The sequence below is a fragment of the Carassius carassius genome, chromosome 38 (assembly GCF_963082965.1).
Source record: "Carassius carassius chromosome 38, fCarCar2.1, whole genome shotgun sequence".
NCBI lineage: Eukaryota > Metazoa > Chordata > Actinopteri > Cypriniformes > Cyprinidae > Carassius > Carassius carassius.
The window spans coordinates 22,458,498-22,602,676 of NC_081792.1; the positions used below are offsets into that span (position 1 = coordinate 22,458,498).

General features: G+C 37.2%; 8 protein-coding genes across 11 annotated transcripts in view; 6 read left to right on the forward strand and 2 right to left on the reverse strand.

Annotated features, from left to right (window-relative positions):
• Positions 1-635, forward strand: part of LOC132119580 (syntaxin-6-like) — a 3,357-nt gene extending 2,722 nt beyond the window's left edge. The window contains exon 8 of the mRNA XM_059529666.1: positions 406-635. Within this exon, the coding sequence (XP_059385649.1) occupies positions 406-482 (77 nt within the window). The 3' untranslated portion in view covers positions 483-635. The remainder of the gene's footprint in view (positions 1-405) is intronic.
• Positions 636-9,231: 8,596 nt separating this feature from the next.
• LOC132119582 (nucleus accumbens-associated protein 1-like) lies at positions 9,232-18,196 on the reverse strand. Of its 2 annotated transcripts, XM_059529669.1 has the most exons (6): positions 17,805-18,196; positions 12,642-13,663; positions 11,781-12,066; positions 11,247-11,344; positions 10,871-11,143; positions 9,232-10,778 (listed from the first exon to the last, which is right to left on the reverse strand). In XM_059529669.1, the coding sequence occupies exons 2-6, from the start codon at positions 13,636-13,638 to the stop codon at positions 10,756-10,758; spliced, it is 1,677 nt and encodes a 558-aa protein (XP_059385652.1). In that variant the 5' UTR covers positions 13,639-13,663; positions 17,805-18,196; the 3' UTR covers positions 9,232-10,755. The 2 variants fall into 2 exon arrangements, with proteins under 2 accessions (XP_059385652.1, XP_059385651.1); XM_059529668.1 differs by having other exon boundaries at positions 9,232-11,143; positions 17,805-18,195.
• An 844-nt stretch (positions 18,197-19,040) lies between these two features.
• Positions 19,041-26,679, forward strand: LOC132119584 (tRNA (guanine(26)-N(2))-dimethyltransferase-like). Its single transcript, XM_059529672.1, has 15 exons — positions 19,041-19,790; positions 19,876-20,095; positions 21,754-21,941; positions 22,264-22,379; positions 22,468-22,580; positions 22,676-22,824; positions 23,278-23,361; positions 23,471-23,540; positions 24,158-24,292; positions 24,408-24,493; positions 24,800-24,908; positions 24,983-25,059; positions 25,206-25,325; positions 25,426-25,540; positions 25,739-26,679. Exons 1-15 carry the CDS (start codon positions 19,441-19,443, stop codon positions 25,814-25,816), a joined length of 2,010 nt encoding a protein of 669 aa, XP_059385655.1. The 5' UTR covers positions 19,041-19,440; the 3' UTR covers positions 25,817-26,679.
• On the reverse strand, positions 26,058-35,871 carry man2b1 (mannosidase, alpha, class 2B, member 1). Its single transcript, XM_059529671.1, has 22 exons — positions 35,724-35,871; positions 35,292-35,394; positions 34,870-35,043; positions 34,032-34,225; positions 33,548-33,680; positions 33,128-33,273; positions 32,817-33,016; positions 32,579-32,699; positions 32,398-32,476; positions 32,206-32,315; positions 31,948-32,055; positions 31,739-31,855; positions 31,470-31,652; positions 30,887-30,984; positions 30,428-30,670; positions 30,213-30,314; positions 29,941-30,028; positions 29,649-29,729; positions 28,764-28,985; positions 28,509-28,658; positions 26,672-26,768; positions 26,058-26,596 (listed from the first exon to the last, which is right to left on the reverse strand). The coding sequence occupies exons 1-22, from the start codon at positions 35,814-35,816 to the stop codon at positions 26,487-26,489; spliced, it is 2,952 nt and encodes a 983-aa protein (XP_059385654.1). The 5' UTR covers positions 35,817-35,871; the 3' UTR covers positions 26,058-26,486.
• Positions 35,872-37,880: 2,009 nt separating this feature from the next.
• LOC132119073 (uncharacterized) lies at positions 37,881-44,111 on the forward strand. The gene is made up of 7 exons (XM_059528825.1): positions 37,881-38,680; positions 40,824-40,991; positions 41,085-41,185; positions 41,265-41,379; positions 41,489-41,560; positions 41,802-41,917; positions 43,836-44,111. The coding sequence occupies exons 1-7, from the start codon at positions 38,258-38,260 to the stop codon at positions 44,050-44,052; spliced, it is 1,212 nt and encodes a 403-aa protein (XP_059384808.1). The 5' UTR covers positions 37,881-38,257; the 3' UTR covers positions 44,053-44,111.
• Positions 44,112-44,261: 150 nt separating this feature from the next.
• LOC132119202 (uncharacterized) lies at positions 44,262-47,723 on the forward strand. Its single transcript, XM_059528995.1, has 9 exons — positions 44,262-44,378; positions 44,523-44,616; positions 44,718-44,996; positions 45,170-45,301; positions 46,351-46,503; positions 46,787-47,004; positions 47,174-47,342; positions 47,476-47,607; positions 47,706-47,723. Exons 1-9 carry the CDS (start codon positions 44,275-44,277, stop codon positions 47,721-47,723), a joined length of 1,299 nt encoding a protein of 432 aa, XP_059384978.1. The 5' UTR covers positions 44,262-44,274.
• Positions 47,724-47,941: 218 nt separating this feature from the next.
• On the forward strand, positions 47,942-52,344 carry LOC132119585 (putative leucine-rich repeat-containing protein DDB_G0290503). The gene is made up of 3 exons (XM_059529673.1): positions 47,942-48,687; positions 49,089-50,376; positions 51,696-52,344. Exons 1-3 carry the CDS (start codon positions 48,058-48,060, stop codon positions 51,746-51,748), a joined length of 1,971 nt encoding a protein of 656 aa, XP_059385656.1. The 5' UTR covers positions 47,942-48,057; the 3' UTR covers positions 51,749-52,344.
• Positions 52,345-53,646: 1,302 nt separating this feature from the next.
• Positions 53,647-116,291, forward strand: LOC132119586 (signal-induced proliferation-associated 1-like protein 2). Of its 3 annotated transcripts, XM_059529675.1 has the most exons (22): positions 53,698-53,796; positions 65,335-65,419; positions 81,709-83,426; positions 83,562-83,689; positions 85,042-85,230; positions 89,157-89,331; positions 91,215-91,318; positions 93,317-93,474; positions 94,196-94,781; positions 96,838-97,112; positions 99,656-99,880; positions 101,360-101,497; positions 102,138-102,232; positions 102,435-102,541; positions 103,866-104,287; positions 105,020-105,244; positions 106,864-106,993; positions 108,465-108,684; positions 111,117-111,248; positions 114,450-114,570; positions 114,705-114,786; positions 114,918-116,291. In XM_059529675.1, exons 3-22 carry the CDS (start codon positions 82,058-82,060, stop codon positions 115,062-115,064), a joined length of 5,028 nt encoding a protein of 1,675 aa, XP_059385658.1. In that variant the 5' UTR covers positions 53,698-53,796; positions 65,335-65,419; positions 81,709-82,057; the 3' UTR covers positions 115,065-116,291. The 3 variants fall into 3 exon arrangements, with proteins under 3 accessions (XP_059385657.1, XP_059385659.1, XP_059385658.1); XM_059529674.1 differs by lacking the exon at positions 65,335-65,419 and having other exon boundaries at positions 53,647-53,796; XM_059529676.1 differs by lacking the exons at positions 65,335-65,419; positions 101,360-101,497 and having other exon boundaries at positions 53,647-53,796.
• The last annotated feature ends 27,888 nt before the right edge of the window (positions 116,292-144,179 follow it).

Sequence of the window (144,179 nt, forward strand, 5' to 3'; positions counted from 1 at the left end):
GCACTACAATTCCCACAAAGCCTTGTCCCTTCATCACAGTAATTGCACTCCTGTTAATTGCACTCAGGTGTCTTCACTTGTTAGTCATTATCCTCCCTATATTAACCAGTCCTTTTCTGTTAGTCTGGATGGAGTCCTTTCTTTCCGTCACCCAGTTTCCTCGCCTTCCGAGTTCCTGTTCCTGTTCCTTCCCTGTTTGTTTATTTGTTGGATGGATTTATGGTTTTGACCCCTGCTTGTTGATTTCTGATTTGGATTACCCATTAAACCACACTGCGCTTGGATCTCTCGTCTCCTGTGTTTCCCTGGGTCTCCGATCGTAACACTTAATTCTGCCAGATTTAAGAAATGAGTGTGTGATGGTGTGATATTTTGACTTCACATTTGTGTTTTTGTGTGTTGCAGGTCGAAGACAATGGTGTGCTATTGGAGTTCTTGTAATCATACTGATTGTGGTGCTCATTCTGTTCTTTGCTATTTAATCTGGACTCTACTTGGGCCTCCGTCATGCCAGAAGCTAACAGAATTTCACCATGATTCTTCCTTCTAAGCTTCCGTTTACTTTGTGAGAAAGAGTTCAATTCTTTTTATCGCCTTTCCTTGTCTTTTTGAATTCATCTGACGCATGTGTCTTCTGGCTCAGCGTTTCACTCTCTCTCACTGCTTTTGGGTTGTACTCCTCTGAAAAGTCTATTCCAGAATTTCACTGGTGCTGAGATGGAAGTTAACAGTAATTGTATTTCTTATGTTTTATTGTGGTACAGAGTGTAAGTGGGGATGAGGAATTTGATATTGCCTTATTATATTTTTATACGTTTAATTCTTAAAACAGTACAATAATTGTGTACATTATAAATGCCCGTGAAAGAGGTGGACAATATGTGTGCTAGTGGTTCACCAATTAGGTAACGGTTTACATTTTGTTGTTTAAAGAAATCTGAATCGACATAATAACAAGCAGTATGAGTAAAGCAGGTTCATAGCGCCCTCTAGATCTGCAACAGACACTATAAAAACATCTGGAACTGGTTCCACCATCACACAACCCTATGATGGTGTGGGTTGGAAATTACAAACTAAAATTATGGTCAGAAATGGAGGATTATTTCAATTGTGTTTTTAAAGAAAAGTCACACCATTTGGCATTTTACACCATTTGCTCTTACTTTATGGATAAATCTGACATTTATTGCATAATTTAGAGTGAGCTTGCAGAAAAGATCATTTGGACTTTTCATGAATCTTCACGGATGCGCTGTGTGCAGTATTTGGATTTCCTGTATTTTAAAATATGATTTTATGCATTGCTTTTGAGTTTACTGTACATTGGACTGTAAAGTGTCATATTACTGTGGAGATATGTGTAGAATCATCTGGACAGTTATGCCTTCATTGCATGCCACAGTGATATTCCATACCCATTACGCCAATATTTATAAAATATATTTGGCTTTTTAGAATTTTTTTTTTTTTTTTTTTTAAGAAAATTAATTTTTTAATTGCCATCCAAATCAAAAAGATGCATGTTCTGAAAGTAAGCTGTTAACTGGGAGAATCCCCTAAAGAGCTGATCAGATCCCAAAGTAATAATCATTACTTGATATTTCTGTTCCCAAACTTGAGCTGAGATCTAATATTGTGTCTGTCTGTGGGTGTACTAATGAACATTTTGTACTCGAATCGTCCATGCCAATGAGTTGTTTCCAGTGTCCCCTCTGATCTGGGTGTGAAGACACTATGTGTCTGTGGGTGAATGTATAATGTTCAATGCTTTCCTCTTTCCACTTCAACTGAATATGACACATTTCAGTATTGATTTGTCAAGTATAAATTTGTAATATGATTAAATATATAAACCCATAAATAGCTGAAAGTCAGATTCAACTCCAAGCATAAGAGTTTTTAAAAAATGTAAGCCTTAAAAAATGTCAATACTCAGTGTGTCAAAATGTGGAACAAAGAATTAAAACTTAATACCTCTTATATGCCCATTTAGGGAGATTTGGTACGTATTTGATCTTTTATTTTAACATTAATGTCTTTCAGTGCTGCCTATATATAAATGAATGCATTTCAAAAGTCTAATGCCCTTGTCACTTGTTTTTGTAAGCATTTGTATTATATACAACTTTGGCCTTTATTTGGCATCTTGATCAATCTAAATGGTTCCTGATTAAAGTGTATGTCTTTGACATGTAGTTTCATTTTTCTTTTTCTCAGGGTTATTTTCAAATTACGATGCATCACACATCTATAGCAGCTCTCAGATAAGAAAACTTATAGTCTTGTATGACAGAACTATAGCGATTTCACAGTAGAGATAAATATCATGAAATATAAAATCCAATCTGTAAAGCTGCATTGAAATTTCTAAACCAAATATTAATGGGATAGTTTATCCTAAAATCAAAATTTGCTGGATATGTACTCATGCAAGATGTAGATGAGTTTGATTCTTTGGAATGGATTTGGGGAAATGTAACATTATATCACTTGCTAACCAATCTTCTATAGTGAATGGGTGCCGTCAGAATTAATCATCTGATGGAAGCATCACTAATCCACATGACTCCAATCCATCAATTAATGTCTTGAAAAGCTGCATGTTTGTAAGAAATCCATCAAGACTTTTTAACTTTAAACCATTGCCTTTGACCAAAAATAGTCCCAAAAAACACTTCATCCAGAGAAAAGTTCCATCCTGTTATCCTCCCACATCCCCATCGATATATTCATTTTAGAACTAATTTTAGACTGTTTGTTTATAAACAGTGCTTGACCTGTGTATATTTCTCTCCTCAGATGAGAGGACCTTTTCACTGCATAAAAATAAAATAAAAATAAAATAAATGTTTGACTTATTTTAGCTGATAGCAACAGTTTGAAGTTAAAAAAATGTCTTGATGGATTTGTTTATTACAAACATGCAACCTTTCCCCTTGCTGTAGTCGTGTGGATTATTTTCAAGTTTTTATCGGCTGCTCATTCTGACAGCACCCATTCACTACAGAGAATCCACATGTGAGCAAGCAACGTAATGTTACATTTCTCCAAATCTGTTCCAGCGGAGACAGCTTGTTTGTCCAGAGGGTGAGTACATTTTCAGCAAATTTTAATTTTGGGGTATTTAATTCCTTTAAAATAAAAGCCAACCACAGTTATTTCCTTTGTTACAAACTTTTTTATTAAGATGTATTTTCATGATGTTTATTTTATTTTGTTTACAGTAGTTAATGTGCAATTTTCTTTTTTGTTGGGTCACAGTAAAGGAATTCACAAAATTATTGGCACTTGGAACACAGAGGAAACACGGCATGTACTCAGGGTGGGGTGAAGGGTACAGAGGGGTTTTGACATCAGTTGACGATACTGCATTTGTTTCCAAAAAGTGGTTTCTGGGGAATAACATCTCATGCTGTAAGTGCACAACTAACAATCAAAATTCATTAGTGTTTCTGTGTATAATGTACAGTATATATAGATTTGTATTTATATATGTATATTCATATATCTGTACCAGGAAATAAAAATAGCTGCAGGATCCCTGCGGCCACACAAGAGACATACTCTCCCATAGCCATGCTAATGGAGCTCCCTGGCCCCCTGGTGAGGTATAAATCTACCACATTCCATATTCAAAGTTGCCCCCATTTATATCTATTTCCCGTAAGACCTCAAGGGGTCTCCTGCATAACATGACCCATATGAGGGCACAGGGGCCAGGAAGGTATGGCTGAAGATGTCAGGAGGTAGATCCACACACCTGCTTGTGTGTGCGCGCACATGCATTGGTCTCTGGTGGGCAGGGATGTACAAAGAGCAATATATGTTTTGAAATCTGTAAGTCTTTGAGTTTGCCAGCAGCGCAGAAGCGCACACAAAGATGAAGTACATGGAGCGGCAGGCCGCAGCAGAGAGAAACAGAGAGAAGAGTAAGAGAAAGTTGGAAAGAAGAACTAAGATTAAAGGGTCATATGATGCGATTTCAATGTTTCCTTTCTCTTTGGGGTGTTACAAGCTCTTGGTGCATAAAGAAGATCTGTAAAGATGCAAAGACTGAAGTCTCAAATCCAAAGAGATATTCTTTATCAAAGTTAAGACTCTGCCACGCCCCCCTAAAACGTCTCATTCAAACATGCCCCCACATATCTACGTCACTGTGGAAATATTTGCGTAATGACGCCCAAATGTTCACGCAAAGAAAGAAGGTTTCAGTAACCGCAGTTAGTGTTGAAGCAGCCATGTCAGGGAGATGCTGTGTGTATCTGTGCGAAACCAAAAGCACTTTATTTGGCCTTCCGAAAGTAGATGCATTTAGGAATCTTTAAGATTTCTTACAACAGAACAGCAATGCATTTTATGAATGACCGTTTCGTGATCCTAAGAATTTTGCTACGACAATCTGGCGCTTCTGAATCAACTACTGTAAGTATGTTTTGTTATTAGTTTAAGTATTTGCCATTGCCTGTTCAAATGCATAATTTTGCATGTCTCGTGAGAGAGAGAGAGAAAGAGAGACAGGGACAGGGTCACACAGTGGAGTCAGCAGTCTTTAATGTCCATGGCTTGTGTACTGCTAACACATAGGGGCTTCATCACTGTGTCTGTCACACCACTCTGTTTCCCTTTCTGGCTTGAACTGATTGTAAAACTAGGGACATTATTAACTGTCTTTACATTTATTTTGAAAGATGAAGCTCACGATTATTGAAAGGGGCGTTACATTTCCGACGAGTGCTTGCTGTGTTCAGCCAATCACGATGCACTGGGTCAGTTAGCCAATCAGAGCATACTGAGTTTGTCCATAGGAGGGACTTTGTAGAGAGACTGTTTGAGAGAGGCGGGGCATAGAGAACCTACAATAATGTACAGTATTTGAAAAATAATGTGTTCTTTGAACATTAAAGCATGTCAACATATTCTGTTACACCAAATAAACAAAATAATGATCTTAAAAAAAAAGCATCATATGACCCCTTTAACAGTTTGATAGACATCTTATTAAAAGGATAAAATGCGCAAGATATCAGTTAAGGAGAGGTACATCTTCATGCGAGGCTTTTTGACTGCATCTGTCTTTGTTTTTTCTGTGTATGCGCCTCTTCTGTCTCCCTGTAACTGTGAGGTGGAGTCGCTTATATATTACAACCATTAGTTGTTCACACAGAACACATTCTTCCACATAAAAATGCAATGCTGACAAATGAAAAAGAACAGAGCATCGAGATGTGCTATTTAAGGGAAGACACTACAGGCAAGACCACCGTTCGGTCAATTTCGCTTACATAAATCGTGTTCTGTCAAACTGGTGGACAAAACACACTTTGAAGCGTTTACCACACTTGATCTATTTGTGTCTAATTTTAAATTCCAGTACATATACTGAAGGCCAGTTTCTTTTTCCTCTCTACATTCTGAAAGTTTTAGAAAGGTTTATTCCTATGTTCACCTGATCTCTTAAAAGGACCTTTTTTTTATGGACTGATAAAAAAAGAGATACAGAGCTCACATTTACGTTCTAGTGCATATTTAATTACATAAAGCCTAATTTGATATTTGAAAACTTGTAAGACAAAACAATCAACTGGTGAAGAATGGTGAATTTCATCATTTAAATGTATACCATTCACCTGGGGTGTCTTTCCTCAAAAGACAAACTTGCCTTAATAGTCAAATTACAATGTACAAACCACTGGAAAAGCAGCGAGATGCATCACAACATTAAAAGGCATCTTCCTAATGCATGTCTACATAGAAAATTTTAAACAGCAGCACTGTTAAATGCCAAAAATAAAAAAATTAGTAAAAAATAGAGCTCCATGTGAACCAGCTCTAAAGCCTCACTCAGAATTTAAGAAATCTAACAGAATAAAAAAAGATACATCACTCCCCTGTGCTCAGTTGAAACAGTGAAGAAAAGGTGCTAAGACAGAGGCCTTCATTAATTTTCCGGCCAAGCACTCCTTGCTGTTTACAGAGACAGAAAACAGATCCCTTTTTACATATTGCATAAAATTGAGAGTAGCATTTTAAGCCTGGCTGATAACATGCACATATTACCATATTAACGTATTTACATGAGATGCTTACATTGCAATGCCATTGAATTAAGAAATAACCACTTGTATAGTTGTATTAAAAAATATATATATCATTCATTTTATAGAATTTAATGTGGGAGGGACAAAGAAAAATTTAGCTGAACATCTTTAGCTTTTTATTTTGTAGTCAGCACATTAACAACAACAAGCAAAAAAAAAAAAAAAAAAAACCTTGGTTGACTCCCTGTTGAAGACTCCTGTGAAAAGGAGCAAGTGAACACTCACAAAAGATGCTTTTTTCAGATTAAAATAAAGCTCCCTCTCTCTTTCAACACACACGACTTACACTCTCAGCTCTATTTAACACATTTTAAAATTGCAGAGTCCTACAGATTTTTCTCCACATCAGTATAGAAGAAAAAAAAACAGTTGAAAAAAATGTGAAAAGGACCTTAATAATCAAGTAAAGTTTCAAATCCTAATCCCAGTGTCAAATTCTGTCAAATATATTAAGTCATGTTAAATCACTTTCGCAAATCCCCATATTGGTTGTTTGTTAGTAAAGTGTCATATTTATCGATTGTTTTGATCATCACATTGGTAAACACCAGCAGAGACTGTATAAACGCAATAGCATTTCCTTATATTTGGCAGTTTAACATTTTTTTACATACAGTTGTGTAAGTTTTCTTTTGGCAAGGGGTTATTAAATTAAAGAGCAAGTCAAATGAAAAGATTTTCTATATTTTTGTGGTCCCTTAATGATCAGGAGACCATTACTCACAACATCAAGTCTGACACCAGGTAGCGCTCATTTATGAGCTGTTCAATGTCATTTAAACATCACCAACAAACTAAATCAGTAACAAAAAGATTCTTTAAGACAGAAAGACATAATCAAATAGCTTGCAGTGCATATAGACCCCAACTCATCCACCCTTTAAAAACGACATTTTAATACAGTATATACCCTTTGAGCTATAGTTTCAGATGCCCTCATCCCTTCCCAGCACTTCAGTAACATACAAAGCAAAAATATAACATTTCTCTGTCTCCTACCTACTGTAAATCTCATGATGTTCCTTTACAAAACGCTTGGCAACTCTACAGTCTATGTTAAATTAGTAGCATCTCAATGGCCAAGCACTATTCTAGAGTAGAACAAAACAAAATCATAGCTTATATATATATATATATATATATATATAATTTCCCATCCATTTTATTACTTTTTATTCCTTTATTACTGTGTGTGTGTGTGTGTGTGTATGGTATTCACTGTTGTGTCTGAGAGCGGCCAAAGCCTAACCTTATTTGTTCTGTTTGACTTAGATAATTTTTTTGTATGTATAACATAATACTTTGTTTGATTGATAAATTAGAGGATCCCTAACATAAGACCAGTGTGCCCAGTGAACCCAGTGTGCAGGACAGGGGTTTAAATTCTACACGGGATAATTCTACTAGTCTTAGTTCAGAGCACACTATGTGCTACCCAATCTCACCAATGCACTACTGAACAGAACATGTTAAGAAGTGTTTTGTGAGTTGAAAACATCACAAATCAAGCCCTCATGGACATGCATGCTGGCTGCTTCCTAAAAAAAAACCCTGGTCCTGCCTGTGTGTCCTACATGATAGTACAAAAAACAGTCTTATCAAGCTGTACAACGGAGGATCCAGCTCCATATATGTACATTCTAATAGGGATGAAGTAACATTGACTGCTGTTCTCTTTCTTTTTCCTATTACGTTGTATTTCAAAAGGTGCAATGAGGAACAGTCCAACACAAAGCCAGAGAGAGAGAGAGAGAGAGATTTATGAATGCAAGATAGAAATGGTGAATTTTTATTGCATGCAAACTTTAAATGCAGTTGTATTTGGATGAAATTATGCATATGTAAATTATATGGGAAAAGGTTATGAATAATTAAAAGCGCCATAAGTTCCATATATATGGTTATTTCAAAAAGAAGACAAGGCTGAAAACTGAACTTTCTTTTCACAAGTTCTGACAAACATATGTTTTTATAAATCTGAAACCATTTAGTTATACTCAAAATCTGCTGTTTGTATGGATTCTTGTGTGTATAAAATCTATGCAAAGCTTTATACACAAAGCCCCAGAAATGTGTATTCGGACAGTAAATTGGATCCATTTTGATTTCGTGTGAACTCTTCAATGAAGAAACAAAAGGAGTGAAATCAGATGAGATTAAATGCAAGCTGATAGTTTGTTTAGTCAAAGCATACCATTTGATGCCTCCATTTGGGAAACGGCTCACTGCACCAGTTGTGTGTTTAAGTGTGTGTGTGTGAACATCCATCTCCTCACCAATAAATTCCCTCCCCTCTCTGCTTGCGTCTGCACTGTATGTCTCCCTCTCTGAGTCAGACAAAAACAAACAGAGCTCTCTGATCTCTGCATACGCACATACCAGCCACCCACCCACCCATCAACACACACACACACACAATGCACATATTCCACAGTCATAAACCAACACCACCCATGCACCCTCTCTCAGACGTGCATTTGGCACACAAAAACCAGACTTACATTTGAGCACGTACACATAAACAAATGCACCCATATAAAAAGCATGCCTCTGGCAAACACTCGCGGTTTCCTGTCAGCCTCCTCACATGAATGCACAGACATTAGCATGTGTATCTCCAAAAATGGAAATGAAAAAAAAGGTGGTTAAAACTCAGAGGAAAAAGTAGAGGAGCACACCAGCACGCATGCATGCAGGATCATCCAGGCATTCAGTGCCCTCACCTTCCAACAATTTCTTTCACAGACTGGCTGTGTAAGACTCCCAGGCATGAACGTCCACGTTTAAGGCAGTGCTGGAAAATCTAGTTAAGATTTCTGTGCAATTGTCTTCTTCTCATCCTATCGTACTATGATTAAGACTTGGTGCAGTCTCTTAGGATTGTACCACGTGGATGAGAGGTACAAGTCTTCTGTCCCCTGGCCCAGTGCAGTGTACTGACAGACTTATGGATAGTCTACCCAAAACAGTATTTAATGATTAGTATGAATATTTTATGATTATAGTATAATAATATATCATTATATAATTATGTATTATATATTTTAAGCAATGTGTTTTTTTTTTTGGTCTATACAATAGAAGTCAATGGTCACCAAATTGGTTCCAATATTCTTCAAAATATAAAACTGGTTTGGTACCAACATCTTCAAAATATCTTCTTTTGTGTTTCACAAAATAAAGCCATTCAGTTTTGGATGGAATGGATGGGTGAGTAGATAATGACAATTAGCATTTTTGGGTGAACTGTCCTTTTAAATTAAGTGTAAACATTTAAAACCCACAAACAGTAGGGTTCTGTGTTAATATTTTAGTTTTTAGGTTAAAAATTATTTGATGCTTTTGGACTGAGATTATCTTGTCCAATCACAGCCAGAGAATGAAAAATTCAAACAATACAGTCCACATTTCACGACATAAGTGTGCTTAAAACACCTGAAGATGCAGGTCATACTTTGGGAATCTAATTATAGCACATCCTTAAATATGTTTAAGAGTGCAACTACACTTTAAATGACATGGTCACATGGTTCTTTCTTTTTCAAATCTGGGATTAAAACAGCTCTTCATTAGCATTACAGACTTCAAGAACTCCTCTTTCTGAAACCCGAAAGCCATCAAGAGACAATTAAAAACTGTCTTTTCAAATCCGCATAAAAAAAACAAAGAGACTACAAAACAGCTTCCACTCTCAGAGTGGTCTTTAGTGGTTTAGAACCACTGTAGCTAGGGCACTAATGCCCGTTCAGTGCCAATCTCTAATACTGCACTCATCAAAGCATTTAATGCATCTCTGTCTGAGGCGCTGAAGCATAGCATGTTAGAATGCGCCATGCGGCAGCATGCACCACGCTTGTGCAATCGGTGCATGAAGCAGTCAACTGTGAGATACAGCACATCAAATACTACCATCTGCAGCCTTCATACAGACTTATTTACAGAGCACACAGACGCCAGCCCTACGTCATGTGTCGTACAAAACTACTAAGAACATAAAGACAAATTTAAAAGACCTTGTGAGAGTGTTTTGGGATTTGCTTTGGAGATATTTGACAGTAAAAACGTGTGCCGATTTTGATCAAATAAACCAAAGTAACAATGTGAAGCATTGGTAATATACCAAAATAAAATGATTAAAATAGATTTTGGATTTTGCTAATGCAAAAACATGTGAATAACAATTCACTATTCATTGATCAAAAGGTAAGAATTTTGCACAGACTCTTTCTATCAAAACTCAACAGTAGTTTCAGATAAACAGATTGCCTCTTACAAATTCATTACATTCATAAATGGCACATTGCCTCTCTTGGGATACTTGGCAAGACAAAAAGTTGAATAGTTGGCAAAAAAATTACAAATGTTATTTAGATAAAAGGAAAATCTAATTAAAAAGAAAAAAAGTAAAGGTGTCTCAGGGTGTTTTTGCAGAAAGAGGAAATGGAGTCCAGAAAGCAGGTACACAGCCACTTAATATTAACAGATGAATACAATCTTATGTCCAGCAACATTAACTTTCTGGATTCTCCAAAATTATACATTCAGAATCATGACAGTGTTTTCAGACTGGATACGAGCTTTCAGACACCATTTCCCCTTCCGCTCATCCCAAATATACCTACAGGACCCTCCTCTTCAGGAATGTGCTTCCAAATTACATCAGCGCACAAGGTGAGACTGGGATGTGATGGAGAAGTGGAAGAGGAATGAATGACTGAACTATGGTAGTGTTACTCACTAAAACAAGCTGTTACCCTCCCCGCTCACACCTTGCAGGGCATCTGTAGATGACTGGCCAGATTCAGAGGCTGTGCCACCTTCTAGGGATCCTGTTTCAAAAGCATGCTCCACAGCCAAGCCATCAGACTCCAATTTGGAAGTGTCCGGAAGAAAGTTGGCATATGCGTCACTTTCTGCCATCAGAAGCTTCAGTTTCGGAATCAAGCTCTTGCGTACTACGCGGCGTGCATTAGTGCACATGTCTGCAGCGATCGCGTTCATTTCACTCTCTTTGAAACTAGGAGCAAAGTTCTGGCAGTAAACTAGAGATAAAGATAAAAAGTTATATTTTACTTTTTACACATAGCTATTTTGAATGATGTTTGAAAACTCAAAGTAGATAAAACACCTTTTACCGCAACTTACACTTAACAGCATGGAGAACCCGACTGTCGAGTGGCTTGCGATTGGGGTCATTTGTGGAGGACCGAATGCCTGTCCCACAGCTGTTGGCAAGAGTGCTTCTACAGGAAAAATAAAGGATGATACACTTTGAATACATACAAATCTGACCTGTAAATCCCAAGAGCAACTCGGATTCCAAACCAAGAAAACTGTTCAGCAAACCAAGTTTTTTTGTGGAGTGTTTTGTGGTCTTAAAAAAAAAAACTTTTTAAAACCCCAAAAAATTCCCATTAATAACTTTTAACTTTTACATTTTTAATTTTAAAGAGCCAGTTCACTCAAGAAAGGAACATTTTTGCATCATTTACTCTCATATCATTCTGTATAGAAAAGATCGACTTTGACATTATGTTAAACATCTCCATTCTGGCAAAAGGCAAGTCTTAAAGGTGAGTAAATCATGACAACATTTTTATTTTTGTATGAACAATTTCTTTAAATACTAATTAGTTTTTTTTTCTTTTCTGTTGAATAAAGGTCCAAAATTTCACTCACCGGTCAAAAAAGGCAGCAAGGAGCCGTCTGAGCAACACTTTGTGACGTGTGCCTGCACTAACGTGGCAGTTCATCAGCTGAGCACGTGAAATAAAAACACTGGTGCCTGTTACTAGCTCCAGTTTCTCAGCAGGGTCACCTTCTTCATAGAGTTTAGGATGACAGTGGTTTCCGATCTGTGCAATGAGCTCACTGGGAAGAGAGGCCAGATCTTGCCTCACTCGAACTCCTCTTCCCCTTGATTCAACTGTGAGGTGGTCTGGTAGTGACTCCACTCGTTCGCTGGCTGAACCAAGATTACAAAGGGGATTGAGATATATAAAAATTGGAAATAAAAACATATATTGACTCTAAACTGCCTATAAAGCTGCAGATAAATATCTAAAAAGATAGATAAATATATTTTTAAAAATTACATACATAAACTAAATGCATTTTAACAAATAGCATAAATAAACATGTATTTTGCTTTGAATTCTTTTTGTTGGGGCGGGGGACTGGGTGAATGGAGAAGCAGTGATGAAACAATTATAACCTATTGTTTAAACCTAAGTTTAACCTATTGTTTAGAGTATATAAGTAATATTGACTTTTCTTGATAACCTTTAAAAATATATTTTAAAATATATATATATAGCAAATTAACTTTGTTTGGTTTGTTGTCTGCATGATTACTTTTAAAAAATCCTATTGATGGAGTTCCTCAGGGCTCGATACTTGGCCCAATTTATTTCCCACAATTTTACAACATACTAAAGTCTCTTATCACAATGTAGTGTTCAGAAGTGTCAGTTAATAAATTTACTTGAGAAGTATCAGCAACCTATCAATGAAATCAAATTTTAGTTCAGCTATTCTTACCTGTTGCCCCTACATTCAACATGCTGTACATAGTGTACATATTACAGATCTGTCTATACTGTTCTTCTGTCGTTTCGTCTGTGATTTCCTCTTCTTCTTCATCATCATCGTGGTACGAGATTGGCGAGTCACTGGTGTACATGCTGGGGGTGCCTGGGCTGGTGCCTTCCGGTGTGCTACTGCTGTTGTTGTTATTATTGTTGTTGTTGTTGTTGCTATTAGTGATACCACTTCCACCCAATAATGCTGCACTTTGAGGCAGTGCCCCTCCCGTGCCCCGTGCCACTTCCTGTGAATAGCGGGCTGCTTTCCTCAAACCTCCTCCTCCTCCAGATCCTCCACCTCCTTCACGGTTACCTCCCTCCCAAAGACGCTTAGCAACTGGAGTGCAAACCACTGAAAATGATGATGCTTCTTGTTGGGGCTGCTGGGCTTGAGGTTGCTGCTCTGTCTTCACCCTTGACACTAAAGGAAGGGGCGTTAGGCAGGAAGCAGGTCGAGCTGTTGCAGTGGCAACTGCACCCCCTCCTACTGTACCGCTCCCAGTTTGAGTAACAGGGCTCTGGGGTTCTGATGGTGGTGTTTCTTCTGTGTGAAGTCCCTGTGAGTCACAACTTGGTGAGCTTACCTTTAGGAAGAACTCTGTGCCTTTTTCCATAATCTGCAGAATCTGCAGGAATCCTGCCGTGTACATTAAGAGAAACTGATCGCCCAAATTCATGCTAAGTCGGCCGGTGTAACAGAAGGAAAGGATCTGCTGGAAGCTCTGAGGCTGGACCGCTGGTGGTAACTCCACAACAGAGCTCTTACATCCAGAGTTGAACAAATCTCGAAAGTAGGAGCTGCTGGCAGCCAGCACTGCCCGGTGGGCTTTAAATGTGTGACCCTTCACCACCACTGATACATCACAGTACAGTCCCTGAAGTCTCTGTTCATTAAGACACTCCAAGACATTGTTGCCAAAGTTGGGTATCGCCATCTGCAGCATCTGAGCCATATCTTAAAGCTCAGCACTACAGAGTCTGTGGAAAAAGAAAACACAAAACACTTCAGAACTAAAGTGTAAATTTCTAAATTATTTGACCAGAGTTTGTATAATAATGACCAATGGGCAGGGCCTCTACATAATCCATGCCTACAGATGGTTGCAAAAATATCTTCAGATTTCCACAAAATTAAACTTGTCATTCACATTCCTACACAGTCCCATTCACCCACCCCCACCAGTCCCAGGTGTTTATTTAGCAGAATTCAATCAATTTTCCAACCAAAATTCCAACAGCAATGAAAAAGTGAAAAGTGTGCAGATTCCTTAAATGCTTACCAGTGGGATATGAGGACAGGTCTATCATTCATATATTAATAACCGTAATTAAACATTGTTTTTGAGAAATAAAAAAGCCTAAAAAGATTCAGTTCTATTTTAAAAAATAAATTAAAAAAATGGTTTACACAAGATGACTTTATAGCAAACAAAAATGGCATGTGTAGATCCACATATATCATTCAAAAGTTTGGGTTTGGTAAGATTTTTTAGTTTTTAGTGTGAAGTCTCTAATGTTCATACTGTATTTATTTGACTGAAAATACAGTAAAAGCACAAATATTGTTTATGTTTAAAATAAATTTCCTATTTTAATATATTTAAAGAATATCATTTATTTCTGTGGTTGCAAAGCCATTACTCCAGTCTTCACCAGTCTCACATCAGAATCATTCAGAATCCTTTTAATATGCTGATTTACTGCTAAAAAGATAATTCTTCATATTATCTATGCTGAAAACATCTGTGCATTTTTGTAATACAATAAAATAAATAAATAAAAAACTAAAGCTTTTTTTCAGGATAATTTAATGAACAAAGTTCAAAAGAACAACAGCATTTGTTTGAAATAAAAATATGTAAAATTATTAATTCCTTTACAGTTACTTTATCCATCCTTGAAAAACTTTTGAATGACAGCACAGAAGCATTTAAGTAGTAAAAAAAGCAATTGTCTTACAGACCTACATTTTAACAATGTGACTCTTAAATAAAGCTTCAAAGATTTCTGGAATCACCAAACACACACACACACACACTTGCAGTATATCATCATCTATTCTTATAATACCATGGATTCACAGTGGTTCTCGCCGCTCTAACTCCGAGGTCAGTGCATGCAGTCTCACAAACAAAATCCAATGACTGTCAAGTCCATAACATAGAAACAGAAAATGCATACATTCTCCCCAGGAAATTAGACAATGAACAAAAGCAATAAATGTTGATACACATTCTTAATATCACCGAAGATTATGCCTAGGGCCATCCAGAGGTTATTTATGAGTCATAAACCATTTATAATCCTACAGTCTATTCTTTTTAGGATCATACAAATACTCTCTGCTCTTAAGCCAAAGGCCAACACATACTTTCCAACAAATAAAATAATTTTTTTTTCAAAAGCAAAAGATGAATAGATTGCACACACAAAGTGGTTCAATAATATTCTTTAACAGAAAATTAGAACACATCCCTGATGCAATGACTGTCTAGGGGTCATATATCAGCCAGTTAGGACTATGTCATCCTGTATTATACTATCCAACATGCAAAGGAGTAACTCTTGAGATTTTGAGGTTTCTGGTTGCACTTTATTTAAAGTCCTAAATCTATGTACTCTGTGTGACCAACAACACTCAAACTGAAGTGCAGTTACTTTCATACACATACATTGTTTACTTGTTCTCAATCCTTCTGCTAATGATCACTTAACCTGCATCCTGCTTCACTTTCTATGCTTTCACTATTCCTGTCGCTCTTTTATCTAACTTACTTTTCTGAAAAAATGTTTGAAACGCCAGAACTTCTCATGTTATAAGACGCTTTGGAAAAAAGTATCAGCTAAATCATTAAATATAGAATGCAGTGTAGATCAACTGATCACTTGTATAAATGTTTCTGTTCATTTTTAACAACCAAAAGTTCTGTGTTCATCATCACCGGATCTTTTTACGGCGTAATGAGACAAAGCAACTGAAAAGTACCTAACAGTTTAATCAAAAATCCCCACTAAAGGTGTACTGAGTAATTTCACTCTAACTTCTTGCCTTGTATCTTTGTACAAAGGTCGATCAGGAGGTTAAAGCAAGCAGATCAAAGATTCGTCTGGCAGAGCAGCAAGGTTCTGCTTCGTTACAAAACCACTACTAGTTTTTAAAGAAACATCCATTTATACTTCTTTTAACCTATAGGCTTATAATACAATTTTATGATTAGATAGATAGATAGATAGATAGATAGATAGATAGATAGATAGATAGATAGATAGATAGATAGATAGATAACAATACAATACAATGGATTTATTTTATTTTATTCATTTAACCTATTTTTTGAAGTGGATCAAAGCCTATCATCAAAGTTGTCTTAAAACCAAAATGTGTTCTCTTGTGTTAGGACAACTTTGATGAACTTTTCTAATCCACTTCAAATGTCGACTATTGTCACAAATGTCACAAATGTTTACCAGTTACTGTGGGTTATCCTTACTACTCTAAAACTCTAATTAGTAGTCAGCACTTCACTGATAAAATGTACATATCAGAAAGATTCATATGCTGTTTGAAGAAAATGTAATATAAATATGAATGTATTACCAGCACTAATAGTAACTGTAGTAATATGCCATTTTGGAAATAGTTTTTGGATTGAACCACACTAGTTTAAAGTGTTAAAGCTAGTCCTTGAGCCAATATCAATCACATTTATTAAGAAACATATATATATATATATATATATATATATATATATATATATATATATATATATATATATATATATATATATATATATAAATTAAACTTTTTATAAACTTGGTTTAAAAATTCAGAAGTTGTTTGGGCCATTTCTAAATCAGACGAGGTCCCCAGGTAATACTTATCCCGAGCGAATAGTGTTTAAGAGTAAACTAGTAGCTATTTTCGATTGTCGATAATGTGATTTCAGCTTCAGGATGCAGCTAAAATGCCGTTTAGTTCACCCAGACTGTTTGCTTTGTATCACTCGCACAGCGCTATTTCAGAATGGCATAATAACAACGGTTTTAATTAAAAAAACATTAAGGTAATAAATTAACAATATTTTGCAATCTCACTTCAAAGTCGGGCGCCGGTGTTTCTGTGATGTGGGCGACCGCTGCAGAGCTGCGGTCCCCGGTGAGTGTGTGTGCCCGCACCGCTGCCCAGCTGGATACGAGCTCCGGGTTGGCACGGGCCCCGGGGGGCGGAAAATTTTGAAATAATTCCCCGATTGCCTGGTTTCCACACTTGATGCAGCGACCAAAGAGCTAAAAGCAGCTCACTCAAATATCCCTGTCACCAAAATAGTGAGACAGATGAATTATTGAGGAGCGCACATCCGTTTCTCTCGCCCCCTCGGTGCCAGTGCAATGCTATGCAATGTCGGGCTGAGTTACAGTCCTGCACATACCATGATGTCTATCCCCAAAACGTTTCGCCCAGCAACATCCATATGCATGCATTATTATTATCGTTCTCCTGCAGCATAGTTGCAAATCGCATGCAAATTAAGAAGTAGTAGTCATATTTGATTGCACGCGGCGCAATTATTGAATTTTATATGCAATATTATGTGGTTAAATTCTACTCCATTTTGGAGGAAGGGGGTCTCGACACCATCTTTTCCCGACATCAACAGGTCATCCCGGGACAAATGCAGCAACTGGGGGCGAGTCAGACTGATCCGCGAGACAAGACACCATTAACCATTTGACGTCTGAAAGCAATACACATTAATGCCCTCCTCCAGTATAAATCCTCAAATCTTCCAGAAAAACGTGCTAACAATGCAAGCGATGTTATGCATGGCTCAAAAGTTGGAAATATATAGATGGACGCATTGATGCAACTTAACGTTCATAAATCAAGCTCTCGGCAGCAAGTCATTGAAGTGGTTAAAGTTTTGCAAACCCATCCCCCCTCCCCTCATCTAATGCAATCGCACACCTTCACAAAACAATACCCCTATCCAAAAATCCCCTCAAATCTTTCTCAACTGCCCCATGCCACAACAATAAATAAATGTGTTAAACCCACGTGGTTGCCCCTGGCCCTATTTAAAGTGGCACGAACCGCTCGTGCATGCATTAAAACACTCACCTCCTTGCTTGCGATCTCCTGGAAAGTGTTTCAATGGAGGAGTCGGACACTTTCTCTCTACAGGCAGCTATTCACCGTGAACGCACAGGCAAGACGCCCGAGCACAGAATTATCGAGGGGTGCATCATTCTGTCACTCGGTTTAGAGCACAGAGTCACCGATCACAGGCAGACCGAATTGAAGAAAGCTGTCTGAATGCTGATGCGTGCGACCTGCCGCGCGCTCTCCGTTGAACCTGTGCGCGAGGCGGCCGTGGTTGAGCGTGCGGCAGTGCGGAGAAAGTGAGATGCGTCTAGACTCAGGTAAAGCCCTAGAGGGGTCTGGGTGCTACGCGCACAGCATGCCAATTCAACTCTGGATGCCGCACTGGAGAAGTTGTTGCACTAAACGCCTCCAAAATATGTCCATCAGGCCGCTCTAATGGGGTCAAATGATATGGCGCATAGGCAATTAGTGTTTGTAGAGCGTGACTAGATTGTGATTAGATCGAATGTGCCATTTGAACAGAAGGAGCATCTGCTGCACAGAAAAGGCATACTTTACGAAGACAATCAAATTATGAATATAGAAATGTAAATAAAGAAAATAATTAAATATAGAATCTGTCTAGACAACTGCAAAGGCTGCATTATAGTTCAATGTACAGTTACAATATTGTGGTCTACTACAAACTTATTTCCCAACTCAGATTTTTTTATTTAATTTAATTTATATTAATCACTTTACACGGTTGATAATAATAATGACAATATCATTTAATATACTGTGAATGACAAAAAATATAATACCCAAAGGATTTATTGTTATTAATATATATGCTATGTTAGTTTGTAAATGGTAAATATACACCTGTTTTTCTTCATTGTGTATTCACCGGTCACTAATTACTGGCATTCAAGTTTTATTTTATACAATATTTTCCAAAAGCATAAACAAGCACGCAGATAAAAAAAAAAATAAGAGTCCGTAATGTCAACAATAATTTAAAAAACAATATAAAATAAAATGATACGTTTACTTTTACATTTAGCATATTTCCAAAACGACTTATAAAAGAAAAGTAATTCCAACATTTCTTTACTGCTGTGAGCCTCATTTATATTTATTTTTTTTTTTTTAAAAAAAGAGAGAAACTTCAACTGAGAAAACCTGCTTTGTCGTCGGTGCCTTTATTTTACATCGTAGCGTTTTGCTTTGCGCGTGCGCAGTGACTGGCGTCTCTGTCAGGATTTGATTGCTACAAGGCTTCCGTAGTTCACATTCAGCTTGAGCTACACGTGGGACTTTTCACTCAAAACACTTCAGCTAAAAGTTGACAGGACTCTGCGCTAGCGTACATTTTGCGATCCGGTTTGTTTTAGTTCGTGAATGTTTAGCTAAGGCTTAACTAAAACATCTTTTAGGAAGGATAATCAGCGGTAAATTGGAAGGCGAGATAAATTTTAATGCTAGGCTGGCTAGTTACAATGTGAATGTGAAATCCTTGTATTTATTTATTTATTTTTTAAGTAAATTGATTCATGATTCATTGATCATGTTAGAGTTTGTAAGCGCTTCTTAACCAACATCTTTTCCAAAAAGAACAAAAACCAAACAAAAAGTTTTGTTGACCGGTCACAAGGCTGTGTTTTGGTAGATGTTACCAAGAACTATACTTCAGGTGTCCTTTAGGTGTACTGATTTGTCTTTAGCACTTCCTAAGAAGAGAATATCCTTCCTCCAGACCCTTACTACAGAACTAAGTGGCTTTAAAACATTCAGGATGGACGGCAAGAAAGAGCCTGAAGAATCCGAGGACACGACCAGTGCAGTACCAGTGGAAGACACAAATCCCTCCAGCTCTACAGAAAGCAGTCACACCTCATCTACAGACCCTGGGCTTTTAGCAGGGGAGACAGTGGTCAGAGAGGGAAAGGCTGCCATTTTATTCCCAAGTGCTAATGAGGTGTTCTACAACCCTGTGCAGGAGTTCAACCGAGATTTAACGTGAGTACGCAATCCAGTGTGACGTCCTGTCATGGTTTGTTTTCTCATCTTGCCTTTAAACTTGCCATACACCACCTGTGATCAGATGTGCGGTGATCACAGAGTTTGCCAGGGAGCAGCTGGCTCAGAGGGACGTCCGGATCCTGGTCCCGGGTGAGAAAGATAGAGTTGTGGTTCGACTCTCCGAGGAGGAGAATGGAACAGAGGACCAGGAAGCATCAGAACTGCCTGAAAAAGAGCAGCAAAATGAAGAAGAGGGTGACAAGAAAGAGTACATCACTGCATCTGTAGGGGAAAGATGTGAGGTGTGTGTGCGGGCCAGTTACCAGTGTTTGATAGTATTGCTTAAGATTTTGAATTGGATTTATTTTCCCTTCACATTTTAGTTGTAATTGTTTTGTTATGGGTTCTTGTCGTGTTTATTAGATTATTTATTAATTAAGAACTATCTTGTTTTTTATTATTTATTTCAGTTTAAGCTTTAGTAATTGTAGTACTTAAATGTCATTTGATGGCCATGGCAGCATTTCTAATTTTCATGTACGTTTTTCATTGTATATATTTTATCAGTTTTATTTCGTAACTTTTTTTTTTAATGTGAATTAGTTCTCAGTGTGTGTATATATAAGACTAAATAAACCTACAGGTATGTTTCGGTACATGGCTTTTGGTACGGTGTGTACCAAATGACCGAATGCAATATTTTGTGCGTGGAACATAGGTTTTTCGTGTTTCCAAACGAACATATTAAGTGGCGGAAGTCTCCGCGTTCAGCGCAAATCCCGCCCTGCAGCTGATTCTAAGGCCGGTGACACACTGGATGCGTGTCAGTTGCGTGACGGCTGCTTCGCGTTTTCTGTGTCTTTACACACCAGAACCGTGCCTGACGCGGCGCTGGCGCGCTGCTGTAAGTGACATAAAGGGAGACCGCCGACAGACCAGGATCTTGTCTTCACGTCAGCAATATCTATACTTCATGTTAAGCATAAATATAAAGCCTACTGATAAAGGACACCGTCAACAGTGTTGATGGCAAAATGTTTGACAGGTGCAATAAGCCAGTGTGTTACCGGCCTAAGGTTTTCAAAAGGCATCACGCGAGTGTGAACATCACTACAACTAGGAAAAAAACGATTGTAATTCAAACACAGCTCCCGTCGGCATTAAAACAGACCTTTGCTCTTAATTCCAAACGGTCCAACGCAATAACGAAAATCTGAGCAGGTCTAAAAACTGAAACTGTTGATGCTGCACTTTACACCTTGGAAAAGTTATATATATTTTTTAAACATGAGCAGGGCTACAAGCTGGGATTGGTAATGCTGCACTGTAATCATAGTTATTTATTTATATTTTTCATTATATTTTATTATGATATTGGTTTGAGACAGAGTATTTTATTTAGTGGAGAACTTTGCAGCAGTATTTTATTTCTTATTCTTTTTTTATTTTATATATATTTTATTAAAAAGTATTTAAAAAAAAGTGTAAACAAATTGTAAAAAAAAAGTTTATAGTAATAAACAACCTGCAGTTTAATGTTTGCATTTCTTTCCCTTACTGTACCGAAAATGAACCGAACCATGACTTTAAAACCGACGTACATACCGAACCATGATTTTTGTGTACTGTTACACCCCTAATATATATATATATTAAAATAAGTAAAACAATGAATAAGTTAAATAAATAAACAAATCAATAATATATTCAAGTGGATTTTAAATCCAATTAACTTTACAGTACATAAATTCATATAAATGTATTTATGTAATAATGTCATTTTATTCAAAAATAATTTAAATTATGTAATATTATTTTGTCTTGTTTTTTCTACAATTTATTCTACTATGACTCATATAAGTCACTTGTTTTTTCCCCCATATTTGTAAATCAATTTGGCTAAAACTGTCTGTCAAATAAATAAATGTGAAGTAATTTCTCTCTCTTTTTTCTGCTCTAGCGAGGTCTGCGTGTGCTGGAGGGTTTGGCCGCATCAGGCTTACGTTCTATACGTTTTGCTCTGGAGGTCCCAGGCCTGAAGAGCATCACTGCTAATGATTACTCCGCTAAAGCTGCTGCCCTGATCGCCCGCAATGCACAACACAACAACGTGTCCCACATACTGCAAGCCAGCCAAAGAGATGCCAGGTCAGAGCACAAACTCCCTCACAAACATGTATTGACAACTAAAGTATATCTTTATTTATGAAATATTAATATTTTAAATTGTACATTAATATATTATAAATATATATTAATTAACTGTAATTTTTTGATTTTCAGTTTGAAGTGTTTATTTCTGTCATTTTAAGTTTTTTTTGTAATTTTAGTATTTCATTCCTAATTTGTAACTTTTTTTTAATGTTTTTGTTTTTTCAATTACCCAAAAATTATTATTTATGTTATTAGTTAACCATAACAACAGTGATCCTGTTACATCCTAAACCCTGGTATGACAACGTTTTTCCAGTATGGTGATGTATGAGGCTAGAGGGAAGAAGGAACGCTATGATGTCATTGATCTTGACCCCTATGGCAGCCCGTCTCCGTTTCTGGACGCAGCTGTGCAGGCCGTCAGTGAGGGTGGTGAGTCTGTCGCTGTTCTTTCACAGCTGCAATCTGAATTTATTTGGCACATATACAATATACAGTATTTTCTCTCTCTTATTGTCAGGGTTGCTTTGTGTCACCTGTACGGACATGGCTGTAATGGCTGGAAATAGCGGGGAGACCTGCTACAGCAAATATGGCTCTATGTCCATTAAGTCCAAATACTGTCATGAGATGGTAAGATGGGCTCACTGCTGTTTGTGAATGGATGGAATAAAGGAAACTCGTATCATAACATGTTTTAATCACACACTTTTTGCTTTTGATTCTAGGCTCTGCGTATAATTCTGCACAGTTTAGATCAGAGAGCAGCTGTGTATCAGCGCTACATTGAACCTCTCTTGAGCGTGAGTGTGGATTTCTACATTCGTGTATTCATCAGAGTCAAAACAGGCCAGGTCGTGGTCAAAAACTCTGCAAGGTAACACAGAGTTTACTCTGTCTATATAGAGATAAAATAGCTGCTAGTAATTGTATATGAAAAATTGCAGTACGAATTTTTAATTTTTTTTTAAGAAATTAGTACAGTAGATATTTATAATGCTACAAAAAAATCTATTTCAGATAGATGCTGTTCTTTAACATTTCATTAATCAAAGAATCCTGAAAAGTAATGAATACTGGAGTAATGGCTGCTAAAAGTCAGCTTTGGCATCACAGATTGCATTTGCAAATGTATTGAAATAGTAAACAGTTATTTTAAATCGTCGTAATATTTCAGAATTTTACTGATTTTATTGTATTTTCCTAAATAAATGCAGCGTGTAAGCACAAGCGACTTCTTTCAAATATGTAAAAAATTTAACAGGCCCCAAACATTTATACGTAAATGTATTATCTTATTAGTAAGTCCAGGTTTCTGTGTGTTTCACAGTAAGCATGCGCTGCTGTATAACTGTGTCGGCTGTGGTGCGTTTCATCTGCAGAGGATGGGGAAGAAGATGAGCCAAGGCAAACAGTCAGTATTTCTACCTCTATGATTGATCTTTTCGCTTTTTCTCAATGCTTCTTCTGTGCTATCATCATCATTATGTGTTTCAGTAAATGTATTTATTTGTTTGTTACAGTATGAAGTATTCGGCAGCCAATGGACCACCAGTAGGGCCTAACTGTGAACACTGTAGACAGAGGCACCAGGTATGAACTATTAATATCTCCTCTTATGAGTATAACAAAGTAAAATATTCCTTTGAAATTTGATTAGTTGGTGGTACTGATATGTCATGAATCCTCTACCCATATATCTCCTGATTTTAGACACTTTTTAAATATATCAGTATCAGATATTGAATATGAATCAAACAATATTGGACATTTAATTCTGCTCATCATCTCACTTTGTTTTTACACAAACACACACACACACACACATATATATATATATATATATATATAAACAAGTCTTTTTAGAACTATGTTAAATATATCTTTATAAAATCAAAATTAACTAATATTAATTTGCAATACTAAATACTATTACTAATTTAAATACTATTTAAGTACTATTCTGTAGTATTTAAAATGGATCATTTTAGTTTGAATGTTTTCTCTTTCATATATTCTGACAAAATAGTGTAGGATTTTTATATCAGCCATTTATCAGAGCGTTATTATCTTATCATATCGACCAGAATTGTAATATCAGTGCATCACTGTATAAAAAAAACAACTGACATGTTACAGTATATATTAACCATGAACTTTTCGTCCTTCGCCATGTGTTGGTTTCTTTGTTCCTGACTCTGTGTTTGTAGTTGGGTGGTCCCATCTGGGCGGAGCCTATTCATGACATTACATTTGTTCAGAAAGTTCTGGGGGCCATTTCAGGGAACCCCACCCGCTTCAGAACGTCCAAGCGGATCGAGGGGGTGCTTAGCATGGTGACCGAGGTCAGTCATTAATAAACATCAGCATGATTATAACATGGTAAATGTCTTCAGGCAATAACAGCTTAGGTTCTCTGATTAGCGAATGCATGCTAATAATGTGAGTTGTGTGTTTCAGGAACTGCAGGACGTTCCTCTGTATTATGTTTTAGATCATTTGAGCAGCACAGTTCACTGCAACACACCGCCCATGCTGCAGTTCAGGTAAACTAGATACCTGCAGTTTATGCTTCTGTTCAAAAGTCTGTTAGAATGTTTTTTTTTTTAAAGGCATAGTTCACCCGCAAATAAAAATTGTCATTTACTCACCCTCAAGTCATTTTAAACCCATAAGACTTTCATTCAACTTCAGAAGACTAATGAAGATATTTTTAATGAAATCCCCTCCAGTCAAAGTCTTTTCACCCTTTATGTTAATAAACGCATAAATTATATTTCTTCAGAATACTTGGATTAAACTTCTGAAGCATCAAGAGTTTTGGGTCAATAGAGTTTGTTCTTGTTGTGTAGGTCAGCTCTCCTGCACGCTGGGTACAGAGTGTCTCTCTCTCACGCCTGTAAAAATGCAGTGAAGACCGATGCTCCTGCTGGGGTGTTATGGGATCTCATTCGCTGCTGGGTAAGTGGTCACCATACACTTCAGAACCTCTGCTTCATTTTCTAATGTAGTTTCTCTGTTTGTTTATGCTTTAGGAAAAGTCCAACCCCGTGAAAAGAGAGCGGTTATCAGAAACCAGTCCTGCTCAACACATTCTCTCCGCAGAGCCAACGTAAGGATCAAATGCCTAATTCTAATTTAATCAGGTTATTTAATATTATAATCCCTGATGTGTATATTGCTGTACCTTTTAGTGTAGTTGAATTGCAGTTTAATTTAGTTGAATATACAACTCTATTACCATATTCTTTCATGTAGTCTTCAAGCCTGCTTTGAAATCAGAGAAGACGCAAACCCTCAGTCACGGAAACGTCACCTCACACGCTTCCAGGAGAACCCACAGGCCAACTGGGGACCAAAAGCACGTGCCAACGCTGGGTGGGTATTACTGCTAAGGTTCTTTTGTTAAATCATTGGCAAAATCATTTAGCTGACCTTAAACTTGTAAATCATCTATTTTTTCTTTTTTTGTATTAAGTGGAGGAATCTCTTCTGAGCTGAAGGACAAAAGAAAACAGTTTCAGGGTAAACGAAAGAAACCGATCACAGACTCCTCTCAACTCAAGAGCTTGCCCTGTAAGAAGTTTCGAAAGGTACGTCCAATTGACCTACAATACGTAGTTGATGTTACCAAACTAGTCAGTTTTTTATTCTAAAACATGTAATAAATGTTTTATGTATATGATTAATTCATTCATTAATTTAGTAGTCAGAAAAGCAATAATTCATACATATTAAATCACAACAGCTATTTTACCTAACAAAGCTAATGTGTTTTCTTCCTTTATTAGGGAACATGTACACATGGAGACAAATGCTGTTATTCACATGAACTTGAGCAAGAAACTAATGAGGAAAAGATGGACTAGTTGGTTTTCTTATTACTGGATAAACATCACACGTGTCTGGATGTGTACAGATTTGCACCTAAAACTTGTTTTACGTTAATTGGAATTGTGCGATGCAGGTTACATTTTTCTGGCGATGCATAGACACACATTGTCTTAAATTATTTTACCCTACATTTTACATTTATTTATTTTTTAATAAATAAAATAAATACTAAGTGAATGTTTGTTTTTCTATTCAGCATGAGAAAGACACATCATGTATCAGTTAAAAACTGTTTATTGTTGATCATTAAATTTATTTCATTAAAAAAAGTGTAATTTTCAAATGAAAGGCACAGTAGAAAAATACAATCAAATTATTGCACAAATGAACAGTAGATCTGTGACTACATGATGCCCATTTGGCCAGTGGCTAACCAAAGTAGAGCCCAAAAGATAAATGCAGAAGAATTTAAAAATGGATCATATACATCTTTAGGAACAAGGCCAAGTCATGTGTGAAGAATATCCATATCCAAATTAAAAAAATCAAACGAAAAAAAATGATTGATAGATTTTTAGTTCCTAGGACCAGCTCTAGTTGGATGATGCAGTGTAGATGAGCTCTTAATGATTCAGTGGATTCAAGTTTGGATACTCCAGAGCTGCACTCTGATTTGCTCTTGTGGTGATCTGTAGGTTGTCAGTTCTACAACTGTTGTACTCGTAACAAGAAAGTGCGGATCTCCATTGGGTTTAGTGTCACTTCCCATGGTGAGGGGTCTTTGGCACTGAGAGGAAGTGGCTTTGATGTCTTACCTGAAAGACAAACACTTTAATTACTATATATCTGAGAAATAATTAAAAAAAATTAGAGAAATTAACATTAGTTACCTGTGTTCCACTGCAAGCGGTCCATGTCTTTTTTCCACTGATTTGCCCCTAGACTCATTTCAGACGCTCCGAGCACACCGAGAGTAGAAAACAGCTTCTGCACACACAAAATTTTATTAATATTAAAAGATTTATCAGTTTTTCTAATTTAATATAAGCAATAAGGCAATCAATATTAAAGGGATAGTTCACCCAAAAATCAAAATTAGATGTTTATCTGCTTACCCCCAGGGCATCCAAGATGTAGGTGACTTTGTTTCTTCAGTAGAACACAAATTATGATTTCTTTTTTTTTTATTATGATTTGAGAGAGAGGGGTAATGCACTTATAAGTCTGCGATCTGCCATAATGCAAGAAGAAGAAGCCTCACACTCCTGCTGCTGTGAAGCATGTTCACAGCATAGACAGTAACAGAAATGGACACAGCGACTTCATTGGATTCAACTGAGACAAGTGAAGTCAATTAGAAGCACGCACTTCCTGGGGGTAGAGCGTACTGCGCAGACTCAAACTGAGCTTGATGACGTAGAGGTCACGTGAGCAACCTGTCTGACAATTGTAAGTCTTCTAATCGCTGTGCCAAGAGAAATCTGAATCACCCACCGAATCTTGCAGAGACGGCGAGCGTGAACAGGAGCAAATTTCGGTAAGTATTCTGATTAATTATTTTGTCATTTAGCATAGTATTTATTTATTTTAAAATTTAACGCCAGTACGCCATATTAAGTTAATGCATTGAGATGGGTTTTTTTTTCTCTCTTCCATTGCATATATAATTTCACGATAATTTCCCCATCCCCCATTAATATAGATACCTCATTATTTAATGAAGTAGATAAATTATTTAAAGTTCATGGATAAATGTTACTTCATATGTAGTGAATACTTCATACTTGCCACATACCAAATTATTTCCAATTCCTCAAAATGTTGTTGAACAATTTTGTCCCGTTGCTTTTACTGACTCTCTATGGGCTTCTCCCTTGACTTGATGCCTCCACGTGCCCCCGATTGCCTCATAGACAGAAAAAGATTGCCTGCGAGCTTCTCTTCCTGTCTTTACACATCAATGTATCTCCACGAGGCGCAGGGTTTAATTTGGATTTGTCTTTGCATGTTTTTTTGTCATGCATTGTATGACTGAGAAACTGCAACGACTGAAGCTAAAAATCATAGTTTGTGTTCTACTGAAGAAACAAAGTCACCTACATCTTGGATGCCCTGGGGGTAAGCAGATAAACATCTAATTTTCATTTTTGGGTGAACTATCCCTTTAAGTTGACTACAGTCACCATAGGTAGTGCACTGCTTTAAGTGCCTTATACTGCTATTTATAAAAAAAATATATAATATTAAAATATATTAAGGTTACAAATTTGTATTAAAACAATTATTGACAGTCATGTCAGACCCTATCGGCTTTAGACTCCAAAGAGATTCCATTGGCTGAGACTACATATTTGCTGCCTGATTATAAATTACAGAAAAATCACTTTCTGGTGTATATCTTAGATGGAAGTCCTGTTAACTAATGTCTTTTAAATTACTTTGATTACATTATTGAAGCTAAAAACGTCCAGTTGCACTTTGTTTTCAGTTAGCAACAGATTATCCATTTAGCTTAGCACAGTGCTAAATGCATAAGAAAGATCTTTTACAACAACGTGTCAGGATTCTGAAGGGCGACAAGATCTTGCATGACGTCATATGTCTTAAGGACAATCATTTTTGGATGTTTGTCCAGAGACTTTATATACAGCCCTTAGAAACACAATTAGTGTTTGACTGCAGCAGGATTTACTTATTTTGTAAGTGGGAATGAAAAATGTGTGTTACCTGTAGGTTGACTGTAACAGGCTGTGAGTGTGTTTTGCTCTCTTTGGCCTGGTACTGATGTTCCAGTCTAATCAGAACCGTGTCTTTATCCCACTGAGACAGTGTCAACAGGTGAACAGCAGGGGGCAGAACAGTCTGAATCCCAGAGAACTATGGGTAAGAGGGAATGAGCAGTTACTTCATCAGTCATCTGCAGGGTTTAAGCTCATGATAAGAAACTAGTTCACTTCATCCATCCATTGACCCTCTACAAACCTCCAGTTTAGTGTTTGCAGAAGGTGTGCCGTCCTGGAAGGAGAGCAGGGGTTGGAGCACCATACCCTGTGCGAGGGGTCTGTGGACATCTGCGGCCATGTCTGGTGGAGTTAAGGTCAGCAGCAGACGCCCTCGGGCAACTAAACCATTCAAAAAGTCTCCCGGCTCAGAAAGAGGCTCTCCTACCCCCCTAAAATCATCATACAGCAGTCTCCTGTGCAGCTGAGAGAGAGCTGTTGATTAGCTGTTAGCATACTGAGACCATGTCACGATTAATAATATATATATAATATTCCTATTTTATTACAAAACTATGTATGAAAATATATTTTAATATTGTGTCCCAAAGGAAGCTTCAGGAGGCACTTAATACATTATGAACACAAGACTAAGAATAAAAATGGATATAAATTCATTAATTTAATTATACATAAAATGTTTAATTATTTAATATCAATATTTATAAATATTTAAAATACATTTTAAAAAGTAAAAATTTCTATAATTTTTTTTTGTATATAATATAATTAACAAATTTAAAAAGCATACATATCAAAACAAAAAACTATACCAAACAAAAAAGTAAAACCTTAACAAAATCAGTTTATGAAGTCTGGTTTATGGACATTTATTTAAATGTATATTTATAAGTATATGTGGAGAGAGAAATATTGTGTGTGAAAAAAAAAAATCTATACCTAATTCAAAATCATACATAATGAACACCGTGTCATACCCATTTGTATGTTTATTTATTTTAATGTTTAATTCATTATTTTAGTTTTTGTTCTCTAAGTCTTATTTTTTGAAAATACACTGTACCTTCTGTTTTAAACTGAACTGAAAGAGACTGACAGAGAAAAAAGGACGATCATTTTATTTTACCATGATTTCCAGCGAGCCGTTATAGAGGCTGCTGGCCCCTTGAGAGCGATCGGTCACCACTGTCAGCTGATGCTTGTCATCCTAAATGCACAGACATATTAGAATTCTTGACAGGTTAGGCTCAAGTCTGTTTGTGAAAATCTAAGTGACAACAGAGAGCGAGGATGAAGATAACAAATGAAAGAGAATGTAAATAAAATTAAACTAAGGCCTAAAATATACAAACAAAGTAATAGACATAGGATCCAAAAAAAGACAAGAAAGCTGACATGATTGGCTGAGTGACACTTGCCTTGATGTAAGCGCGAGAATTGATTGGATAGTAGTTCCCAGCGACTGGCTCCGTTTGCTTCAATTCCCACGTGGGCCGATAATCTTTCCTACAATGACAAAACAGCAAGATAACTTTCCCAACAACAGTACATTACTGTTCAAAAATGTTTTCGAAAGAAGTCTCTTATGCTCACCAAGTCTGCTTAATTTGTTAAAATGATAATAAAAACAGTAATATATAATTTTTTTTTTATGTTTTAATAAAATTCTAATTTATTTCAATCTCCTCACCATCTCTCTAGAACCTCTCTGCCATTTGAATCAGTGTAGAAATAGTCAGAGGACTTGATGTCTGTGTCCAAACGAGTGATCACTTCTTTCCCTAAACCATCTCTGAAAAGAGAGACAGAGCAGATCGTAAGAGAGGAAACGCCATTAAGCCTTCCTTTCATTTTCACAACAAATCTATAATCCAGAGAAATGTGTGCGTGTGTGTGTTGACTCACGCAACAGGCACGGGTCCCACAGTCCACTCCAGCTCCAGTTCCCTGTGGCCCTCATACAAACGGACAACCTGAGACAGCCATGGGCTGAACCACTGTGTTACCTCTTGAACTGTGCTGGACACTGTAACAATCTGTGTTACAGGAGTCTTGTTAATGACAAAGGGGTCTGAAGAATTCGGTCTAAAGATGTAAGCGCCCGATGTCTGACGGCTCTCCTTGTTATTCCCAGCACTTGCATTATACCTGTGATTATCAAAAAGCACAAAAACACACATTACTTCCTTATTTTGTGTATGATACACTTTTTTGATACATACTAAATCATTAACATACAACATACCATTGTATTTACTGATACTCCACGGTAATTAAAAAAATTCTGTAATATATCCAATCATGTCAAAAACTCGAAGGTAATACAATGGTAGACAGAAGCTGGAAGGGACAGCCTAAACTGACCAGTAGAAGTTCTGAGTGAGTCGAATGGTTTGGTTCGTTTCCAGGTTTGTCAGGCTGCTCAACAGACCCGTGGTGTCGTCAAAGGTCACCTTCAAGAACTAAAACACATACAGAAGAAAAGATTTATTATTTATGCTAATTGAAGCATTAAAAAGTCAAAAAATTCTATTTTAGTGATATTTAACACTAGCAAGTCACCCCAATTATTCTTAGTTGGCAAAACAAAACATAAATTCAACAAAACATAGAGTTTTTGCAATCTGTGAATGAGAAAAATAAGGCAGATGACCTGTTTGATACTAAAAAAAAAGAGTTATTAAGCACAATACCATGAGTATTCACACAAACATAATAATTTGTCATTTTCTTTTAACGTTCTTATTTTTAATTTCAAAAATAAAAATAAATAATTATTTAAAAATAAACATAGCATTGCTGTTTTTTATTCATATTTTAATTTAGGAAGCATAATTAATTTAGCAATTTTAAATTTAGCAAACAAAATCCATTTTTAATAAAAACATTTTCTTAATATCTTGACATGGTATTTGTCTTGAGTATCTTAGATTAGTGAGAATTTTACCTTGTTCTGAATTGAGCGAGCGGCTGTGGGTTTGCCTCTGGATGCTGGAGGCTCATCTTGAAGCATGGAGATGATGTATGTAGTGTAGCCAAGAGGAGGAGCTTCAACTTGGAAAACTAGCTCACCTTTAGCATAACCCCTGTTCCGCCTTACTTCCTGTGTGGACTTAGACAGTGGAACCACCTGACAGACAGCAGGGGAAGTAGACAGGATGATTTCATATCATAAATGTAGCAGGTACACTTAAGTGATATAAACACATTTCCAACCTGACTGTCCACTGCTCTCCCGTTTGCATCAGTTACACTGTACGCTGAACCATTGACAGGCAAACGAACAGGCCAGCTTACAGTCCTGCCCAGAGGATTGTATACATTCATAGAGAACTGAGAGCAAATAAGAAATAGAAAGATCATCATTCAATAGTGAATGGGCTTTTTATTGTATGAGCACATTCAGTGAAATCTGTGTATAGTACCTTATGGCTGCTTTCTGTGAGGGGACACACACTGATGTTGAGATTCTCACAGAACACACGTGGAGCTTCAGAACCACTGAGAATAGCCAGAGAATTACGAACAAGCACCTAAAACATGAAAGGCAGAGTGGCTAGGGTGTTTGAGTGTTGGCTGTGATGTTGTTTGGCCATTACTATGTAGTTGCTAGTGTGTTTACAGTTGTTACTTGGAAGTTCTCATGTGGTTTCTAGAATAAATGACAGCTTATGTTTTTGTACCTCACAATGTGCCCAGCCTGTAGCCAGTCTCCTTGCATAGTCGTATGCCACATGCTGTTTCTCTGTCCCAGACACAGCATCGTGATGTTGGGCAACACCCATCGCCCTCTCTGAGCGACAAGTCAAAATGTCAAAAAGACCAACCAATTAAAGCCAACAGAAGTGACATATTTACAACAGATGCAGACTCACTCATAGTATCACTGTCCCCTTCACCAAAGGGTCCCGATTTGGACTTGGGCCCACCAAGCACCTCCAACTGGGTGCATGTCTAGAAGATCAAAATCAGACAATACAGATTACAAAAAAAAAAAAAACACTGTAGACTTGTTTTTTGGTTTTGTTTTCCAGAGAAGAAAGCCGTAGGCATCACCTGTAGCCGGCTGTTGCTCAGTCTCTCGTATAACTTCAGTGCTGGTCGACTGGTAAAATAACCCGTCCAGAAATCATGAGCATCATCAGCATAAGGGAAAAAATCATCTGTCTTCAGAGGCCTGAGAAAGTACAGGAAAAAAAAAAAAAAAAATCACATGAGGAGATCCTCTTTTTCAGTACCAAAGGACAGCTCAAAACGCCATATTCGAATGTATTAGATGTATATCAACACTAACCAGGTGAGGTTGGCGAGGTTGAGTTCCTGTAGGTAGCAGGATGGTGTCGAGTAAAGCACATTCACCTTGCTTCCTTTAGCTTGCAGGGCATTTACATACTTGATCAGCTTGTCCATGTTCTTGTACCAGAGATTGGCATTCTCATACTGGAAGTCTGAACCCATGGTCATAATGATGTGGTTTGCTTTATAAAAGGCAGCCTGGGAACAGAAATCTCTTGATGTGGCACCTCCATGCTTATCACAGACACGTGAACTTTACATATGATTGACTACACTTGACTGAGAATTTCTGTAATGCTGTTTATTTACCTGCTCATAGGAAGCATTCAAAAACTTCTGTACTATCTCATCCACATTGTAGTCCTCAAGATCTGGGTCATCTCTTATGGGAGCATCATCACACAATTGGTCCCAGCAGAAGCCCTCAGGTGGGTTATAGCCGTTGGGGAGAACGCCTTTAGAGAGGAAAGGCCCAAACATTTGTCTCCTCATTTAAGACAACAAATATTCACAATTCCACATACCCATACCCTATTGTTCAAGGACTGTAAGATCAATTATATATCATTGACTGACCTGAAACTTTTGAATGGGTTTAAATCTAATTTATGAATAGATATCTACAACTCACCAAGGAACAGAAAGTGCTGATCCTGTACTATGGGAGAATTTGAAAAACATAATTTGAATTATCAAACAGCAAAAAGCAGCAAGTTTACAGATTAGTACCCGTGAAGAGATCAGCGAGAGGCGGAGTCAGGCTTTCACTGGCCCTCCAGAGCATTTCCATCTCTTTGGTTTTCATTCTGTGAGCTTTGTCCTGGTAGTCCAAACGACCAAAGAAGAAACCATCATAGCCCATCTGTAAACAATTGAAGAGTCATCAGCATCACTATGCCACCCATTCACACCAGGCTCAAATAAGTGAAACTGAAGTGACATACAGCCAAGTATAGTGACCCATGCTCAGAATTTGTGCTCTGCATTTAACCCATCCAAAGTGCACACACACAGCAGTGCACACACACCCGGAGCAGTGGGCAGCCATATATGCTGCGGCGCCCGGGGAGCAGTTGGGGGTCCGGTGCCTTGCTCAAGGGCACCTCAGTCATGGTATTGCCAGCCCGAGACTCGAACCCACAACCTCTGGGTTAGGAGTCAAACTCTCTAACCACTAGGCCATGACTTGCCCCAAATAATGTGCCATGGTTACCTGAGCAAAGATGGAGGCGTGTTCTCGGGCATGTCCAAACGGGTCGATGTGCCAGGCCACCCGGGGGCGACCGCATTCACCAAAAGTGTCATTTAGGAATCGCAGACCCAGAGTCATCTGATCTATGACAGCGCTGTAGTGCGTTGTCGCCTCGTCACTCATGCACCAGCCACCATTTATGAACTCAAGACGACCTATGAAGAAAGAAAGAAATTCATATCATTCATGATATTGGTGAAATTTTTTTTTCACTTTGATCAATAATATTTTGGGGGAAATAATTATAAAGTTTCTGTGTGAGAAAAGAAATTATTTACATCATATATTTAGCATAATTAGATTTAGAATCATTTTTGTAAAAATGTGACCCTGGACCACAAAACCAGTCTTAAGTCGCTGGGGTATATTAGCAGCAATAGCCAAAAATACATTTTATGGGTCAAATTTATTGATTTTTTTTTTAATGCCAAAAATCATTAGGATATTAAGTAAAGATCATGTTCAATGAAGATATTTTGTACATTTTCTACCGTAAACATATTAAAAGTACATTTCTGATTAGCAATATGCATTGCTAAGAACTTCATTTGGACAACATTAATGGCGATTTTCTCAATATTTAGATTTCTTTGCACCCTCAGATTCCAGATTTTCAAATAGCTGTGTCTCGGCCAAATATTGTTCTATCCTAACAAACCACATACATCAATGGAAAGCTTATTTTTTCAGATGTAAATCTCAATTTCGAAAAATTTACCCTTATGACTGGTTTTGTGGTCCAGGGTCACAAATGTGTTCTAAATATATGTTCTAATCTAAAAACAAATGACCTCCTCACCCTCATTGACCAGTTGTGTTACAATTCTCTGTGTGCTCTGGCTCTGTTGCCTCCACCAGCGGTAAAAGAAGGCCGTCTCTACGTAGATGAACCTTCGGGCTGGATCCTTCTGTAGCTGGTCTATTACCGAGTCCAAAATATACTGAACTCCTGCATGCTGGATGTTGTTTCGGTCTGAAAAAACAATGACTGGATTAAAAAAACTGAGGTTTGTGGTTTATTGACATGTCTGAACAAGCAAAACGTTGTGTATTATGCTGTGAGGTTAAACATTATGTTTTACCACTCCAATGCACTGCCGTTATCATATGACAAGCAACACATAGATCATTGGACAGTCACATGAAGAATGTGATCTACTAGATACATACCAATGCAAGATATGAACAAACACTTTCAAATCAACATGAGCCAAGCTTCACCTCCATAGTAGTACTGATCCACAGTCTTGAGCCAGCCAACATCATCATGTGTGTGAGGAACCAGATGAACATTCAGCATGGAAGGGTTTGTGGCAGGACATGACTGCAGTGATTCAACAAATCCATTATCAGTGGAGAGATACAACAATAATACCTTTTACTTCCTCGTTTATACAATCATTTCCTTTTTATTTTGCTTCTACATGTACATGTACAAAAACATGGTATTGCTAAGGTACTTGCCCAAATCACTACAGTAATAGAGTGACAATAGGTGCAAAAATCAAGTGCAAGTAGTTTTAGTACGTTTAATTATTATTATTATTGTATATTTCCTGTAATGTTTTTTTTTTTTTTACATTTAGTCAAACCTTTCTTAAAGGTCCTACAACGAAGAGCTTAAAAATATTCACACAATAAACCAAAACTCACCCTATAACCGCAAATGGAGTTTCGACCTGTGGGTAAAGAAAAAACAAGATAGATGAATAGCTGGAACAGCAGACTGAGGTACAGCACAGCCATGACGAAAATTAAGCTACAATCATATGACCGTCGAATTTGTGTTGTGTCACGTGACTTCTCCTCAACAGCTTACGAACAAACATAATAAAAGTCCTTAAATATTATATTATATTATATTATATTATATTATATTATATTATATTATATTATATTATATTATATTATATTATATTATATTATATTATATTATATTATATTATATTATATTATATTATATTATATTATATTATATTATATTATATTATATTATATTATATTATATTATATTATTGCTTCTACCACAAGAAGCAATTCTACCCTTAGTAAAATTCTTTTTGAAGCATATCTGTTTATTAGGCAGACAACAGTAAATTTAAAAAAGAATCCCCAGAAAAAAAATTCCTGTCACATCGAAAATGCGTATAAAGAACATTAAACATTTTTTATAAATTATTTTCTTTACATACTAACATGTCTGTCTGTGGCAGGGACCATGATTACCTCATCTTTTATCTACTTCATTCTCTCACACTCCTTTTTCCTTCCCCCTCCCTCGCAGGTTTACAAGGTTCATGTAGGCTACCTACCATCTATCTCCCGACTCCCTTAACAAATAGCTAACATTCCACAGATCTGAAGGACTGATTAAAAACTCAAAAACTCTTCAAAGATAAAATGTTTTTAAAAAGCATTATACATTTATGTCAGGATGTATTTTTTACTTTCATGGCTTCATATTAAACAGTTTTTTTTCTTTTAACAATTAAACTGAGTAGCTACTGTACATCTTACTGAAGGGCTTATCATGATAGAAGCTGAAGAAACAACTGCGGTAGGACATTTTCTTGAACAGGCATTTAAAGCATTACATCAGAAGTGCCTCTAGTTAGACCATAAGTCATTCATCATCATCTCAAATGTCAGACTGTTGCACAATCAAAGGATTTACTAATCAAAATATTCAATTTGATACTACCTGCAGAATGATTCCCCCTGTGGTTGTCCCTGCATAATTATTCAAGCAACTTTGACTATATTGTGAGAATGAAAACCCAAGAGAAGCCTAAAAGGCAGTACCAAAGAAAAAAAAAACTGTAGGGAGACTCTGTGACTAAAGGCTTTGTTCACACTCTGTTCACAGTCTCTTCATGAAAAGACAAGCTTAAGGATGAGCCACATCGAAAGGAATCCAAGATCATGTTGCTGCATAGATTTTCACTCAAACTGGGCTGTTGTCTTTGAGGAATCTCTGTTCTTTGTACAGCAATGTAGATTTGGCACAAATAATTTTAGGTCTAGACAAGCATTAACTAGCCCTATTAGCTATTATCTTGTATAGTGTTTATTGCTGGTGTGTAATTTTGTTTTGTTTTTTGACATGTTGCTGTTTATTTCCTTTTTTTTTTTTTTTGCATGAAACACTTAAACTAATATTTTATTTCAGAAAAAACCCAATACCTTTAGGTTGCTATGTTGCTTCACAATCATAAACATATATTATATTATATTATTGGTGTTTATATATTGGTCTCTTGTGCTTACTGCTATATTATGAACTTTTAAGTCTGTTAAAGTAAGTTTCATACTAATTAATTAATTAATTAATTAATTAATGAAGTGTCAGGACCATCAGCATTTTGAGATAAAACTGATCCTTTTAGACAAGTGCTACACAGTAGCTTATTCCAACACACTGCACAAAAACACCTGGTTTAAATCAGAGGAGGGTCACAGTTAAAATGTGCAATGTTTTCCCCTGCTGCTGCTCTGTAAACATTTAGATAATAGTATGAGGCAACCACTGTCTAAACCACTTACAGCCTCCTGCATCTACTCACCTAGCAGGAAGCTTGTTGCAGGAAGCATCCAAGCACATGTATCTTTAGATTAACCAAATATTCTATAACATAAAAGATCTGTGAATTGCTTGCATGCTGTATGAAATCTGACAAAAGGAATGCATGAGAAAAAAAAAAGAAAGTGAAAGAGAACAGCTGAGGAAAAATATATGACATCATTGTCGAGAAGCAAGGCCTCAGAGAGGGCTCGACTTTGTGTTTCTGACTCTTATCTGCCCGCTACGTCTTATTTGGGGAGGAAGCTTTTACAGATTGGGTTTACAGCCCTCTCTCTCTCTCCAAATGGGGCCATGACTGAGTGTGATGACCTCACCCTGTTTCTCCTAAACTCTCACTTACTCCTCTCCTCCCTCACCCCCCTCTCGCTTTTCTCAAAGTCTGTGCAGGAGTGAGGCTGGAGTCACGTTCTCCACAGTTCCTGCAGTCTGCATCTCAAAAGTCTTTCTACAGAGTCTCAGAAGACTTCAGAGTGGACCATTTTAGCTTCGTGGACTGACTTGGTTTACTCAGGGTTGTAACTTGATTGGATGTACCAGAAGGAGGATTCTTTTAAACATTTAGAATGGTGTTTTATTGTTTTATGCTTATTTGTTCCTCGATCAGATGATTAAAGCAAGAACAGCAATGAAGAGGATCCAACCTTTCACTATTGGGACCAAGTTATCTGTCCCATCCGAAAACAGATGTCTGGATTATGTGAGCATCATGCTTCCTGTACCAGTTCTGGACTGCTGTGAACTAAGAAACGACTCAAACAATGACAATTCTCCTTTCCATGAGGACAGAGTGTCCACATCTACACCTGTGGAGGGACTTTCGGACGATATTAAAGAGGGAGATGACAGGGACTCTGTGTCCCCACCGGCTTCCTCCAGATCCATCAAGAAGATAGCTATGTGTGAAAATGTTGAAAACCAAACTGTCACTGGCTTTAATGTGACAAACTGTGAGACAAACAAGTCCAGTACTTCTACTGAAAATCTGTTTCTTGTTGAGGAAAGTGACAAGCACGGTGCACAGCTGGAGGTGAGCAAAACTGCTCTGTTTGCATGTGGTGGACAATACATTCCTTAGCTAGAAATTCTTTGCTGCTTTGCGCTTAGAGAAAAAAACAGTACTTTAAAGTAATATTACAAAATATTACAGTCATTCATTTTTTTAATGAAATTATAAAATATTAGTTATAATTGTAAATGATAAAGTTGTGTTTGTGTGAGAGAGTATATATATATATATTTCTACAGCTTTATCATATAAAATTATAGCTAATATTTTATAATTTCATTCAATACTTTCATTTAATTTCAAACTTAAAGATGATACATGACTGCATTAGATAACAAAATAAAGATTATAACCAAAAGGTTTATTGTGTTTTAAATAATAATTATATAATTTAATTTACAGAATATAAATTATTATAAATTAATATAAATTATAAAATATATATATATATAATTACATGTATTAATTTCAAATATTTAATTAAAATATATGTATATATTTAATTCTTTACATAATAAAGAATATTTATATAATATATGATAATATAAAATATGTATATATATATATATATATATATATATATAACATATATATAACACACACATATCCCACTTTAAATGATTCTCACTGAATTCAATTATAGACTTACGAACAGAAACAAACCAAACTCTACACTTTTCAAATGTTAACATTTTTAGTTAGTTGCCTTTTTTTTCTCACAGAGGTCACAAACCAACAGCACAAACACCAGCCCCATATTTGTTATTCTCTCAGTCTCTCAACATTTTTTATGAGCTGTTTATTAAATTGTTAGTGTTACTGCCTGCCCGTGCACAGTCTCCACAAATGTCTGCGAGGAGTTTCTCACTGCAAAACTTGAAATGTAGCTTCTCATAGCACAAATGAGTACAACAAGAACACATTGTCTTATTGTGAGAGAAAAAAAAAAGAAAGACAAATCTGTGTGGATTACTACAGTTTTGCACACTGTGCTCATTGAGATGAGGTCATAGCCAGGCCCTTCATTACACAAGCCCACAGTCGAGATGAACTGGTAATTTCCCCATAAAAATGGAGAGTAGTTCCAAACTGGAACACACAGGGAAGGATCTGAGTCTAAACTGATGATCAGACACTAATGATAAAAAATAATGTTTGCTATTAGTTGTGATGTTCTTTATTGATAAATAAGTGCCACATTATGTTACAGTATTCCACAACTTATACTTGATTCTTTTTTTTGTATAAATGGTAAAACAAAACTATAGGCTAAATGTTGAAGGGCAAAAGGTGTGGTTTGCGCACACTTAAAGAATTTTAAAACCATGTCCGTAGATGCAGTCATCGCAGTGGTGCAGAATGCAAGTTAAGCAATGCAAGATCTGCAAGATAAAACACCACCTCTGATAGATGAGATCATTATTTGGCAGTACTACACCTTGCTGCAGGCTCGTGAATTTTTGGTGGGCCAACAGACTCAGATCCTGCTATTATTGTGTTTTACCCTCTAAAATGCATCATAAAAATCCCCTGGCTGTCCTAAACACAGGTGCATAATCATGAAGTGTTCACTGTGGAGATATCTGATACCTCTGAAGAGAATGTTTTGGCATATCATCTTGTAAGTAATCTTTTTGAATCAATTCAGTACTTAATCTGTACTTCATGTACCCAAACAAACAACATTTTTTTATTGCCTAACAGCTGAGAAACTGCAGAAGAACCAGAACTTGGCGCACAAATCGAATTAGTTGCAGCAACATAGAATGATGTAAGACATTTTGGAAAAATAGTCTGTCGGATTTGGCGAAGAGTACAGATGAAAACCATAATAGAATATTACTGCTACAAAAAAAAAAAAAACTCACAATGAAAATATTTTTAAATGAAAGATAAATGAATAAAAACTCTCAAAATTAGGAAGCTAAAAAAAGTTTCAAATGTGTCACCAAAAAACTTTGAATCCACATAAACTAATAAAATAGGTATTTTCACTCAGAATGGCTAGCAACACATTGAATTCAATGTGAAACTTTAAAGTAGACACTGAATAATGCAATACTTCAAGTGAAAAACTGAAATGTACTCCAATAATCATTCTTTAATTTACAACTTTGAAAACACAGTGTAAAGCTCATATTCTAGCCGCTATATATCTTTACAGACTGATCCATGGACTATAGGAAGAAAGATAAGGAACCTTCAGTATGATTACAGCATGCCAACTTTCCCACATGATCAACCGGAGGACACGTCTCACAGCCAAAGGAGAGATTTCAAAGACTTTGAGAACTCTCTCATCCAACTGACGACGAGTCTGGACTTGATGCAGGTTAAATGCACCATAATGATGTTTCTGTTTTGTTTATTAATGTGTCTTTTTGTAACATTACCTCATGTACTCTTAATTCATCTCCTCTGCCAGGAGGAACCAAAAAGATCTCTTCAGAAGAAGACAGATGCTGTAGATTTAGGATTGGAAATGTTTAGAAGACGACAAAGCCCGGGGGACCACGCTGACAAATCGTAAGATTTCCTGGCACAGTGGAGCATAGAGCATTATTACTCTTTTGTTAGTGACACAAAATGCTCGCTTTCTCTACAGGTGGCTGAAGTTGAGGTCACTCCTGAGGGACTATCATCAGGATCTCATGTTAGCTCTAGACGTCTCGTCGTTTTACCAACAAGCCGACAGCATCATTGGCACCATCAACAGCAAGGTTGTGCAAACAAGGGTTGATTAGTTTTGGCTTTTAGAGAAGACCTCAAACTGTCTTTATAAATCATGATTGTAATACAAGTCCTGATCCAGGATGAATTTCGTTGCAGAGGAACCGTGTATTGGCGGGTGACATCCAAAAAAGCGACAAAGAGACCAGAGAAATTGCCTGTCAGATCAACGTAAGTCAACCCATGATCTCATTAGAGGACATACTGTCTCCTTATGTAAACCTGAATTTGAGAACATCAAAAAAGTGTCACAGTGCCACAGTCACTTTGTGTTTTTATATATGATTTTGAACTCAACCAGACGGTAGACGGTTGTAGTAGTCTCACACACAGACTGTAGCAAATTAACTCCAAATGAATGATGTCATTTCCTTCCATGACCCCACCCCTCCCTGGACAACTCTCTTTCCAGATGCTGAATGAGTCTGCGTCTTGCCTGTCAACTCTTCACCCAACCCTGGCCAAAAGAGTTACATGCAAACAGGCCGAGGTGAAGGAGAACTGGGCACTTCTCCAGGACTTTCTCCGGTAAATGAAAGTCCACTTACTCCCATTGTCCTCCAGTGAACAAAAAACAATAGTAAACAAAGTATTTGAGCGCAGTGATATCATATTCAAGGCTTGGAATAGTAAATGAAATCATGCTTAAATGGAATCCATACTTGTCAAAATGCAGGAGTGGAGCTGACAATGTGGTGAAGTGATGTAATGTTATGGTCTTTTATTTTGATACTGACCTATTGCAGAGTCTTAGATCATAGATGGTAGATGTTGTTTTGACGCAAATGCTACATATTTGGTTTCACACATTGATTCGTTTAAGCATTTGCCAGTTTATGTAATGTTTTGTGTCCATTTAAAGTGTGATTCTGTATCCAGGAAGACAAATGTCACTTAAGAGCTAACACAAATATTATTCTGCATACTTATTGAGTGATTTTTAGATAATCTTTCTATTAAAAAAGCTGTAACCCTTTTAAGTTACAAAATATCACATTGTATCATAGCTCTTATCATAGACCAGTCAACCACTTTAGACACAGAATTACATATATATTCACACCATTATGGAAACTCAGATTTGAAATGTGGCCTCTACTGAATAGTATGACTTCTGAAAGTGTCAGAAAAGAAAGACAGAGGGAATAAATGACAGACAGGGTAATAAATAGAGGGAAAGAAAGGGTGGTTATGGATGAACAAAGGCTGTAACAGAAGAAGATTTAGCCTCAGCTCTGGTGCAGATGTGAGGAATAGCTCATATGTATGGTATGAAGATATGATGATGGGAGACAGGTACTCTGTGAAACCGCATCTAGAGGAATGTAGCCGTGCAGAGAGGAAGGAACTGATGAAAAATAACTGTCTGAATTTTTGTCATAAATCTCACTACTAAGGCAACAATTTCAGACTGATACAGAAAGATTTAACAACAAACAAGAGTAAAATAAGCCCTACTTATAACTTTCTTATACTTACCTTTTAGTTTTGTGTTAGTTTTTAATTCTATTTGGCCTGAGGCTATTGAAAATTCACTTTTAGCAGATACATATATTGATAAGACTTTAGTTTAAAAAATAATTTTTTGTTACATTTTATATTACTTTATTTTTCTTGGAAAACGTAAAAGATTACTCGTGTAGTTATGACTTGTACTACACAAAATTTGTCCAATTGATCTTTGTAGATTTTTTTGTAAAATCTTTGTAGAATGCATTCATACAGAAATCATGATTCAAGACCCCCACCCCCCACTCCCCCCAAATTTTCAATAAACTAACCAAGACCACACATACACAAAAATCTCCCAGTGGCGTTAAATGATTTGTTGGACCAAAATATATTATATGTATATTTATATTATACAAATAAATTACTAGAAACTGAATAACTTTGGAAACAATTTGAAAATCAGGAAGGAATGTTAAATATTATTACATATTCCAGTATTAATAGGTTTTGATAATGGGGCTAAGACCTCTCTCTATCTCCAATTGTTATTCGCGAACAATAAATAATAATAATTTTTTTTTTTAAATATGGAAAAATTATCACAACATTTTTGAAAAAAGAAGCTGCTGCATTGGCTTACATGCAGCCAACAAAAATATGGATACATCCCTCTATCACTAACTATGAGCTACCCAGACAAGAGGGAGGTGACATCATTGCTCACAAAGACTGCCGAAAATAACATCTTCCCACCCCTAAAACAATTGCTGCAAAATTTTGTCCAGAGTTACATAACCTGCAAAGATATGATGCTAGTGTTCTGTGGATATTTTTATATTTTCAATCTGCAAGTTGTTAGCATTAAAGATTTACACTCTACTGACTTGTATGGTCTAATATGATGATGAAATGTCATGATATGTTTGAAATGTTTTGAAGAGTAATGATGCCCCAGTGGTACCATTAGAGGTAAAGTTTAGTTCCACTTCTACAGGAACCAGAAGACAGATGTTTCTCCAAAATGCCCGTCAGTGTTACCCGCTGATCCTTTAACCACATGCCCTGACTCACAGAGCTTTGCTAGAAATGAGGGTAACAGCGTAATGGGAAAAGACGTCAAAGAAGAGCAAAACCGTCTCCGAGGATTTGAGGTTAGCTACAGTGCCTCCAAAAACATCTGCAAGCATGTGATTATAAATGACCAGTCATGACCACATAGAAAAAAGTTGATTGGTCTGAATTCTCTGTTTGGTGAGACAATCTTTTACCCTGAGGCATTAAACTGAGGCTAGGTTGTTTCTTACCACCCAAATCAAAAGATGTCACCCCTATATCTGCGGTATGCATGAGTTGCGTGAATTGTATATGATTAAACTTAATCTATGCCTGAACATGTATTTGTGCAGTGCTCTCAAGGTCTGTGGACACATAGCATGTGGAGTCCGGTTGAGGAATGTTCTGTAGGCAGTCGGGACTCACTGTCAGAGAGCAGCTGTTCCAAGCTGGACAATGTCTCTGAAAAACAGGACAGGAAGAGGTGCAATTAATTTTTAATTTCACAATGAATCTGTTGATGACTGATAAAGTAAATGATCCATAAATGTCTGATGTCATTTCATGCAATGGATTTCAAGATGCAGTTGTTGAGTGAAGTGTTCATTAACACATAACGTTTTCGCAGCTGTATCGGCCAGAGGGCTCAGACAACCCCTGTTTCCTCTCAAGATTGTCTCAGACACAAGCTGTTGAAGGAGTCGACAGCATCCACTGGAACTGTAATACAATTTCAAGATATTTTTTTCATAACAGTGCACTAAACTGATATGTAAATGATCTCACTGATCTCTTTCCATCCTTTTTTGTAAACTGAATAAAGACTGAAGAGCATGACTGTTCAAAGCAAAGGAAAGACTACAAAATAGAGGAGCTCCTAAGCCAGGTGGAGGTCCTTTGGGATGCTCTGCAGGAGAAATATGGAGAAAACAATAAGACTGAACCAGCGGAAAAAGAACAATCAAGAGATAAAGCTGCACAGATGGTGTCAGATCTCACAGTTTCAAACCATCTCTCAGAAAATGTAGAGGAATGCAGTTCAGGAATGCTCGAAAAGTTCCTTGAACTGCTGGATCACAGTGGTTGTCACAAAATAAGTCAGGTAAGCCAAGCATCATGACCTTAATTAAACTGTAATGATACCAAAACCTGAACATGAATAAAAGAAAAGTAGCTTACTCAATTTCAAGCTCATAGCATGGTGTGTTTGTGTATGATTTTTTTTTTAAATGTGATGAATGCAGGACCAATTACACTGATGTAAATCTGCTTTAGGATGTTCCTGGATCTCTGTATAGGCAAGAAATGGCTGAGGGTGCAGAAATGTCACTAAATCTACTGAGCCATCAATCTGAACAAGAAAGACCCCAGAAGCAGGACCAGATCACTAATGTTCTACAAAGCTCGGTAAAAAAATAAGCTACAAAGCTCAGAGCTTGTTTCACAAAGCAATGTTCAATATCAACGTGATATTAGAAATTTACATATAAATAAATTAAAAGCACCATATTTCACTCATTTATATCACAAAAATTACTTTAATAACATCTTACGATGTATATACAGGACTGTGCAAAAATCTTAGGCCACTAGTATTTTCACCAACAACAAAAAAAGGTTTTAAGTCAGTTATTTCTATGTTTTGCTGTAGTGTGTCAGTGGTAAATATCAGTTTACATTTCCAAACATTATTTTTGCCATTAATTGTAATAATCCAGTGAGATTTTTGTTTGCACAAGGAGCCTGACAACAGCCAGTGGTCCACACAGAGATCTGATCTCATCATCATCCAGTCCGTCTGGAATAACATGAAGAAACAGAACAAACTGAGACAGACTCAATCCAGAAGAACTGTGGCAATGTCTCCAAATACACTTCAAGAAACCTACCTGCAAAGCTGCCTGAAAAACAATGCCCAAGTGCACCTAGGACAAAAGCTTTTTTTAACACATAGTGTGGTCACATAGCCTGGGAAAACCCAGACTACTTCCGGCGAATTTCAATTCTCTCTACAGAGAGTTTCAACTGAAAAGGGTCTGGTTTTAACCAGGCTAGTGGTCACACCAAATGTTGATTTAATTTAGTTAAGTTAATATAAGTTAATTCATAAAATCTATTTATGACATTATTTTTTGACGGCAAAAAATTTGCACAGTAATGTAGCTTTGCAGGGTTCTTGAAGTATTTTGGAGACATTGCCACAGTTTCTTCATGTTTTTCCAGACAGACTGATGATGATGAGATCAGATCTCTGTGTGGAGCACTGGCTGCTGTCAGACTCCTCGTGCAAACAAAAATCTCACTGAATTATTACATTTAATGGCAAGAATAATGGAATGGTTTGCACAGTATTTTTTTTTTTAATTTTATTTAAGGCAAATGTATCAATGTCACTGAATTAGATGATAAAATATGAAACCAATTGACATTTAATTTAAATATGTATCTTTTCTCAGCTATCTACTCTAACAGTGCGGATAAACCAGCACCTCTGCTGCTGTGCTGAGCTCAGTATGGACCTCCTGGACATAGAAACAGATATGGCTGTGCTTTGTGACCCTGAGCTCAGTGGCCTGCAGGGACTACAGGAGCAGCAGGATGACCTAGAGGTCACATAATGAAAAAAAAAAACCTTTACTAATTGAATATAAATAGATATTATTCACTATTTGAATGACCTTAGATCAGGAATGAAACTTTGCCTGCAATAGTTAAAGATGGGCCCAGCTTCTTAGGTATTAAAAGATTAAACACAATATTAAATTATTTATAGATTCCTTCATAAAAGATTAGTTTTTAAACTGCACCCTGAAATTGATTGAGTGAGTTTCTGCTTGACATTTTAAGTGATGAACATCCTGCTATAGAATGCATTTCTTTTGTCCCACAAAGGTTCATTATAATATCATTGAGGGAGAGGTGAGAGAGATGGAGAGACTGGCCAGTCAGCTACAAGTTCATCCCCCAGAGCAGAGAGACCTTCTCAGGGAAGAGGTTCAGGCGATCCTGCAGGCTTGGGAGGAAGTAGGCCGCAACATGGTTGAAAACAGAGGGCGCCTGGAGAAGTTCCACCAAATTCAGGACTACTTTGAAAACTATCTTGCCATGATGTGAGAAGAGAAAGTCTGACTAATTTGGGTTATTATACCTAGTGAATATTTCATACTTAATGCCAACAACTTTAGCAAGAAATACTTTCCCATCTGTGGTTTTGCTATTTTAATTTAGTTTGGGACTAATGTGATATTTTGATACAGTCGCTCTTTCTGTGCCCTGTAGTACGTGGACGGAGAACACCAGATCCTGTATCCTTGCTGGTAGCTCTGCTTGGAGAGAGAGTAAAGTTGCAGAGATTGAGCACAGCATTGAAACAAAGCTGGATGAGTTTAGCAAACTAGCTGCAGCTGGTCAAATGCTTATGCAAGATGAGAGTCAGTTTAAAGACATTGTGAGTGTGTGATTGATTTACTTACAGCTGCCACATGGTTATCTAAAAGCGATGTCAGCTGTCTAAACATGCAGCGTCCAACTGCAGAATGTTCGTTATGATGTTTTCTTGATTATAATCTTCCTGTCTTCAGATCAAGGAGAGAACAGATGAGTTACAAAGCATGCTGGGATGGATCCAGGTGAACTGGCATGCTCAAAGAGAGCAGCTTATAAGAAACCAGAATGGGAGACCAGAGTCAACAAACGATCTGGTTCAACAGCAGGTTTCTAGAATTTTTTCAACATCATTTAATAAGGATTTAAAATAAATCAGGGAAAATGTACAGTCATGTGATCATAATGGCAAAATTAACCCCATCAGGATCTTGTATTACCCTGAAGGGGTTAATTTTAATAAGCCTTATTGTTTAAGAAGAAATAGTCATGCAAGAGATATGAAACACAATTTTGCACACCTATATTGAAATCTTTTATAATCAAATTTCTTCAGTTGACCAGTCAGAATCATGCATTAATTTGTCATTTGAAATGGATAAATAAATTGTGCAATAATTTTTGTAGTTAATTTTCCATTTGATTTTTTTCTTGTTTAGGCTATGCCTTTCAAAATACCTTCTAATAGTCAGTGCATTGTAAATGGAGAGGTCAAAGGAAGTGCTACTGAAACACAACCCTCTCAAAACAACTTTGAGCAACAGAGTGGGAGGCCTGATATGTCCGGTTTTGTTAGTCAGGAGTCCTGCCTTTCAAAGACATCGCTAGGCTCTAGCATCTGTCTCATTTTGAGCTTTGATGAACAGTCTTCGGGCATCAACCAAGTGACAAAGCAATGGTCACCCAACAATAATGAAATACTTGAAGAGTCAGCAAGCAGCATTCAGGGAAACAGATTTCAATCACAAGACAAAAAGTCAATGCAAATGCAAGAAGCACAAGAAATGCTTCAGCTGAGATGGCCAAATGAATTGGTCATGAGTAAAGAGACCAAACAGATGTCGTCTTGTGTGAATCTTCCACAGTTGCAAATCAAAAACCAAGGAGAACCAGACCAGTCACTAAACAAAGAGGAAATACCCAGCCAATTGTCCACATATAACATTGAATCATCAATTTGCAATCACCTACCAGAGAATCTGCACCACAGCAACAAACAAACATATCTGCAGCTATCACCAGACATTGATAACATGCAAAATCCAGAGCATCAATTGCAAAAACCTCAGTCACAAATCTACAGTCAGAACTACAGTCAGCAAAAATCTTCACACAACAATCTAGAAATGAACCAAAACCAAAGTGACGATCATCTGAGGCATGAAGTGCCAAATGAAGTCACTCATAGAGTAAGTATGACTTTGAATAGTGTGTTAACTTCAGACACATTCCAAACTCAGCTCAAAGCTTGCACACAAACCAGACATGCATGTGCTTATTATTCTCCCGGCTCTGTGCATCCTGTCCCATGTGGTAAAACAATGACCTCATGATTTAGTTTCCATGGCGTGGCTTTGAAATGCCTCCTGGTGGTGTGTTTTGTAATAATTCGCTGTGAAGCCTTTATATGCCATATAGGATTTATTAACTTGGCATGCAGTCGTATTAGTCATGCTTCGGCTATTGCCATCACAGCTGTGTACGTATGCATTCAATTTTAATGCTTTCAGAATGTGTTTGGGCCATTATCAACTAGCCGTGAGTTTGGTTTTATAATATTGTAAGGTTTGCATTCAATTCTCTTTTGCAGGTGTTCACGTATTTGCATGTCTCGGATAGTTACAGATCCACAGGGCGAGTCTTGGAGGTTGAATCCTCGACACATGCAGCAGGGCAGGACGTGAGAACCTCTGCATCAGGTTCCTCCTTAGTTCAATCGTTCTCCTCTCTTTGGCAAAATGTTTACAGTCACAACGGATTCAAGCCAAGTTCTTTGTTCAAGCTGATAGAGCCAATCAAATGTAAGGAGGAAATCCAGCGAAGGAGCTCTCTGCATGGCACTGTAGGATCGGAAAGGTCTGGCAAACCTTCAAGCATTTTCAGGCGAAGGTGTAACACTTGGCCAGAAGGAGAAAGGGGAGCGAAAGAAAGTCAATTAAACTCCAAACTTCAGGTTTTCATCGAAAAAAACATGTTGCCGGTGAATTCTGTCATCAGTAACAAGACTGACTCTTTTCCAGAAGACAATTTCCCTAATGCTGTCAAGACTTCAAGTGGACCAGTTAAAAACACCTGCTCTTATTTGTCTCTGGGATCCACTCTTAGCTTCAATCTTCCCAAGTGCTTTCACAAAAGTGTCTTGGACATGGAAAATAAAGAGGGGATTCAACCTGTCCAGATTTATGATGACTCAAACAACCAAACATTACCCTCGGCTGGAACACCACTGTCAGAAATTGAAGTAGAACCAGTGATTCATACTAAACAAACTGAAATAAACCTTCATATTGAAGATTTGGGCAGTACAGAAGAACCAACCACTGAGGTTGAGACCCAACAGTTAAACCAAGTTTATGAAAGCATGGAACCTGTTCTGAGGGTTTTCACTTTGGTTGAATATGAAGAACCTGATAATGTTTCCTCCAGCCATCATGAAGCCTCTTCTCCAGTGTTTAATGGCTCCACCTTGGTCACTCACTGTAGGCCTCTGTGTCCTTCTTCATCAGGTGGTCACAATTGCTTAAGTGTTTACACTAAAATTAAAGACCTGAATGGCCACTTATATTACACATCCAAACACAAGAAGACAAACTTGTTCCCTAAAAGCCCAGTCTCTCGTAAGAGTGGCCGCATCATAAACTGTGGTGTGAGGGACTGTGCAGTGTGTTTCAGTGATACAATGAAAGAGACAAGTGTAGACTGTGCAGAGAAACCTGACATCAGCATGGAGGAGCTTCTTAAGCCAGGCCACTGGCTATTCCAGCAGGAGGAAGAGGAACTGGAAGATATCTGGAGAGGAAGAGTGGGTAATCTCACTTCCAACTGTACTGTGGAAACAAATACGGATGAAGAAACAGGAGAGGATTCTTACAATAAAGGTTAATGACTGATATTGAATTTAGAAATTAATACTTTTATTCATCATGAACCTAATAAATTGACCAAAAGTGAAAGTAAATACATTTATAATAACTATTATAAATATTTATATTTCAAATAAATGTTTTTTTTATATTATTATTATTAAATGTTAAGCAGGACAACTTTTTTCAGTATTGAATTAGTTCAATATTTTGGTGTATTATGTTTATTTTTAAAATCTGACTACAATTTGCTCCAATATAATCCTTTTATGCATTCCTGTTCAGACATTTGGGATAAAGTTTTTCTTCTTTTTATTCTTTTAAGAAATTAATACCCTTATTCAGCTAGGATGTATTCCATTTATCTAAAGTGACTGTAAATAATGTTGACATTTGTAATGTTAGAAAATATTTATATTTCAAATAAATGCTTATTAAACTTTCTATTCACCACAGTATCCTGAAAAAATGCATCACCTTTTCTACAGATATATTAAGCAGTACAACTGTTTTCAACTCTGAATAACAAAGCACAATTTCTTGAGCACAATATTTCACAATATTATTATTTGTTTTACTATATTTTTTGATAAATAAATTCAGCTTAGTTGAGGATAACAACACACATAACACATATAAATATTGTCTAATTGACTGGTCAACACTAAAAATGATTTGATAGAATATAAAACAATAAAGTAGTGCTATTCTTAGGAGACACTGATTTAACATCATATGGTTAACTATTGCCATATTTATATTAATGACCAGTGGCCAGACTATGTGACCTGCCAAAGTGTGATGTGATTAGCAAATAGCTCCATCTGTTGGGCAAATTATGGGTGAGTGTGTGTGAGCTAGCTATGAATATCTATAATATATGAGAGTTGCAACGGAGAAGTACAATCTATGCATTAATATGGATAAAGAGCTCATGGATGTTTAATGGAGGGACACCTGTATTTCTGGATGAAGAGAGAGAAAAAACGACAGTGTCTGTAACTGCATTATTCTTATGCTCCAGTTATTAATCATGAAATTATATGGCCTTTATTACACTGACAAATACTCGAGGCTGTAATAATGACAATATCTCATGGGGATAACATTTAAATTGATTGCCATGTTTGACAGCTGTGCTGGGCCCAACACACAGCTATTGAAATTAGGCCAGTATTTCCCTTTAGACTTAGATGTGCTTAAAATCGAGTATGTGAATGAGTATATGATATGACACATGCAGATTTATAATGAAAAACAAAAGAACAATTACGTCTCCTTTTTTAATGCCAGGTTAATTGCTTTTCTTTTCTTTCTTTTTTTTTTAATTGCAGGACTATCAATCAAAACCAACAGGGGACAGGTAGCCCACCCACTCCATGGATGAGATATAACCCCATCAAGATGGATTATTTCATGGATGGGCTCGTTTTGGACACCTTGCCATTTATCTGCTGTACATTTAGTATGCGGAAGGTTTTTTTTTGTTGTATTCTTCTCTATATCATAGTGGTAAATGTAACTCTAAAGGTTGATCTAAGATCACGTAATAGACAATGCATTGCAGATTCACAATAGCGGTTTGAAATTTCTTTGGCAAACTCCAGATGGCGCCCTTGTCACGCTTTATGCGTACTGTGCAGCATTTGGTAAGCACAGAGGAATGAATGGTCAACCCATGTTCAATATAAGGCACCTCTGTGCACACCTATTTAGAGCTAACAACAGAATCAGCAGGCCCAGAGACCTCATCCTGTTGATCCTGTGGAAATAATAAATAAACATGGATGAAAAGCCTTGCATATGAATTACACACTCCTTTATAAGCAGATTCCAATGCAATAAGTTGTACATCTGAGAAAACAGTTTGTAAATCACTATTGTGGTGCATATGTGTAATTGACGGGATTATTACTGTTTTGTGTGGTCATGTTGATTATGTTCTTCACTATTTTGCACAAAATAAAACTGAAACCACATAAATGTCAGTGTGATTTATATGCTGATTGCTTTAAGGTAAGGAAAACCTTATAAATGTAATAAATCGTAATAAATGTAGGTCACTGTAAAAGCACTTTACAGTCTTGGAACCACAACTCTTGACAGGCTATAAGATGACACACGTCACAGGGTAGCTGCCATCAGACCTAAAAATAACGTGGCATTTTACTGGAGCGTGTAAGATTGTTCATGCCAATAATATGAGGCTTAAATATGATCATAAGTCAATTTATGACAAATTGGCCCTCTCTTGCACACATTACGAAAGCAATGCTATATAGAAAATGTTTTATAACAATCACAAGTGCTAAAATTACAAATACATAAAAATATATATATATATTTGGGAGTGGATATTTCATGCCACCTATAGGGAACACTGTGTGACAATGGAACGAAATTCATCAAAGACTGCAAATATTCTGTGTAAACAAATATATGTTGTGAAAATTAGTGATTATATAATCTGTTGATGCCATAATGGTAAAATGACTTTACATGACAGTATATGACTTTTATTTCTTTTACTTTTTACTTTAATGTAAATGTTAAGTAGCCTACATACTTAAATGCAGTATTTAATTAATACCAAAGACTTAAAGGGATTGTGTAAATACTCAATAATGATTTCCATGCATTATGCACTGGATTCACATCCATTCCACTGTTGCATAATTTTGCCTCTAGGCAACAAACACATTAAGCAAATCCTCATTAAAATTGTTTATACTTTCAAAGGTCACTTGTATATGTGAATCATATTTTTTGATGTGTGAAAATCACCAAAAATATCCTTTAGAGCAAAAATGTCTCCTCATAACGAATAAGTTCAAGTGATCATGATGATGTAGTTAGCGTGACCAAGTCAAAGCTTTTTCTTGTTTGCTAAACGTCATCTCTTCATTATTAATTGCTGTCTAATATACATAATGTGCTTTTTACTCTGAGGCAATTTCGTGGATTAAATGAGTGTTTACAATTTAGAAATGCATACATCAAAATGTAATTTAAGAAGTGGACTTTTTTTTTTTTGAACGTATTCATCCATAAAAACGGTAGTAACTGCATCTTTTGCACGGTAAATGCGATTTTCTGCTTGTCAGACATACATTTGTCTCACAAAAGTCTCACAACATTGCCCCAAACAGCCCCTTTAAAGTCACAGGGCGAGATTGACAGGCCAGATAGCAAATGATACGCCTCTATCACAGGAGGCGTGACTCTGTCTGCCCCACGGCGAATCAGCGAGCAGCAAAGGCGGGGTTTGTGCCGGTGGGGCTGTCAGTCAGCCTCTCGCTGCGTCCTGTGTTGAGTTGTGGCGCTTCTATTGTGGAAGGCGCGTCTCTTTGGGAAATAACGCGTGGATTGACACAAGGAATCGTTGCTTTGTCTCATTTTCACATTCAGTTGGATTGTCGTTTCGTGCTTGGCGAGGTAAGATGACAAACAACTGAATCTATCTGTTGTATAATTGAACTTGTTCTGAAATAAACTTTTTCTCAAACTCCTCGGAGTTTAGTGGGTTTTGTCCACACAGATCTATCCGGCTCCACAGCGCGTGTTTTTTGTTTTAACAAAAGATGCTTTTAGCAAAGCAGGGTGAAACTGCTTTGTTTTAGGTAAAGTTTATTTGGTTTTAAAATATGTGCCGCTGCTGATGCACATAGCCTATCAGAAGGGAGTTTAGTAACGTTAGTGTTATTCAATCCAGTGTTTGGGAATAGGGGAGTTAATAAAAAGCATCCTACAATACCTTAACAATATATTTGATTGCACTCTAGTAGTTGTACATTATGTGATTTGTGTGAAAATGTTGAATATTTATTCGCTTTGTCAATTTTCTTTTCACTTTAAAACTTGATAGATCGATAGTTCACTCAAAATTAAAAAGGTCTTCATTTACTCCCCTTCATTTCATTTAATTTCAGACCCTCATGATGACTTACATTCTTCCGTAACACACAAAAGTAATCGACACGAGTCGTTATAGGCCTATATATTCCAAGTCGTCTGATGCCACGCTATAGTTTTATGTAAGGAACAGGCCAAATTTTAGTCGTTATCCACCCGTCATCCGCTTTATTAAACGCTGCTACCGAATTTTTCAGTCAGTGAATTGAACTCTCGAGTCGGATCAGTCTGATTCATGAACAAATCATTCACCGTGTCCCAATTTGCGTACTCCCCTGCTGAATTATAAGCAGAAATCAGGAGCATGACAGAATGCGCAGTTTCATGAAACACTGTGAACAATACCTGAATGACCTACCCTGTGAATTACCAGCGTCAACTGTCACATGACAATAACAACATGAGAAGTGTAGCCTAGGTAGCCTACATTTGGATTATGTTAATAATAATGCATTATTATATTATTAAGTTTTCAAATGAAGTAGGCTAACTTAGAGTATGTGGGTTTGGAAGCATTCTATGGTTCGAAGTTTAGAACAAGTGATCACTTTGCTGTCCCATAAGGCTGATAAGCTATTACGAGAAAAAAAACATATATATATATATATATATATATGTGTGTGTGTGTGTGTGTGTGTGTGTGTATGTGTGTGTGTGTGTGTGTGTATTTATACTGCACACACAAAAAAAAGCCTTTCATTTAGGATTTTTTTTTTGTATTTTAATTCAGACTCACTTTTTCACAAATTGTGTATGGCTGATTCTCCCATGAACTTGCCAAGAAGTGCTAGGGCAGATGTCACAATCTTCAGTGAATAATAACTTAAATTTTTTCCCCCTCACACAAAGGTATAGTAGGCCTTCAGGCAAGTTGAAAATAACACACAAGTCACGTGGACTATTTTTGTTAATTTTATGTTGATTTTGTGCCATCTTTGAAGTGTTGTCATTTATTGGCATTACATGAAAGAATTTTTATTTTTATCTCCACAGAAGAAAGTCAGTCATACAGGCTTGGAATGACCGTATAGTTGTTCATTTTTGTGATAACTATTCCTTGAAAGCCTTCAATCTACAACTGATCCTATAAATTTTCAGTTTGAAACAAGGGAGTTTTGTGATTGCCAAAAGGAAATCAGTCATTTTAGTACAAATGATTATCTTCAATCTTATATCGAAAATGCTCATTCTATCACTGGTCTACATCCTAAGAAAGATCAACAAAGTACTCATTACTCACTGCTGTTGAAAACCCTGCAATGGTCCGAAATGGCATGGTCTCACATAATTTGTTTAAAAAAAAATGCTTAAATTAAAGAAAAATAGTTTTTCAGCAGTAACCTTGGTAGCCAAATGTTGCTTCAAACATCTTGGCAGTCTACCCAGTAAATCTGCGGTCTTATTTCATCTCCTGGGTTTGGAGGTTTTGATGCCCAAATTGGAGGGGTTTGTGTGCTTTTCAGGCTGAAACCCTTTGTAGCTCCGCTGTCTTTGTTTTAGGCACATCCATTATTCAAATTCAAGCAAATACTTTGTTCTCATCTGTTGGAAACTGAGTGGCATGTAAATGAAATGTCTTCATCAAATGGAGACAACAGATATCTGCCCAAATGTCTTGTTGCATGTCAGATGAGGTGCAGATGGCTCTGAATGCTCATCTAATGAGTTTGCTGTATATTTTATTGTTAATTTAATTATCAAAACTCCAATGTAATTATGTTCAGTCTAGCTAAATTCAGTCAGAAACACTTCTCGTGAGAGCTTTAAAAATGTTGTGCTGTTTCTGTGAAATGTTCATATTCTCACTAAAATGGTGATATACTGCTTTAAACCACTGAATGAATAGACATGCTGCTTTGTGTGGTCATTTGAAACCCCCTCAGGGTGGATTAGAAGTCAAACACCCCAAATGTCTGACAGCAGGGAACCCGTCAAAACCACTTTCCTTTCGCTCAGAGGGTTCAAATCAATGGCCTTTGTGTCGCTACCACTGACAGAAAACACAGGCCTGAGGGCGATTAGTTTGTGTTAGCAGATTAATTTCCCCTCTCTCTGTGTCCTGGCGGGCACCTGTCAGCACTGAGGGACTCTTCACGTGGACCCTGTGGGACTTTTCAGTTGTCCCAACATAGTGCGGTCAGGCTAATTAAGTCTTGGATCTTTTCTTTGCGACTCTCTGGTCTCGTCCCTCTGGCTTTAGACCTACCTTGAGATCTTAGAGAAAGATCAGCAGATGTTTTTCAAGTGGTTTAGTGCAATGCAATTCAGCAAATTATATTAGATGCAGCTGAGTCTGAGTTTGCCCTAGACTGACCGTTGATTGACTTATCTAATTCTTGCAAGACCCGGTTGACCCTAGTGAGAAAATCAGAAGACCCCTCCCCCTTTTCATTGTTCATAGGCGACTGTGTTAGTCCGGTGTGGGTGGTTGTGAATGTTTGTGTCTGGCTCCTTGGGAGGAGGACTCGGTTGTTTCCTCTGTGCATCTCTGGTTCCCTAGGGATGGTAAACAATCAGAGCATATTTGAGCGCCCAGATTCTGCAAAGTGGGGCAGATTATGTGCATAGTTTGCATAATTCACAGATAATGGAAAGGAAATAAGTTTGGATGTGTTTCAAGTTTACCAAATCAAGGTCAGGAGTTGAGAACACCTTGGGGAACAAGATCCAAATGGCTTAATTCGAAGACTAAACAGTCCCTGCTCTAAGTGTGACCTCTTTCTAAAAGAGTTTGTCTTTTGCTTCTCTTGAAAAGGAAGTATTTAATTACCTCGAGACTCGGATCGGATGTTCTAGTTCCAAAGCTGTTTGCCCGTCTGTAAACTCCTAAAATAGTCACTCATGTCCATGCAAGACCCTCTTTGTTCATTGATTTATTGTGAGATTATTTTCTCAGAAGAACAAAATGGTTGAATAATCATCTGGAGATCAAGAAAAGCTTTTGAAATGACTGCTGGTAGCAAACTTTGTTCTTTTGAAGTAGAGTCTGAGAAGAAGATGACAAAGGATACATTGTTATATTTTTTTAGTTTTATATATATTTTTTATTTTTTTACTGATGGATAGCATCAGGAGAATGCATGGACACAGACAGGGATTAGCTATGGCCATCTGTTGCCCGAGGAATCAATAGCCAGACCTTTCTCAGCTTCCCTGCATGGGTACAGGAAAGGATCACTGCACCACTCCATCAACTTCAGATTGGCCGAGAGTGACCTCGGATACTCCCTTTTTATCGAGTGCTCGATCATACACTGACATCTTAAACAGGACAACGACTCCCACTCTTCCAGTACCCTGCATGACTTGCAAATTTCCTGTTAAGATGAACAATTGATTTAAAGTACTCAGTTGAATGTCCAGCAGCCAACTGCTTATGTCAATTCTTAAACTTTACAAATGTGCTTTCTACCAAGGCTACCATATTGCACACTCATTTGTTAGTGTTTAACTAAATTTTCTGTTAAGCTTTCTCTATTCATTCTAAAATATTTACTTTGTTAATTGGTGTCCCAGTGGACACTTACATTACAAGAAAATGTTTCCTTTTAGTTGGCCATTGAGTTCCCAGCTATTTTCTTCCTTCACCCTTTCTCTTTCGTGGCTCTTTTTGAAGGTGTCGACACAATGGAGTATCTTCTTTTGACACTTCCGCAGCCTGGAGGTTTGGGGATTCGGTTTTCAGGTTGATATAGAGTAAAACATTTCATCCTTATTGCGGTAGACAACCCTAAAGAGCTGATGCCAACTCAGACCACCCTCCTCACTTCTGCCTGAGTGACTTTCCTGACATTCCTGGCAGAATTACCTGGCCTTAGCACCCTGCATTTATGAATCCAAGACATTGTGTGGCTGGTAGACTAGAAAAAAACAAGCGTATGAGCATTAGTTTGTGTTGATACTCTGTATGTTGTTTCATGCCAGGGTTTGCTATGAAGCATGGATGTGTTATCTCAGAACTTAAAGGTCAGGCTTTAGGTGTTGTATTGCAGTCATACGACTTTAGCAGAACTGTTAAAGATCATCAGAGAAGGAGGAAACTGCCTGGTATATGAGTGCTGGAAATTTGACGGAAGAGCAAGGCTTGTACTGGAAAAATTAATGGATCTTAATGGTTCTGTTATTATATTACCAAATAACTTCTCTCTTATTTTCACATCCGCATTAGAGCAGCACGATTAATCGAATGTGATTGTCATGTGAATTTTGTTTTTGCAGTAGTGGTCGACCAATATATTGCCAAGGCTGTTATATTGGCTGATATTTGGTATTTTTCAAATATCAGCATTGGGTGATAAGTTTTTCTGATTGGCCAATGTGTTCGAGGCAGGACTTTTATTTTATTTTCTGAGCGCGCACAGTGCTCACACTCTCTCTCTTGTTCATTGTCATCTTTAACATTTCTGTCTAACATGGATAGAAGTCTGTCTAATAATCTGATAGAATGGTTAAACAAAGGAATTCATGTATACAGAAAGTATTATAAGGATTGCTTTTATATTAGGTCTATTAGTAATAGAAAGGCAAACATTATAATACTTTCTCATTTGCCATCAGCCTTAAGCAAATACGCATTTATATAATTTAAACAAATCTTTGAATGACCTATGAACAATTAATTTCACAAACCTTGCAAACTTGTGAAGTGTGCATTTTTATCCAGCATGATCACGTGCTCTTTGCGTGATGGTCAGCCCGTGTAAATTGAAGGCTTTAAACTTTAAACCCGTGATTTTAAATTATGATGCGCTTTATGCATTTGTTCACTGTCATATTCATGTCATTTTCTCTGTGTTCTGTATGTAAAATGAGTGTTACGCATGAGATACACATGACAATCGCAGCTTCTGTCTAATCGTGATTTCAATTCCATTTAAATTAATCGTGCAGCCCTAATCCACATACAGTATTGCTCTTCAATGTTCTACCTAATCCAATACTCTCCATTTTAAAGGAATAACTCATCAAAAAGTTTACTCAACCTCATTTTGTTGTATGACTTGCCTTCATTGGAACACAGAATGATACTTCGTTTTGTTTACAAAGACCAAAACTGTTGAAACATTCTTCAGCTTTTTGAAGAAGACAAATCATACAGGTTTAATATGATATTAGGATAAGTAAATTATGGCATAATTAAAATTTTTGGGTGAACTATATTTGATACCTTTAATAGTCAGTCTATCCAAGATAAGTGTGTTTTTATAATGTATCAAAATTTTATATAATATTTAATAGCCTACAGCCCCTGCCTCATAATAACCCAGCCATCTTGGACCATTCCCTCTTTTCTGACTAATGCAAAGGGCCCATGGGAAAGAGAGCCAGGCTGCTGGCAATCCCTATCAGATGCATGGAGCCATCTGCCTCTACACCTGACACTGTAACACTCACTTCCATCCATCCAGTTGGGTCTCAACCCCACCAAATGCCTTTTCCTGATTAACAATGGTTTCATTTCAAACCCTTTCACTCTGGCTCATACATTCCCGCCATCCTTTGGGATCTTCCCTTTTCCTTTCCACCTGTTCCGTGAGCGTAACCTCAAGTGACAAGCTGCTCAATATTTAAAATGACAAACGCTATGAAAAACTAGAGCACTGGAGTGCAGCGACTGCATTGGGTTCTGTGACATTTGTTTCCATGTGGGGATTTTGTTTCGAGTTGGGGACCAGGATTGAAATATCAGTAGATAGATTTCCACAGTTCCACTTTGGCTGAACCGAATCTCATTCAAGCATCTACGCTCATTGTGAGAGGAGGAGATTTTAGGGCGATGGCGGACGCACACAGGGCCTTCTCCTTCTGGCTTCTCTCTCTCTGTCTCTCTCTCTCTCTCTCTCTCTCTCTCTCTCTCTTTGAACCATATCTCTGTTCTCAGTGGGACTAATATGACTCTCACACTTGCTAAGTGGACTCTTTGGAGGTTTCCACCACAAAGAGGGACTTCAAATGGGGACAGGCGAATCTACATGAAGTGTTTCAAAGACATAAGCATCCCCATCTCTCTGTCCGTTGGGTGGGTGGAAACATCAAACCTTGAGCCTTTCATTAACATCAGCAGACTGGGCCAAGCTCTTTCACAATTAGATTTTTTTTTAAATTTCATAAAGTGCCGCAGAAGCCTTCAGGGTGAAAATTTGAGGAATGTCACCTCTTAACAAGTCTGTAATTGGTTCTCAGATTTCTTCGATTCTACCTGGAGAAACATGGTATGACTAATCAGATGATTGACGGGGAGCTGAAAAAATGAATTATTTGCACAATAAGGCCTTGCATAAGGTTAACAGCTCCCGCCAAGTGTTCAGAGAACCGTGGCTGTGTTGTACCTGTGTCGGTTGTCATGGAGGCATGTCCCAAAGCAAAGAAAGTTATAAAGGCTGCTCAGTACCTGTGAAGTCTGTTTTGCAATGTTTACCCTTCAACAGCCATGAATCACCATTTCATTATCTTGTCTTGACTGCTCTGCTCCTTTGCCCTAATTCAGATTCTGCTCAAATTTATCATAGTCTTTTTGACGGACAGTAAAGATGCACAGTAGAACGATTGCAAGGTGGAGGATGGCACAGCTGTCTCCTTCACTTTGCATCATTGTTGTGGCTCATTAGGCATTAGCTTCTTCTAGCGTATTTGCGCAATGATTAAATGCATTGTATGCTAGACAGCGCCCCCTCCACAATGCAAGTCGAGTGGAAAGCTTATTATTTTTGCCCTACTTATTATTTTCTCCTTGCCAGGCCTGGATGTATAATTCCCATGACAGTGGGGTTGTTTATTAGTCATGCGTGTACAAGGACGATTAAATGCATGTAATAATCAGGACTCCTAATGTAAAAAATCTTTTAATTGAACTTAAATACACATATTTCAGGACTCTGTCTTTGGCTGCATTGTTGTGGACATTACTGTTTCAGGCAGTCTTACGCTATGATCACAGTCTGTCCTTGCTACAGTATACCTCTCATCTGAGTACTAAATATGTACTGTAGAGATTTAGTATGGCACTGCTAGATGTAGTTTACATATGTTGGTCATAATCAGCAAGGCTATTTGTGGCTGAAACAGCTGTTGTTTGTTGCGGCAGTGGTATAGCTGATGCTATTCTGCACACACAGCAAACCCTCACAGCCCTTTAATAAATCATAACCATTTTGTCTAAGAAGGTAATAACTCAACATGTTCCAGTCTATTCACTTTTAAATGTTTTTTTTTAAAGACTTTTCTTTTTTCGGACTAAAGGCAAAGTCAATTTTTTTAAGATGTGTAAATACTTTCTATCCCAGTATAATGTGGAGAGGTAACTTAATTTTTGCTGTTCATTGTCTTTTCTTTCTTTCTTTCTTTTTCTTTTTCTTCTATTTGGATGATTAAATAAGTGACCTGAAAACCAGTGGCATGATTTTAGGGTGGGAATACTAGTAAAAAGCTTTTTGGAAATATATTGTTTTTCAATTCTTTTTCGGTGCCACTGTTCACAATCACAATAACAAATTTTACCTTTAAAATAACAATTGTAGAAAACTTTTCTTGCCCCTGGTTTGGTGAAGATAGTGGTGAAGGTGACGTCCTGTGACATTCTACTGGCCACTTCAGCAGGGACAGATGGACAGGTTTATTCTGAGGTCAATGTGCTTCTTTCCCCAGGGTTTCCTATTTTTCAGTGTTATTGATCTCGTCTCATCAATGGATGTGTCCACATTGGTTTGGAATGAATACTGTTGCATATGCTTCAGTCATTGTGCTGAATGTCAGCAAGGTCACCTTTAAGCCCTCCTAGTTTGTTTGGGTGCCTCAAGGGTTTAAACGGTGAAGGTCTTAGAAGAGACCTCTTAATATTATATTTAAAATCATTTTATCATTTTATTAGTATTTTCAAATGGATTCTTACACTTTGATTGGATGATCTATGTATGAGTCGTTGTATTTTAAACATTTAGCAACAAAGAGCTGTTACCACCAGTTTGTGAAAGCAATAATCCATTTGAAACTTTTGTTTACACTGGATTGCTAATGTTAAGGGTGTTTTAGGTTCATTGTATCTTGCATGCCTCGTGACTTATTACTTTATTGTGCTTGCTCCATTATGCGCACCACTGACCCATGTAAAATCGGGCAATGCCATATTATTCGTCCAATTGTGAAAAATCTATATGTAGCACCATTTAGAGATAAACATGGAGAAACAAAGGGATTAACTCAAAAGAGGTTAATGGTTCACAATCTGATGACCTGTGCTTGCTGTTGGGTAATACCCCCGGATCTATAGGCCAGACACCAGACAATGTGTTGTTTCCATGGGTTTTTTGGTGGGGGTGAGATGGTTGACCTGTTGTGCTCCAGACCTGAAGGCAAGATAAGAGGAGCAGATTAGTGTCTCTCCCAGAATTCCTTCTTCCCACTGTAGCGAATGTGATGTCCCAGTAGGAATCCTAGGGGAATTTCTAGTAACACTATGGATCCTTTCTTTTCCACAGGTTTTCTCTTCTCTCTTTTTACATTTAATCTCACCCATCATTCTCCGCCTTTACAACTGAAATAAGATGTTAGGCTTCATGATTTTCTGGAAGCTTCTATGACCTAGAAAATTAGAGACATTTGTGCAGGAAATTATGGGTGTGATTATGGTGGCAGGAAATGGCTGTCGGCAATTAAAAAAGATGAGGAGAAAACACGTGTTGCCTTGAGACGCAGGTGCAGCCTCCAGACTCTTCCGTCAGCTCTCCTCACATTAAAATAAACATAACAACTCTGTGTTTGTCGGAAAGGGTTGTGGGTGATCAAAGACCTCGCTTGATCCATTTTCGGACACCTAAATGTCACCTAACGCACTAGATTAGTAGTTTCAGTTATGCGGATCGTTCTGGCTGAACGGTTCAAAATGTATAAAGTGATGACAGATGTTCAGGAAGTGTTGATTTGCCATGCTTTGTCTGCTTACAAACAAAAGATAAAATTTTCATAAGCTGTAAAAGAAATCTACCTACATTTTTGAGAGATTTCCTGTTGTTAGGTTTTATTTTTTCATTCTAGGAAGTAATAAATGCAGATCTAGATGTTCTCCTGTAACTGTGGAATTAAGTTCATGGAATTTGAGGACTTTTCTCTGCTAATGAAAACGAGAATCCAGTGTAGTATATCGCTCTGATTTTAAAACATGGACCCTCTGTAGGTGTTGTGATTTTAATGCTGATCTTGGTTCACCTTCTTCTTTGTGTATTTCACACCGCACTACCAATCTCACATCGGCATGAAAGGGCAGCTGTTGTCTTCGACCTTTTGCATGTTCGACAATCTTCACGCTTTTATTGTCTTCCATCAGTTCAGTTGACTAGCCTATGTTTCAATAACACAATTATTTCTATAAAATCTTTAGTCACGGGAATGATGGGATTTTTATGAGCCAGACATGTCATGTGTACAGACGGCAGTGTATTTGCCTGTGCAAGTGACCTGCTTGGTTCAAGTTTAATAGTATTTTTGTACTAGATCATGTTGTGAGATGGAGATTGAGAGGAGAAGAGTTCGACACAGCTATAATATGCATGAATGTGCAGCTTTTAGGCTCTAATGAGCCACTGAGCTTGCAGCCAATCAGGCGCTGCAGTTCAGCCAGTTTGGCCTGTTTTATGTATTGAATGAGCTTTGATGTTTGAGAGAACGTGTATTGTTTCTTGTACTTGGAAGGAGGAAGAGGTTATTGTTACGGTTAGACGTTTCACTTCAGGGCACTGATGTGTTGTGTGTTTTGGTGTGAATGTGTTTACTTGAGTCTAATGCCTTTTTCTGACTCAGCTAACAGAGTGCTGCTTCAGCTCACTGGAGCCTATAGATGCGCACACACACACACACACTTAGCATTCACCCCAGCCTGACTTCATATACATCCCATTCAAACACCAGGCATTACTTTATCAGTCATTCCCAGCTGGGGCAATTTAAGTTTGCTTCAAGTCGGTTAGAAAATTTTGTCTTTTGTTGTAATGATTAATTCTGTTTTTTTTTTTTTTATATATTTTCTATATTTTTTTTTTCTTCTAATTTTTATAATGCAGTTCAGTTGAGGAGCAAAGTTGCTTTTGCTTCCCATGCAGCTTCTAACTAAATAACACCTCCTGTGCGACTATATATATATTAGGGGTGTAACGGTACACAAAAATCATGGTTCGGTACGTACCTCGGTTTTAAAGTCACGGTTCGGTTCATTTTCGGTATGGTAAGGGAAAGAAATGGAAACATTAAACTGCAGGTTGTACATTACTATAAACACTTTTTTAAAATACTTTTTAATAAAATATATATATAAAATTAAAAAAGAATAAGAAATAAAATACTGCTGCAAAGTTCTCCACTAAATAATATACTCTGTCCCAAACCAATATCATATAATAAAATATAATGAAAAACATAAATAAATAACTATGATTACAGTGCAGCATTACCAATCCCAGCTTGTAGCCCTGCTCATGTTTAAAAAATATAACTTTTCCAAATTGTAAAGTGCAGCATCAACAGTTTCAGTTTTTAGACCTGCTCAGATTTTCGTTATTGCGTTGGACCGTTTGGAATTAAGAGCACAGGTCTGTTTAAATGACGACGGGAGCTGCGTTTGAATTACAATCGTTTTTTCCCTAGTTGTAGTGATGTTCACACTCGCGTGATGCCTTTTGAAAACCTTAGGCCGGTGACACACTGGCTTATTGCACCTGTCAAACAAAGTCTATTTTGCCGTCAATACTGTTGATGGTGTCCTTTATCAGTAGGCTTTATATTTATGCTCAACATGAAGTATAGATATTGCTGTCGTAAAGACAAGATCCTGGTCTGTCGGCGGTCTCCCTCTATGTCACCTACAGTAGCAGCAGCGCGCCAGCGCCGCGTCAGGCACGGTTCTGGTGTGTAAAGACAACCATGTGTGTTAAGATTCTGTGGCAAGTTAAAAATTGTTAAGCTTTTAAAACCATGTCTCAAGACCCCTGTGATCTGTCCTGTTCAATTTCATCAGTTGTGCTCCATCTAACTGTTTTTAAACGCAAGAATGCATTCTGTGTCCTTTCCAAACAGATTTTTGGAGGCAACACAAAGGTCTGAAACCTTGTACTGTGCCTGTATACAATTACTTTCCCGACTCTAACCAATCAAACATAAAGTATTTAAAGGTATTTTTTATTTTAATATATTTTAAAATGTAACTTATTTCTATAATTGCAGCTGAATTTTCAGCAGCCATTACTTCAGTCTGCAATGTCATGATACTTCAGAAATAATTCTGATAAGCATATTTGGTGCTCATATTTTTTGTGGAAACATTTATTAGTATAATTTTTTTTAAGGATTCTTTGAAGAGTATAATGTTCAAAAGATCAGATTTCTCTTTACTTGTCTTTACTCTCACTTTTGAACAATTTAATGTGACTTGCTGAATAGAAGTATTAATTTCTTTCCTAAAAACTCAAAATAATAACTGACCCCATGTATGTTTAGAGATGGATCAGATGACCACAAATCAGATGTTTTAGTATGTTTGAAATGGTTCAAAATTGGATTCAGAAAAATCCCATCTTGGATGTTTTTGTTGTTTACATGCACCAAAGTCCTGAACAAATTGGCTGGTAAAATGCAGGCACTCGATAAGATTCAGTTTCTGCCTCTCCTCCTCCTCCTCTTCCCTGTTTTGCCTTTCATCTGCACGGAGGCTCATGAGATCGTTAGCGGATCTTATTCTCAGTGGATCTCAGAAGTCAGAGGTCAGCCGTCTTCAGAGATGTCGCTCACTGGGCCTGGAGGTTTTGTTCCCATGTGGAAGGACAGATCTTATTCATGCTGTGTTTATTCCCTGAATGCCAAGGAGAACCATGAGTGAAGAATGGATGGAGGGAGAGAAGGAAAGAGAAAGGGACAGGCAAGCACAGCTGGGCAACCAAGTGAGGACAGTTTTATTTCAGAGAGCCAGTGTGGTTTGTAATGTGAAGAAAAGAGCCATGGGAATACTTCACAATGACCAGAGGACCGTTCCTGTGTCTGTTTCTCTTTTTCTTCCTCGCTTTATCTGTTCTGTCTTCATCTTTCGCTCTCATTTTAGCTCCCTTTTTGTCATTTTAAAGCGATAGTTTGCACAAAAATAAATTCTGTCATCATTTACTCACCTTCATGTTATTTCAAACCTGTATGACTTTCTTTCTTCTGTGGAACATAAAGGAAATTTGATGTTGTTTGGAACCCAATGTTCCTCAAAACTTTTTTTGTGTGTGTTCTCGGTCTCCAAAATTACCATAAAACCGCTCAATGTGATTTGTAAGTGTTCTGAAGCAAAATAATATATTTTTGTGAGGAAGGGAAGATTTTCAATGAATGATGATTATATGGACTATTTGTATGATACGTTAATGGTGCTTTTTTGTCATACATAAGCTTGACAGCCCCGGTCTTCAGTCAGTTTGGTTTAGTTTTTATTCACTTTTTGTTACATGGAAGAAATACTTGGTTTAGATCGACATGAGGGTTAATAAATATTACCAGAACTGTACCTTTGAGTTTTCTTGCAGGTAATTTCTATTAAAAATCCTGTTATTTTTGCATTTCCATTTGGTAGTGCACAAAGTCCAGTTAAGTTGCTTACATAAGTGACTCCTTTATTCTATCTTTCTATTTTTCCAAACACGTAACTTCTTCACCAGTGGTGCAGCAGAATAAAGAGGGAATGTGTTTGAGTCTGACTGACATTTGATTGCGAATGAGAAACAGCTGTTTCCATCCCCCTCCGTGTCTCTTGGAGTGCTCGTTCCACAGCAGAGTGAGCTAAGTGGAAAGCAGCACCCAACAGCTGCACATAGACTCAGCAAGGAACCAAAACAGACAGGTTTTTATGTCTTTATTTAGGAGGAACAACAGGAAGGGAACCAATGAGCAGAAGGTTTCTGGCCTATAGCTGGGCGGTGTAAATGGGCAGACGATAGAGTCGTAAACGATGGATGGGCTTACGTCAATACAAATGACACAAGTGTTTCAGATCTGTTGATGTGACCTAGAGTGACGGGGCAAAGATTTCACACCTCTACCTCAGGAGCAGCTGTTGCCCATCTCTCTCCTCCTCAATGAGGGTGGAGGGAGGAATGCTGAAGGAATATTCCGGGTTTATTGCGACCTGACGTCTGTTTGCCGTATTTGTGGAGTGCCGACGATTACCTCAGACAATAAATGCATGCTTACTGTAAACGCATGGTTCGTGTGTTTATAAACACTGAGGGATATTATAAAAGTATGTATTCATTTTGTTCATCCTTATTTTTTTTTCTTTCTTTTAATTTCTTTTAATTGTAAATTGAAAATTATCTATGTAAAGATACAGTTATGCAAACGAATGTGAATACTAAAATGTATTTTAGTTATATGTTAATTAAAAGTATAAATAGTGTGTTAGGTATTGCACATGAAACCTTTTGTGGAAATGGTTATTATTTTTCAGACTTCTGCTACTAGTGGCGCAGAAATATCACCTTTAATATAAACGTTGTCTTTGTTTATTCGTATTCTGTGTGGGGGAAGGGAGATTTCTTACCCTACTAAGACTTTAAATGTGTTACCTGATACAGGATGGTACAATTCCAAACTAAATTAAAACAGTGCTTTCTAATAAACTTGACAGCAAAGATAAAGACACAAAGGCCCATTAGAGCAAGCGAGAGAGAGAAGGAATGAGAATAATTCACAGCCTCTCCCTCCTGCGCTTCATCACTGGGGCTTTATGAGGCCACAGGCAGCTATAAACTTTTCCTTTTAATAAAAGTAGCTATTCACAAATTTCTCATTATCTGTGTACAAGAGAGAAAAAGAGAATCACCTTCGCAGACGGTTTTCGTTTTAAACACGGATGTATGCAGTTCACACTATATAAACAGACGTAAACACACAAGCACCTCAGCTGTGTATCTCCTCAGGGTGCATGGGTTTTATCCTGTCTGCTGCAGATCCAGAAGTCCTTTGGGCTCATCAACACATTTAATATCTAACAATAAATGAAAACGCACACAAACATACCTCAGAGCAATATAGAGAGAGTCTCTGTGTTTGTGTAGATACTCTTTTCAAGTGTGGGACAAGTAAAAGGTCCATCCGTTGATTGTGATTGAGGATCAGTGAGAAGTGTGTGTGGTTAAGGAAAACTTTCATTTCAAGTTGACCTTTAAAATCAAGTCTAATTTGGATTGAATTTGAGTTCCTGGTCTCATTTTGCACATCTGATCTGTGCAAGTTTTTCCACAGGGAAAATATTTTCCATGATCGATTGTAAATGTTCATTCTGGTTTTGTTCGATTTTTGATATGGAAAACGTGACACTGATCTAAACGAACTGTGATTGGTTGTTTGACATGTTGGTCAAACGGCCTCATGGGCAGGCCTTGGCCAATGAAAGCTGCCATGGATTCCAGACCTTCAGCCGTCAGACTAGTGCTTCGATAATGTGTTCCAAGTTTACACTAGAAGCTAATTTTTCAAAAATATGATTTTGTATTTTTTTCTCTCTATTTGACAACAATAATTTACAAAAATGAAATAAGGTTGATTGCATGCTTTCCTGCCTTTCTGCATGTTGGGTTCATGATCTATAATCACGTTGTTTGCATTCGCTAAGGGAACAGTATGCTGAGATTAAAATGAACCAAGTTTAATAAATGCTATGAAAGCACTGTGCATTAATTGCATTATTTAATATTTACATATACTGTAGAACCTTATTGCAAAGTGTTACCATTATTTCTTATTGATGAATGTATTTATTTTCCTCATTTAATATCCTGTTTTGCTCTGAAATATTTTTAGAGATTTTGAATGCCCTTTCATGTTGAATTTAAGATCTATACACACACATTCTCTTCCATCTTTAGCCATCTTTGGCTTTTATCTTTTCTATTTGGTTTGATGGCAAACCCGCTTTCTCCACCATAGTAACCCAGCCAAGAGGGAAATGTGCTGTCAATCAAAGAGGCATGAGATCAGAGGTTGCTAGGTAACTGGATAAAACAGACCCCAAACCCCTAACTAAAAACAACAAACTGTGCAAGTGCATATTTCAGAAAACAGCTAATAACATGTTTGGGAAGCTGCTGTGTTTGACATCTCGCTGGCGTTTGGCCACAGTATCACACAGCAGCTGTGAGAGGAGTTTTCACACTAAACACACTGCTACTTCCAAGCCTTGACTCATACTGACTGACCTTTACCCTTATAGGGGGTGGGGGGACTGTCTTTTCAACTCCCTACTGCATAACCAACTCACTAACCATATTGAGGTTAGTGATTATCTGTGATTTAAAAGATTAGTTCACCCAAAAGAACTGAAGTTCTGTCATCAGTTACTCACCTCTTTGTCATTCTAAACCTGCATGACTTCCTTGGAACACAAATGGTAAATTTATGAAGAATATCATGCACAGTTTTTTCAATATATTTTCGAGCTTTGACAGATCTGGATCATTAAAGTAGTCCATGTGACTCGTTTAGTAAGTAGGCCTTAGTCATTCAAAAATGGGCTTAGAACAAGATGAAGGGAAGTATGATGACAGAATATCCAGTAAAAATAGCTTGACCGCAGCATTAAAAACAAGAATTTATTGTTACATATCATTTTATACATAATATTGCTACTCATTTTGTTCATTTTTCAACCGCCACCAAAAGTAGTTCCAAAATAAGTTAAAACCGCATCAACCAACTATTCTAAGACTAGCCAGAAATATGTATTAGTTAGTTTTATTTTCCCAATTATTTTTAACTTGTTTATTATTAAAACAAGTTGAAAAAATACAATACAATATACATTCTCTGAAAACAAGTCTTTAAGTAATAATAATAATTATTATTATTAATTATAATTATTATCTATAAATTAATATAAGTACATTTTATATATTTTAACTGGGAAATTAGACAAAAATACTTATTAATATGATCTGATTTTCTTTTGTATTTTTGTGCATTTTAATTTGCGTCCTTGCGAAATTAAAAGTGGAGTTAAACGGACAGCTTTAGTAGTCTTAAACTGTTCGTGTCCAATCAAATAATAGCAGTGGAATTAAATGTAAATTTTGAAATGCACTCACATATCCAGTAGCTCCAGTTCGCTTAGTTTAACTTGCTCTGGGCTTGTCTGTTGGAAACTTTGCAGTGGAGCATGTACAAAGCCAGCTGCAGTGATCCATGAGCACATTAGCCAAGCTGCAGGGAGAATGAAGACGAGTGAGTTCGAGAGAAAGAAAGAGCCTCGACAGAACAGTGCAGCCTGGAAGAGAGAGAAAGACATGGACCCTTACAAGCGGTAAGGCCCTGAAGACCTAGAGTTCACCACAATGCACAGAGGAAGCTTCAGATGTGTCACTAATTCAGTTGACATGGTAGAGAGAGAATGACGGGGAGAAGGAAGTTTGGACTGTGTGTCCTTTCCTTACATTTGGACTTGTATAAACAGATTGGTTTAGCCTGACAGAGTGATGTGTAAATATTCCCCTGGAGACTTGGTGCAGAGTGAGGCGAGGCATCTTGGGTTTTTGTTGCAGTGGTTCGATCACACTGCATTACTGTCCAGCACTGTGTGCTTGAGGGTTCAGTCCAACTGCACCAAAGGTTCATTCCCATTGTCACTGTCTGCTTAGATGCATTTTTAGTGACGTACAGCCTATACTGACAGGAAGTTTGAGCTGTTCAGTGTTTTACTGTGTTTTGGTGTGTATGTAAAGAGCTGATACTGCAGTGTGTGTTAATAGGTCCATCAATCAAACTTTGTATAGCACATTTCCTGTAAACAGAGGAAAACAGATGCAGTATAGTAAATATTATTACTTAGAAGTTTGGCTTCTGGACAACAGATCCAAAGCTGTAACCAGTCGTAAGATATGAGAATGTGATATATTTTAATATCATGCAGTTTTTATATTTATTAAAGAGATAGTTTACCCAAAATTCTATTATAAATGACTCACCCTCAGGTTGAACATGAACACAAATAAAGATATCTGTAATAAAATCTGAGACATTTCTGTCCCACTGTTGACAGTCTACGCACCTACCACTTTGACGCTTCAAAAAGTTTGTAAAGAGGTTGTAAAAAAACGGATCCACGTGAATTTAGCTGATTACTCCAACTTTTCAGAAGAAACTTGATAACTTTATATGAACAGGTTTAGTTTAGGCTTTTATTTGCATATTTTCATTGATCAGCGAACATAAACAGAAGCTTAACCACACTTGCTTGACGCACAAGAACAAACCTCATTACATTTACTATTGGTTACTACTGATATCCCCGCCCCCATACTTGCACCATTGGTTGAGTCACTGTTGATGTGCTGGGCGGGATTCTCAAACAAACAGTACTGTTTTATCACAACAAAGCACCAGTGTTCATACTTAACTATCTAAGGTTACTTTTAGGGTGTACTCACACTAGGTGTTTTGAACCGCACCCGGTTCGTTTGACAAGTGTGAGCGCTCAGTGTCGTGATCCGGGCCTGGTTTGTTTAGCCAGCCCTGGCCCGGCTGGAAGAGATGGCCCAGAGCACGATTCGGTTGGGCTCGGGCACGGTACGTGTGCAGTGTGAGTGCTAATCGCACTCGGGCTCGATTCAAGGCAACCATGTCTAGTGTGGGTACACCCTTAGTTGTCTCTGAATATAAGACTTTTTATTTTAAATCGAAAAATGACACATAACTTTTAAAATGGAGTTTGTGAGTATTTCTATCAGGGCTTGTCTCACTGTTGTTGTCCTCCACTCGCCCTCGCCGCCACAGGTAGTCTTGACTTCACAGCGCCACAGCATATGGCTGGTACATGGGCTTATTCCACCTCTGTACTCTCTGTTACTCTTAAAACTTTTCTTTCTTTCACCCCTCAATAACCCCCAAAACCGAATTGAAGAATAAAAAAGCATGTAGAAACCCCCTCAGCTGTGCACTCTGTGCCTCTTTGAGGGTTTTTGCATCAATGCAGGTGGACTGAATAGGTTTGGGGGGGTGGGTTGAGTTCAAGAGAAGTGGGGGAAACGGGTTTATCTAACAGTCCGATAACCAATTCTATGGTACCGCCTTTTTTTTTTTTATAGAAATGCTAATCTGAGTCAGCGGCATTTCTCGTTAGGGGCTTTTGTTTGGAGGGCAAAGGGGTTTGGAAAAATGTTGGAGGTTGAGGAAATGAGATTTGCCTTTCTTTTAATTGTTCTTTCTGTCTATATATGAGTACTTTTATCTTTTCGCTTTTCTCTTTATCTTAACCGTGTTTTCAACACACACATTTGCCTTAATCAGTAACCAGCATCAGTCTTCCTTATCAGTGAGGTTTGCGGCTTACACTGAGAATGTATTGATTGGTTGAGGTAAATCTAACGCTGTTTGCGAGAAATGACACATTGCCAGGTACATCTTTGGGTGTGGTTTCCAGGTGTTGGCAGGGTGTTTAATGTCGGTTCATTAAGCCAAGGCCTTGAGGACTTTTCTGCCGAAATGGATGGATTTACAGCTGTTTTTCTGCGGTAAGGATGTGGCGGAGGACAATTGATCCAAACCTACTGACTGAGCTGATCGGTCCTGACATGACTGCCAATGTGCGCTTAATTTGTATCTGTGACGGCTGTGGAGAAGAATGCGGATTTGTTTGGCGAGTTGCTCTTGTTTGTGTTTGACATTTGTAACGTGCTGGATCACTCTCAGCAGGCTTTTCTGAGGTTAGATGGAGAGCTCTGTAATGTTGAGAATGGTTGCAGTATAATTACATTTAACTGTGTTGGATAGATGCCCTTCAGCAGTGAAAGGGATGTTTACACTCTTTTTCTTTATTTCACTGCATTTTGATTGTGTGTTTAGTTACTGAAAGCGTTGAGTGATGGTGTATGTAGTGGGCAGTTTTGGAGTGCTTGTGTTAGGAATGGCTCGCAATGGCCAACGAATCATCCATCAACCAACTAGTCCATTATCATTTTGTTTTATGATAAGGAACTATAGTAATAGTTTGGCATAATCATGTTATTATTTTTTCAAAATAATTCAACAAAACATCTTTACTGCTTAATAATTAAAGGAACTTAAATATTAATATTAAATTAATATATTTAAGAGAAATATAGAGAAACGTCTTGAAATTCAATTGTGTGTTTTCTTAAGTTCTAGGTCAAACATACTGGTTGCATTCATGATCCAGAAGTAGGTTTCATGTTTGTTCTTATGATGTTGTGCAACATTGATGCAAAAAAAAAAAAACTAACTGTTATGATGGTTACAATACATATACTAATTAAAATGTAAATATAAAACAGTTAACATGTCCTTTGTTGTTTATGTCAGAGCTCTTTCATCCAATTAAATCTTCTGTATTTTGGCTCTAATTTTTTTTGTGCCAGTGCAAATAAGCAAATTACTGGGAAATAAATTGCAAGTAAATAGAATCATTATTTATAATGGTACTAAGTACATTTATATGCGCCTTAAAAGTTTGATTGCACTCAGACTAAATCAATAATTCATCTTTTTGAAATGTTTTAGTCTGAAGGGTGCAAATTAATCTTTAATTTAATAGAAGTTAGCCAGAAGTTAACTTTTGTTGTCACTTGATGTTTGGTGTAAAATCTGGCTCTGTAAAACCAGTTGAGAAGCACAATTCTAAGGGATGCTGGTTAAAGGTCATATTTTTAATAAGCCTGAGGAGTCCAGGTCTTTTATTCAGCGGTGAGTGTGTGTATGCTGGTTAAGGTATTTGGCGGGGATGGTGCAGCAGGGTGTTGGGGGGGGGGGGGTGTCTGTGTGTGTGTGTGTTCGGCTGCTGTGAGGAGCTCAGAATGCCAGATGGTGCTTGTTAAACTCAAAAAGCTCTCCCACTCTCGACTCGAGCTCCGCGGTGAGGACCACATGCTGTCTGGAATGACCGGCCTCAATTCAGACAGACAGAATTCTCCAACACGCAAAGCTACCTGCTGCTTCGATTTTTCTCTTACAGGCCCTTTCAGCCGCTCTTTCAAGTGCAACATGTCGTCAGAAACTCCCGGTGAGTGAAGGTTGCCGCTTGAGCGCGAGAAGAAATTAGTTCAGCTTGGGTGGGACAAAGCAGTCCTGCTTCCACAAAGATGCCTGCTGCTGTCCAAGCCATAGTGGAATGACTTGAATGGCAGAAACAAGGAGGCAGTGTGTTTCCACTGTGTAGTCAGCTCTGTGAAAGACCCTATGCCTGTTTCCCCTTACCTTAAAGAAGCCGAGATTTAGACTTGTGTCATCGATTGCTGTCGAAACTTGCCGTGCATGTGTGAAACAACCAGTCCCTACATGTTTATTTGTGTCTGGTCATGTCCCGTGAATGTGCTTTTACCCTTTTAGTGTTGTCAGCAGGTGAACCGCAGAAATCGAAACTCCTGTCAGACTTTCAGCATGTTTGTCTTTCGCCCTGCAGCTGTACAAGAACTGAACGAGCTTTTGCTTTATTCAGATTTTAATTAAACGAGGCACTAGGCCGAATCGCCCTTTATGCCAGTCCTAAACCCTCATTGATGAGTGTGAAAAGAAGGATCTGTGTCCTTACAAAAGGCTTACATAAACTCTTAACTCTACTTTTTTTTAGCTGCTAGCTGATGAGCATTGTTCAAGTAAGCCCTCTTGGGCCTAGGCCAAGATTTCTGGTATTTAAAGGACTGAAGGGTTGGAGGTTAATTTACCTCATGGCCTTGTTTAAGGTTCCATTACACAGAAGATTGGTCTCGTTTGCGGTTGATGTGTCATATGGAAGATGTTAAATGGGTTAAAATTAGGATAACTTATCCTTAACACAGCTCATTAGCCAGAATAGTTGGGTTCCTTGTAAAACAGAGAATGTGTGTGCCAAAAGCATACTTACTACACAAGTGTGAAAATGCTTGGGTTGTGCATTGCAAGTGGCTGGCTTGTTGTACATAATGGCACAGGCTGATATTTCACTATTTTCTTTAAGATTATTGGGATTGATAATCATATCCACATGGCTAATTAACATAAGTTTTAGCTTGGAATTTTGGAATTTAGCTTGCCTATTTTTTTTTTTTTTTTAGCATTGCCTTTCAGATTCTGGAAATACCAACAGGGTTTGGATGGTGTTTATTCATTGATGTTTACAAAGAGAAAAATGGAATTAGAGTAAATTTGGTATAAAATTAGTGTTAATATAATTTCTGTAATTTTAATGTACTAATACACTAATTTGTGTCTAATTTACTGTAATTACATAGTGAGTAGTCCTATGTATTTTCATCACTATGTATTTCTATGTATTTTCATATTGTGACATATATCTGCCAGTTTATACCTGCCACCTATGTTATTACTCAGATAGCTAGCTTGAAATATGCTGACAGTTAAATTAACTTTATCCTGCTAGGCAAGTTTTTCTTCAAACTGTTGTAAGAAAACCGTTTACGTTAAAACGCCCCTCTGGCTTTGATGAGAAATCGTACTGGTTTGCGTTATGAATTGCTGACACATTTAGCTAAAATCACTTGTTCACTTGCTTGCATAGAGTATGTTTCAGGCCTAGAGTGATTGAGGAAAAATGGGATTTGGAGGAGGAGGTGGGCATCGCTCATGTTTAAATCAACTGGCTGTGAGGCAAAATATCTCGATGATAATGCTCACTTGTCTCTTCCACTTCTGTCGCAGCTGAGAATGAGGGAAAATTGGTCTAAACAAGGGTGATTACAGATGTTATTGATAAGATCAATAGTGAATACAAGAAATTCTGTGTTCGCAGTTAGTGTGATTAACAGATTAGTGTGATCGTCTCCCATAAACTCTATCACAAGCAGTTGTGTCTAGTGTAGCAGATGCTGACGGGCCGTCTCATTTTAACAGCTGATACACGTTATCCAGGTCAGCCAAAGCCAAAAGCTGAGTCTGAAGTCATGAAAGCGAGTGGGAAAAAAAGTGTTTTCTCACACTTTGACTTATCGAGGGCCTTTTTTCTGCCTAAATTAGGAGGAGTAGAAACAGTCAAGCTGTGAGCTTTTAGCATAAAATGATGGGTTTTCCTTGTTAAAGTTCTGGCAATGAAAATGACAAGATCTTGACAAGTTCTGGAATACAAGCCTGCATTCCTGCATAAATCTTGCCAAGTAAAGGTCATATCGCTTTGTAAAATACTTAGGAAGTAGTCATGTCTGGGCTGTATCATACTGTAAACGAAGGAAATGTGGGTTATTGTCTTTAAGCCAGAACACTGACCCAATGTTAAACCACTGCCCTTTCTCACGGGCCGTTCCTTGCCTTTTTGCTCACTGTTGGAGGGCCACGTTCGTTTGGTAAACACCTGGAAATTATATTAACCCAAATGGTAAAGGTCAGTTGCTGTATTCCTTTCAGAAAGCTCCTCAGTGCACCCCCTGGGATCCAACCTTTCACCTCGTGCCCACACTGCCTGTGAGGGTGTGAGACCTGCCCTTTGTTTGTTTATTGTTCTATGCCAATCTCTCATTGGGTCTGTTCCTTTTCCCCTCTTTCTCAGCATTCACATCCTCACGTATAGTTTGCAGCAGAGATAGCCTTCAGTTTTTCATTGTAAAGGTGACATTTTGGTTTTGTGAAGCCATGTATACGAAGTCTGAAAATACAGTAAAGTGGAAGTCAATAAATCAACCAAGAGCGTATATATATATATATATATATATATATATATATATATATATATATATATATATATATATATATATATATATATATATATATATATATATATATATATATATATATATAAAATTGAAATATTTTATTTATAATAAAAACAATATTTTTATTTAAATTTAGACAACTAGATATGATATATCTAGTCATCTTTCTGCTTGCCACATGAGAATAAGCTATTTTTATTTGTAGCAATGAAGTTTTATATTTCCTGGAAAGATATGCAGAATACAGTGAAGTAGCAAATAAATCACCCAGATGCCGAAGTATCTATCTAAACATGTTTAACTATTATTTTCTATACAAATATATAATTAGTTTTTTTTTTTTTAAAGAACATTTGCAAGTTGAACACTTTATTTATCCATGTTTGTCTTATGGATTTTAGACTGTGCAAATTAACTCTGTGTTGAAATATCCGTGTGAAATAGTATTGTAGGTTTCCTGCATGCCGTCGCTTGGAATAAAGTGTTCGTGGCATGTGAGGCATTGGGCACATCGGCTCCTGGCTCTTGTTATAGTGCCTCTAGCACTGGAATGCATAAGCGCCGAAGAGACCCCATCCTTACTCCTAACAAGGAAAGGGAAATGAGAACACAGGACCTCCCGGCAGCATCTCGGGAATGGGAAATGTAGGAGAGCTCAGGGCTGAAGCGAAAGAGCCTGGAAAGCTTTGACAGCATCTGACAGGGTTGTGCCCATGTTGGGTGTTCACTGAGGCTGTTGACAAAACTTTCTGGTTTTACTAGGTGTCTGCTCACCACAGTTACCCTGCTGAAACTGCAGGGCTCAATTTACTCAGTACTTCTGTCAAAGTCAATCCTTTTGTTTTGAGTTTTTTCAGTAAAACCCAGGAGCAAGCAAAAGTGAACAGAACAGGAAGCAATAATCCATTAAGTGTAACCTTGTAGAATTGATTTGGACTTAAGGTCTCAGTTTACTGCAGAAATGGAGTAAAGTTTTTCAATCTTTGAAATATATAACACAGTAAGGGACCAGGTCTGTTTCAGTTTCAAAATTATTATTATTATTTTTATTTTTTTAATAATACATTTTACAATTTCTGATATTGTATTTCCTCATTTGCTTTAATACTGAACTTTAATACCTAACCCTTTAATGACAGCAGTGCTCGATCTCCAAATGTTTGTGCTAAATTGAATGTTTATGTTATTTAGCATGATTCAAGATTCAGAGAGCTTCTTTTGCAGCTTCTGGCCGAGATTAGTTGATTAGTGAATCTTAAATATTTCTTCATTTAAAAACTTCAAACTTTGTTTATTTGGAGGTTTAAATTAGATTTTAAATTCCAGATTTGGACTTTTGGGCCTTTCTGTATGTGGTTTGGACAGACGGAGACAGACTCTGTGAGTGCATTGACCTCCTTTTCCTTTTGTTTTGATCCGTTTCATACCACATTTCAAAACTCATGTCTCAAAAAAAGACTGCTTTTCCTGTCAATCATCCAGCAAAGACTGAGGTAGTTTAAATTCAAGTAACATTCGATTAACTAAATCTGTTTTCCGAGAAAACAATCAAAATGTTGTGGATTTATCACCTGACATCAAACAAGAGTGTTCATGTAAGCTGCTTATTCTGATTGTGGAAAAAAACTGCTTTGAGTCATGCCTGTCAGAAAGTTGTTATTTCTAAAAAGAGAAAAAAAAGCCTTCAGTTAAAATATTCCCTTATATTTTCTGGCCTATCAAACCCTGGGCAGACAGGGACTCCTTTTAACTTTTGTGGCTGTTGGAAATGATAGACGGGCCAGTGTGGTCACAGTCCCCGCTATAGGGGCAGCTGTCTAAATAGATTGGGTCAGTGTTTCTTTTCGGTGGGGGATGACAGCGATGATGAGCTCTGTTGTTTGGGAGGCACGATGCATGTGATCAAGCGTTTGAAAGCAGGGGACTGGTTCATAATGGTAATCAATGACCTGTACTGGAACTGCAGCTGGACAGAGGACGTTGGAGGGGACAGGATTGGCCATTTGCCTGGCTCTGAAGCCCAGCAGGAGATGGTGGGAGGGAGCTTTCAGATGTTCTATTTCTCTTTCTTTTCTTGTTTTAGATAAGGCTGGTTTATTGGTGGTTTATTAAACTAATGTGATAATGCCTCTTAAGACGGTGCATATTTCCATTTATTTCAAAGTGAACTGGTCTCAAAACAGATATTTGTTGTATCATAGGGAACACAGTAATGTTGTATGTCTTGGAGGAAAAACAGACTTCTTTCTTGCATTTGAATTTTTAAAACCACAGCGGATTCACAGTAAGACGGGAATAATTCATGTCAGTAACATTTGATGTTCTTTCAGTGATTAAGATGTGAGTTTAGGCTTTATGTAGCTATGAGCTGTGGATATTAGGTTATGATTTTCAGAGGATTGTTTTTCTTTTGGACTTCTGTAAGAAACATTCTGAAAGAATATATAATTATTTTGCGTCGTGAAAATTAAGCCTCTAGGACCATTTAAAGTGGCATTATTTTCTTGAGGGTTAAGCATAATTTCATCCTAAATTCTCAATCCTGTAATGTAGGGGAAAAGATAATTACCATAATGTTATATTTTTTATTATTTTTTATAATAACAATAATAAATTCCATACAGAAAATTCTACCAGAATTTTGAATTTATTGAGAATTTATGGCATTTGCATAATTGTCATGAAAATAATGTCTAAATGTCTCCTAAATGTTACTAAAAACATTTTTGTGTTTAAAATTAGTGCAAAGTATAATTTATTACTTTGCTTTTGGTGCGAAATAGAGTTCTAGACCATTTTTGGCCGTTTTCATGAGGTTCACCCTATCACTTGCCAGGTTATCAAAGCTTTGTTGTTTTGTAAAAGAGAGACTCATGTTGCTTTTTCCTCGTTTTAAAATGTATCATCATTCTTTAATAATGAAACAGCTTGTCATTTGTCTGTTGCCCGATGCTAAATTTAGCCTGACAGGCCTTCTCTGTTCACGCCATGTTCAGTTATGCCAATATGCAGTGCTGCTGGGAATGTTTTTGGTCATTGAACATTTGCATTTTAAATTTTTTGATTACACCCACATTTTAAAAGCAATAAATCCTCTGCATGTCCTCTGGGGGTGTGTTACTTTCTCCAAATGTAAGTGCCATGTCTTTTGATAAATTACAGAGATTTCCTCTTTGCTTTATCTAGACATCAGCTGAAAAGGAATGTTGTTTTAAAGGAGTTATGTAAACGATTAAAGATTAAAAAAACTATTGTTTTCTTGGAAAAATATACTCCCATGAATTGTGTACAAGGACACAAATGTAACAAATGTTTCGTCCCCTTGGAATTATAAGGTTCTGTCTGCATTCAGAGTTGTTTTGAGATATTGAGCTTCAAAGTTTTTGTGTTCCATTCGACTGTGTAGATAGAACCTTATTGTTTTTTTTATATAAAAAGTCCCATAATGTACACAACATAAAATCTATCACATAATGTAAATACGTTGACACAGAATAAGAATATATGAATAACTCAATTTTGACAAAAATGTCAGATAGAACCTTATAATTCCAAAGGAACGGTTTTAAAAAAGTAAGGTCAATTTTGTTTTCATATTGACATTAAATCACAGCTCTGAATCCAGTGAATTTCCGGAGTCTAGATGGGTATTGCAATTTGAAAAGAGAAAATTGCAATTTGAAAAGAGAAAATTTCAATGCAGCAGACAGCTGGTGTTGATGCTAAAGGGTTAAAAGGGTTAAAGGTATTGGGGTCAGTGTGAATGTAACAGACAGACAGGTCACAGGACTGTGCGTCCAAAATACAATATTAATAAACGCCAGTTTAATCTGCTTTCCTTTCGAAGGATTATTTTTAGATTGTTGAACTTCACAGTGTGTATCCGTAGCAGTGTCTGTCAGAAGTATAATTTTATACTCTTTTCCGTTGGATAATATGATATTGCAAAGCTCTTTTCCTGAGTTTTTTTTACATTGAATATCAAGTGGTGACCCAAAACAATACCAAAATCAAAACTATTGTTATTTAGTCATATGTGACGCCAAAAAAAACAAGGGTGCCTTTTAAAAGTTCATATGTCCGTTTATTATTGCATTTTATTGATCACATTGTTTCTTTTCTATTTGAGAACCACTGAACTCAGTGGAAGAACTTTGATTTTAAAATTGTGATGAATTTGGAAAACAATTTAAGGTATAGGTTAAAGTATCCGAAAATTGTTTTAATAAATTGTCATTTTTTTGTGAATTTTTACCCCATTCATTCTGATTAAGTACATCACCTTGCATCTTGTTTTGCTATTTGTAAAAAGGACTTAAAAAGTTGGCCATCTGTCAAGTACTTTCAAATGTTGTTTTATGTAAATGAAACAAAAATTGCATTGTTTTTTCAGAGTTTTCTAAACCTCTTTCAATAACCACACTGAATATCATTACGACTTAATACTGTAGGCAAAATGGTCTGTATCTGTTTTGCTATTTATCAGAGGTGGTAGAGTGCCTAGATCACTAATGCTTTTTCATTAGATTTTTATCTAAAAAAAAAGTGGTACATTTGTTATATAGATTATCCAGAAATGGTATGCATTCAGGTGAAATAGAAATGTGCTTTCTGAATAGACATTCAAACCCTTATTAAATTAATTGGCTTTTTTGCTGATGCTTTGTTCAGTTGAGGATTTTGAGTGCTTTGCATTCTTTCAAGGTCACATTGGTATCTCTCCCTCCCAAATGGATTCTCTAATGATCTTTCTCTCTTTCTCGTTTCCTTCCAGAGCATCAGAGAGATCCCACCTGGCTTTAAGCCTACATGCCTGTGAAATGACCGCATCTCCTGCTTTCCCTCCCATGGAGTGAGTGGTTGTCCTTGACAGTGAAACAGAGATAAAGAGACCCATTCTCCTCCTATGGATTGCAGACCTATAGGTCTGAATGCCCTGACGTGGGTCAGTCTTCATTCACAGACTTTCCCAGCGCAGTCAAGCTTCTTCTCTATTCCATAAAATGCTGGAGTTGGAATTTCTGGTCTGGATAATTTAGCGCCAGGTATGAATGTCCCTAACTTTAGGACTAGAGATACAGCAGACGAGGCCTTAGAAGCTTGAGAAGCACCTCACCTCAGAGATGCAGACTGATGATCTATTTGCCAAAAAGCTTCAAGCCTTGAATGGGAACATGGGACCTCCTGGTGCAAACACACAGGGAACACCAGCAGTGCCCAAGATGGGTGTACGTGCAAGAGTGTCAGATTGGCCACTGAAGAATGATGGCCACGGCCCACCACCCCGATACGAAAGCCTAATGACAACCTTTCAGAATGGACAACCCAGTCAGTTGTCGGAAGATGTGGTCAAACAAAGCCCAGGTTCTCCTTCCAACCCCAGCTTTCTGGAGGCAAAATATGGACTTGGTGAACTTCTGAGCCACTCTCCTGGTAAAGTACGGCACGCTCTCCAGAAGAGGAGCAATAGTGACGTCACCATCAGCGATATAGGTGCAGAGGACATGGATCAGACTGCTGTCAACCCCAATACAGGTGCCACTTTGCACCGAGAGTATGGAAGCGCATCCTCCATCAATCACCAGGGTTTGCCCGATGAAGGTTTTTTTGGCAATCTGAAAGTTTACCAGCCAGAACTCTCTGAGCAACCGAGCGCACCACCTCCGCATGGCTTTCCAGAATTTCGCCGATATGAGGCCGCCATTTCTCCAAGTCTCCAGACTGCTGCACAGATTGCAAGGGGGGACATTCTCTGCATTCCGAACTACTCAGACTATGTGGACAGTTCGCTCTTCTACAGTCGGGAAAGGGAGAAGTCCTTCCTTCAGCGACAGAAATCTGAAAAGGGTGAGACGTCCATTTTCCGCAGACTGAAGACTATGAAGAGCGAACAGCGGCAACTAAGCGAACATGACGATTGTAGTAGACATGGTCGTCCATTGAGTTTTCAGAGATATTTTGCCCACTATGATGTCCAGAGCGTGCTTTTCAATGTTAGTGAGGATGTTACCAATCGTGCCAAATTAGCATATCAAAAGAATATTACCACAGGGGCATCTGCAGCATCCCAACACCAAATTGGTGGGGGAATGGACAGTCCTGACCTCGTGTCTATTTGCGAGTCTCCTTTGGATGGCTGTGAGGAACTAGGGCAAAAAGCTTCAACAGACCCTGATGAAGGGGATGGGAAGAGCAATGGTTTGGTGCTGAGCTGCCCGTACTTTCGTAATGAGATAGGGGGTGAAGGTGAAAGGAAACTGAGTGGCACCAAACCAAACAGTGGACCCCACAACAACGTAGGTGACAATTATACTATAGAGTCTACTTTAAGTTCAAACTGCACCAACGCGGGGGTTTCCGTCTTTGAAATGTCCCGTGAGAATTATGCCTCTCGTGAAAACTACGCTGTTCCACGGGAATGCATAAAACGCTACATCATTGAGCACACTGACATGGGCGCATACTACTACCACAAATTCTTTTTCAGTAAAGGTATGTTTTACAATCTAAACATTAATATGATTGGTGTACATACTATAATGATAGTTACTACACCTGGTTGCTAAAAATTTTATCTCTCACTATATAATGTTGATCTCTTCTTACTCTTCTTACTTTTCTCCAAAGAGCACCAGAACTACTTCGGTGTTGATGAGAACTTGGGCCCGGTGGCAGTTAGCCTTCGGAGAGAGAAGCTTGAGGAGGGGAAGGAGGGACCACAGTATAATTATAGGGTCATCTTCAGGACCAGCGAGGTAGGATGGCATCTGTAAAACACAGTGTTTAACATGCACCATTTAACAAACTTCTGTAGGTCATTTGCTTTTTCATTGGTGATACTTTTTTTCAGGATTCTTTGATAAATAAAAAGTTAAAAAGAAGAGAATTCATTTAAAATAGAAGTCTTTTCTAACAATATACACTACTGTTGAAATTAAAACTTTTATTCAGCAAGGATGTGTTAAATTGTTAAGAAGTGATAGTAAAGATTTATATTGTTAGAAAAGATTTATATTTTGAAGAAATTATTTTCTTTTAAACTTTTTATTCATCAAAGAATCCTGAAAAAAGTATTGCAGTTTCCAAAAAAATATTTAGCTACACAACTGTTGCCGACATTGATATTTTTTATAATAAATCAGCATATTAGAATGATTTCTTAAGGATCATGTGACACTTTATACTGGAGAAATGGCCGATGGAAATTCAGCTTTGAATCACAGAAATAAATTCTATTTTTAAGGATATTAAAATAGAAACCATTATTTTATATTATAATACAATTTTGCAAGATTACTGTTTTTTTCTGTTTTTGATCAAATAAATACAGCCTTGATGAGCTTAAGAGACTTCTTTAAAAAAAATAAGTCTTACTGATTCCAAACTTTTGACTGGTAGTGTACATATATATACATACTGCATATATATTATATTACTGCATTTTTGTTTTTATCAGGCAATGAGTGGACTTCTCATTAATTTGTAATTGATTTCCATCTTCCCATTAAGTGCATTTCCCAAAGCTTTTACATCATCTCCTCTGAATACAAATCAGAGCTGCCTCACTAATAGCATTGATTGTTTTGAAAATCAGCTCATGATGGATGATGTTTGTGTTTTACTATTGAATTTTTCCATGGATGGTGATATAAATTACCTTAATGTACTACATGATTCTCACCACTGACATGGTATATAAAAGTCCCAAACAGTGTGGTTTTCAAAATGGCAAGGGGTCTTTCATATGTGGCCTGCCAGGGGTTTTCCTAAGGGTGACTGGATAGTTTGCTGAACTGGCGGTTGAGCATACAGTAGTCCTTTTGCTAAAAGCCAAAGCGTTACTTCAGCATTTGCCACAGTTAGTTGAACTCAATTATTCATCTAAAAGGTTGGCAGGGCATGTCGCTGCATTCAGCGCTGTTGCAGGGACACTCTTAGAGAGTGCTTTGCCATTTGAGAAAACAATGAAAGAGAATGGTTTATCCATCTGTTCAGCATGCTGTGTATTCATTTAATGGATACATTTGCCTAGTTCAACCAAAATTGTGGACTCTTTCCTCCTTTTTACTAATATAAACTTCTCTCTCTTTACTCCATACATCTTCAGCTCACCACTTTGAGAGGCTCAATTATGGAGGATGCCGTTCCCTCCACGGCTAAGCATGGGACTTCCCGTGGACTCCCTCTTAAAGAGGTGATGGAGTACGTAGTTCCTGAGGTCAACATTCAGTGCCTCAGACTGGCCACCAACTCACCTAGAGTCCCAGAACAACTGCTGAAGCTGGATCAGCAGGGGGTAAGTACTGTACTAAAAGCTCTATAGTCAGTTTTACACATAGAAAGGGTATAGATAATTTACTTGATTTGACTTTTTTTAAAATACTTCAAATGCTATAAACTAGGGATGCACCGATATTTCGGCCACTAAAAATGAGTGTTCAACTCATGTAGCACACATGCTCACTGGCAAAGTAAAGTCCACACAGATAATGCAGTGGCAGGAAGTTTCTATGTAGTATAATTGTTCCTGTTTATGCCAAGTTCATTTAGAATTTTTGTTTTTTTAGCCCAGAATTTTCATTTTAGTGCATCATTACTATTAACCATACATACATTACTATAAACCATACATTACTATAAACCATACAAGTAAAAATGAACAATTACATAATTATTAGTGGTGGGCATAAATTAATATTTTTAATCTAGATTAATCTCAATGTAATCTTGGAATTAATCTAGATTAATCTAGATTAAAATGGCTCATTTGAATTCTGCCGAAGGCATTCAGAATATGTGTGCTACCCAAATAAAATAATGACTAAAAGTAGGGTTAAGTCTTTGAGAACAGGTTTCTCAAGCCAGGTGGTGCATTAGACCAGGGGCTCATCTCCTGTTTCCAAAATGCATCACAAAGTGCTTGAGAAAGCTGTTAACGAATTCCACATTGCACAAGGCGCAAACAACCTTACGCCTGTTTCACACATAATCCGTCTGCAGTGAGCATGCGTTGCGTTTTTTTTTTTTTTTTACGCACCCATGATAATGGATTCCATTTTTGTTTTTATCAGGCAATGAGTGGACTTCTCATTAATTTGTAATTGATTTCCATCTTCCCATTAAGTGCATTTCCATACATTTGCTTCAGCACCACATACTTAACGCACACGGACTGCAGATGGATTATGTGTGAAACAGGCATGCGTCTTGTCGAGGTTTCCATTGGGAAGCTGCTTAAAAAAAAAAAATTCCCTGAAGCAAACCCGGCGGCATCTTAGCTGCATCCATGTTAGCAAGTCACGTTTGATGTGGTAATTTCACAGTAGGCATACACACAGGTTTGAAGACTTGTTCTCGCCCCCTACAGATTCGGCTAGGTATACATCCGCGCTAAAATATCAAGGTGAAAGTCATCATAGCTCGCGTAGTATATACCCAGCTCCCAACCCAACTTTGAGAATAGATTAGCGCCCGATAAGAGTTAACGCCGATAACGGCCCACCACTAATAATTATTTATATATTTCGATTAATAAATATTTTGCACTGGAACACTATTGACTGATCTGTTTATAAATCGCTGCAATAATAAATATGTAACTGACATCATTTTAAGCAGCATCCTATAGTGTGGCATGCTGTAATTAATCTAAATGTGTTTTAAACATTAGTTTTTCTTATTTTACAATTTGATCTTTAGCAGTTTTTATGCCCTTATAACAGAGATTGCATTAAATATATATTTGTTTATTTGTTATGCCGCATGACAATTTAAAATGAATTTTTGAAGTCATTAGTTTATTGATTAAAATTTATTTGAAATCTTGTAAAAGTAATGTTGCAGTTACAGGATGTAAGAGACAATGTTTCACTTATACGGATATGCCAGTTTATATATAAAAAAAAATAGAATGTTAAATGTAACATGCACAAATATAACATGTTAACATGTTTTTTTTTTTTTTTACATTTACTACCCAAACTACCCTTTGTAACTGCTTAAATGGCTAAGATATACAACAATAAGCATTTCCCACCATACAGCCAGGCTGTAAAATGATCATACTACCGTTTGGACAGTAAGAGACAGTTTGGCTAACACAAACTGACAGGTGGGAATAAACCTTCATTCTCAGGGATGATTCATTGCATACTGTGTACAATGTTGTGAACCATACATGTCTGCAAGGCTTGTAATTACTAAGACATAATCAAGTGGGGGTTTAAGAAACCATCAATTATATCCTTCATACGTCCCATTCGCTTAGTTATAATGCATACTGATAAAACCAGGAACAGATGTTTTAAACTACTTCTGATGATGTGATGTCCTTAAAAGCTGTTGCTCATTCGATAACTTAAGCAAGATTGAGCTTGTTAAGTGGTTCCTTTGGACAAGGCGCCTATCAGATGCTGCTGATGGCCTTGCAGCATTTCCGTTTGAGGGTTCGGTGTGTCAGAAAGAGACGGTGTTTTACTAGAGAAGCCTTTTATAAAAACAAAGATCCAGTTACATATTGACAGACCCAGACTTGCACATCTCAGGGCTAGAGTGGAACAGAGAGATGAGCAGTTTTGTCTTTATATTGACTGAATGGAATCTGAGAGCAGTTAAAGTCTTGATCGATATTACAGCCATACGACGGCCAGAAGGGAAACCTGAAGAGTAGCGCTGTAGAACAATGAATGCAGTGAGAGAGGCTAGTTGTAAAATTAATGCTGTTAATTATTTTAAGTGGTATTTTGTCATCTCAGATTAATCATGTTCAATGAATACCTAGTGATGACCTCACTGTAAAATGGTAATTCAGCTATTGTCTGCATTTCCAGCGTTCAGACAAAAGCTAACTAGTTTTCCAGGCAAATTATTCGACAAATCCCACAGAAAAATCACCATGGCAACCACCTAGCCACACATAACAGCCACTTGATCTGTCTGAGACGCTGCCTGTGACCAGCGACACTTAGGGTGAAAAGAAAAGAAAATCATTGCTGCTCTTATGCTTTCTTGAGTCCCCATCTTTATCCATTTCTCCATCTTGCCTCCATACTCTCTCCCAGTTCTACGATTTCTGATAATGGTGTTTTTTGTTTCTCTAGAGACTGTTGGTGGCATTTTTATGGCACAAAAGCCATAGCAATTGTAAGAATAGCACTAAAATTGCTTTCACCATTTTTGAAAAATTGGTACAGGCTAGGAATTACATGCAATTTCAGACAATTACCATAGATTTCTTAAAATTCCTTTGTCATTGTAAATCTGCATTCTTCAGTTTGTCATCCGATCAGCAATTGCTATTATTATACTATCATGATTTACTATCATGTTAAGTATCATACTTCTAATAATTTTTCAATAATTGTGCTGGCTTTTTTTTTTTTTTTTTTTTTTTTTTGACTGTCTGAAACCCTAGCTTCTTTCTTTAGTTCATGGCTGGTATGTTTGTCTCATACATAATGCAAAAGTGGCATCTGAGACCAGTCTGCATGTCATTATGTGTCAGGCTTTTGCATAGATTGATAGCACTTAACATGACTAAATTACCACTTGTGGTAGGCAATGTATATCACTGTCCCATAATATGCTTTAAGAGTGCTTTTGAAGGTTTCCTGTACAATGTGCATTGAAGATTATATAAATTTATCACTCTTTACTGTGTTCTCTTATAGAATTGATGCTGTTACATGATAAATCATGCCATGTAATATGTAAGGCACTATGCAATATTTTTTAATATTGTTTATTTAAAAAAAGCAGTAAAATTATAACTGACTATTAGATGAAAAACATGAACTTGGTAACTAACTGAAATAAGTTGAAGTACTTCTACTGAAACTAAAACTGAAATAAAAAGTGTGTTTGTGTCTACAACAGTTGCCAACATTGATAATTCTAATAATAAATCAGCATATTAGAATGATTTCTGAAGGATCATTTGACACTTTAGACTGGAGTAATTGCTGATGGAAATTCAAATTTTCATTACAGAAATAGATTATATTTTTAAGGGTATCAAAATAGATAAACTGACCACAGAATTATATATATCCCCAGAATTCTGGTCAGTCATAATCAAGTATTCCAGAGAGCCATGTAATAGGTGTAATTAGGGCTTTAGGATATAATAACTGGTTCAGACTGAAGAGTGATACATAAAAAACTTGTCAAATATCATTACAATGATTATAACTGATTGAGGTTTTACTTTTTTGTAAATTGTAGCTGAGTTACCAGCACAAAGCGGGCATCTTGTACTGCCAGGCTGGGCAGAGCACAGAGGAGGAGATGTACAATAATGAGACTGGTAGTCCCGCACTGGAAGAGTTTCTGGAGCTGCTGGGACAGAAAGTCCGACTGAGGGGGTTCAACAAGTATAGAGCACAGCTGGACAACAAAAGTAAGTGCTGCTCTCATGATGATATCCTCAAAATGTTTGAACGTTTGATCCATTTCCACAGCTGTGAGTCTTTGACAAGCCAGAAAGCTACTTGGCAGCTTCAGGTTCATTTCTGAAATGGGTTTTGTTAATACCATATTTTTTCTCAGTCAGTGCATATAGGGCGTTGGACAGTTTCTCATAATCTCTTAGTCTGTGCAGATTACATTTACATTTAGTCATTTAGCAGACGCTTTTACCCAAAGCAACTTACAAATGAGGACAATGGAAACAATCAAAATCAACAAAAGAGCAATGATATGCAAGTGTCAGTTAGCTTAATGCAGTTCACATAGCAAGTTTTATTTTTAAATCATATAAAAAAAAGAAAACAAAAAAATAATAATAATATTAAAATAAAAAGATAGAATTGGAAAAGAATAGAGCAAGCTGGTGTTAGAGGCCTTTTTTCTTTTTTTAATTGTATAATAAAATAGATTAGAGAAGCTAGTGTTGGTTTCTTATTTTTTTTAATTAAAGAATAACATTAGAATAGAGAGTGCTAGAGTTACAGGGTCAAATAAAGATGGAAGATGTGTGTTTTTAGCTGATTCTTGAAGATGACTCAGCTGCTTGGATTGAGTTGGGCAGGTCATTCCACCAGGAGGGAACATTTAATTTAAAAATGATTTTTTGCCTATTTAGGATGGCACAATCAAGAGACATTTACTTGCAGAACGCAAGCTTCTAGAGGGCACATAAATCTGAAGTAATTTATTTAGGTAAAGGGGTGCAGAGCCAGTGGTAGTTTTATAGTCTAACATTAATGTGAATTTTATGTGAGCAGCTATTGGTAGCCAGTGCAAATTGATAAACAGAGGTGTGACAAGCATTCTTTTCAGCTCATTAAAAATTAATCTTGATGCCTTGTCCTGGATTGTAAAGGTTTGATAGAACTGGCTGGAGAGCATTGCAAGAGAGCATTGCAGTAGTCAAGCCTGGACAAAACAAAAGCTTGAACAATGTGTTGTGAAGCATGTTCCGAGAGAAAAAGCCTGATCTTCTTGATGTTGAATACAGCAAATCTGCAGGACCAGCAGTTTTAGCAATGTGGTCTGAGAAAGTCAGCTGATCATCAGTCATAATTCCAAGGTTTCTGTCTGTTTTTGAAGGAGTTATGGTTGATGTGCCTAACTGGATGGTGAAATTGTGATGAAATGATAAGTTTGATGAAACCACAAGCAGTTCTGTCTTGGCAAGGTTGAGTTGAAGGTGATGGTCCATCATCCAGCAAGAAATGTCTGTTAGACAAGCTGAGATGTGAGCAGTTGTCGTTGGATCATCAGGATGGAATGAGAGGTAGAGTTGAGTGTCATCAGCATAGCAGTTATATGAAAAGCCATGTTTCTGAATGACAGAACCTAGTGATGCCATGAAGACCGAGAAGAGAAGTGGTCCAAGAACTGAGCCCTGAGGCACCCCAGTGGTTGGATGTTGCGACTTAGACACATCACCTCTCCAAGATACCTTAAAGGACCTATTTGAGAGATAAGTCTCAAACCACTGGAGTGCAGTTCCTGAGATGTCCTTTGCCAATAGGGTTGACAGGAGGATCTGGTGGTTAACCGTGTCAAAAGCAGCGGACAGATCCAGCAAGAAAAGTATTAAAGTACTGAGAACAAGGCAGTCTTGGTTGAATGTCCACTTCTGAAACCAGACTGGTTGCTGTTGACGAGGTGTGAGAATGGCAGAGACTTGGTTGAACACAGCTCGTTCAGATGAGCCATTTGCAATTAATATTGAACTGCAAAAGACAACTTTCATATTTCATCATCAGTGTATGTGTCTTATAATTTTACTGCCTTTATGCCAAAGTGTGTGATATAATTGTATCTTTTCTGCAGCGGACTCCACTGGCACTCACTCTCTCTACACCACCTATAAAGACTTTGAACTGATGTTTCATGTCTCTACAATGCTGCCCTACACACCCAACAACAAACAACAAGTGAGTCTGACACATTTCATAATTACTCCATTCTTTTAATATACTCATTTCATTTACTCAAGCCCATGTGAATTTTTTTCGATGGAACACAAAAGGACATATTTTGAATCATTTTGATAAAATGTCTGGTCTGTTAGCTTTTACATGACTTTAGAAATAAATTATCTTCTTCTAATGTATTGTATGGAAGTGAGTCATGCAGGTTTGGAACTACCTGTATGTGCGCTACCATTCAAAAATTTGTGGTCAAAAACGAATACCTTTATTCAGTAAGGACATTAATTTGATAAAAAATGACAGTAAACGTAAGATATGTATTTCAAATAAATGCTTTTGAATTTTCTATTCAAATCAGCTTATTAAAATGACTTCTGAAGGTTTGTGTGAAACTAGAGTAATGGGTGCTGAGAATTCAGCTTTTCTATCACAAAAATAAATGACATTTTAAAATATATTAAAATAGTTAACTGTTTAATAAACGTATTAAATATATTAAAAAAATCGGACTCCAAACTTTTGAATGGTAGTATAAGTAACTGATGACAACATTTTCATTTAATGGTATATTTAACTTGGTCAGGTGCAATTATATTTTTTTACTGCAAACTAAAAAAGCTGATAGTCCAAGATATCATTAGCCATCCTGCTGATTTATGCACACTTGAACATGAACCTGTGCGAATGAGATTCGGGTCTGATCACTTACTCATGCCTGTCTACACAAAACTCTTTCAGCCCTCGTCAGCTCTCTGTTCAAGTGGCTGGTCTTGATCTGTGCATCCTTACAGACCTCATAGAACCTAGACCAATAGTCCTGCATCCTGCTAATTGTAAACACTTCAGCGGACAGGCCATGTTGTCATGGCAACCATCTGAATGCCTCATTTTTAAAAAAACAAAACAGAGCAAATAAAAAAACCTTCCCTTACCATTTGCCCAGACAAGTGAAGAGCAGGGACATATCAGAGATATTTAATTTGGTATCTGTCATTTTCCAATGCAGTTAAAATGTGAAAGGCTGTTCTTATTTATTTGGTGGAACAAATTTAAAAAGGTTTATTTCCTTTATCCGCTGTTTACAATGGGCATAACAATCCTAATAGAGTCTGCCGCAGATTAATTTACCACCGTAACAGCTTTCCATCAATGACTTCCTGAAATCACCATAGCTACACTGAGCTCAGTCGGATAATAAAAATGAGATTTGTGCTTTTAAAAGAAAGCTGTTTTTACAGAATGAGTAGAAAGAGAAGTAAAGGAGTCCTTGTATGGTTCTGTCAGGCTGAATTTGTGGGATTAGTAGTTTTCTGTCCATTGGATCATGGTCCGATAGGGATTATCTTGGGAAATAAACTGGTGAAGATCTCCACAGCTTTGAGCTTTAAAATCAGTACACATCTGATGCTCTCTTTTTCTTTTGGTGACAGAGAGATGAATCCAAGGGATATGCAGTAGACTACAGCTAAACCTTTACATTTACATGTGAAGATCACTTGCATTCATGTAGAACAAAATATATTATGCTATTGTCTATTCTAATGTAGCTGAGTGAAGGGAATTATGGTTGAAGGGAAGAAAGTGGGTGAAAAGGAACAAATGTAAGAAATTCTCTCAATGAGATTTGGAAACAGATGTCTTTGTTAATATACTGTGATCGTATTGTTCATATATTTCAGAAGATCAAAGTGTCTGAGGTTTTTCAAGTCTAACATTTACACATTACTTAATTTTTCTTAAAAACAGTTATTTATTCAGAATGCCGTAGTTAATACTGACTGACTATTACATGTGGGTGTTTTCAATCTTGGATTTTATTTTAGTTTATATTTTATTATTTTATTTCTCATGCGATGCATGTATTTCCACTGTTGGATAGTGTTTAAAAATTTTTTTTTTTTTTGCTTCAGTTTTCTGGTTGTGTGGCATTCTCTGTAACTAGTTTCTTGTTAAAAGGTGCACTATAATGACTTTCTTCATATTTTCTGTACCCCTATCCAGCTACTGAGGAAAAGGCACATTGGAAATGACATCGTTACCATCATTTTCCAGGAACCAGGAGCTTTTCCGTTCACACCCCAAAACATTCGCTCTCACTTTCAACATATCTTCATCATTGTCAAAGTTCACAATCCTTGCACAGAGCATGTATGTTACAGGTAAGATGTAAAATGTCAATTACTCCAAATTTTTAGCCTAGCCTGTAAAATAAATGCTTCTGTTTTACAATAAAGATGGTGGTTTAGTTTAGTCTTTGCTTAAATAAATACGTTTTTTTGCAAAGTCATACCCAACCCACCCTGAATAAATCCAATTTAGTAAATTAAAGATTTCATCTTGTTTGGACGGGGGGGATGAAGATGCTTTCCAAACAGCTTGGTGACAGTGAGGTTTGACCTCTCAGAACGATAGGGAGGATTAAAGGATAAGATAGAAGGGAATTCAATTTCCAGTCTTATTTACTCAGTGTGTACCTCTTAAGCTTGTTCAGCGTAACATTGCAGAGAGCTGAGGGAGGCTGGAACCTGGCTCAAAGCAAAATTGCCCATCTCATCTTCTGAGCAGATCTTTGAGAGACTGCTGCGGAAATATTTCAGAATTGATGTCAATGTTGAAGTCAAATGGAAATTCTTTCTATATATTTTTGTTTCAGAGGGCTATACTATCTCAGCTTAATATATCCCAGATTAATATGTCGAGATAGATATAAGTCATTTTTAGGCTGATTGGATAAATGTCCCAAAAAAGGATGTATAAAATAATTATATTAAAATATATATGATATCTATGTGGAATATCTAATATGATACCTGATATCTTTGTGGAAACCTTGATTACATTTTTTTTAACTAGTTTCATTGTTATTTCTTTATTCATTAGCATTGCAGTTGCCAGATCCAAAGATGTGCCTGTGTTTGGACCACCCATACCCAAGGGAGTGATGTTTCCAAAATCTGCTGTATTCCGGGACTTCCTGCTGGCTAAGGTGATCAACGGCGAAAACGCGGCCCACAAGTCTGAGAAGTTCCGTGCCATGGCGACGCGTACCCGCCAGGAATACCTCAAAGATCTGGTGGAGAACTTCACCAGTGCAACGCCTGTGGATGCCTCGGGTGCAAAATTCAGCTTCATTAACCTAGGTGCCAAAAGGAAAGAGCGCAGCCGGCCAAGGAACAATGCTCATCTGTACAGTACGGGAGCCATCACGTGGTCGGTGGTTGCCAGGGACAGTTGCCAGTCCACTGATATTGGTTGTTTGCTGGCCATCTCCCGAGAGTTTGTGGTGCTCATTGAGGAAGCGTCCAGGGAAGTGGTTTTCAACTGTTACTGCAAGGACGTGATTGGTTGGAGCTCATCGTCAATGGTGGGCAGGGTGAAGCTCTTTTACGAGCGCGGCGACTGTGTGGTGTTTTCCGTGCAGGATGGATGCCCAGAGGAAGTTCGAGAGGTCATACAGCGATTAGAGGTATGAGTAGCCAATCCAAGATCAAGTTTAGTCTAAGCTGAAGCTTACACCAAGCTTGCCTTTTACTGTGAATAAGTGAGCTGTGTTGGTATACAGGATCAAGTTACTCTTGCAATCAGGGGCCAAGGGTCAATGTATTAGCATTAGAAAGGTAGACAGACAATGTTGGAACAGATTACCCTACCTTATTTGACCTTAAGCTTGCCAGAACGTTCACTTTATTCACTCTGGAATAAATACATACATCAACACACTCCTTAATAAAACAATATTAGTTCCGCTTCTTGCTTTATTGCTGCCCATTCATGCTCAGTTGGTCCAGACATGGAGACTCACACTTTTTACAATGCAGTGGAGGGTTAAATTGGTGTTTAAGTTGATGGACCCAGTCATCACGTGTGGTCCATTCTCTTTGTGAGATTTGACAGCTTGTAAAATACTGTTCTTTGACATGCTGTTAAATGTGTTTATTGCACTGGGTGGTTTCCTGTCATCATCATAGCATTTGTGAAGCAGACCATCAGCACGTTTTTATTTAAATAAGCTAAAATTTTAATTCGGTCATCATTTATTCACCCTCATGTTGTTCCAAACCTGTATGACTGACTTTTTATATATTGAACTCAACATATAAAAAATATTCTTTGTATAAACATAAAAAAAAAATGTTTGTTTGATTTTATCATTACAATGGACATTGCCCCCAGATGCAATGACTTTCATTGATTAAAAACAGTTGAAACATTCTTCAAAATATCTTTTGTGTTATGCAGAAGAAAGAAATTCATACAGGTCAGGATGCCACAGTTCTTCTGGATTGAGTCTGTCTCAGTTTGTTCTGTTTCTTCATGTTATTCCAAACAGACTGATAATAATGAGATCAGATCTCTGTGTGGAGCACTGGCTGCTGTCAGACTCCTTGTGTAAACCAAAATTTCACTCGATTATTACAATTAATGGCAGAAATAATGTTTGGAAATGTAAACTGATATTTACTACTGACACACTACATAGAAATGAAAAACATAGAAATAACTGACTTAAAACCATTTTTGTTGGTCAAAATACTAGTGGCCTAAGACTTTTGCACAGTACTGTGTGTGTGTATATATGTGGAATATGGTTTTGTGTGGAAAAAGCGAAGTTATGTCTGAATTGTTGAGCAACAGATATTTTCGAACTAAAAAAGGAAGCTTATATTTCTTTTTAACCACCTCAGTCTCTTCAAAGTGTTTTTGTTGTTATATTGGGTGCTTAGAAAAGTGACTTTGCAGAGTCAGAGTAATATAAGCTGACCTGAGGTTTGCTTAAAACTGTTTATTTTCAGATCAAGTAGTTGCATACAGAAGGTTTAAGCTGTTGATGTCCAAAACATGTTTGTTTTAGGAGTCAGGATTCAGATGCATGGAAAATCTTATTAAGAAAGAAATTAAGATATTTCTTAAGATAAATTCCAAACAGTTTCTAAGAAGTTCTCACATATTTTATTTTTAAAAACTTCTTTAAAGAAAAAAAAAATAAATAATAATTTAGTGTCACTTTAGAGAACTTCGGCACATCCCTAGTAGTAATATTATATGTAGCTATTGTTATGTTTTAATGCTTAATTACAACAATTTGGAGAATAAGAATATTTTACATAACATCTTTGGGGGTTAGGTTATACTAACTTTAAGAAATTATTTCTAAATGCTCTTCAAGAATTAGAAAAATAACATTTAAAGAAGTATTTTTGGGAATATAAAATATTCTAAATAAGAAAATAAGAAGAAAACAGCAGTTTAGAAGAATGTTTAGTGAATCCAGCCACAGGTTGTCAGTTTGGGTTGTGTTATTCATGAGACAGCCAGTCTGTTGTGTTCTCCCATGTTGGTTTGTCATTGGTTAATTTCATCCCCGAGAGACCTGGCTTCAGCCATCATCTGTATCTCTCTGTACCTGCTAATGCGTCTGCATGATTGCATGTGCAGGACCTTCTGCACAGATTTTATCTTAAGTCACGGAGGTAACAATAAACCTGTTTCAGATGGTTAAAATGTGTACGATTGTCCTGCAGATGGTCACCAAGGGTTGTGAGGCGCTAGAGATGATCCTGCGCAGAAATGCCCTGGGCCAGCTGGGCTTCCATGTCAACTTTGAAGGTGTGGTAGCCGATGTGGAACCATTCGGGTTTGCCTGGCAGGCAGGACTTCGTCCAGGCTGCCGTTTGGTGGAGATCTGCAAGGTCGCTGTTGGGACTCTAACTCACGAGCAGATGATTGAATATTTGAGGACCTCCACACCTGTTACAGTGGTGGTCATACAGCCACACGAGGATGGCACCCCAAGAAGGTACAGTTTGTCCTCCATCTTACATTGGCAGATAAGCTTAAATGTGAAAAAATGTTCATGTTCATATTCATAGCTTTGTCATGTTGTGGCCACATTTACAGCCCTCAAAATTGAACCTTCATCCTTTATTAAATGTAACTCATGGACAGATGGGCCACACCAGTTTCTCGTAGGTTACAGAGGTCATATCCTGAAGAGAAAATTAATCCTCTTCGGATAATCTGTGAATGATATGATCACAGTCCGCTCATGTTTTTTTTTTAAGCTTTTAAATGGAAGAAACCACTTACAGCGAGCTATCATGGAGTATAAAGTGACCCAGAACCCTGTCGAATTTTGTTGAACACGTGGCTCATGTTCTGTTTGCTCTTTTCAGAAGAGCTGAGGGCTTTACCAAGAACATCTGAAGGCAGAGATTAAAGTGGCCCTCTAGACTGTCAATAACTGGATTGACATTTATCGCCTCCCTGCAAGGCATAAAAGCCAGAGATATCAAGCGCTCTGTGCTTTTTGTAAACACAAATTTGTAGAGGATTGCTTGCACTTTGGGTTAGCCTTAAATGCGTTATATATATGTATCTTGGGCAAGTTGTTTTTAGAGAACTATAGTTAACTGAAGCATGCCCGGACAAGTCAGAGCTGTATTTGGTAAAGATCAGAACAGTGAGTTTAAAAGTAATAGTCCAACTGGATAGCATTTAACAAAAACATTTTTTTTAAACTTGTAACACCCTTTTGAGTGCAAAGCAATGGACTTTAACTAATTGTAGCACCTGGGCAACAACATAGCAACACATTAAAGCTACTTGCAGCACCTTAGCAACTGCATAGCAATGCATTAAAACCACTCAGAGCAACTGCAAAACTCCAATTTCTGTAAAAATCTAGATTAAATCTAGTCGTCTTTAGAGATGTCTTGAACTTGAAGCAACTAGGTGTATTTTTTCATTCACAGCACTTTGTTTGTAAGACATTTCTCAATTCCAGGAATTTGTGTGTGAGAGCCTAAGATTGTGTTGTTCTTCATTGAAGTACTTTTTGAAGTACTTTATCTCATTGTAGAGGCTGTGAGAATCTGTCTTGAGAGCCCACGCTGGTTCCAGCTTTCCATTCTTGGAGATCCCCAGAGATACTCGTTTCAGAAGTAGTTTGGTGCATGTAGTCGGAGCAGAGTGGATTAGATCAGAAACACATCATTAACCATCAGTGAATCCTGCTGGCGTGGGCTGGACTTGTGTTAATCTTCTGTTTGTTCTTTTGGTATCTTCCTCTCTAATAACACACACCACAGATAAACACAGCAAAACACAGTACATCATTTATCTGATAACATTTGTCATCTCATTTGTGGATGTGTCTTTTCTCTTGCCAAACAGCTCTGCAGTGATTATCATTTAACACATTCTGCCAATTTCACTTACAAGATCTTCCATTGACGCTAAATTTTGTATTTCACTAGCTGAATAGACTGACAAGAAAAATAATCCAGTTTAATAAATTGGAATGGATTCATAGAAATAACCTTGCTCTAAATACAGCTCACAATTATATAGAGTGGGGTCCAAAAGCCTGAGACGACTGGTAAAACTGCTTCTGTTTAGCAATGTTCTCATTTAATACACTTTTTTATTATTATTATTACAAATGATGTTATTAGAATAACATTTTGAGTGAAAATTTTAATTAGAAAAATTAGTATGTGTTAGTATTTAGTTACATCTGATCAGCTGGAGGAAGTAGTCACATGATTAATTTAATAAATTTGCTTTAATGAATCCAAATGCTAAAAGTTTTCAGGTTTAACTTGTTTTTGAACTTCATATTTTTGACGGTTGTCTCAAAGTATCTGAAAAATGAGCTAATGATGCCAGTAACACTGGATATATGTCATGCTGCATTAATTACCGGAGCAGGAATTTCTGCTGGCTAACTTTTAGAAAAAAAAGTTCATGCGATTTCAACCTAAAAGCACAAATCAGTTTATGACCGTTCTCCATGTTCAAAATGAGTCACCAAAGTCATCAACAATAAAATGTTGGGCTGATTTTTACTAACAACCCCCTTGTATAAAAGAACTGTGATGGTATTAAATGGAAATACAGTAGTAAATTAACATACAACATGGTATTGAATGATTATTAAATGCATGTGTATACACTAACGTTTGAAAGTTTGGGGCCATCAGTTAATACTTTTATTCAGCAATGATGCATTAAATTGATCAAAACTAACAGTAGAGACATTACAAAAGATTTTTCAAATAAATGCGGTTCTTTTCAACTTCCTATTCATCAAAGAAATATAAAAAATGAAACATAAAATAAATATAAAAAATGTAGCACCATTTCTACAAAATAATTAGCATACTAGAATTATTTATTTTAAACAATTTTAATGTCAAATGAAAACAGCCTTGAAGAGTCTTAATTCAAAAGCTTTTGAATGGTATAGTATTTACTATATAAATATGATGGTGTTTCTTTCATACATTTCCCAAAAATATTGTAGCAACCTGCTGAAATTTTCCTTTTTGTGTTTTTCAGAGGTGCCTCAGAACTGTATCGTGTCCCCTACATGGAGTACAAGACTGTTGGTCCCGGGCCTGGTTGGCACAGGATGAGTCATGTTCCCCAGGGGCTGCCGCTGTCTCGTGTTTCTCCCACTCAGGGTCCAGATCGACCCTCCCCGAGCCAGCAGATGTTCCAATATGCCCAAGCTGCCATTTCGCGTAGCACTTCTTTTGATAAGAAGTACCAGGATGGATCCAGGTCAGCGATATGTGACTTATTTATCACCTATTACTTCAATCGTGTATCATATTGTGGTCCAAATCTCATGATTATGTATGGAAATACTTTCATTACATATTTTACATGAGCAGCTAATGCAAAAATGCCTGAAGTCTGACACAAGGACAAACATTTTTCTGGCTCGTATTACTTAATGAAAATTGATTAAATGATGTCATATTATCTCTGTAAATACTGGACTGCCTTCATAAATGTCCATATCCCGTTTCACTTCAAAGCTGAATTAAATTTGGTCTGCTCTTTATTGAATTTTTAATGTTCACTTACTGTATCAAGTAAAGTACAATTATATTAGGACTATTTTAGTTTTTACATGTAACATTATTTTAATTAGTGTTAAGCACCCCCACCCCCCAATCTCCTTAATGCAGAAAAATCTAATTCTTATTACTATAGTAATTTATAAATCCTGTTTGCTTTTTTAAACCAGCCTTCATAACTTATTAAAATTAAATAAATTAAATTCAGTGAAACCTTCATATATACATACTTACAATTCTGCCTCAAAAATGTTGCTTTTATATGATATATAACATTTCTATAATATATTATTAATATATGTATAGAGAGAATATGGCTCATGTTTTTGCTGTGACATTTTTGGTACATTCACCCAAAAATATTTGTCCCAAATACATTTGAATGGAGTCCAGATGTTAAGCCTAAAAGAAAATATAGTTTTTTTCTGTATAACCTCAGTACAAGCTATTCTGTATTTGGTCGCCACTGTCAATGGTGTCAGGACAGTTTAACAAAAAGCAACACATTTTTTTTATCGGGCTCAGCAACAGGAACTTTAAGAAACAATGATTCATAACGGTCATGTTTGATTATCCAGACACATCTCTGCTGACATTTTCACTGGGAAAGCCCAAAAGGGAGCACATAGAGGCTATTAAGGATGATACATGCCACCCTGTGGATTAGAGGAAGGAAAAAAGTTTGGAATGATTATGTTCTAGTCTGGTGTGGCATTGATTCATGCTTTCGTATTTCTCAGGAGACGCCTTTCAGGGTGAGCTAATTGGGAACTTTGTAGAACTTTGTAGGGATCTCTTCATAATGCGTGTCGTCTTGTGCAATTGAGTGACTGTGTGTTGCATGCTTGTGTCTTCACCTTGTCTGAAACGCACACACCTTTGCGGCCTCTTCACCCAGGCTGTCATCTCATCCTCTGCTGGGATCCGTGTTGCACATGGACTGTCATTCCTTCCTGGAGTGTGTTTCTCTTATTTCCCCTCTGGAATGCACAGACGTTCCCCAGCCCTAGAGACACGGAGTCCTGCTATGAATAGAATCTGCTCCACCACTTTTTTTTTTTTTTTGACAGTGTTTCCTCCCTCCGGTCTGGAATATGAATGAGTCTTGCTATATCTCATTGCTTTTGCCACCAGAGCTTTGATTAATGAGCTTCTACCTTGTGTTTGCTCATTGCAGGGTGTTGCAGGACTTCGAGATGGCTCAGAGTCCGTCTGGAAATCCCGGACAGCACTACTGCAGTTCTCCTAGTAACCAATCAACCTCCAGTGACCCTGGTCCCTGCGGCACATGGGCTCAGAAAGCCGGTTATGATGGGTAATGAGTTTCTGTTCGAAGCAGCCTTGTAACTCAGAAACCAAAGAGCTCAGCAAGTTTAGAGGTTATCACAAGAGTCTAATCATATGAGATTTGGTGCAAATCTTTGGTACAAACAGAATTAGAGTAGAAGATTAAGTCAAGTGAAGTGATACTGGAGTGTAATTTTATGTCCTCTTTCCGTCATGTCCAGAATGAACTTATATTTCATGATCAGCTATGTGAACATCAGCTGTTCATTCACAGACAGACGCACAACAAAAGAAAGGTCTATTCAGCGATCAGAGACTTTGAAAAACAAATCATAGCCATTTTTCTGAATGTTAAAGCAGGATACTTATACATGTACATGGTATTTAAGTATTTTTCTTTCTCATTAATTACAACACTGAATGAGACCAAATTAATAAAATTTGCTGACACATAAATCGTCATTGTTGACATGAATGTGTTGTCATATATGCAATACTTTTTTCATATCTTTTTCATTTTTAAAATATGACCCCTTTAAGACAATGAGCCATGTTTACTCTCCATATGAAATGCATTCATGAGGCTTATACAACATCATTGGATAGTAAAATCAAAATATCACTAATGAGTAATGCCAGTGGACCATTAAACTCTATTTGTCCAATAGATTACAATCGCCTGCCCTTCACGACCAACCAGAAGAAAAAGAGGCAGATGGGCAAAGGGATATAGAGCACAAGCTGGAGAGGACACGATCTGCCGGTACGGAAGCATTGTTTTTCTCAAGCACCAGTGCAGATTAAACTACATTAGTTTTAATGACTTATAGAATTGATTTACCCACTTTAATTGACTGAATTTAACAAGCTGCATTAAATAACTTGAGACATTTATTTCCTGTAAATCAGTTTAAATGCACAACGCTCCAATAAATGTCATGTAACATCACATCCATGATTTCCAGGATCGCCTTGTGTTCCTGAAGCCAAGTGGCACATCCCATCCACCAAGATCCTGAACCGAGGCCTACAGAGACAGGGGACAAAAGAATCACCTGGTAAATTCCCTCGGGTAAGTGATCAGTCAACTGAACTATAAAACTGTTAGATCCATTCCTCTGACTAATACTTTTTTTAATAGTGCTAGGACTTGTATTACTCCACTTGTCTACGTTTACATCATTCCAGACTTCAGTTTCCTAGTTTACATATTAGCTTTTGGTTATTGGAGCATGAAAATGTTTTTTAAGATACAGTAAATGTCTTGTACTGTACAGGGGCAGGAACATATGCTAAGTGAATGCATGTGTCAGTTCAAGTGTTTCTATGTGGCCGAGGGGTGTAGTGACCTCATTAGTCAGGAACGTGTAGTTGGCAGCGCTGCAAATTCACCATGTTTCTCCATGTGGTTGGGTAGTTGTAGAGGGGAGGTCATTGGTTTGGAGTAAAGAGAGGTTGGAATCTATGGCAGATGGCTCATAGTGTCACATCCAGTCATTCGATCCCTGTGGGAATTAATGTACAAAACCGGACGCCAGTTACAGGACAAGACACTATATTCTCTCGTTTCATGCGCTAGAGAGATCCAACATCAGGAGCCTGTGCATCAGTACAAATCCACCTGATTTATCAAGCATGAAAAGGTCACCCTACCCTTGCTGCTTGCAGCCTATGTTAATGCTAACACCAATAAGTACATTTTTTGGTCATGTTTCTCTCATATTACTTATGCAAAGCCCTTCACAGAACTGTCGTGGTTTTGCAGTAGTGTATTGACCACATTGCCTTTAGCCAGATGAGACATTTGGAAATAGTGCACCATAGATCTTCCAAAGCAAACCATGCATTAAAGTTTTAAAATCATCCACTTTCCATTCATTTGAAAGGGCATAAAATTTAGACCATGCAATCTAACAGAATAATAAATTATTCATTTACCATGAGATTGGTTACAGTAGGTTGTAATGGTGCAGTGCTGGTTCTTCTGTCTGTTGCTGTTATTGCTCTTCTAAATGCACATAAACGCCCAGGGGTCTTCCTTCATCCATTTTTGTTGGGCTATATGTTCACCAAGGAGTAAACATATGTTGCATTTGATAAAATAGTTTCTTTGCCTAGTTCAGGTCATAAAAATAGAAAATTCAATGAATTAAATAAATATTTCACAATGCCCTGATAAAACTTTAAAACTTGCTCCAGTGACCTTGGTTTTATTTACGACTTGAAACATGAAACATTTTCAAACTGTATTTTTGATTAAATGAATACAGCTCAGTTGAGCATAGATTTCTTTCAAACACATTTTAAATCTTACCAACCCCAAACTTTTTCAGTGTAGTGTATTTCATTTTTTTTTTTTCTACCATAACACTCCGTCATCTTCCATAATTTTCCAGACCCGTGAGAAGAGCTGCCACAGTCATTGCTCCAGTCACTCCAGTAACAACACCCTCTCCAGTAATGCTTCTAGCGGCAGCGATGAGAAACATTTTGATCCTGGAGACACGATGGATTCAGAGTCCCTGGGTCCCATCTACATAAAGGGGGCATCTACTGACAGTGGCATTGATACAGCACCCTGCATGCCTCCTCCACCTCCTGCCCTGCCCCTGACTGGGATGGGACCCTCTCGGATAGTCATGAGGTCCGGGAGGGTTGAGACGGGACTCCCATGGCCTCTGGAATACCATGAGGATTGCGAGACAGATGAAGGAAGGGCAAAGATGTTCCTGTCTCAAGGATATGTTCCTGTTACACCCACCGGTCATACTACGGATGGCAGCACCGGAGATCTGAGTGAGATCTCTTCTCTTTCTAGGTGAGATGAGAAGGAGAGCGAAAAATTATTATAGATTTTTTTTTTTATGTTTGGATAATGCTTGACTATTCATTCAACATTTGCCTAGTCCTTTCATTTTCATTTTGCTTTCATTTTCTGCAGCTGCACACTTTTAACAAATATCAGCAAATATAATGAGTATTATAGTTGCCTGAAGTAAAAACAATGAAAGCTAAGATCTTTAAGATCTTCTAAGATTTTTTACCTTTTTAAGTTGAATTCCTGTTCTATAGAGTTGGTTTAACAACATAGTACAAGTATCTTGTGCACAGTGTTGTTAATATTAACTAAAACCATTCATAATTCTTTTTTTCAGCAACTGAAAAAATGCTGAAATAGAAATATTAGATTTAAAAAAACTTTTAAAATTAACAGATGTTGCCTTGGCAACTAACTGAAATAAGTTGAAAAAATTACTACAGCTAAAACTGAAATAAAAGTTAAAGTATAACAAATTTAATAACATTAAACAAATGAATAAAATGTACAAATACACAACAGAATTACTAAAATTTACATTTAAAATGAATATATGAAAAGAAAACCTACTTTTTTTTTTTTTTTTTTTTTTTTACCATGTTCTTGTCTTGACAAAAATGCTTTTAAAATCTGATAATGAATGGTTCTTACTAAGGCAGTCATCACTGTTACTTGATAAATTAGTTATTTATTGTGCTATTGTTTTAATTTTGGTCCCCTTTTTTCTCCCAGTGGTTCTCGTCATTCTGGAAGCCCCTCTGAACGTGGTTCGAAGAACTCCAACTCCTCTGAGCCCTCAAAAATCTACATTATCTCTCCTACGGACACGACTCCAATTGGAGGGCGGGAAAAGCATTCGCTTAGCTGCCAGTCACATGGCGAGAAGTATTTGACTGGCTGGAAGAAGGGAGAAAATGACCACTTACTGGAGGAGCAAGGGCAAGCTAGAGACTTCAGGTAATAGCACTTTATATTTTATGTATCTTATTTAACGTTGGAGCTAGACAGGAGTTCATAGTGAGGTTAAATCATGTTGCTTTTTGTTTATGCATTGATCAGTGCCTCTGCATAATAGTGACATTCGGAAAACCTTTTAGGTCAGTTACACATTTCTTGCTGGCAGCATCTCAGAGATGATCGATGTCAACAGACATATTATGTCACCTCCATCGAACAGAATCCAGACAGAATCTACTTGACACCTGCCACTTCACATTATCAGACTGAAGGCCTGATAAATGTTTCTCTGATGATTAAAGCAGAGACTTGACTTGATTTGATTGACAGGCTCACCAGGGGATGCTGACGTTTTCCTGATGCAAACAATATTTGATGGAAATTCATATTTCTCTTGTGCCAGGTTTAAAAACCAAATGGACACTGAATCGATTCAAAGCTCTGTGTAATAATTTTTCCCCTCTTTGTTGCTGCTTCAGTCGGTCAGAGGCTTTCTTGTTTTTAATCCTAAAGACACTGTTGAGGAAATCAAGGTAGTTGAATCATACCTGGCCCTGAATTGTTCACTGTGTTGTTCCTTCCCTCTTGTCCAGTAAGAATGGCACTTTCTATACCCTTAAAGGGACTGTTCACACAAAAATAAACATTCTGTTATCTTTTACACACCTTCACGCCATTCCAAACCTATATGACTTTTTTATTTCTGTAAAACACAAAAGGAGATTTTTAAATAATAACAAGTTGCTGTTTTCCTTTTGGATTGGACTGGAGCTTTCAAGCTTCAAAACAAATAATGCATAAGCAATATAAAAGTATCGTAAAACCGGCACATTTGCTCTTTTATTTGAGTCATGGGATAGTTTTATGGGAAGACCAATCCATTGAAGTCATTATTCACTGATTATCTTCCCCTTAAGTGAGCTGTAACTTGTTATTCAGTCAGTAAGTCTTCAGAATTCAGACCTGTTTGGTGAACAACATCAAGTTATTCATTAAAAAGATTTGACTCAAAAGAAAGAATTGTTCATGAATCAGACATTGTTACCCTGCTGGGAAAATATTAAAATATTAGATTTCGGTATGTTCCTCACATAAAGCTTTTGTATGGCATCAAAAGACAAGAAATGGTGTGAACCTTTATCATTTATTTTCATAATTTTGAAACTTGACAGTCCTAGTCCTTAAAAAGGGGCCGACCAGGATATGGCTGAAAAATTCACTAAGAATGAATCATGTTGGTATGAAACAACAGGAGTGTGAGTGAACTATGACAAATTTTCATTTTTGGGTGAATTATTCCTTTCAGATCACACGAGTCAATGATCTGTTTTGATTTGTTCCCTGTCATGACTGTGTGAAGGCTATTCCTTACTCAACGACCCATAATCCTTTGTTTCATCACTAATGTAACTGCATCCTTGTAGTCCTTGGAATGTTTTGTCTGTAGCACCTTTACAAAGATAAACCCAAATCTACAGCAACACTTACAGAGGAGGCACAGTTCACTTTAGATTGATACTACAGCAAAACCTGCTAGTGTCCCTTTCTTTATTTTTTGTCTAATCTGTTTCATTTTCTTTTGTGCTTTTTCTCCTCCTTTGTCTCTGTCTCTCTCTCAGGGGACTCTATTTGAGAGACCCATCCCAGCTGGTTACCAGTCCTGGTGAGAAGCTCCAGACGCTCTCTAAGGAGGCCTTCCTCAGGATGCTTCTACCCGACAGTCCCCCGGGGCAGGCAGGTCGAGGCAAGGTGAGTGTGGAGCTGAGCCCTGGAGGTTGCGTAATGCAGTGAGCAAGTGCTGCTGTAGTTAGGACATGTTAAAGCAACACTGAAAAACAAAGGAATTATGTTACAATAACAAGCAAATCAACCAACCAGTCAGCAGTCTGGGTAACAACCATTTGGTTGACTAATGGAAGTGTCTAAAGGAAACGAGGTCACAACAATCAGTCATTTTCCTCACCTGATCTGCTCACAGCAGTGTGGATTATAAAGCTGCATATGCCCACACGCTCTCCATGTGTGTTAGTCTCACTATAAGCTTTAATTTGCTTCATTTGCATAACATTTTTTTCCAAATCATATTGTTTCAAAGCAGCTTTAAAGGCAAAGTGTTTAATTTGAAACAAAATCCAAATTATGAAAATTCCTAGACAACACACTACTGTAATTCTTTAACGTTAGTTAATGCGTTGTTATTAAAAATACATTTTGTTATTAATTATTATGAATAATAAGTATTACCACATTAACTATTGGAAATAATATTCTTAAGTTAACTGGATTTTTTTTTTGTTAATAATAATGTTATTTGCATTGACATTGTTCTTGTTGTTTATGTACTTATTATTATGTTTTATTGTCATTATTATCCTATAAAACAATGATTATTGTCATTTAAGTTAACTGAAAAAATGTTGTTATTATTATTGATGATGATGATGATGTATTTTCCAGTTATCTTAGAAGAATCAATGATAATACTAATGATAATAATAATGTTGATGATAATAATAAAAAATAATCATAATCATCATTGTCATCCTTGTTAATAGAAATAATAAATTCCAATGACATTGGACTTTAATAAGTGATATTATTGTTTATAATTATAGTTGTTGTCGTTGTTGCTGTTGTTATGACATTTAATAAAATAGGAATTCATATAGGATCTCATTTCCACACAAACATTAATACTTCAGTGTAGTGTTAATTTTTCTAGTTCCTGAAGGCTATTATAAGCAGCCCATCTCTGAGTTCTGCTCCTCTGTCACGTTCATGTGTCTAATTGTCTGTTTGAGCCCCTCCCCCCGCCCGTAGACCCCCCGTGAGGACCGCGTCCATCGTGCCTGCATTATTGATGAGCGCGCCATGACTCTAATAGGTCTGACTTACAGACCCACAGTCACTCACTCCGACTGCTGATTGGTCCCCAGCTGAGTCTCATGTTCCCTTAGCTCACCCTCCTCCTGCTCTCCACCCCCCACCTCTCTCCCACAATTCAATTAAGGGATATGTGCTTTATTGCCAAGGCTGTTTTATTAACAATATTGCAGAGCCTTTCACATAATCATATTCTGATGAATAATATCTTTTGCTCCCCCCCCCTCCCACTTGGTCTCTCTGCTTTCTCTTTGTCTTCCTGTTACCCATCTTCTTCTATTTCTATCCCATCCATCTCTTTCCTTCTCGTCTATCTCTGCTTTTTGTGTTACTTCAGATACCACTTGTCGGTCAGTCTCCACGCCGCTCCCTGTACCGGACGCTCTCAGACGAGAGCTTGTGCAGCAGCCACCGGAGGGCGCTGTCCTTAGCTAGCTCTCGTAGCTCCATGCTGGACCAGGCTGTGCCCAACGACATCCTGTTCAGTAGCACCCTGCCCTACCACAGCACCCTACCGCCTCGCATGGGTCTCAACCACGCCGCCAGTCAGCTCAAAAGTGAGTATATCAGTGCCCATCTCTGAGTTTTAAGGATCGCATGTTACTTATTTATATATAGTCTGGCCTCAATTTCTGTCCACTTTATCCCAGAATGCATCACTGTACCAGCTGTACATATAATGTAAACACCTTGGATTGCCAGCACTAAGACAGAGTTGATGATTATGGAATAAATGAGCTTTTTTTTGGCTTATAACAGATTTTTCCATCTCCTTGGTAAGCTCACCACATTCCTTCCTGTTACTGTAATTTTATCCTCTGCAGACTTTAATGTTGTACAAGCAAGTAATGATACTATAAATCTGCTGCTAATGCTCAAGAGACTTAGTTCTAATCATTCTATAATACGTCTACTGAAATATTCTACTAGGATGAAGAGTGTGCTGTAATAGGAAAATCATTTTAATAGCATGAGTCTTGTAGTATGCTGGACTGGTCACTGAAAGCTGGACATGTTCATGTGATAAACATCTGGAGCGTGATGCAATTGAACAGAAGTCACATTCATGGGAACTTCTATATACACAATTGTTTCCATCTAAGAGAAAAAATGTAATATATGTGAATAAAGCAATGTTTCTATCTCGTATGTTTAAGAAAAATCGTGATTTTCAGAGAAAATTGATGAACATCAATCAAGACAAAAAAGAAATTACGTTAAAGGGATAATCTACCCTAAAATGAACATTTTGTAATTAATCACTTACCCCCAATCGTTCCAAACCCGTAAAAGCTCTGTTTGACTTAAAATCACAATTTAAGATATTTTGGATGAAAACCTGGAGGCTTGAGACTGTCCCATAGACTGCCAAGTAAATAACAGTGTCAAGGTCCATAAAAGGTATGAAAAGTGGTCGTCAGAATACTCCATCTGCCACAAGGTTGCGCTGTTTTATTTATTACACGTAGAAACAGCGCATCCTTGTGATGCAGATGACACAGAAGACCACATACAGCACGGTGATATGAGTGACACAGAGGAGATCGTTGACAAAGGAATTATTGAATAAAGTCATTATTTTTGTATTCTTCACTTACAAAAAGTGTTTCCGTCGTTTCATATAAACCAGATTGCACGTCTGATGGCAGATGGAGTATTCTGACGATGACCTTTCATACGTTTTATTGACCTTGACACTGTTATTTACTTGGCAGTCTATGGGACAGTCTCAAGCCTCCAGGCTTTCATCCAAAATATCTTAAATTGCGTTCCGAAGACGAACTGAGATTTTACGGGTTTGGAACGATATGGAGGTAATTGATTCATGTCAAAATTTTCATTTTGGGGTGGAGTAACCTATTAATGTTTTAGACAATCCTTGAAACAGTTGCTCTTTTTTTTTACTTTTTTTTTTACGTCTTAAAATACAATAATTCAGTATTCCTTAAATGGGGGACTAATTTAATTTAATTTTGTTTCAATGGGTATTTTGGAAATTAAATATTTTTAAAACAAGAAATACATTTTTACATTTTTTTTAATCAACATATTTAAAATTACATTTCTTGCCAAATTTGTTATGTCATATTAGTGGATGTAATAGTGGAGATATTTTCTAACTTTACCACTTTTAGAAACACTGTACTTGTGGTATAGGATGCTGAAAATGAGCAAGACCATATAATGCACGTTTAAATAGACTTACAAATGAAATGGCACATATGGAACACAAGAACACGTCCTTTGTGAACACCCTAATGCCTACTGGTGTGCTTGGCATACAGACACTTGAGCTGTTCTCCAGCTGTCTGAAAAGTACAGTTCCTCTCTGATTATAGCAGAACTCTAAGCCAGCCACCTTCATTCATTATTCAAATCAATCTCACCTCTCTGCTCGCAGACAAGGCCTGTCTGTCTGCCTGCATGAGCAGACTTTGTGTGAATTTGCGTACATGTGCTCTTGGTCACCTAGAGCTAATTTTACTCTGCTTCTGTAACCTGCCGCGTTTGATTCTTTCACCATAAGTACAATGAATTGTGGGTAAAGCTGCCCTTTGGGCCTTGGCTGTTAAGCAGTGGCAACTGCTTTACTGTCAAGCTGAAATCTCTGCATTATTTTAGCAAACCAGAGTGCAAATTTAGCTCCTTTCTGATATAATTTTATGTGATTTAGTGATTAAAAAAAAAAAAAAAAAATCCCTCTGAGATGCATCATGTTGTAGAAGTGAAATGGGTTAGAAATGAGACTTCCAACTGGGTGAATGTTCACAAGAGAAAATAACTGAATTATGAAGAAATAAACAGACAAAATCAGTGAACATGGAAGTCCCAGTATGTTGCTTGAATGATGAAATGGTTAAATCTCCAGTAAAGTCTGTTTCTTTATAAACTGGTGAGATGGCGTTTAGTCTGTGAGAATGGGGGATGGGTCCCATCTGAACATGCACTCTGACTGTCCTCTAATGAACTATGTGTGCTGTCTCGGCAGATGAGCTCTGGTTCTCTGACGGCTCACTGGCCGACAAGGCCAAGCTGGTGGACACTGGTATGATGCCCCTGCCTGACCCCTCTTTTGGTCTCGTCTGGTCTCATCTTGTGGATGCTGCTCGGGCTTTCGAAGGTACAAGCTTTCGTCATATACACTATATGCTGACTTGTTATTGAGAAACACCATATTCACAGCTGAGTACGGTCTTGATCTGCTTGGCAAGCTTTGTGATCATAAACTCATTGCTTATTGTTGTTGGATAAACAACTACTGGTATTTTTTTTCCACAGGGACAGCACTGACCCTTTTACTCTGTGGATATTTTTGTACCAGACAAATGCAGTACAATGTTTTCTTGTCTGACAAAGACTGTGGGGTAGATTCATTCAACAGCACAGAGTATTTTAGCACAAAAACCTTTCTTACGAACTAGTTCAGTATTACCAGGCATTAGTCACTGGCAATTGTTTGAGCTCAAACATGCCTTTTTTAATGCAAATGGGGCTCATTATAAAAATTGCCTTATTCACAAAGGTCAGAATTGTTAGCTCAGCGCAATTAATGTTGCAGTGTATAAATAATAATATAAAAAAAATGTTGGGGTCTGTAAGATTTATTGACGGAAGTCTCTTATGCTCACTAAGGCTACATTTATTTGATAAAGTATAGTAAAAACAGTATAATATTGTGAAATATTACAATTTGAAATAGCTGTTTCCATTTTAACATATTTTAAAATGTAATTTATTTCTGTGATAGCAAGGCTGAATTTACAGCATCATTACTCCAGTCTTCAGTGTCAGAAATCATTTGAATATGCTGATAAACAGAAAGGTAAAAACAATTTATTTGTAATAGAAATTGTAATGTTATAAAAGTCTTTACTGTCACTTTTAATGCATCTTTGCTAAATAAAATATTAATAATAAAAAATTAAAATGAATCTTACTAACCCCAAACTTATGAATGGTAGTGTTTTTGTCTTTAACTGATTTGCATAATTCCTTTAGTGAATTTGGAACTAAGGCAATACAGACAACGTGTGCAAGTTAAACATTTTTATTCATCCCTTTACATTTTTAGAGTTAAAATGTATTCACTATTGGCTAGAGAAGTATAGAAAATAACAAAAACCTTAAAACCATTAACAAAGTTAACTGAAGGATGCACAACAGCACCCAACGCCAACACTGCTCTTGACCATGTCGAAATCACCACGTCTCTATTTTCCTCCCATTCATTTCCTGTGACTGCCTAAAGGTGCATTGTTCCGCAAGGTGCTAATTAGAAGCGGAGAATGTATTTTGAGCATGGAGAAATTAAGCCATTATCGCAATGTGAGCCCAGCAAGACACCACTTAGGGAAATGACTCAAGCCATTGCTCGCTGTAATTACACATTTTGGGTTTTGGACGCTTTTACTCGTGTGCAATTACAGCTGTTCCCTCACCTTCAACCGGTCGCTGTGGAGACCATAGAAAATGTTGGCGAGGGCACAGCACAGCTCTTCTTGAACTGAGAATTTCCTTCTGATCTGCATGTGGAAAAGGGGGGCGGGGAAATACATGGTAGATGGCTTTGATTGGCTGGAGGGGCATCCGGCGAGGCAGCCGGTGTGCGGGCTCCCCCTTCTAGCATTGGTTTTTCTCGCAACTCCTTAGAGCCACGCTCTTGGGACCTGACGGATATGAAAAATGAAATGAGTGTGCAGCTCGATCCCAAAATAGTGACAAATGTGAAACTAATGTTTCATGCTGGGAGAAATGATTAAGTTAGCTTTTGCCTCAGGGTTTGGGTTTTAACTAGAAGGGGGTGGGGAGGAGGTGAGCTTACATCGTTGAATTTCATGTGCTGCTTTGTGCGTGTTTTTTTCCGGAGTGCTAATAATTATCTGTCTGTTCAACTCTGGCTCAGATGACACCCCTTACTGTGAGCCTGTTAATGAAATGAAATGAGAGAGGGGGGTGGAGGAAGCGCTGAAAGGTGTTAGAAGAGCTGAGAGCTCTTAAAGGAACCTCATAAACGCTTTTAGCCCGGTGTTTGACGAAACAATGGCAGGTCAACATCGTGTGAGATTGCTCACAGTATGTTGTATATATAACATATATATATAATATATATATATATATATATATATATATATATATATATATATATATATAATATATATATATAATATTATATATATAACAAAATAAATTCTCCACTTCCAAGACCACACCTACATGTTTTTACTCGTTCAACCTTTACAGTATGCCAGTGACGTGGCATGAATCCAAATAAAAGCTCTATAAAAACATAATTATTAACTTTTGGTATATGTTTTGCTATAAGCGAATAAAAAGTCAGTAGAAATTTGTATTTAAAAATGAATCTAGATTTTGTTTTTTATTTATTTATTTAAGTGCAAAACACATTTATGTCAGTAATATGGGGTAAATTCAAATTAAAAAGAAAAAAGAAAATGGTTTAAAAATTGGGATCGTTTTAGCCACATGTAAAACACGCAATATGTCAATGATATGGAATCAATTCAAATTACAACTCCAGAAAACAATAAAAAAAAACGTTAACTTTTTGTCCATCTTTGGAACATTAGTGAATAGAAATTGCCATTTAAATACAGATCTGGACCGTTACATTCCAGTGATATGTGGTAAATTCTAATTTAAACTCAATAAAAACAAATAACAGTTGGTCCATCTTTTGCTATCAGTGAGCAGACATTGACATTTAAAAATGGATCTATAAAGTTTTGTTTTAGGCTTAACAGAAAAAGTAGCACATTTGACAGTTGCACCCTCCTTTTGCCCTCTCAGTGGAAGTAAAGGCACTATATCAGTTTGTTCTTGGTCTTGAATGCTTAATGATATATATGCCTGACTGACAGTGTAATGCTTAACTCACCTGAAAGCTTTGTGAACCCTGCTCCCATCTTGCCATTAAACCTTCTTCTGCGTTAGCTCCGTTCCCCACTTAATTAACACCTTGCTCTGCTGAAGCTGGTTAACAGTTAGCTCTAACACCTCACAAAGAGCTGAAAAGGAGGATCATATTTAATAAGCCTTTCTCTGGGTGTTGCTCAGAGCTCCTACCTGAAACATCAGCCTGTATCACCTCAACTGAAGCAGTATAAAGTACCATGTTTCCCACCTTAAGGGATTTCCTGCTTGTTTTTTTTCTCTGTGCATTACTGTTGAGTGATAAAGAGTTTTTTTTATAGATTTACAATTTGCAGAGGCTTATATTAAATGATAAACATTTGCACAGTCTTTGGCTGTTACTGCCTTGTATAGATATGGTAATGTATGTTTCGACTTTGCTCCCTTTTAGATCAGACTGCGACCTCTCTGAGTTCTCTGACTGAAGAAGAGCAGACCAAGCAGGTTCTGGAGCTCTCTGAGGAGCTGAACAGAAGAGTGGCATGCGTGGATGCCTCAACCCTTCCAGCAGGGTAAGTGCTGATGTAGATATCATCCATCCATCATTCTATCTGTATGTCCATCTATGTATTTCTCTATGTCTGTATGCACATCTGTCTGTCCGTATGTGTGTCTAATTGTTTCAGTCTGTCTGTCATCCAAACAGGGAAGGCTCTCCTACTCTGCTCACAGGGAAGGTTAACAAGCTGGAGCTCATTCTTCGACAGCTGCAGTATGACCTGAGGAAGGTGAGAGTCTCAGACATAATAACAGGCCTTTAATGTGCAAACATAATCCTTAACATAGCTGAACAAGCACAGTTAGCAGCATTCAACTCAAGGTAGTTATTTGTAACATGCTTTGTTATTATCCTCCAAAGGAGCAAGAAGACAAGGCTATGCTCCAGGAACAAGTTCAACACCTTCGTCAAGACAACCTTCGACTGCATGAAGAGAGCCAGACAGCAGCTGCGCAGCTGAGGAGATTTACTGAATTGTTTCTGAACACAATGGACATGAAACCTTGAGCTGAAGTAGGCCATAGCTTCCCGTTGTTCTGCTTCGCAAACTACATAACCCAAGGATAACTAGTCCAGCGTACTGTAAAGATGTTTCAGCATTTGAATGTGAACGTGTGCCGAGCTAATACGCTAACACGCTAAAAACTAAGTCATAGTTGGCAGGACATGAGAATGTGAATGAGAAAAGGGAGAGTAAGACATTAAAAAGGTATGTGATAAGGACTGGAAGGGAAAAATGAAACCATTTATGACCAATCGAAGGGTACGAACACGTTGTGATCGTGAAAGAGAATGTAATGAGATAAGCCGTGGTTTTTTTCTAAATTCTTTGGTTCTTTAGGCTTAACATCTTCAAGCAACCATCGTAACTCAAGTTCAGTCCTTGCTTTGTGGCTGTCCACCCCCACCATTTGTCGAAATGTAGACCAGCCAGATGCAACGTTCCTTAGTGTCCGAAGCTCCCCAAGACTAGGTGTACTGTATACCCGTTTTAAAATGCATTTTTTTGTAAGTAACACATTGAAAGAAATGTTGTAGCAATAATTTTGCTGATGTTGTAATCACAATTGTTCAATAAGATTAGCACTGAGTGTGGTTTGGTTGTATTCAAAAGCTTTTATGTAGAAAAAAAAGGCAAAAAAAAAAAAGTATTTTGTGTGCCTGACGTTACTGGTGGTAAAAAAAAATATCCTCCCTCGGTTGTTTTCGTTAATCCATATTACTGTCAAAGTACTTGTAAAATCCATGCCCTCTGCTCTTATCCATTAGGCTGCCGACTGAGTTTGTTTTACATAAACAACAGACATTAAATGGTTGAACTTGCGTGAGTACATGCGGAGTAGCACCTGTAAACCTAATATAAAAGCCAAATTTGCTTGTTGGTGTGAAGTACCTCAGAAAAATATCTTGTACCTTCCCCCTTTTATTTAAGCTTATTTAACCTAAGATTGTTATTTTAATGAGAGTATTTTCCTTTTCTGCACTAAAAAGAGTAATGGCTCCATGTGGCAGTACTTTGTATACTCGTGTACCATGTCAGCAGTACTGTGTAACTTGGCTAAGAGGGAACTGTAAATATAAAATGGTTTATTTCTGGGAAGTTTGGATGCTGCTAGATGACAGGATGTGTTTTTTATGGCCTATTAAAGAGGTTTTTATTTCTTTGTAAATCTGTTTCGTTGAGGTTGGGATGAAAAACTTACCTTTGTAAAATAAAGTTTAGGATGTCAATAATGTAGACTTGTCTTTTACTGGGTTTTTGTTGCATTTTAATTTTGCAATATACAGCAGGTAAAAAAATAATTACAAAAATAATTTGTTATATATGCATAGTTAAGTTAGCAAAAGATGGATCATTGTGTTTTGTTTTTGTTTTTTGTCCAATCAAATTGCAGTTCAAGAAAATGTTAATTGTTTAAAATAATATTAATTCAAATTAATGCATTTTGATGTATAATTTTAGGAACGCTGTCAGTTTTGGTACAGTGTTGGGTCAAAGTCCAGTGTAAAATCTGCCAGTCAAATTGCAGTTCATAATAATGTTAATTATTTAAATACTATATAAATTTAATTCAACTGAGGATGATGTTTAATTTTAGGAACACTTTTATTCATTTTTATCATTGTTCAATAGGTCAGTTTCAAATGCAAAATCAGCTCATCAAATTGCAGTTCATGGTAATTTTAATTGTTTAAAATATTATATGATTATTCATTTGTTAATTTGAATACATTTTGATGTTTAATTTTATAAACACTTGTCAGTGTGTTGGGTCATTGTCAGAGTAAAAACTGGGTTATGAACCAGTTTAGAATCCATTGATCTAAAGGAATTAATGTTGAAGAACTTATGAACTCGATACATCACAGCTTTTTTAAAAGTCTGTGTTTGATCGATACTGGCTTTTGTTATGATCCAACACTTTGGAAGCTGGGAAGTATTACCTCTGCATGACAGAAGTGTGACCATCCATGAACTTCTCTACAATGTTACAAGCAAGAAATATGACCAAGAACCAACATATTTAATCCATTTCAGAGATGTTTCTGACATGTTCTACATTCGTGGCTGTAGTTTTGTTTTTGATGGATTAAGCTGAGAAGATGGATGAACATGCACGGGGAGCTGAAATGTGCAATAGTCAGCAACCCATAACGTGTTATTTGTGAAAACGCAGAAAAAAATCAATACATTTCTCCTTTCGCTGGTTATGATTGAGAACAGAAATGGCAGCACTGCCCTACATCCATGAAAAACCAGTGGAAAAATGTCAACTTTCTTAGGTGACCTGTGATGGATGGCATGGAACAAGCCGTCTCTGCTCCTGTGGGAACTGACAAGGTGAAACGGTGGTGTACGATTGACGGTCATTCCAATATCGTTCACTGTATCTTTGTATGAGCACAGACTAGTAACCAAGGGTTAAACTGGGATTTCAGACTAGGGGAAACTCTTAAATCTGAATGTGACTCTGATGCCCTATTGGCAAGACATGACCTTCACCAAGGGATGGCAAAGAAATAGTTTTTGTTTTATTTATTTATTTATTAATGCCATTATTAAATCAAAGGTGCTAGGCAGCCAAATTTAACCCCTGCTGAAAACAGACTTGTTATGCCTTATTTCTTTGCAATCAATTGTAAAGGTACATATAAAGACATAAAACTTTGCAATTATATTAAGCTGCAATTGGGACATAAAAAGTTTCAAATATTCAATAAAAAGTCAGTTATGACAAAAAGTATCAAGCATGACAAAAATGTTTACAAAACATCCACTTTTATATAACATGACTTTTATCTCAATTGATATTTGTCAATTTTGACATAGATTACTTTTTATTACTTGACTTGTTAAATCATGATTGACATTTTACATCACAAAAGTGACTTTTTATTGCATAATTATAACCCTTATATAATATTTATATCTTGTATTGTATACCCTTATATAACCCTCTTAATTTAGAAATTAATCTCGTAAATACTGTATGACAGGTTGTCATAATTTTGCCTTTTATACCCTAATTACGATTTACCAAAGCATGATTATTTTCTTATGTGGCAGAAATGCATTTGCATTTTAAGGGGCCATCAAGAGATGAGCAAAGTTTTGAAGTTATATTTTCTTTTTTAATATATATTTTTCCATTTCAGTTCCCAAAAGAGGTAGACGTTTTTATTGGAATTTGATTGGAGACAGAATTCTAAATCTATTTTATTGGTTTTGCCTTCCATTATTCTGAACTCTTTCCTTATACATCTGAAGTCCTGTTTAATTGTGTGCAGTTGTGCATGCATGCATGTTACATTATTAGCATCATTACGAAGCAATGGTTCATGTCTTGCCGCAGGGTTCAAGTGGAGGTCAGTAAATGTCAGCTGATGCACACTACTCATGTGTGATCTTTTGTAGTTATTAACAATGTCAGGCAAACCACGATGTTCATGTTGTGAAGATCTGGGAAACATTTGGGTTGCATTTTTTAAGCAAGCCTGCAAATCATAGATAACTGCACAAATTGAAAAGATAAAAGCACAACAATTACACATTATTCTCAGACCACAAACATGTGGTTTGACTTACAATCAGTTTATTTTACATTGATTTGTACTGTGGAACTTTATAGTCCAGTACTTCTGTGGTATTCCACTAAGGAGGCTCAGCAAAAAATTTCAGGTCCAACCACGATTTTGAATAAAAACTGCTGAGTGAGTCAATCTCACTGCCTCTGGGAAAGAAATCAAACGCTCCTGTGATTAGAAAGCTTCACTGCTTGGCATCAAGAAAAATGAAGGATACGAATTCACAGATTGCAGTTATCCACAACTACCATAAGAAATGTATGCTTTCTTAGCTATAAATCTGATCAAATAGCAAAGCCACACCTTGTGTTACATGTCATAGAACCACACAACACTGATTAGAGACTTAAAAACCACATTAAGCTACAGAATAAGTGACAAGCATAATCATACGCTGAATTGAATCCTTTGTATGTTTGGTTCTGTAACCACAACTGAAGTGCCATAAATGGGTGGATGTGCCTCGTCAGCCCCCTTGATGCTTGTTATTTCTCCTTTATATCCAGCATGATGTACACAGACTGTCAAATGTAATGAGTATATGAAGATAAGCTATGCAGCCACATTTTACCTGAATCTGGAGTGCCTCTGGGCTCTGTTTTGGGTCCACCTTGTATTTATTGCTAACAAGTAGAAATAATGAACTACTGTATAGGACATCAACGGATATTTGTAAGCCTTAATACATTCTTTTGATCTTTCTGTACTTGCTGTTCAATAATGAATTCATGCTTTCTAAGGTCTTCATAGATGGTTGTACGGTGAGCCAATGGGGCTAAAATTATAAAATAGTAAATAACTTCTTGATGCTACACACACTCCTAACCGATGCATAAAATTAAGTCTATCTTTATGCTATCTTCTTACATAAAATTTTAACAAATGGCAGCCCAGCGTCAGAACCTGTCCTTACTGATGCCCTTGTGTCTGAATGGGAGCAAATATGTTCAGTCATGTTTCAACATCAGAAGAAAATAGCAGAAAGAAGAAGAGTCGAAGCTGTTTTAGATTTAAAAGTATAACTACACTTATATTAAAATAAGGTATCATTCAACCGAAAATGCTCATTCAACCCTCATGTCTTTCCAAACCTGTATAACTTTCTTCTACACTCTTATAAATAAATTTCTTTATTTCTTTATTGGCATTTATGAATCCATGAAGCATCCAAGGAACCTTTCCATTCCAAAAAAATTTAAAATAAAAAAAAAATCATCACAGTGGAAAAATGTTGTTTATTTATTAAATGTTTTTTTAAATCGTTTAAGAACTTTTCACTGAAATGTTCTTTCAGGAGCCCAAAATGCAAAGAAAAAAAACACTTTTGGAACTTTGTAAGTTTCCATAAATAAAGATATTTTGAAGAATGTTGTTGACTAAATGTTTTGTCTGAATTCTTTTTTATAGACAAAATATTTTCAAAATATCCTCAAAATATCCTATTTTATGTTTCACAGAAGAAAGAAAGACTTTTTATCACCATCTGTGGTTGAATCATAAAATTGCAAGTGACCTCCATAGTTGCTGTTTTGTTTTGGATGAATCAGTGTTTTTGAACGATTCTCTTGAATGAATAATTCATTCAGTGGCAAATAAATTTTTAAGTAATTTGTCGCCGCCTAGTGGTGAAACAATGCAATCGACACGGACGTTATTTGAAGCGCAGTACTTTCAAAAGGGTATTTGCTCTATTTTGATCGCTGCCATATAGACATCGATGTTTATATGTGAACTATAAACTTTATCCCAGTATTTCTGTGATAATATAAATGACTGTAAGACAGAAATAATACTGTGTAGTTGAAATGACAGTTTGTGAAGATGTTTCTTAACCAAACATGCTAACTGCTCTCTGTGTCAGCGGCAGTGCGAGCACGGATTTGAATGATCCGTTAAGACTCTGTCAAAGGTTTAACAGACTCGGGGAATCGTTGTCTTTTAAAAATGTGATCGAGACAGTGTCTGAATCGAGATCGCGATCTTTTAACGATTAATCGTGCAGCCCTAATTACAGATATCTTCGGCTACCTTGTTTGTTTTGTGAGCGCCTACACTTCATAATAGTTCCGAAGCTACAAGTCATTGGAGTCTCATGTGCAGTTCACAAATGGATGGGTTCAGGAGCTGGAAATCATAGAACCGGCAAACAGTGGGAATACAGTAATTCTGACAAAGGTAAGCTGCGCTCTACCTAGCTGCTAGTTTAGTGATCGGAAGTGCTAAAAACCATTCACACTTGTACTTTTAACAATGTGTTTCAAAAGTGTAGTTGGTACCTGTCAAACCTCCGGGGTTCTCACATATTTGAGCTCTTTTCCTGCTCTCTTCCCGTTTTAGTATTTTCCTGTAAAATATCCCGTTAGCCCCTCCATCAGACCTGTCAGTCTCTGTACTGTTGTCCTGTTGCCACCCCCTTGCCCTTCCAGCGAAACAGATGTTTTCAAAGCATCATTTTGCTTACTTGAAAGCAACCTTAGTGTGATGTTGGCCTTTTTAAGATAACAGCGTGGTTTTTGTGAGAGCGCGATTTCAAGCCAATCTGTAAGCAAAGTCACGTTAGACCTAGCTTCACAAATCGCTTAACGTTAGTTAATGCAGCAGTTTTGTAGTACGACTTTTTGCAGTCAGCAGAGGGATAGCAACAAAAAGATGAATGTTGAAATTTCCCCTATTTTGGATGAGTAACCCGGGAAATTTCCCTTATGTTCAATGTTGACTTAAGCTATATCAATTAATATTCAGATGTTATGGTCTCCGTGGTCGCGCTTCCAAGCAGGAAAGCGGTGGAAAGTTAATCCATTCTCATTTTTCCCCATGGCGATTATGTGTTGCGCTATTACACCCCACAATACAGCAACGGTTTACCATGGTTAAAATAGATTTTTAATTAATCAAATTAAGACATACGGCTGAGAGGGAGTACGTCTAAACACTGCGCAGTAGTCCGAGAAGCAGTAAAGGAGGCCATCAACATGGCGGCCACGCCAAGTAATGACGTCACATGTAATGTAATGCCTCACATGCGCACACAAACTTCTTATAAAGCATGGTGACTGCTTTGCAAAAGCCGGCTGTTTGTAACGTGCCAATGCCCCTCTTGCTTCCTCCATCTTAACATCATGAATGTTTAAACTCTTCACAAAAGCACTTTATTTTGTATGTGGCTTAAGTGCAGACTTATCTGTTGATGGAGGATGAAACATGTCTGACAGGAAGTACAACACTGATTTCAATTTTCAGAGTACAAAGGTGTGTTAAGGGTTGCTCTGTGAAAGAATGCCCATGAGGCCGCGATTGAGAAGCACTGATGCTCACAAACTTGGTACTTCTAGAACTCAGAGATGGCGCTAAAAAACCAGACCCATCAGTTCCAAGAACTTTTCTATTCCTTCATAACTCATGTTATAAATCATGAAAATCCATTCACAGAAATTCTTTATACTTTTCATTCTGCTTGGTTAGTGCTTCTTAAACTCAAAAGTCTGAATAATGTACTGTGATTTAGTGCAGAATCATTATACCTGCCTCTTTCTTCAAAAGTTTGTTCTGCAACATTGTTGACTCTGAACTTTATGTCAGTTTGAATATATCTTCAAATCAGAGTACACAGCAGCAAAGGTCATGGATGAACTAGATGAATCTTCCTCTAAGCTGTCTCGCCTTACAGCATCAATCTATTCCCAGTTTCCCCTGGTGAAAATGCATACTGAAAATTAATATTTTTGAAGCAAACCATAGTTTTATTGAAGTAAATATCCCCAATTGTATATCCCTGTCTTTTAAGTATTTTTAAGACATTGCTTTCTTTTTTTGCCCCTGAGGTTCTGAATGAGTGAGCCTTTGTTTGGGGCAAGGTGATCTTCAGTATAGAGAAAAGATTTGAATGAAAGATACATGAGAGCTTTTTTTAACCAAGGTTGCTCAAGGAAAACAGCATGTCTTACCTGGAGGTATTGGATTCAGTTGTGTGTGTGTGTGTGAGGGGCTTTAGGGAATATAAATGCAGTTATTATGTTATTTTGTGGATGAGGTATACAAATCCTGTATCTATACCTGAGTTGATGAAAGCCGGATGAAATGACTAACATTGATGTCAGGATTGTGCTATCGGGATTCTGAGTGGGGCTGCATCAGAAATTGAATATTTCCCCACTATACAGTATGCAAAACAGCACACCAAAAAGTAATATGTCCAATTTCATAATATTAGAAAACTACACACTTTGACCTACTTCCACCAAGATTCTGAAGTGTGCATAGGATGGACAAAATACTTTCCCAAGAAGCCACAGGAAGGAGGATTAAAATGTAGGGTAAGTGATTTCGGAGAAGCTAACAAAAAGCAAGCTAGCTTTGTTTGAAAGCATAAGATCCCACCCTCACTGCATAATTACTTTCCAAAGCCATGCCTCCTCCAAAACATATGAATGCGCACAGGCAGACCAGAGGCTAATGCTGAATTCACACTGCACAATTATAAAATTAGTTGGATCAACGTTGTCTGCACACTGCATGACTATCTGGGGTAGGATTCAGTTGCTGCTATGTTCACACTGCATGATTCAGCAACTGGAGGTCACACACTGCATGACTTTACAATAGGAAGAATCGCCGACATCTCTGTCTGGTCCGTAAACTGCATTTTACAACCAAACGCACATGAGGGCTGCATCCGAAAACTTAGGCAGCTGACTTGTTTTTGCACGAAGGTACCTCACGAAACTGATTTCAGACAGACTTTTGAGGCAGAGTAATGGTTTAATGATCTACAACAAAATATAAAAGGTTTCTGTGATAACTAAACAAATATTTAATTACTATAATACTGATTTCTGGCTAGAACTAACATCAAAAGTGCTTGTGACTCATTCACACTCGACCATTCTCATCAAAGGAAAAAACTGACGATATTAACGTGCTTTCAATTTTATTAAAGCATATAAAACATGATCAGACCTATGCAATATGGTCATCAGAAAGTTGGCTTCCCCTTCCAACCTAACAAACAATCCGACAAAGGAAATGATAAAGAAAATGCAAGTGATCAACTGTGCCCACATGACCGTGAATAACCAATAAGAAATAACAAACAATTAATGCTCTTACATATACAATATAGACACAAACTGACCACAAAACGCAGCTTTCAGATGCCATCTTTTATTTTTTAGCTCAACCATCACAGAATGGAACACACAAAGTCCATGATATCAAAAGTCAGCGAAGGAGCCATCTGTGATGCCTTCAAAATTTGATCAGAAAAAGGTACCTCCATGGACAGGAAGTAAAGCAGAATATGAATTTGAACATACCTTAATGCCTTCCTCCCTTGGAATGCTGCCTCTGAAGAAAACTAAACGAACTGTGATTGGTTGTTTGACATGTCGGTCAAACTGCCTCATGGGCGGGCCTTGGCCAATGAAAGCTGCCATGGATTCCAGACCTTCAGCAGTCAGTCTGGTAGGACAGTCCTATCATAGTCCTCAAGCCAAGGAATCTGATTGGACGAACATTTGATGGTCCTACACCTTCCGCAGACAATAATCGGGATGTGAAGAGACTTTCAACCAGCCTACCCTGCCTTTAAGAATGGCAGAAGTGACGCAGCTGACATCCAAATTTCAGACTATCCATATTCATACTATATAATGTACTTTTTTAACAATCTCTAAATAAGTTCAAATTCAAATGTAGAAACTACTCAGACAAAATGTGATTTCAGATACATGGGCCTAAATTTCACTTCAAATTTAAAGGGAATTATGACTAGACATATACAGTGGTTTGTTAAAGGTGGGGTATGTATTTTTTTTCTCCAAAAACGCTTTAGAAATCTGAGTAAAACAATCTTGTAGCCAATCAACATTATGGGGCATGGCAACTCATGATGTGGAGGAGAGAGTGCTCAGTACACAGGACAGACATTAGCCGAGCCAAGTGACGACAGAAAGATAGAGATGGCAGATAAAAAACAAAAGAGGATACGTCTACAGAACAAAAGAAGGCTTACGATAAGGCAAGAAGTAGGACACGTGTAAATTTCGGATCAGCTTTCCAGCACTGTAGAGATCTCAAGGAGCAGGAAGGCCTGCAATGGGAGGCTGGGGTTGCTTTGTTTCTTCTCGACAGGTGACTAACATTGGTTTTGCTTTGATTTTACAAAACTAATATATGCTGGCTAATATATGCTTGAATATGCTCATGTGTCATGTTTGGTTTTTTGTTCTTCTGCAATCTAATTGTCGATCCCTACAGCTATGATAAATACACATTCATTTCCACAACTTATAAGCCTGGAGCATCTAAACCTCCGCCGCTGTCTGTTTCGAGTGTCAGCTCCCAAAGTGTGTCCAAAAAGTAAGACAATATGTTTAATACAGCAGATGATAATATATCATCCAAAGCCACGCCCCCTCAACGCATTTATGCTCACAGACCAGAATACAAGAAAACCTTACTACAATAGACTACATCAGCAGTTCCCAATTCCAGTCCATGTTCCAAAGTGAAGTAAACCCCTGCTCAGTGAGTAGGGAGCAATGAACACCTTGTAGGGATCATATCCATCGGAACACAGTTCATTCACGTAGCTCACATCTAACGAGTTGGTCATCTGAATCGGGTGTGTTAACTAAGCGAGACATGCAAAATATGTGCGCGAGCTCTGGAATTGGGAACCGCTGGGCTACATCATGTGTCATTAACCAGCAAGAAAAACTTTTAAGTACTACAATACCAGGAAGGAAGACTGGGTTGTTGATGTTTGTCTGCCATTCTAGCTCTGTATGCACAGTGTGCGTGAATGCGCTAATGAAGTATTCTGTCTGCACGAACAGTGTGCACAGAGGTATGCAGATACACACGTTGACAGGCAGGTAGGAAAGCTATTTAAAACACTCGGACCGAGCGTTTTGATTGGACATACATTTCTTGGTCCTTTGCCTTCCACAGAATATATAAATACAGATAAATAAATTTAAACCACTTAACTTAATGATTGCTATTGGGAGGTGAAGAGACTTCTTCTTAAGTAGTGGAGTAAAAAGTCTAAGATTGTTATTTAGAAAGAAATATAGTAGAAGTTTCCCCAAATATAAATATTTTGGTAAAGTATGCGCACAACTTTTTTGTTGTCAATATGGCCGAAGTAGAAGATTAAAATTTAATATTTACAGATCTCACGCTGCCTGTCTTGGAATGCCATCCATCCAGTTGAGGAAACATTGTGTAGCGGCTGCTTGAGGTTGCCATGGCATTTACATTTAGTGGTATCTTCCCTCTTCATTCTCTGTCTCTTTATTGTAAAGGGTGAATTTCCATCCACCCAGCAGGACACAGGATTTAATTGCTTCCTTCTTGGATGCTCCCGTCATGTATTCAGTTTTGTGTGGTTGTCACAGGCCGGTTTCACCAGTGGTGAGAACATTTATCAAGAGTATTTATTTATATTGTTTACATAAGGCGGCTCACTGTGCACATTCTGAGGCACATCGGGACTCTCCAGCTGAGACCCATGAAAAATTAGCATTTGTGTTTTGTTAATGCCTCGCAGAGAGTTATGTGAAAAGCTTTAGGCAGTTTCTCCCCCTTCAATAGGGAGCTCTCCCTTGGCCAGCTTTGAGATAAGGCAAACTGCAGAATTTGCATAAATGAGAATTTACATAGGCAAACTCACTTTACTGTCTGACTACGAGAACCTTAACCAACGGTGGTACAATATTATCCTTCTTCGTGTGAATAGAGCAATGACAGAAGCACACTGTAGCCGGTTCTCATCTCACAACAACAGGAAAAACAAAAGGGACGCGCCACAAAAGGAAAACCGTTAACAGCATGAGGGAGCCACTGTAGCTGAGGGGTATCCGAGCATGAATATCTCAGATAAGAGGCAAATACAACTGTGTTAAGGTGAACAGAGACATATGGAGCCGGCCTGCAGACGTTCCTGTTACTGATGTCATGTTGGCACGCAGCAGCAGTGACTGGGTTCCCACTGATTTACAGGTTGAGGCACAAACAGAAGCCACAGCTTTACATGAGAGCGAAGAGACTGACAGGCGCTAACACAGACACAGGTGGTGTTGCCGGAGGGTGAAATAAGAGTTGCTTATTATTAGCTCACAGTATGGGAACAAAATGCAGCAGACGAGCATTACAGATAGAGATGTTGACAGGCTTGAAGACATCTCTTATCAAAACTGGCCTGTGCGAAACCATAATCTATATCCCACATGTATGGAAAACCCCATAGCTTTCATTCAGCATTGCTTTTCATGACCAATAGAACATTTGTCCCCATCAATACAGTAGATAAAACAGTAGAATCACAATGTTTAAAGATGTTCTTATTTTAAGAAACAAAATATTTTTAGTATATATTATTTTCATTTATTACAAGTGAAACGTTTTAAATAATTTCACTACTTCGGTTTGAGAAGTTGTTGCCATTTTTGCCACATTTCCTCACCTAACGTAAGGATTCAGGCTTGTCTTATTTTTCCCCCTTTCTCTAAATTTTTTTATTAAATTTCACTTTTGTCCTGAAAAATCCCTTTAACTAGTCCACCTAATGCTTTTTTTTTTTTGGTAAGCTGTTTCCAGTGAATGTGCGAGACTACCGAAATATTAGCCGCTTATTTTTCCGGTAAAAGTGGGCGTGACCATTTGTCATTTTTATGGGTCTGGCTTCCGGTGTCAAGCGAACCTTAGAACCGCCCAAAACACCACATGTTGGTAACACCTGCTGGTCAAAACTTGAGTAAATGCAACATAAACTTACGTTAAAAAAACGTTTTACAGACCCATTGCACATGTTTTATTAAAAGTGTAATACATTAAATAATAAAAAAAACATTAAATGAGAAGATATCTTAAATGTTTTTAAAATAATTATTATTAAATTGCAATGCTTGTTTTGTTGGTTATATGGAAAGCTAGTCTAAACAAAGCAATAAGAGATTAGGCTATTAACTACTACTCATTCATGTAATTACACAAATGTCTAATTAAAAAATCCTTGCTCAAGCAAATCGTCCAAAACCCATAGTCTGCAAACCGTTTAAATTTCAAAACGATCCTCGAGTACTGAAATCATGTGACTTTGGCAGTTTGATACGCGCTCCGAACCATGTTTCGAAACAAATTAATTTCGCAAAGGTTTTGAAGCTTCAGGAAGCACTGTGCTTCAAAAATGCAACACTAATTTTTAGCTGTACAAAACAGCTGGTTTCACGGCTTGATATTGCAAATTGGTGTATTTTTCCCATATTATATTAATGTGACGTTATTATCTGAACCAAATGAAGAACCAGTTTTACCGTTTTCTGCTTGTTATATCCCTACAGTGGCTAATGAACCGGAAGTCTCGCACATTAAACCTGTGTTCCTGTAGAATCCGTGTATCATTCGTTCTTTCGTTTTTCTAATTAAAACCAAAAATGGAAAAATAAAAAAACTACTTGTTTTTTTTTAAATCTGTTTCCAAAACCAAAATGAAAAAACGGATAAAGCTTCGTTTTCCGATTTTCAAATGTGTGCTAATATCAAAAATAAAAAAAACGGATAACAAGCGTGTGTCTTAAACTTTGGTGTTTTCGTCTGATGCCAGTTAGTGACGGTCGTTCTTGAACGATTCGGTCATTGTAAATGAATCTTTAATGTGACTCGGGAAGAACGAGTTTTCTCGTGGAGTGATTCGTTCAGTCGCGCATGCGCAAAATTCTATAGTTTCTGTACAAGAATTAGTCTAGTTCACCTGTTTCAGTCAATGCAGTGGGAGCCGGAAAGAGAATTGATCAGGCGGGAAGGAAGCTGACCGGAAGTTGAAGTCGGCCGCGTGCCACCATCTTGTAGCAGAACTTCACTTGCGTTAGCATCCCATTGACTCCCATTCATTTTAGCGTCACTTTGACAGCGAATAACTTTACATCTGAGGCGTTTAAAGACTCCTTTTGTCCATTATTTATTTCTAAAGATACACGACAATGTATAAAGGGCTCCATTACCTTCTATGTTTCATTATGGCCCCATAGAAACAGTTTTTGTAAAAATAGGCTAACGATTGCGTCATAACCACTCGACTCTCTGTCGCACAGTAGAGAAATTACCGTACAGACAGGAGGAGAAGCTCGCAGGCAATCGGGGAGACGTTAGAAAGCCCATAGATACAAGCCCTGGCGTTACATTTTAAAATACTGTACAAAATAATTAATCAGAATACTTACTCCTGCTCACTCACGCCAAAGAACTCCCCGCTCAAGCTCGCCGTCTCTGCAAGATTAACGATGGCAGTTTGCACGCACAGCTACTAGAAGATTTACATCTGTCAGACAGGTTGCTGACGTCATCAAGCTTAGTTTGAGTCTGCGCGTCAGAAACAGAAGTGCTAAAAATCGCTAAAAATGGGCTTCACTTGTCTCAATTGAGTTCCAATGGGGTCGCTGTGTGCATTTCTTTTACTGTCTATGGAATTGATTAGTTCATCTCTTGAGTCTTTCGGGTTTTCGAGTCGCTCCTCACGTGACAGACCCATAAGCTTTGACCCATAAGCTTTTACCCTGGCCACAAATCTCTGTGTATATTATTACTATTACAACCCGAATTCCGGAAAAGTTGGGACGTTTTTTTAATTTTAATAAAATGAAAACTAAAGGAATTTCAAATCACATGAGCCAATATTTTATTCACAATAGAACATAGATAACGTAGCAAATGTTTAAACTGAGAAATTTTACACTTTTATCCACTTAATTAGCTCATTTAAAATTTAATGCCTGCTACAGGTCTCAAAAAAGTTGGCACGGGGGCAACAAATGGCTAAAAAAGCAAGCAGTTTTGAAAAGATTCAGCTGGGAGAACATCTAGTTAATTGATATCAGGTCTGTAACATGATTAGCTATAAAAGCTTTGTCTTAGAGAAGCAGAGTCTCTCAGAAGTAAAGATGGGCAGAGGCTCTCCAATCTGTGAAAGACTGCGTAAAAAAATTGTGGAAAACTTTAAAAACAATGTTCCTCAACGTCAAATTGCAAAGGCTTTGCAAATCTCATCATCTACAGTGCATAACATCATCAAAAGATTCAGAGAAACTGGAGAAATCTCTGTGCGTAAGGGACAAGGCCGGAGACCTTTATTGGATGCCCGTGGTCTTCGGGCTCTCAGACGACACTGCATCACTCATCGGCATGATTGTGTCAATGACATTACTAAATGGGCCCAGGAATACTTTCAGAAACCACTGTCGGTAAACACAATCCGCCGTGCCATCAGCAGATGCCAACTAAAGCTCTATCATGCAAAAAGGAAGCCATATGTGAACATGGTCCAGAAGCGCCGTCGTGTTCTGTGGGCCAAGGCTCATTTAAAATGGACTATTTCAAAGTGGAATAGTGTTTTATGGTCAGACGAGTCCAAATTTGACATTCTTGTTGGAAATCACGGACGCCGTGTCCTCCGGGCTAAAGAAGAGGGAGACCTTCCAGCATGTTATCAGCGTTCAGTTCAAAAGCCAGCATCTCTGATGGTATGGGGGTGCATAAGTGCATACGGTATGGGCAGCTTGCATGTTTTGGAAGGCTCTGTGAATGCTGAAAGGTATATAAAGGTTTTAGAGCAACATATGCTTCCCTCCAAACAACGTCTATTTCAGGGAAGGCCTTGTTTATTTCAGCAGGACAATGCAAAACCATATACTGCAACTATAACAACAGCATGGCTTCGTCGTAGAAGAGTCCGGGTGCTAACCTGGCCTGCCTGCAGTCCAGATCTTTCACCTATAGAGAACATTTGGCGCATCATTAAACGAAAAATACGTCAAAGATGACCACGAACTCTTCAGCAGCTGGAAATCTATATAAGGCAAGAATGGGACCAAATTCCAACAGCAAAACTCCAGCAACTCATAGCCTCAATGCCCAGACGTCTTCAAACTGTTTTGAAAAGAAAAGGAGATGCTACACCATGGTAAACATGCCCCGTCCCAACTATTTTGAGACCTGTAGCAGAAATCAAAATTGAAATGAGCTCATTTTGTGCATAAAATTGTAAACTTTCTCAGTTTAAACATTTGCTATGTTATCTATGTTCTATTGTGAATAAAATATTGGCTCATGTGATTTGAAAGTCTTTTAGTTTTCATTTTATTAAAATTTAAAAAACGTCCCAACTTTTCCGGAATTCGGGTTGTATTATTATTATTATTATTATTATTATTATTATTTGTCTTTATGATTTTAAGTGTACTGCCTTAATGTTTTAATGTTTGTATTGTTTATTAATAATAATAATAATAATAAAGACTGTATAAAAGGCTTTATCCTATCATTCGTTCTTTTGTAACGTGACGTGACGGCATTGGATAGAGAAATTAATTTACACGCTTCCTTACAAACAGGTGCCTAGTCATTATTATTATCATCATTATTATAATTATTATTTACTCATACTGCATTTCTGAGCTTTTTACTTCTTACAGTTTATAAATGTACACATTTCTATCATAATGGTTATTTTCTATACACTGAATGTTGTAACAAAGGTAATAAAGAGTACTTATTAATGAACACATATGATTATGGTGGGTGTAATTTCCTTGATTTCTCTTCTTTGATCAACACTTTCAAAATTAATTGGATTAGACAGTGTTTGTGTAATCCAAACTCAATATGGATTTTTATCCCCAATGACTACTTTTCCAAATTAGGTGGTCTCCCTTTCCTATTGATCTGTATAATATTGCTAGAATCCCTTACAATTTAACCAAATTTCATAAACAGGCATAACTTGCATGGTCATTCATTTTTAAGCACCCCTCAGCGGTACTTCATTTGGAAATTTTTAAACTATAGAATTATGCGCATGCGAAACTGAACGAATCACTTCCCGAGACGACTCGTTCTTCCCGAGTCACATTAAAGATTCGTTTAAAATGACCGAATCGTTCAAGAACAATCCGTGTATCATTCGTTCTTTCGTTTTTCTAATTGAAACCAAAAATGGAAAAATAAAAAAACGACTTGTTTTTTAAAAATCTGTTTCCAAAACGAAAATGAAAAAACGGATAAAGATTCGTTTTCCGATTTTCAAATTTGTGCTAATATCAAAAATAAAAAAAACGGATAACAAGCGTGTGTGTTTCACTTTGGTGTTTTCGTCTGATGCTAGTTAGTGACGGTCGTTCTTGAACGATTCGGTCATTTTAAACGAATCTTTAATGTGACTCGGGAAGAACGAGTCGTCTCTGGGAGTGATTCGTTCAGTCGCGCATGCGCAAAATTCTATAGTGTCTGTACAGGAATAGTCTAGTTCACCTGTTTCAGTCAATGCAGTGGGTGCCGGTGTTAGAGAATTGATTAGTTCATCTCTTGAGTCTTTCGGGTTTTCGAGTCGCTCCTCACGTGACAGACCCATAAGCTTTGACCATAGACTGGAGTTACCCTGGCAACAAATCTCTGTGTATATTATTATTATTATTTGTCTTTATGATTTTAAGTAATGTTTTAATGTTTGTATTGTTTAATAATAATAATAATAAAGACTGTATAAAAGGCTTTATCCTATCATTCGTTCTTTTGTCACGTGACGTGACAGCATTGGATAGATGCATTTACATGCTTCCTTACAAACAGGTGCCTAATCATTATTATTATCATCATCATTATTATAATTATTATTTACTCTTACAGATACTGCATTTCTGAGCTTACAGTTTATAAATGTACAAATTTCTGTCATAATGGTTATTTTCTATACACTGAATGTTGTAACAAAGTTAATAAAGAGTACTTATTAATGAACACATATGATTATGGTGGGTTTAATTTCCTTGATTTCTCTTCTTTGAACAACACTTTCAAAATTAATTGGATAAGACAGTGTTTGTGTAATCCAAACTCAATATGGATTTTTATCCCCAATGACTACTTTTCCAAATTAGGTGGTCTCCCTTTCCTATTGATCTGTATTTATAATATTGCTAGAATCCCTTACAATTTAACCAAATTTCATAAACAGGCATTACTTGCATGGTCATTCATTTTTAAGCACCTCTCAGCCGTACTTCATTTGGAAATTTGTTTTGGTTGTTTCCTAGTTCTTTAACTTGGAAGGTCTTATTTTAAGTCACAAAAAATTCTTATGTAAATGTAATTTTCCAGTAACTCCCAAAGAATTCTCCATCATCATGGACACTATTCCTAAAGGAGTTGTTACGCTTTCAAGGGACTCATTAGATCATCCAGCACTTTATCTTTATCTTTACACCCATTTGAAATCCCAGTAGGAAAACTATGCTTTTTGTTACATGAAAGTGAAAAAGTGATGTGACATTCAGCCAATATGGTGACCAATACTCAGAATTTGTGCTCTGCATTTAACCCATCCAAAGTGCACACACACAGCAGTGAACACACACACACTGTGAACACACACCCGGAGCAGTGGGCATCATTTATGCTGCGGCACCCGGCGAGCAGTTGGGGTTCAGTGCCTTGCTCAAACCCACAACCCTAGGGTTAGGAGTCAAACACTCTAACAACTAGGCCACGACTTTGTCCAGTATCCTTCATCACGTAACTATAAGATTAGATCGCTTTTTCAAAAGGAGCGTGTAACGACTCCATATGTGGTGTCTTATTGGAGGAATGTGGTTGATCATATTGATGAGAAAAAAGTATGGACTCTGTCTTTGGAATATATAATAACTAACAAGGTTAGAGAAATCTCATTCAAATTGTTACACAGATTTTACCCAGCTAAAGTGTTTTTGAAAAGGTTTAAATCAGACATAGGCTTCTTTAATATTCAAAAAGACAAAATTTATGTATATTTCATTATTAACCAATTATGACTTCTTGCTACAGGGTTTCTCTTTGCTTTTTAAGGATGTACTGTTTGGCTTCTTTAATATTCAAAAAGACAAAATTTATGTATATTTCATTATTAACCAATTATGACTTCTTGCAAAATGTCATATTCACCGCAGTAAATTCACTCATCAAAATCCATTATATATTGTTTTTTTTTTGTTTTTTGTTTTTTAAAAAGAGGTTCAACAGTATATCCAAACTATTTAATCTTCCAAAAATCTTAAGGCTGTCAAAAATGTTTAATCTTTTCAATGCTATTTAATCTTTTTAATATATTTTGTTAAAGTTTTCGATTAGTATTATTTATTTTTATGTTTACATACGTCTGTAAATGGTGCTTTGCATATAATGCCACTTCTTTGTATGCAATATTGACATTACCTATCTGTACTTTTATCTTTCGTAAATTGGCATTAATCAAATAAAAAAAGAACTAATCAATTCTCTTTCCGGTGAACTAGAAAAAGGTGAACTAGAACCATATGCGACTGAACGAATCACTCCCAGAGACGACTCGTTCTTCCCGAGTCACATTAAAGATTCGTTTAAAATGACCGAATCGTTCAAGAACGACCGTCACTAACTAGCATCAGACGAAAACACCAAAGTGAAACACACACGCTTGATATCCGTTTTTTTTTATTTTTGATATTAGCACAAATTTGAAAATCGGAAAACGAATCTTTATCCGTTTTTTCATTTTCGTTTTGGAAACAGATTTTTAAAAAACAAGTCGTTTTTTTATTTTTCCATTTTTGGTTTCAATTAGAAAAACGAAAGAACGAATGATACACGGATTAAGAACGACCGTTACTAACTGGCATCAGACGAAAACACCAAAGTGAAACACACACGCTTGTTATCCGTTTTTTTTTTTTTTTTGATATTAGCACACATTTGAAAATCATAAAACGAAGCTTTATCCGTTTTTTCATTTTGGTTTTGGAAACAGATAAAAAAAAAAGTCGTTTTTTAATTTTTCCATTTTTGGTTTCAATTAGAAAAACGAAAGAACTGATGATACATGGATTCTGTAGCTCAATTGGTAGATCTTTGCTTTATCAAGCGCAAAGTTGGGGGTTCGTTTCCCCGGGAACACGTGATAGGTAAAAATTGATAGCCTGAATCATAGACTGTAAAAAAAGATGGACGACTCGCCTTCGCTCTCTTCCATTAGTCAAAACTGAAGCCGCCAGTGTCCCGATATGGTGCTAACATCTTGGACTTGCGCCTGCGCAGATAGCGATCTAGGGACCAGTTCTGCGCAGTAGCTATGCGCAGTAGCAAGCAGGAAGTAAAGCCTTAAAGCCGCGAAATCAACGGCCCCGCCCCTGTGCCCCGCCCTCACTCTCCCTCGCAGAATGCACATACCGTAATCTGCACTGTTTTGGAAGTGGAGTCCTGCTCCTGTGAACTATGTCTGCTCAGTTCCACTCCAATCTCATTAAAATAAGGTAAATACAATCTCCTCAGTCCTCCAAAGATCATGAAAAAAGCCTGTTGACGCTTCAGTGCCTCCTCGGCTCAGAGAGCTGTCAATCACAGCTGTCAATCACGACGTCACACCACCGTTTTTAGAGCATTAAATAACTATCTAAAAAACAACTTATTTTAAAAACGAACACTTGAATTTACATTAGCGTGATACAAACTACAGTAAATGACAAAAAACAGCTTCGGAAAAAAGATATTTGAAGGGTAATTTAATTGTTTAGTTGGTCTCGCGTCCCATTGAATAACATGGGGAGGCGGGGTTTATGACCTATACTAGGACCACTCACCAGGGGGCGATCGAGACGTTTTGGCTTCACTTTTCAGGGCTTGTGCGGCACGCTTGGCCTGAATGCACTGTAAGTCGCTTTGGATAAAAGCGTCTGCTAAATGCATAAATTTATTTTTAAATTTATTAAACGCCAGTAAGTGTTAGCAGTGGATTTCGATGATTCTGTGATTGTTGTTTGTACTTTGTATCCTGGGATGTATTCCATAAAGCACGGTTAACTTATTGTCAGTACACTCTGAATTTTCGTTGGATTAAATCCCAAACCTTGCCTACTTGATGTATGTGGTTCCAAAAACGCACCCGGGAGTTCATTTAACTCGAGTATGTTCCTGGTTAAGACTCAGGACATTCTCAACACAGCGACGAATGACGAGTCACTGTGGAAACGGATGCTGAGAGAAAGTGCGCCATTCTGTTTCTTTTTTTTTTTTAATGGTCGTTTACATGCTTCGTGCATATCGCCACCTAATTGATAGTTGTGTAATCATTCTGCCATCATCCGTTTATTCTTTAATCCTTGAGAATATGAATTATATTGTTTGTATGATTCTAATTATATATCAAGTCATATCAGATATGTATTCTGATTTAGAATTTAGACATAGAAAATGCCGATCCATGTTTGAGATGATAATATAAAATGTAACAAATAAAAAAATATATAATATAATAAATTAAACATTACCTTGTAATAGTGTTTTATAATTTATATGGACAACTCATATAACCATATTAGAAAAATATAAAACTTTATTTCTTAGTTTTATTAGAACTTCATCATTAACATATCATACATTATATATATATATATATATATATATATATATATATAGTAATATTATATAATGTTGCACATCTGTCATGCCCACTGAAGGCTCATCAGATCACACGTGCACTGAAGTGAACTAACCCTCATACATAACCTGCTAATATAGGTACCAAGATAAGTATTTTAAAAAAAAAAATTGTTAAAATATTTAAAATGACCTTCAAGTATCACTCTAATGCTAGCTAACTTTCAGTACTTCACTGAGGGATGACTTTAGCTCTTTATTTACATTGTTTAAATTCCTTATTGGTAATTTAAAAATAAATGATTGAGCAGAACATATTTCTTGTAAAGTCCTTTACAGAAATAATTAAATCATAACATATTAAGGCATATAAAAAATAAAACAGTTAATGCATAAAAGTATCTGTATGTAACAAAAAAACGCAAAAGTTGATCTATTTTCTTGGGTTATCTGTTCTGCATACTTTTTCCATATTTTTTCACTCTGATCTTGAAGGGAAATATTTAATAAACTGGGATGTTACTACTTTGTAGATGGTAGTCTTTTGCATTCTGTTTGAAATCTGCTGAGCTTTCTGCGGGCTCTGATTTTGTGCAGGCCTGCTCATCAGTCCATGGTGTCCCAGCACATAAAAATCAGGTCATGAAGTACATCTCTAGATGGCACGATACATTTTTCTCTCCTAAATGCAGGTGCTGGCATATATAGGCATGCTGAATTCAAAGCAAGGCAACACTCCCCTAATGAAGTGAGTCAGGAGAGGCAGGTGGTGAATCTACATACTGACATTAATGTTTCATGAACAAGGCCTGGGGAAAGGGCAAAGATATATTACCATAAGCTTTCCAGAACTTTTTGTTTTCTTTTTTTTAGAAGTTGCTAATACTCATCTGCTGAGACAAACTCTTTTGAGATTCAGTTCATTTCATTTAAGTTTCATTCAGTTCCAGTTTAATACACAAGCATAGAATTCCATCTGGGGTATCGCCGAAATGCCGACTTATTACAGGAGATAGATATGGGTGAACATTTGGTTACCCGAAGCAAAGTATCAAGTGTTCAAGAGGTTCTACATGCACTAACTGCCTTAAACAGCAGATTAAGGATAAAGATAGAGAAATAGAGTAACAGTTCGGCTAGTAAAGACATCTTCGAAGAGATTATTGATAGTGTCACAGTGACCCCTTCTGGCATGGAGGCTATTACTTGAACATGAAATCCCGAGGGTAAACTCTCCACCTGGGGAGCTGAGCTCAGCATGAGGCTGGACATACACAGACTTGCATTATATGTGCTTTTGCTCCTCTAATCCATTTCACTGTATGTGACAGGATGGGAACCCAAGGTTGCTGATCATTAGCAGATGGTGCTAATTCAGCTCTCTCGGGCATGTGGGTCATACATGGATGCACTTGGATGTTTTTGCGGAAGGTATATCCATTATTCGGGACAGTTTTTTTATTACACTTTTTAAACAGGATTCATGGGGCAACAAGAACCGATAAATTTTTATTTTTTTTTATTTTTAATGATATTTTATATATATATATATATATATATATATATATATACACACACACGTATACAATGTAGGAAAAGAGATAATTTGAATCATATTATTTAATATATTTTCTTTATATTATATATATACACACACACAGTGGGTATAAAAAATAATCACCCCCTTTAAAATAATCATATTTTGTTGCTTTGCAGTATGAAATGTAGACTGACACATTTTTTTTTATAGAGCTGTATTTAATCAATGCAACTTATAACATCCAAGTGAAAGTGAAACATGTCAGAAAAAAAAAATGTTGAACAGTATTTTGTTGAACCATCTTTTGGTTTAATTAAAGCCTTTAATTACAGCCTTTAGTCTATTGTGATATGTCTCTACTAACTTTGCACATCTAGACTTTGCGAGAACTGTTCAAGTTTGGGTAATTTGATGGTGACCATCTGTGAGCTGCTGTCTTTCAAGTCATTCCAGAGATTTTCAGGGGGGTTTAAGTCTGGGCTCTGACGAGGCCATGCAAGGACATTCACCTTTTTCTCCTTCAACCACTGTGTGCTCAGTTTTGCTGTGTGCTTTGGGTCATTGTCATTTTGGAAGGTAAAACTTGTTCACACTGACAACTTTCTGGCAGAGGGCAGCAGATTTTCCTTATGAATTTGATGGTATTGTGCCCCATCCATTTTTCCTTCTATCCTGACAAGTGCTCCAGCCCTGCTGCAGAGAAACACCACATAACAGGTATTACCACCTTCATGCTTAATGCAGAATGCATTCATAATTTTAATTTAAAAAAAATATATGAATATAAAACTTTTATCTAGCATATAAAATGCATAAAATATTTAAATACTTAAAAAAATTATATTGTATTATAAATATATTATATTATATATACCTCAAACATGCATCCAATTAAATAAAAACATCTTTTTTTAATTTTTATAAAATAATTCTTAGCTCTTCTTCATAATGATCTTCCACATCAGTGATGTTGACCACAGATTCTCATGTAACAGTGGAAGGGAAAGAGCAGTCTCTCTGTATGTGCACACATTTCTTCCATCCTTCTCTGTAAGTAGGTCAGGAGCATTTCTTAAGTTCTCAGACAGCCTCCGACACACTTTTCTTGGGCATTCAGTTCATATCTTTTCTTAAGTGCTTTGTGTGGTGATGGTCCCTGGAGATTTGATCTCTGTTTCCTGCAAATGCAGCTACAGACTGCTGTAGTTGCCTTCAGTCTTCTTGTTTAACGCCCACATCTGTGTCCATGAAGGCATGTTTCATTGCCACAATGACACTACATTCATTGACTTTTCTTAGCAGACAGCCACTATGTATTGATATTTTCAGTTAGAGATAATCTTATATTACCTGTAATTTGATCTATGTCAAGATCAATGTTTCACAGAGCTATGAAACCATTTATAAGTAACTGATCCTTGTTGTGACCGCAAAATCACACAAATTGTATTTGTTAAGCTTTTTTATAACAGTTAAAGCTGTTATTCATAATAAAAGGCCTATTTGGCTAAACTAAATCACCAATGGTCTCCAAAATAGTTTAACATGGAGTATAGCATGTCACTCTGAAGGACATGTCAACTTCCCAAGAGTATTTCATGCCCCATAAACAGCATATGGCAAGAGAAAATATCATGGGATTCAGAATGCATTTATATTGTGCTACTTTGCAAGTCCTTTGGGGTTTGTATTACACCGTATTATAAATCTATGAATCTATTTGAAATAAGATCCACAAAAAATCGAGACTCCCACCTCTATTACATAATGCAGTCAGGTCAGAGAAACATGGTTTATGTTTCATATAAGATTGTGAGTAGACCGTATGGTTACATTTACGAAGAGACTCTGAACATCCTTCGAAAATTATGATTATTTGATGTATTTCTGATAAATTAACTGCACATATTTTGAATTTTGATCCATAAACAATGTGCCTAATCAACTGCCTTGTATCAGTCTGCCAGCAAAATCATCTGGTCACCTTATGGAAGTTTCTACACCAGATCTGTGGTTGACTACACAGTCATGAGAGCGGCACAAGCCACTGTTGCCCTTGTTGATATTCACAAAGCCTGCCATGCGTGTGACTCACTTCTATTTCTGAAAAGTGTTTTATGAAGTATTGGAAAACTACTCGTCTTAAGTTCCTCATCCCAGCGGGCCTCACAACCATCTGTGATTTCAGCCTCTTCCTCTCCCCCTTTCTTCTCCTCCCTCTCTCCCACTCATTTACTCTGTCCGTATCTCTGTCCTACGAGAGCATGAGACATCTGTAGTTGTGCTCCTGTCTTGTTGTGCTCTAATAGAACAGGCTGTTTAGGACTCTGTTCTCCTTCCTGAATTTTATTCTCATGAATGCGATTAATAGATCTCAGCGAAGAGCCATGTCTCCAGGTAACCTCTCTAGATGTGCTCATGATTAACCAAACAGCTATTTACATGGGGTTTTGAGGTCCTTCTGTTTCAGCTTTCTTCATAATAACATCTTTGCATTTTGCACAATGTTTGTGAATATTTCATATATGGCTGCCAACTGATGCTTGATGAAAAATTTGGTGCATCGATATTAAAAGTAGCCTATGTTATGTCCAAAAATTATAAATCTTAATTATTAAAATTCTACAATTTTGCCTAAATAAATGTAAGTAATGAAAATAAATAAAGGCTACAAAATTTTTGCATCATAAAATAATTAACAATATGAAAAATGATATTTATTTTTAGATTTGCTTAAAATTACATTCAATAGTTATTTTTAGTGATTTTAATATTAATTTTAAGTCAGCGTTGCTGTGGCAAAGATACAATTAAATATGCAACACTGACTGATATCAGTAAATTAAATGATCTCTATCAGCCAATAACAAACATAGAACCAATAATGTGTCCCTAAATTGAATGTAATAAATAAGTATCTACATCAAAATGCATTTCCTGAGAGAACCCTTTAAATAAATTACATTTTTGTGCCAGACAAAATCATTCAATAAGCATTACTTTAGAAGACAGTATATTGTTTGTTTTATTGTTTATGGTCCATATGAATTCATTTTGTAGTGCATTATCAAGAAACAAAAATCCTCCATCTTGACTGGATCAGTCTCAAGTGCTACTTATCACATTACACATTAAAGTGTATTTGACATAAACTGTGCATAAACTGACATGTGAAGCTGTTTTGGATTATATTTAATCTTTGTGTTTCTCTGTATTGGCAGACTTTAATATGAGTTTTTTTCAAGCCAACATTATAATATTTAAAGTGTCATTAACCATCATCTGTTAGTTTGAGCCGGGGATAAAGGCCATCTGGTAATTTCCCTCGTGGTTCAAGGGTCAGCTTCATTTGTTTCCTTTGAATATTCTGTGATCTTAATGAACTCTCTTCTAATTTTTCACCACCTCTGCTGTATTCTTTGAGTAAATTTTTTTTGTGTGCAGAAATCAGTGAAATGCACTATGGTAATGATCTCCCTTTGAAAATCACATCTAAATCTGTATGTGTGCATGCTTGAGCCGAGGCTGTTCCAGAAATTCATTTATCCCCATCACCATGTGAGTGCGGATAAGGTGGTGGTGGCTAGTTTGAAGAAGACTCCCTTGAAATCTCTAAGCCCCTTTTCAAAGGATTACCCACTGTGGCATCGAACACTCGACAATGCATGTGGAGGTACTGAGGGACTAGCCGTAATTTTAATTAGAAACATGGAGGGAGGTCGCTGGGCTATCTGCTGAAAAAATTAACACATTTTAGTCCCGTCCCTCACACAGGCACTCTACTGTCAGGATGCAAGGACTTCAAAGCGAAGAGCTGTGTGGGTATCAGGAATTCAACTCTGTTTGCTTTGCTTGGAGAGCTATTTACAGACAGAACATGCTGGAAACTTGGGCCGACATTTCTGTAGGTCCTGTTTCAAACTACTCAACTGTGCGCCGAATATAAATCAACGTCAGAGTGAACATGTACACACTGCTACATTTTGGATATGACAACCACACTTAAATGATGGAGTGAATCCTCTAAACCAGAGTTTCCCTTACTGGGTGTTTGTTAAATAACTGCAGGAGGTCTGTGGTGAAAAGCTACTAATTCATTAAATTAATAAAATGTAGAATTACAATTTTAAAAGAATACAAAACACTTACTAAAAATTGGAAATATTTTATCTGTTTACCAGCATGTCATGTGACCATGAACTGACAGAGAACTGTGAACATGCGAATGTGTTGCTGAATTATTGAAATATTAATTTAAAATCTCAGGGTGTATAAGTAAATATTTTATTGGTAATCCTGGACCTAAATCATGAATGTGTGTGTATGGGTATGTAAGATGTTATGATTGACAGTGGTAACCATAGCAATGTCTGGCGTCTTATGGTTGTGAACAAGAAAACGAATGCAGATAAACCTTTTGGTGTCCACTAATTTAGCCAATTTTCGGGGGAATTTTAGCTTTATTTAGTGACCAAAATGTATTATGTGTGGTGATTTTAAACAACCACAATAGACAGTGCTGTGTTATTTATTCTCACAAAGCTGCCTTTAAACAAATCACTCTCACTGAGGGTTGCCATGTATTTTTATTATATAAGCATCTATTTTTATTTTTAAAAGTTGCTTTATGAATAGATTGCAATATAATTTTTTTATGTAGTCATTTACAGAAAAATGTTTTTTTGGGGGGGTGGGGGGGGGGTTGTGTTGTCAAACCCAGTTATGTTATATCAGGGACCAAAAGTGCATTATGTCAGGCAGGGCCGGCCCGTGGCATAGGCGGTATAGGCAAATGCTAAGGGCGCCACTCATCCATAGGTGCGCCAGAATGAGTGAACGAGTGAATTTATTTTTTTTTTTACATATTTTTTTTAAATAATAGGCTACTATTTAAAAACCATTAATTCGAATTACTACCAAATAAAGCACAAAAAAAGTCCGGCTCTTCAATCTTCCCCTGCCCATCGTGTGCTTGAAGTGCGTCAGAAACAGAGCGTGCGCACGATCAGTTGTTGGTAATTTGTTGTGTAGCGTGCCCGACGCCGCATCCAATGTAGACAGCACTGCTTTTGTTAACACACAGCTCGTAGAAACGGGCCTGGCAGCTCGCGCCAGTTCTAGACACGGTGAAAGTTTCCTGATTGTGACGGAAGGCCGAATTTACATGACACATTATAAATGAGCATAGTCTGCGATAGATACAATGCCAAAAAGAAGAGAAGAGGATAAAGACAGAGGTAAAGATGTAGTGAAAGAACAATTTATTGCATAGGAGTAAGATACTATAATTTCATGGCAGTTATTTTTACCTTAAACTTAATGAGTTCTGAGTCCCCAGACTGTGATTTAGTACAATCATGTCAGTTTTAAGACGCATTTTTTATTATCACTTTTTTATTAATGTTTTACTCTACAGTTGTGCAGTTTTGGGGGGATACAGTACAGGCCCAAAGTTTGGAAACATTACTATTTTTAATGTTTTTGAAAGAAGTTTCTTCTGCTCATCAAGCCTGCATTTATTTGATCAAAAATACAGAAAAAATGTAATATTGTGTTATATTATTACAATTTAAAATAATTTGTTTTCAATTTATTATACTTTAAATTATCATTTATTTCTGTGATGCAAAGCTGAATTTTCAGCATCATTACTCCATTCTTCAGTGTCACATGTGATATCCGGTCTATCACATGATCCTTTAGAAATCATTCTAATATGATGATTTATTATGAGTGTTGGAAACAGTTCTGCTGTAATGTGTGTGTGTGTGTGTGTGTGTGTGTGTGTGTATATATATATATATATATATATATATATATACTAAATAATGAACACAATGACAGGGTGAAATGGGCTGTGATGCATGGGACGCCAGGTAAAATCTTGCCTAGGGCAGCAAATTGGTCAGGGCCGGCCCTGATGTCAGGCAGTACTGTTTTGTTTATGCCTGCAAAGATGCTTTAAACAAAAAACATTCTTGTTGAGGGTAGCTTTGTAGTTATTTACATGCATTTGGGTTGTTTAAGCTTATTTTTGTTAGGCAAGTTATATTTCAGGCTTGTTTTGTCAGACCCAATTACAGATTTTAATAGTAAGATCTGGCAACACTGTCCTTGTGTATAGGCCGCAGGGCTGGTATGCGCAATTAAAAGGTGAAGTGACAAACAAATTTAGCTGTAGTGTATAAATGACCAATGATTCTTGGCATTAGTTTTATTAGCAGATAATAAATAATTTAGCTTGCGGCAAACACAAAAAAAGTCGATGTCCTTCTTATTTGGAATCAAGTGAGCAAGCTTTGTGGTAATGACGTTTGATCAAGTTCCTGAAATTTCTCCTTAAGGGGTTTATTCAAATTTTCTAGTCACTGCAATCTGGCTTCTTTTATAACACAAGAAGCTAGGCTTTGGAAATAGCATCATTTACAGTGGCTCGATCTCCTGCGGTGCCAAGCAGAATATTTAATAATTACCTATGAAATCTTGTCCCTAGTGCTCAAGGAGAAATAGACTGATTGATTTTGGAGAGAAAAAAATAAACCTGGGGCATCAACATC

What these genes read in the sequence shown, in the direction of transcription:
- LOC132119202 (XM_059528995.1), top strand. Translation starts at nt 44,275, where the DNA reads ATGTGGAGTCCGGTTGAGGAATGTTCTGTAGGCAGTCGGGACTCACTG. An exon ending in GAAAAACAGGACAGGAAGAG is followed by an intron (nt 44,379 to 44,522) that starts GTGCAATTAATT and finishes ACGTTTTCGCAG; the next exon opens with CTGTATCGGCCAGAGGGCTC. An exon ending in GTTGTCACAAAATAAGTCAG is followed by an intron (nt 44,997 to 45,169) that starts GTAAGCCAAGCA and finishes AATCTGCTTTAG; the next exon opens with GATGTTCCTGGATCTCTGTA.
- LOC132119585 (XM_059529673.1), top strand. Translation starts at nt 48,058, where the DNA reads ATGTCCGGTTTTGTTAGTCAGGAGTCCTGCCTTTCAAAGACATCGCTA. An exon ending in CAAATGAAGTCACTCATAGA is followed by an intron (nt 48,688 to 49,088) that starts GTAAGTATGACT and finishes TCTCTTTTGCAG; the next exon opens with GTGTTCACGTATTTGCATGT. An exon ending in AGAGGATTCTTACAATAAAG is followed by an intron (nt 50,377 to 51,695) that starts GTTAATGACTGA and finishes TTTTAATTGCAG; the next exon opens with GACTATCAATCAAAACCAAC.
- LOC132119073 (XM_059528825.1), top strand. Translation starts at nt 38,258, where the DNA reads ATGATTAAAGCAAGAACAGCAATGAAGAGGATCCAACCTTTCACTATT. An exon ending in GGGGACCACGCTGACAAATC is followed by an intron (nt 41,186 to 41,264) that starts GTAAGATTTCCT and finishes CTTTCTCTACAG; the next exon opens with GTGGCTGAAGTTGAGGTCAC. An exon ending in AAATTGCCTGTCAGATCAAC is followed by an intron (nt 41,561 to 41,801) that starts GTAAGTCAACCC and finishes CTCTCTTTCCAG; the next exon opens with ATGCTGAATGAGTCTGCGTC.
- LOC132119586 (XM_059529674.1), top strand. Translation starts at nt 82,058, where the DNA reads ATGCAGACTGATGATCTATTTGCCAAAAAGCTTCAAGCCTTGAATGGG. An exon ending in AGCACAGCTGGACAACAAAA is followed by an intron (nt 89,332 to 91,214) that starts GTAAGTGCTGCT and finishes TCTTTTCTGCAG; the next exon opens with CGGACTCCACTGGCACTCAC. An exon ending in AAGTACCAGGATGGATCCAG is followed by an intron (nt 99,881 to 101,359) that starts GTCAGCGATATG and finishes TGCTCATTGCAG; the next exon opens with GGTGTTGCAGGACTTCGAGA.
- LOC132119582 (XM_059529668.1), bottom strand. Translation starts at nt 13,638, where the DNA reads ATGGCTCAGATGCTGCAGATGGCGATACCCAACTTTGGCAACAATGTC. An exon ending in GTTGAATGTAGGGGCAACAG is followed by an intron (nt 12,067 to 12,641) that starts GTAAGAATAGCT and finishes ATCTTGGTTCAG; the next exon opens with CCAGCGAACGAGTGGAGTCA. An exon ending in GGTTCTCCATGCTGTTAAGT is followed by an intron (nt 11,144 to 11,246) that starts GTAAGTTGCGGT and finishes CTTTATCTCTAG; the next exon opens with TTTACTGCCAGAACTTTGCT.
- man2b1 (XM_059529671.1), bottom strand. Translation starts at nt 35,816, where the DNA reads ATGGCTGTGCTGTACCTCAGTCTGCTGTTCCAGCTATTCATCTATCTT. An exon ending in ACGCCTCCATCTTTGCTCAG is followed by an intron (nt 33,681 to 34,031) that starts GTAACCATGGCA and finishes AATTGTTTACAG; the next exon opens with ATGGGCTATGATGGTTTCTT. An exon ending in CTCACTCAGAACTTCTACTG is followed by an intron (nt 30,671 to 30,886) that starts GTCAGTTTAGGC and finishes TGATAATCACAG; the next exon opens with GTATAATGCAAGTGCTGGGA.
- LOC132119584 (XM_059529672.1), top strand. Translation starts at nt 19,441, where the DNA reads ATGTTACCAAGAACTATACTTCAGGTGTCCTTTAGGTGTACTGATTTG. An exon ending in GCCAGCCAAAGAGATGCCAG is followed by an intron (nt 21,942 to 22,263) that starts GTCAGAGCACAA and finishes ACGTTTTTCCAG; the next exon opens with TATGGTGATGTATGAGGCTA. An exon ending in ATTCTCTCCGCAGAGCCAAC is followed by an intron (nt 25,060 to 25,205) that starts GTAAGGATCAAA and finishes TCTTTCATGTAG; the next exon opens with TCTTCAAGCCTGCTTTGAAA.